At 41.7% G+C, this 131,678-nt stretch overlaps 7 protein-coding genes across 9 annotated transcripts; 3 read left to right on the top strand and 4 right to left on the bottom strand.

Annotated features, from left to right (window-relative positions):
* Positions 1-1,947: 1,947 nt before the first annotated feature.
* On the top strand, positions 1,948-10,956 carry spns3 (SPNS lysolipid transporter 3, sphingosine-1-phosphate (putative)). Of its 2 annotated transcripts, none has more exons than XM_054626198.1 (13): positions 1,948-2,157; positions 3,330-3,583; positions 3,672-3,737; positions 4,015-4,151; positions 4,470-4,621; positions 6,711-6,777; positions 6,855-6,997; positions 7,254-7,406; positions 7,499-7,688; positions 9,269-9,334; positions 9,429-9,527; positions 9,660-9,831; positions 10,438-10,956. In XM_054626198.1, exons 2-13 carry the CDS (start codon positions 3,373-3,375, stop codon positions 10,536-10,538), a joined length of 1,557 nt encoding a protein of 518 aa, XP_054482173.1. In that variant the 5' UTR covers positions 1,948-2,157; positions 3,330-3,372; the 3' UTR covers positions 10,539-10,956. The 2 variants fall into 2 exon arrangements, with proteins under 2 accessions (XP_054482173.1, XP_054482172.1); XM_054626197.1 differs by having other exon boundaries at positions 1,950-2,157; positions 3,352-3,583.
* A 12,823-nt stretch (positions 10,957-23,779) lies between these two features.
* On the top strand, positions 23,780-84,989 carry spns2 (SPNS lysolipid transporter 2, sphingosine-1-phosphate). 2 transcript variants are annotated; one of them, XM_054625984.1, is made up of 13 exons: positions 23,780-24,290; positions 41,609-41,674; positions 55,922-56,058; positions 60,359-60,510; positions 62,899-62,965; positions 66,106-66,245; positions 67,109-67,261; positions 67,515-67,704; positions 69,995-70,060; positions 70,583-70,681; positions 73,811-73,974; positions 76,754-76,790; positions 81,715-84,989. In XM_054625984.1, the coding sequence occupies exons 1-13, from the start codon at positions 24,029-24,031 to the stop codon at positions 81,727-81,729; spliced, it is 1,548 nt and encodes a 515-aa protein (XP_054481959.1). In that variant the 5' UTR covers positions 23,780-24,028; the 3' UTR covers positions 81,730-84,989. The 2 variants fall into 2 exon arrangements, with proteins under 2 accessions (XP_054481959.1, XP_054481960.1); XM_054625985.1 differs by having other exon boundaries at positions 76,754-76,800.
* Positions 84,990-95,299: 10,310 nt separating this feature from the next.
* ruvbl2 (RuvB-like AAA ATPase 2) lies at positions 95,300-101,077 on the bottom strand. The gene is made up of 14 exons (XM_054626107.1): positions 100,989-101,077; positions 100,033-100,087; positions 99,751-99,806; positions 98,359-98,500; positions 98,048-98,177; positions 97,897-97,963; positions 97,649-97,755; positions 97,466-97,559; positions 97,139-97,357; positions 96,932-97,050; positions 96,665-96,784; positions 96,440-96,569; positions 96,134-96,248; positions 95,300-95,689 (listed from the first exon to the last, which is right to left on the bottom strand). The coding sequence occupies exons 2-14, from the start codon at positions 100,085-100,087 to the stop codon at positions 95,664-95,666; spliced, it is 1,380 nt and encodes a 459-aa protein (XP_054482082.1). The 5' UTR covers positions 100,989-101,077; the 3' UTR covers positions 95,300-95,663.
* Positions 101,078-103,335: 2,258 nt separating this feature from the next.
* ftr83 (finTRIM family, member 83) lies at positions 103,336-107,749 on the bottom strand. Its single transcript, XM_054626212.1, has 7 exons — positions 107,131-107,749; positions 106,626-106,721; positions 106,217-106,450; positions 105,797-105,956; positions 105,628-105,684; positions 105,006-105,074; positions 103,336-104,138 (listed from the first exon to the last, which is right to left on the bottom strand). The coding sequence occupies exons 1-7, from the start codon at positions 107,704-107,706 to the stop codon at positions 103,612-103,614; spliced, it is 1,719 nt and encodes a 572-aa protein (XP_054482187.1). The 5' UTR covers positions 107,707-107,749; the 3' UTR covers positions 103,336-103,611.
* A 3,475-nt stretch (positions 107,750-111,224) lies between these two features.
* Positions 111,225-116,424, top strand: ftr82 (finTRIM family, member 82). The gene is made up of 7 exons (XM_054625366.1): positions 111,225-112,175; positions 113,575-113,670; positions 113,775-114,008; positions 114,432-114,591; positions 114,693-114,749; positions 114,952-115,020; positions 115,118-116,424. The coding sequence occupies exons 1-7, from the start codon at positions 111,585-111,587 to the stop codon at positions 115,636-115,638; spliced, it is 1,728 nt and encodes a 575-aa protein (XP_054481341.1). The 5' UTR covers positions 111,225-111,584; the 3' UTR covers positions 115,639-116,424.
* Positions 116,425-117,631: 1,207 nt separating this feature from the next.
* Positions 117,632-119,790, bottom strand: atp5l (ATP synthase, H+ transporting, mitochondrial F0 complex, subunit g). Its single transcript, XM_054625367.1, has 3 exons — positions 119,665-119,790; positions 119,149-119,309; positions 117,632-117,834 (listed from the first exon to the last, which is right to left on the bottom strand). The coding sequence occupies exons 1-3, from the start codon at positions 119,714-119,716 to the stop codon at positions 117,736-117,738; spliced, it is 312 nt and encodes a 103-aa protein (XP_054481342.1). The 5' UTR covers positions 119,717-119,790; the 3' UTR covers positions 117,632-117,735.
* Positions 119,791-120,594: 804 nt separating this feature from the next.
* Positions 120,595-126,294, bottom strand: nherf4b (NHERF family PDZ scaffold protein 4b). Its single transcript, XM_054626061.1, has 11 exons — positions 126,219-126,294; positions 124,202-124,229; positions 123,516-123,580; positions 123,218-123,429; positions 122,934-123,138; positions 122,693-122,829; positions 122,316-122,520; positions 122,032-122,228; positions 121,691-121,900; positions 121,353-121,568; positions 120,595-121,250 (listed from the first exon to the last, which is right to left on the bottom strand). The coding sequence occupies exons 1-11, from the start codon at positions 126,250-126,252 to the stop codon at positions 121,218-121,220; spliced, it is 1,542 nt and encodes a 513-aa protein (XP_054482036.1). The 5' UTR covers positions 126,253-126,294; the 3' UTR covers positions 120,595-121,217.
* Positions 126,295-131,678: the final 5,384 nt, after the last annotated feature.

Raw genomic sequence — 131,678 nt, 5'->3', positions numbered from 1 at the left:
TCAAATCCCCCCAAAATATTCAGACCCAGGTCAATCATCAATTGCTATTGAGAGAGAACCTGAAAAAATTACAAAAGAGTACCTTATGTGTCTGAAAGGTTGCTTATGGAAAACACAATCTTAACCAAAACCTGAAATGTTAGTGTCGGACCATTGATGATGATGAATATTGGATCTTAGTATCAACTACAATGCTCACAGTAGACACTAGATGGCAACAACTGATACCAATATTTACTTTGGTTGTAACTATTACCAGTGGCTTACTACTTCTTAAAATAATAACAATAATAATAATGATAAAAAGCAAATATGTTGAAAAACACCACAATACTAATTAAAAACATAACGTTCTTTAAAAGCAGAAAATAAAAATATATAGAAGAATAGTCATTTTATGCACAATTGTTTGGGTCATTTTATCTTTTTGGGCTCACACATTTTTCTATTCATCTCTTACAGTATGGAATTAAGAGCCATGTTCTCGTTTGACACTAATATCACCGTTTAACTCTTCATCTGAAGGTGTGAAATGATCTGATGCTTATGGCAGGAGTGAATGAGGAAGTCCATTTGTATGTGCGGTGAGCACATTCAGCTTACACAGTTGAACCCTGTGGCTATGTGCTGAAGGGTCAGTCTCCCTCTAGTAAAGTTTGCCTGCTATAAATTCTTCATGTCTAGTATGAATGTAAATGTAATGTAGTAATGTTAACCGTATCGATGAATCTCTGACTTTAGGTTTGATGGCCATAAACTGTTTTCTCTTCCGTCTTCTCCAAAGTGATTCTCCAAACCTGCTGATAAAAACATCAATTTTAGGGGATCAGTTCATGAGACAGAGGAATTTATGTCACAACGTGCTGTTGATGGTTTGAAGCAGAGCTGAAAGGTGTTGAGGAAGGAATGATCTTACTGTTCAAAAAATAGCTTGAGAGCTGAAAGGTGTTGAGGAAGGAATGATCAGTGATCAGTTTGTGTGTTTTTTTATGCAATAGTAGACATAAATCTTTCATATGGACCTTTTCATTACCACTCTGTTGCCAGGGCAACAGCTTTACAGCTCTGGAAAAAATTAACTTTGATCAGTTTAGTTACAGCTTTTGCTTTTCCTGTGCCGATGTGAGGGAAGGACAGAGGATGTGAGGGAAGGACAGAGGATGTGAGGGAAGGACAGAGGATGTGAGGGAAGGACAGAGGATGGTGTAAGGACAGATTGTAAAGCCCTCTGAGGCAAATTTGTAATTTGTGATTCTGGGCTATACAAAATAAACTGAATTAAATTGAATTGAACACGTGAAGAAAACAATAAAGTAGCAGCTTTTTTTAGGTTCCAAGAATCAAAATTCATAGAAAAAAATTCAGGGCACACACATCTTAGAATTTGATGACAGAAGTCACAAGTTACTGTGGGTGACGGGAATTACCACCTTTAAATTATCCGTCACGCAATTAGACACATATTTGGACTGACATACCATGATGTGTCAGAGGCAATATAACTCTTGCAAAATCCAAATACATAAACAAGCTTCATGACAGAACTGATCAGGATGCCTCCTGGACGCCTCCCTTTAGAGGTTTTCCAGGCACGTCCAACTGGTAAGAGGCCCCGGGGTAGACCCAGAACACGCTGGAGAGATTATATATCTCGTCTGGCCTGGGAACGCCTCGGGGTTCCCCAGGAGGAGCTGGAAAGTGTTGCTGGGGAGAAGGACGTCTGGAGGACCCTCCTTAGCTTGCTGCCCCCGCGACCCAGCCCCGGATAAGCGGAAGGAAATGGATGGATGACAGAACTGCAACCGCTGCTAACAGTCCTAAAATACCTTGTCTTTAGCTAAACAACCGACACCCACATGCACGCTCAGCACTTTTTTCTTCTGCTGTTTGAGATGTGTGTCAATGAATCTTACTTACTACAAGAAAGAATGAAAAATCAAAAGGGAGACAAGAGGTGCATGAAACTATGTGGCTTGTTTACAGCAGTGCATCACAGTGAGGATCTGTGTGGAGGCATATGACCAACCCAGAGTGGGCTGGTCCCTGCGATAATTCAATATCTCTTGAGGCATGTTAGAGCTGAGACCTCTGTGAGCGTCTTCAAGCCTCAGACACAAACCGCCCTCTGAATGAACTGAGAAAAGCGCTGACAAATAGGTGAGTCTATATATTATTTTTATCTGGAGGTCATATACCTGCATGATATGAATATATCAACAGTATCAGAATGTTTGTAAAAAATAAAAAGAGAGAGAGCCAGGTCTTTAAGATTGCAACTATTCCTCTATGTTGTTTCAGAAAATAATTCATGCACAATAGTGTCATTGTGGACACTGCATTAACTCTATAACCAGGGCAGAATGCATCTGTGCTTTTCACTCCACATTTGAAATTATCTGCTTAAACGCTATTATTTACAATATTAAATGAGGGAAGGACAGAGGATGTCGCATGTGCACAGATTGTAAAGCCCTCTGAGGCAAATTTGTAATTTGTGATTCTGGGCTCTACAAAATAAACTGAATTGAATTGAATTAAATACATTTCTTATCTCGTTACTTCTGACCTATGCTTTTATACAGTAGTTTTTAATTTGACAGTATTTGATAGGATTTAAATATACAATGAGCTCCAAGCTCTTTCCACAATCACATCCTCTACTGTTTTATGGTAAATGGACTGTACTTGTAGAGCGCTTTTCTAGTCTCCCGACCACTCAAAGCGCTTTAACATTAAAGATCATTCACCCATTCAAACACATTCATACACTGATGACAGGGCTACCATGCAAGGTGCCACCTGCCCATCAGGACTTTAAGTCTAACTAACATTCATACAACCAGGTAGGGTATCGAACCGCCGATCCTCTGATTGGAGGACGACCCTGCTCTCCACTGAGCCACAGTCGCCCCATTTTATGGTGTTGTTCTCTTTGACTTATTTGCAACACTGTGTTCTTACACAGTTGTGAAATTACCTTTAGTGTCACAAGGACTATTTCTAAAGTGTTTCCACAAACCACATTAACTGACTTCCCCCAAACTGCATTACTTACAGGGCACAGGGTTCAAAGGCAACACACACTGTAGGAAATGCACTATACTTCTCAGCATGAGCCATGTACAGTGGGACAGAGACAGTAACTCGTTGTTCTCTGATGTAATCCGACTGTATCCTAAAGAGATGTCATTTGTATCCACTTAAAAAGGTGCATTTTCCCCACTCCAAATAGAGAGTGATTCAGTCCTGTCACTGAGCTTTATTGAGTTGTCTTGTATAACATCATCTTGGTTGAGAATGCAGACTGTAAAATATTTCTCTGAAACTAGGTCACACATTCTCCATTCCCAGGTGAAGAGAGAGCTGCTCACCATGGAGCCAAAGGACAGGCCGATACCTCGATGGAGTCTGGGCTCCGGCTCCAGTCTACGTTACGGCTCTTTTGTTGACAGCCTTTCATCGCTCACACCAAAGGCACAGGAAAAGGAGAAACCAGCCATATCTCCTAGACGGGCCTATGTAGCTGTAGCCGTGCTTTGCTACATCAACTTGCTCAACTACGCAGAACGGTACACAATAGCAGGTTAGAAGACTTTGTATGTATCAACAAACACCATTGACTGTTTCTGGTTTGGTGGGCTCACACATGAACTGTTTTTATTGACATATAGGTGTCCTTCCCGACATTCAGAAATTCTTTGACATAAGGGACAGTACGGCAGCACTTATACAAACAGGTATGATGATGCAGAAAACACTCATACACATATTGTGAATGTCCTTATTATACCCTGGATTACTTAAAATGAAGTTATGCAACATGTGCTGCAAGTGAATTGCAGAGCAGTGTTGGCTAATGCAAGACAGAAACATAAAAAATAAACACACACACACACACACACACACACACACACACACCTGTTTCACGATTAGGTTTCTTTCATAAATTATAAAAGAATGAGTCAATGTGTCACATTATAAAGAAGGAATTCATTCTTATCAATGCAATTACAGTCTTCATCAGCAGTTTCCTGCTTTTGGCCCCTCTCTTTGGTTACCTTGGAGACCGCTACAACCGTAAATACATCATGATCGGTGGTTTGAGTGTGTGGCTTGTGACTGCAGCCGGCAGCTCTTTGGTCACAGAGTCGGTGAGTGGGAAATGGATGTGTTAACACTATACACTGAATGAGAAATGAGAAGTGACAACAGCACAAGTTGCCACTTCCTGCATAGTTTTGTTCTTTTATCAGTTGATTTCATCATGCATCTACTGCTCGAACAGATATTGATCTGCAGTGCAATAAGTTTGTTGTCCAGTAAACTAAAAACAAATATTCAGTATGCAAAAATGACATGAGATGAAAATAGAAATTGCCACATTGTCATGCTAAACTGAGAGAATCTTTGTGGCATTCGGGACTCAGTCTTATTGAACTGCCTCTATGCTGTTGTCTTGAATTCTTTAGTACTTCTGGCTTCTGATGCTGTTGCGAGCCATGGTCGGAATAGGAGAGGCCAGTTACTCCACCATTGCTCCCACCATCATTGGTGACCTCTTTGTTGGGACTCAACGGAGCATCATGATCTGTGTCTTCTACATCTTTATCCCTGTCGGAAGGTGAGCAACAAACTCAATCTAAGTCAACAACTGTGTCTTAATCTTTTGTTGTTGCTGCATATTTTGAGCCATGAACTAAAAAACATGTAGCCCACTGTTGTGTGAATGAAAATTGAAAGCATTAATTGTTTCAACACATTGTAAACGGTGCAAAAAATTATTTCTATCCCCTGAAACCTTTAATTTGAAATGGATACAGGAATGTTTTGTAGAAAATTCAGTGACTGGCACGGTTCTGATGCTTACTTCAAATGTAGCTACTGCCATCCTGTGGCACTTGTGCAGCATGACAAAATACAGTTTTGGTTTTCACAAAGTTTGCTGCTTCAGTGTTTTTAGATTTTTTTGTCAGATGTTACTATGGTATACTGAAGTATAATTACAAGCATTTCATAAGTGTCAAAGGCTTTTATTTACAATTACATTAAGTTTATGCAAAGAGTCAATATTTGCAGTGTTGACCCTTCTTTTTCAAGACCTCTGCAATTTGCCCTGGATGCATAATCAATGCTTGGAGTTTGTCAGAATTTGTGGGTTTTTGTTTGTCCACCCACCTCTTGAGGATTGACCACAAGTTCTCAATGGGATTAAGGTCTGGGGAGTTTCCTGGCCATGGACCCAAAATTTCAATGTTCTGTTCCTTGAGCCACTTAGTTATCACTTTTGCCTTATGGCAAGGTGCTCCATCATGCTGGAAAAGGCATTGTTCGACACCAAACTGCTCTCGGAGGATGTTTTGGTATCATTCTTTATTCATGGCTGTGTTCTTAGGCAAAACTGTGAGTGAGCCCACTCCCTTGGCTGAGAAGCAACCCCACGCATGAATGGTCTGTTGGCATGACACAGGACTGATGGTAGCGCTCACCTTTTCTTCTCCGGACAAGCTTTTTTCCGGATGCCCCAAACAATCGGAAAGGGGATTCATCAGAGAAAATGACTTTACCCCAGTCCTCAGCAGTCCAATCCCTATACCTTTTGCAGAATATCAGTCTGTCCCTGATGTTTTTCCTGGAGAAAAGTGGCTTCTTTGCTGCCCTTCTTGACACCAGGCCATCCTCCAAAAGTCTTCGCCTCACTGTGCGTGCAGATGCGCTCACACCTGCCTGCTGCCCTTCATGAGCAAGCTCTGCACTGGTGGTGCCCCGATCCCGCAGCTGAATCAACTTTAGGACACGGTCCTGGCGCTTGCTGGACTTTCTTGGGCACCCTGGAGCCTTCTTCACAACAATTGAACCTCTCTCCTTGAAGTTCTCGATGATCCGATAAATGGTTGATTTAGGTGCAATCTTACTAGCAGCAATATCCCTGCCTGTGAAGCCCTTTTAGTGCAAAGCAATGATGACTGCACGTGTTTCCTTGCATTTCAAGGACCACCCTCCTTTTAAAGCTTCCAGTCTGTTATTCTAACTCAGTCAGCATGACAGAGTGATCTCCAGCCTTGTCCTCGTCAACACTCTCACCTGTGTTAACGAGAGAATCACTGACATGATGTCAGCTGGTCCTTTTGTGGCAGGGCTGAAATGCTGTGGAAATGTTTTTGGGGGGATTAAGTTCATTTTCATGGCAAAGAGGGACTTTGCAATTAATTGCAATTCATCTGATCACTCTTCATAACATTCTGGAGTATATGCAAATTACCATCATAAAAACTGAGGCAGCAGACTTTGTGAAAATTAATATTTGTGTCATTCTCAAAACTTTTGGCCAGTGATGTATTGTATCCACAGTGACTGAAATAGAACTAGTAGAAGTATTGAGTTTGTCTGGTGTAACTTCATCCCTCAGTAACTTCACCTGCTCACTCAGAAACAGAGTTTAGATTGGCTAGGGGAAAATAAAATGAGAAATAATAAAGCTGATTCTGATTCTGAAACATTAACAATTTTGTAAAAAGGATGATGTGAATAATCAAGTTGTTCTCAGCAATAACTTCCAGATCCTAGTCCTTTAAACAGTTGTAAGTCAAATCAAAGATGCAAAGGCATTACTTTTTAATATGTGAATTCCACAGGAAAGAAGTACCCTATTGTTAGGCTTGTTTATGTCCTCATGATCACTTAAAATATTTTACCATTCTGTGTGTTTTCAGTGGTCTCGGATACATAACAGGGGCAGGGGTTGCTGCTCTAACAGGAGACTGGCGGTGGGCTCTCAGGGTGAGTTCATTTTCGTTAACAGCCATGTAAATCTTAGCTGGATACTGATAGATATTAGTAAATGTTTCTGTTATCAGATCACTCCCATCTTGGGTGTAGTGGGACTTGTCTTGCTGGTCTTCTTATGCCCTAACCCACCCAGAGGTGCTGCAGAAACCCAGGGAGAGGGAGTTACCGGGAGGAGCTCTTATCGGGAGGACATCAAGTATCTTCTGAAAAAGTAGGTCACAGAAAATACTGGATAAATACTATAGCCTGGAGATTATTGGATTTTTTTAAAGCCAATACAGGTATTGATCAGGAGTGTAAAGTATATATAAGCTGACATCTTTCCCATCATAACATAAAAAAACATTTAGATTAATTGGCCAGGCTCTAATTAAAACTGTGATACTTTGCATTAGTTCTTAAAGTTCACAGAGATATGATTTTGATTTAAATTTATGAATCTCCTTGTTTTGTTCCTCTGACCATAGTAAAAGTTATGTGTGGTCAACGTTTGGAGTGACAGCTACGGCCTTCCTCACCGGAGCCCTGGCTTTCTGGATGCCTACTTTTCTTTCCAGAGCTCAGGTCAGTCAGGGAGTCCGACCTCCGTGCGTCAAAGAGCCCTGCGACGCCACAGACAGGTGTAGCATGACCTTTGACTTGCATCACCATTCATTTCCATCAAAGTTGCTACAGAGTCTAACAATGCTGTCTACCTTTGCTCCCTGTACAGTTACATCTTTGGTGCAGTGACGGTGGTGACGGGCATCCTGGGAGCGTGTCTTGGCAGTGGTTTATCTAGATGGTTTGGTGACAGGGTCCCAAATGTGGACCCACTCATCTGCGCAGTAGGCCTGCTGGGATCGGCTCCTTGCCTCTTTATCACCATCTTTGTGGCATCAGCAAACATTCCCACAACTTATGTAAGAGACAGACGTCTGGAATGGAGATGTTTATGTTTGCCTCTAAAGGTTCCTGTCCATTACTTTATTTCAGATTGAAATATCTCAACAACTATTGGATGGATTGCCACGGAATTTTGTACAAACTCCTACTGGCTTTGATGATCCCCTGACTTTACCTCTAGCGCCATCATTGCAGTTTTGTTTTTTAGTTTAATGTCTTGAAAACTATCAGGTGGATTGCAATGAAATTTGGTACATACACTCATTCACCACTCCAACTTTGGTGATCCCCTAACTTATCCTTCTGCCTGTGGTGAGGCATTCCAGGGAGGGAACCCATTGTTTTAAAAAGGGGACTAGATGGTGAGCTTCAATTATCCCCAGGAAAGAATATTCCATGCAGGTTCTGTCCTGCCCATGGAAGAGTGCACAAGCTCTTTACCCTTGCAGGTCATGGCAGTTTGCCCAAGGAGTCTACTAGTGTTTTGTGGACTTGGAGGAAGCATACAGCCAAGTCCCCCGGGGAGTTGTGCGGCGGGTACTGTGGGAGTTTGAGGTACCAGGGGTTGTTGCTATAAGCCATCTGGTCCTTGTTTAACCCAAATGAGATTTGACGGAAAACTGTGAATTGCTCCCTCCGGGGGTGTAAAGAGTCACTGACCCAAGCAAGGGAGTTCAAGTATCTTGTGGTCTTGTTCACAAGTGAGGGTAAAATGGAGCGCAAGATAAACAGGATTGCTGTGGCTTCAGCAGTGATGCAGGCATTGTTCCGGACAGTTGTGGTGAAGAGGGAGCTTAGCTTTACCATTCCATCTATGTTCCAACCCTCACCTATGGGCCTGAGCTTTGGGTAGTGACCAATACAATAAGATTACGGATAAAAGCGGGCAAAATGCGTTTCCTTCGTTCAAGTGGCTTGGCTCAGCCTTAGAGATAGGGTAAAGAGCTTAGTCATTCTGGGTGAGCTCGGACTAGAGACGGTGATCCTTTGTGTTAAAAGTGGCCAGTTGAGATGGTTTGGGGATCTGTTTAGGCCCCTCCTGGGCGCCTCCTGTCAGAGGTTTTTTCGGGGCACGATCCCGGGGTAAGCCCAGAACACGCTTGAGGCATTATCTCATCTTATCTGGCCCAGGAACAGCTCGGGATCCCCCAGAAGGTGCTGAATAACTTTGCCGTGGTGAGAGGAATGTCTCGAATATCTTGCTTAGCCTCCTGCCCCTGCGACCCATCCAAGGATGAGTGGAAGAAAATGGATGGATGGATGGATGGAGTTGTAGCAAATAATTAATGTTAAAAACATGAAGCGCTAGACCTAAATATCGACTTCAAAGTGAATGACTTCCTTTAGTTACTCAGAGGACAACATTGTCTTCTTGAGCTAGACGTAATGTAGATAACATGATGCTCAAGAAATCTAAAATAATTGACATTAAAATGACACTGCAGCCATGCCATCTGGACGTCACTCCATAAAGGCATTACAGCAAAAAATAAATGTCCGTTCAAAGAATATGTGGGAATGTCAAAATCTATAGATCAAGAGACATTTTATCAATTGATGAATTATTTACTCTGTGTTTTGAATGTCTCTTTAACAGGTATTCATTTTCATTTGTGAAGTTTTGATTTCACTGAACTGGGCCGTCATGGCTGATATACTGCTGGTGAGTTTGAAATCTGTGTGTGAAAATGAAAATATGAAACAGTCTGCTGAAACTGAAAGCCAACTGGTTGTTTTGTGCTACTTTTGTACTTCAGTATGTTGTCATACCAACCAGAAGGGCCACAGCTGAGGCTCTCCAGATTTCAGTCGGTCATCTCCTTGGTGATGCTGGGAGTCCTTACTTAGTAGGAGCGGTGAGAAATAGTAAAATTTTCCCAGAGTTACCTTCCTTTTAACTGAACTGTTTCATCAATATTACCTTTGCGAGCTTGAGTAAACCACATGTTCTGTGTATCGTTAAGCTGTTTTCCCACCTGTGCCAATAGATCTCTGATGCTATACACAAATCTAAACCTGTGACTCCCGATTGGAGCTTCCGCAGTCTGAAGTACAGCCTCCTGGTCTGCCCGTTTGTTGGGATCCTGGGTGGACTGTTTTTCCTCATGAGTTCTGTCTACATTGCTGAAGACAGGAAGGCAGCTGCACAATTGGTTGAAGGTACTGTAAATGAATAATAACTACTCTTTTGTTCTATATGGTGATACAGTACAACCTTGTTCTTTTCAGCTTTGGTTACTGGCTAAAATCAACATATTCTGAGAATGTTTCAACTTTAATTTTTGTGTAGGACTTCTGTGGAGATGACACACTGGCACATGTCCTCACCATTGTGGTTGCTTGTTAATGTCAGTGTCCCACATGCTGGAGAGCACTTTCTGAACAATAACCTTCTATTTAGTCACTTACTACCAAATAGCACTCCCCCTTATGCAGTTAAGACCAAATTCTCCTTATCTGCACACATGCCCCGGTAACACACTGGCAGTCTAGTTTTCCTCTTAACTCAGAAACAGAGATGGACCCAACTTGATGGACCCAACTCAACCAATCACATATGATTGGTTGAGCAAGCAGTCCTGCTCCACAGGCACTGTTTTGTTTTGAAGAGGCCATGGCTACAGCATCGCATGTCAGTGGGATCCATAACGCAAACTGATCCTGAACCAACTATTGTACACCTGGTCACTTTCCTTGTCATTAAAATGAGTGCTCTGTCCTATATTTTCAAATCTTTAAAACATGTTTGTGTGTTTGTGTTTCCAGGAGATCCCCGACCACAGCAGGGTGCTACATCTGAGCCCCCAATAGAACTGAGCAACGGGGACAACAGCAACCATACAAATAATTTATCTGCAAATATCTGAAGTTAAGTTAAAAACTACTTTTGACAACAGGATGTTGGAGTTGACTTGAAAAGATCCCTTTTCATCACTTTACAACCACAAATTGATGACGGATGGAAAGACTTGTTAATTGTAAGACAATCAAATGGCTATTAAAAAAAATTAATCTTGTCTGTTTACCCACATCTTCTACTGATGTCAAGATAAAGAGCTTTACAATTCACAATTCACAACACACAGCACACTGTATCCTTACGCTACATCCAGGCTTATACGTTTTGGTTTAAAACTGGGATTTTAAAACGAAATATGTTCTCTGTCCACACAGCGTTTCAGCATTGTTTTTACAAAATGATTTCTGTCCATGCTAACATGCCTGAAAACACTTATCACATGATTATTCATGTACACTGGGCATGCGGGTGCCGTTGTAAACAGGAAGTAGATTGGTTGCTTGGTTTATTATAGAACTCTTTAATAATAAAAGGTTGTGCTTGATACTTAAGCTCTTCCTCTGAAATCTTCCTCTATATACTCCAACAGACAAATTTCATGGAAAAAAAACATTTTCATTTTCCAAACTTAGTTACAAGGCTGCAGGTCCGACTCTCTCTCTCTTTCTCACACACACATCAAATTTCATTTAAAATAAACACTTACAAATCAAAGATAAGAGTATGGATACCACACAACCCCAGAGTTTTCAAACTTCGCCGGCATCGGTAGCATTTTCAAACTCCTTCGTAATAGGTGCTCTAAAACTCTGGAGTAGTGTTAACGCTAGGCCTAAACGTAGCAAAAGATGTGCGTTTCAAAACAGAAACGTAGTAGTGTGGATGTAGTCATAGCCCCTTCATTTTGATAAACAAAAACTCCTCCAACAGGAAAAGTGGAAACACGGCATTTTTACAGATTTTGGCCTAAAAAGCTTTTAGCAATGTTACCTCCATTTCAGGGGCCATGTGCTGTTTTGTGCTGAACTTAAGAAGTCAACACTTAAGTTGTTGTTTTTCTTTATTCAATAATTTTGTGACTGTAATTATGCAGTCTCCTCCTTCCAACCTTTTGAGCTGAATGAGCTGACGCTCCATCATCACAAAATTACATTCTAAAATCTAAAGTTGAAGAAACCTTTAAAAAGGTGCAGCGTGTAGTATTTTGGGGATTGTAACCTCATCACTTGATGCTGCCAAATCCTTCACACTGAAACTTCTTCATGTGCCAACCGTGTAGGAGAACTACAGCGGTCACTCCTTACAGCTTTTCGCAGGTGATAGCCAAGACCATTGTTTGGCTGACACAAGAATTTTAAAATAACAGCTTTCAGTTGTATAGCTATCAACCACTCGTTTTATTTTTTAAATTATTCTCCAGAATTTTGCTGACAACCATCTTCAGTTTGGCCAATTTGGGCTCTAGATCAGACTAGTCCATAAAGCCTGGGCAGAATAAGATGAATTAGTCAGTAGTATCCATGTTGAGGATCATCAGATTAACCTCTCCATCTCTGAATGTCCCAGTCAGCATCCAGCTGCTGCCTCCTAATGAGGACCAGAGGGGCCTCTGGCTGGACCACAACACATGCACATAATGGAGATAAAGATGGAGGATTTCATTCTCTACTCCCCATATTTATCTCAGAATTCCACTTTCACTACCCATTTCAGTAGACCAACTCTAGAGGTGTCTAAAAACTCTATATGTTTTCCATGCACGGTAAGAAAATGTAAATGTTTTTCTATTGCATAACCAGTAGGTTAATAAATGGTGTACTTTTTGGTCTCTTCAGTTTAGAGTGTGTCCACTAGATGGCACAGCAGCACTTCTGTGAAACATATTATCATGAGGATCCCGTTGTCATCCATTGATGAGCTACTAGAACTGCACTAAATCATTATCTTACTGAATATCATTATACTGATAACATGATTACATTGTGTTGATTAGCATTCCTGTTTGACAACAAATTGCAAGATAATGTACTGCCAAAAAAAGATTTGTTTACGAATATTGTATTGTAATATAATATATACACATATACATATATAAATACCCAGACATTTATATGCATACATACATACATACATACATACATACATACATACATACATACATACATACATACATACATACATACATACATACATACATATTATAACATGCGTATCTCAAAATGAATGAATAAATAAATACAAGAATAGCTTATATGTTTCATCCCATAGGTAATAATTGATAAAAGAATTAACATTTGGTGTTTTATCACAAATATAATTTTTCCATTATACATTTTGCTGCTGATGTGTGGTCAGTACACCCATCTCAGGCCTCCACACCCCAAGTAGACAAACACCTACACAGTGTTAGCACTGGTGTGGCTGAAACCAACCCTACCTTATCAATGATAATATAAACCCTGGCATGGTAAATACTAGTCACCTACTGGATATAGCCTATTTAAATCAATGTTCAGTATTAAATATACATAAATTCACCGGTGTCTACCTACAATCTGCCCATAGAAATGACCTTGAGCAACTGTTTTCTTCAAAACTAAATACAGGGTATGTTGACAAGCTCGATACCAGTATTCTGTCCAGTCCTATAGCCTACACGCATTTACAATACGCAAACATATGTCAAACAGATATTATAAAACCACTTAATATTCAGTGAGAAACTACATTTCACAGGTGTAGTCCCTACAGTGCCCCCCCCCCCCAGGCTTTCCATTTTTCTCTCAAGTATTATCAGTTTTCATATTGTTGGTTAAATTAGGTGTGATATTAAAGGGTCAAGGTGAGAAGAATGTAACACGAGCACAGCACAGACTGAAACCCAACAGTTTTGGACTTTTGCACAAGCATGAACCCTGTAACCCTCATCAACCATTTCTCTCAGATGTCAGAGGATCTCCTCATAAATAAAACTTACATGGCAGCCTCCAACAGTCTGTGTGATGTGTTGCCATGTTCACCCGACCATATGAGTGTCTACCTCTGACACTTGCACTCCGTTTGAGTGTTTACCTTTGATTTTCTCTGAACCCTAAACTGTGAGTGTAAGTCCCTGACCTCTGTTGAGTTCGTGGAACACGATAGGTGCTAACATTCATCTTCGTAAGCCTGGCTGCTCTTGTCAAAGACTCAGACTAGACAAACAGGACATTTTTACATTCACTAGTATGACAGCCGCTTGTCACTCATTTTTCTAAACTGTTCGTGTTGCTGCTGTAGACGTGTCTAACGTCCCTTGGCAAATCCTAACAGCTGCATGTCAATGCGTGTCCCCATTGTTTTGTACTGGGATAGACCAATCGGGGAGGTCAAAGGTCATTGTCTCTCTCAGGTAAAAGGTCATGCAAAAATTGGGCTGCATTGTCATCATGTTATACACCCTATTACAGTGGACGTAATAAAAAATATGCTGTGTTTTGCTACAGTCATCAAGATAAATTAGCAATCTTTAAAAGTTTGCAGTGTGGGGATTTGTCGCCATCTAGTGGTGAGGTTGTAACCAGCTGCAACTTCTCCTGAAAACACAAAGATTCTCATTTTCAGGTGATTATACTACTATTATATTACATTGCTGCCAATATATTCCCCTAAATACTACACACTGTTCTTTTAAACATTTAATTAAAACTGGTAACGGCATTAAAATGTCTTGTTTTTGCATGTTTGGTTGCCAGAATCGATATTCCCACAGGGGACTTTGTACATGATCACTGATAACGTAGTTGGAGGCATCTTGTGACTTGTGTGCTGCTAATTTCTAGCTGGTGTAACTTTGCACACTAGGTTTACCCACTAGTATATGTATATATGTGTGCACTAAGTATTGGGCCAATTGCTAATGTATTCTATCCATTTACTATGGGCACAGTGACCTGGAAAGTAAATTTGATTAGGTTGCATTCGCAATCTTTTGTGGTTAATGCCCTTTCACAACAACTTGACTGAAGTGGAATCGTGTACGGGAATTTATTTGCTGATGAATGTCATATCTAGCCAAATATCAAATATTTCCTATTGTTGAATGCAAAAGTGTTGAAACTGTTGACTGAACTTGACATTCAAAGAGGAATGAAAGCTCTAGTTCAAGGCCACCAGGCCATTGTAGGTTTCATTGCTTTATTGTCAAATTTACTGGCATTTCCTTTTGTTTTTGAACATTTCAGCCTTACGAGTGTGATTTTCCAGAAGTCATGATTACTAAGTATGCTGAGGGAATAGACTGGGCAGCAGGACGTGTAAGTGGAATAACAAGCAAGAAGGCACGCACACTAAAAGGTATGTGGCAAACATTCTAGAGGTAACAGTTCAACCTGCAATTAAAACACAATAGGTATTGTGCACCATGTTTCTGAGCACTTTATCTGCATACCTCTCCGTTTCCCCTGTCGACCCTGGCCGTACAGGAAGCTGTCACAATGGCTAATAAATTGTCCAGGCCGATCAATGAGGGAGCGGAGGGGGGAGCGGATACAGTCAGTGTTTACTCAGGGACGGGGAGCATGTCAGTCATGAAAACAGCCCTGCTTTACACGCAGTCACACGAAAAACAACATGCTGATACATACAATATGGGAGCAATCACAATGCTGTCATGATATCAACAATAACCAGAGCATGTCTTATGTGCATCACACATATTTACTGTCACAGAAGATACATGCTTATCTACTTCATGTTTGTCTTATTCTCACCCTTCCAGGACAACGATAAGAGACGTCAAACCACATTTGTGGATGTGAAGTCACACTCTTTTCCTTATCACCAGCAAACTGCTGCAGTGTCATGACATCATGGAGAGGAAGAGCCCTCTCCACCCTCAGTCCTGCCCCTTATTTGGAAAATTACATCATTTGGGCCTTCCTGTCTCTACACGGCAGCTTGCTGGGACACATATGCATATCCTTTTTTACTGTAAAGTGTCAGGACAAAAAGAAGAGCATGGTTGGTGACGCACACAAAAAGAACCATTATTTCAATGCTGAGACTGGGGTGTGAGTGTTACTTCGATAACAATGCACAGCTCTGTGTGTTATTTCGGGTGATGCACAGGGAGTGGAGGATCATTTCCACAGGGATACACACATTTTTAATTGTTTAATTGTTAGCATTAATTAACAAGGAGGTTTGGTGATTGGTCTGTACAGCTTGATTTGATTACATCAACAATGAGAATGCTAATTCATGTTTGTGTTTGTTATGTTTTTGATTTAAGGCTCCATAGCAGATCAATCAAGCCTTTTCTTGTTGTCATGCAAATTACTTTTTCTGGTGCTGAGAGTACAAATGTGGACTGCAACGGAAATGCAGCCAAATCTGAGGTTTGCCCCATAATGGCATATGCACATTCTAGTCCTATGTATTTAGCATTCCTGTTTCAGAGGCGCGCTGGCCACTGGGCTGGAGAGAGCTGATTCAGACACAGTCATAGCTTTGGGGTAATTACAAAGACCCGTCTATAAATATGAGCCACAGCACCACACAGATCTGGTCTCACTGCGAGTCAACCTCAGTCACATAAGCAGCTCAAATTTCTACAAATAGGCAGAGTTTGATCTGACGTTTTTTAGTCGCATAAAGAATGCAATCGAAGGGAAATGACTCAAACAAAGGAGATCTACATGATGATATTAATCTTGAACCCGAGCAGCCCTGTTACCTGGGGAGAAGCTGAACACATGCAGCAAACACCAGATAAGGACACAGCAAACATTGAGTAACATATTCATCCTGCATACCCACATATTTGGGAGAGGATAGGCTCATGATGATAATTCTTACCAAAACGAAACTCAATTCCAACAACAAGCTATTATAAGAGAACACAGCAAGCAATGCTAACGCCCAAACAAGCTCACAGTGCAGCGCCATCTGGCATTATGAATGATGATGTACCAGATTCCAATGGTATGTCTACTGACTCTACCATCAAAACTCAAGAATAAATATACTTAATTGTATATAGCCATAACCATAAATTATGTTTTTGCTGTTTTGTGATCAAACGTTGTGTTCAAGGGCATATCAACGCGGCTAATGGCTAACTCCAACATCTCTGGATCATGTCTGAAATGATTCCAGGTGAAGGTTTTCATTTGCATGGCATGGAGGAGCATTTGCACACGGCCTTCTTCCAGCATCGAACAGCCTAACTGCAGCCTTGCATGTGTCAATGTCTCCAACTGGTGGATTAATGGTACTAAACTCATTCTAAAGACATTAACCTTAAATACAAACATGAGCTGGTCAAATAGACCAATGGGTTATGGTTTTCTTTGAATGGGAACATGTTTAGAGGTCTGTTTGATTTTTCAAAACAAAGTCAAAAACAGTTGCATTTAGGAGGAATGAATGCCTTTAGTGACGTGTTATTGACATTAAACGAGTTTTGCAGTTACCTGAGAACATTTCAAAGGGCACAGATGGTACCCAAATGGCGAATTTTAAGATTCCATCCTGACATACCTCTACTAAGACCTCTCCAACTTTGCTCTGCTTCACTTTATTAGCATGAATATGTGGACAGGTGATGTCCAGATGTTGCGATATGGTTTGCTAGAGGTTTTGGGCTGCATCTGCATTATTACAAGGAGATATTCTCTCTAAAAGTGTACAGTTTTGTTGGGCAGAAATGAACTCTTTCATTTATGCTGTGTTCAGTCGTCATTCACATATACACAGTAATAAACTGATGGTAACATAAATCTCATCAGTGTAACCTTTATGATACCAAGATAATTCAAATAGACCTTGTAGGTGCAAAGTTAAACTCTTCTCATGTTGGGCATGTCACCTTTGAGCAAGGGCCCTGAGCCAGAGACCTAGGGTTTATTAAAGCAGACAGTGGCGTCAAAGCTGGTTTTACCTCCCAGACAGACCAACTGAGACTGATGACCCACAACCAAGGAGTCCAGCTTGGAAGGAGCTGTCGACTAAATAATTAAATGAGCAGATAAAAGACCCCCCTGAACACTATATTTAGTCACTGCTGTCTCCCTGCTGCCTCTGCACTGTACAGTGTGGCCTCCAGATCAGACTTCCGAGGAGCGGAGACATCAGCCTGGATCTATTCAAATCCTCAGCTGCTCTACCTAGAGACACCCTGTTGCTCAAGTGTGGGAGTGCATGGCAGGAAGGGGGGTGGGGGTGCAGGAGCTACAGCAAGCTACTGTCAGGCACAGACGGTCAAGCAGTCAGGAGGTCACAGCGGACGAGAGAGAGGTCGGAATGGTAGAGCCCACACCTCAAGACTGACCCAGACGGCTCCGGCTCCGAAAACAAATGTATGGGGTGAGATCGGAAATGGGGTGGTCCACTGCCACCAGACATCATGTGCTGATGATAACAGCTTTGTCTTACTGAATGTCCCTTTAGTCCCCTGCTGGGCACATGAAAGTAGTCTGGCAATATTAAGGCATCAGTCTGTTGAAGCAGGCCTATGTTAGTGCTATCAGCTGAATGAATGGAGTAAGACCTCCCACAGTCCCTTCTGCTCGCTGGTCTGTGTGAAATGAGTCCAGTTAGATGCTTCAATGCGTGATCATAACCATTTCCACCAATTGTATGAATTGTCGACATGGGTCAATAGATATGGAAAGAGTTCATTTCTCGCCCAAGGCTGGAACAATTGCAGAAGATGTGCGAGTCAGTGAGTTGAACTAAAACGTGGCCAGACAACTGGATATACAGTATGATTTGAGACATAATACATTCTACACCAAAAGGATATTGTGAAGGAGATGCTTCAAAATAGATGTGCATTTTCTTGCAAAGGAGACTGATGTTAGATGTAAAAAATGTTCTCCATTAAAACACCTCATCTCCATGAGAAGAATGATTGGAGAACACCAACGTACAACTGCTTGTTTTTTCCTCAGTTGAGTCAAATGTCGTGGAGGGCGGCTCATTCTCTCCTTCCTGGATCTTTAACGTACACAGTGTACTCAGGGAAACTTGGTACAGGAAGGGGAAATGCGCATATTTAACTGGTGTGTGAATACTGTATTTGAAAAGTTCCTTGATTGTTTTAATTGCGGAACATTTTGTTTATTCATTTCAATCTACATTTATTTCCAGAGCGATAGTTCACAGAGGCAAAAGTGAAAAATAGATATTTACACACATTAAAGACAGCAGCAATCAGATGAAAACGATCACTACCAATTACATATTATGAAAAATTTGGAGGGATTAGTTGTAACTGATGAAGACCAAAAGCGCCAAATCATATGCATGATGAGAAAACCAAAAACCATAAACAGTTTACATGCATTTAACTGCCTGGACAAGTTGTCCATATACAAGTTAACCCCATTACTGACCTGATAAGAGTCAAATACAGCACTCCATCAAACCTCCATTTTCATTAGTTAAAAACAAATTACAGAAATCTACTTTAGTGGAGTGAGATTTTCTTTTTGTGAACTCTGTGATCTCAAAGAGGTGGAGACGTGTTTACCAGCTGATATGCACACAGCTGATAGACACATGTTTCGCTTGGGACATTTAAACTTTATTGGCAGCCACGTGTTGGAACGCAGAAGGAGTCGGCCTTATCGTCCTGCAGCCGCTGGGCGCAGCGATTAGCAGGTTATCTCCCATCCTGCACCGCAGGCTCGGCCCTGAGTTGAGACAGGAAGGAAGGCCGGGGCAGTGACTCAGTGGCTCCGGGCCACATAGCAGAAAAACGCGAGAGATAGGTCCCTGGTCCACCAAGCCATTCTGCACGATGGAAAAACACACAGGGTCCCACAGACATGAGCAGCATATCAAACACATCCCAAAGAATGAGGAGGAGAAGGTGGGGGCTCCAGAGGGGGGGACAGGAACAACCCTCCTAAGCCCTCCGCGTGAGACCTCTGGTTGGTTTGGCCCTCGTCTCTTTTCCTGCATCTTCTTTTCCTGGATGTCAGCGTGCGGCGCTACAAAAGCAATTCTTGTCACTATCACTTGAATCGTTCTCTGCCGAGTCTGCCAGGCTGCACTGTTTGCATCATACTTTCCGGATTGAAAACCGAGGGGATTTTCAGACATCAAAGTTATTGGGAAGCAAGTGGATGATTGCTTTGAAACTAGTTCTGCAAAACAAACGCCATGAGGGGGGCTTTAGGTTTCGCTGGCAGAACTTTTCCGTCTAAATAAGACAATGCAGGTCGACTCAGTTTGTGCGAGTGCCTTCAGTCCTCAAATCTGATGCCCTTGCAATGCCAAACGCCTGCAGAGCAGAGCCAGACGAGAGCTCAGTCTTCTCCCAAACGAATGCCAGGATTCTTCTTAATCTGCTACCTCCTTCCCAGATTTTGTTTAGCCTTTCAGTATTCTAAACACTGCGAAAAGATTGGCCTAATTTCACTTTCAGGTTATTAGGCTGTCTGCTTTTAACAGACAACCCAGTTCACCTGGAACAAGAGCCTCTTGGCCAATGTCCCCTCTGGCTTTTTCAGCGAAATTAAACTGCACTTGTCAGGAATGCCCCCCTCAGCACGCCCACCGTACATTCACACACTGAACTCTGCACTCGTGCTAAATCAACACCCACTCTGCCTCACACCTTTCCGTTCAAACTCCTTCCAGTAAGTCTCTGTTCATAATTATAAAATTCCCTAGACTCTCTGCTTTTCGGCGATATTTAGTTGAGGGCGATTTGGGACTCCTGTCTTGGCAAAGTCAAAATACACATTGGAATAGTCCAACAATTAGCTGGAGATGTTTGGCTCGTGTCTGACAGAACACAGATGGCCCAGAAACACTCATCTGCATGCAGGATTGGACCTGTCCCAGCCATTCAGAAATAAAAGCTCATTCTCCTCATTCCCAGTGAAGATTCACTGAGGTGTGAATACCCAGCAATATTTCATGTCAGACAAACAACACAATGTGCATTGTCACCTCCATCAGTGGTATTTAAACCAGTCATTGTAATTAGTTGAAAACTGTCTCCCAGTAGAATCAACCAAGGGCGATATATCCAAACTGTATGAGAGAACAAAGGCTTTCTATAACTTCTCTGACACAGACTGTAATTAAGTTGGGGACACTGGCGGCTGTCAGATGAGTACAGAAACGCTGAAACTGTCAGATCTGAGCCAGTTGCATTGTGTTTATTTTTTCTTAACAGAACCAGATGATTTCCTCCTCTAGATTTATTCTGTAACCACCAGGAATGCCTCAGACAAGCATGTCCAACAGCAGGATTCATCCAGCGTGACTGCTCTGTTCAGTCTCACCGCTGTGCCCCGAACAGCTTGTTGTGATGAACTGGTTGTTTACAAGTAAATGTGGCTAATGAATGGTCAACTTCGTTGCTTGCAGACAACACATTTACTTTTTTATGTTAAGTGTTTTTAATTTTTCAGCTGCAAATCAATTTTCAAGAAAATGTTTTGGTGCAGAACTTTGCTCTAAGAGGTCTGCTTATGCTGGGGAGTGAAAAGTAACGTCAGCATCCTCCAGTTTAAACTACCGCTGTTGTCTTTTGTGTTAACATTTTCTAAATGTGTGCTGTGCAGAACCCAGCAGAGGAGATTGAGATTGATGAGCAGAGCGCAAAAATGCCCCGACTTGTAGTAATGGGTAGAATTCTCTCAAATAACATTTCTCACCAATGACAAATGTTATTTTATTTTTTATTGTTTGTTATTTTAAATGTTATTTTCACCAACTTATAGATGTAGGCCTGAAGTTTGGTGTTTTTCAATTACCAGGAGATAAATGTAGAAGGTTTGAACATCTGTGAATTACTGTGTAATAACTGTGTCAGTTACATTTTCACTCATGTCACTCTGATTGATTATTATCATTATTATTTCACTATTCTAACTTTAGAGTCTTGATGATATCTGCCTCCACATGACAAGATTCATGTGAGTTTAGGATGCATGATAACGCTGCATCAGAACTCTCATTTCTGCTTTATTAAACAATGGAGTACCATGAGTACAGACACATTCTCAATGCCATGAATACAGTGCACAAGTACGGCTTAGACCTCAGAGAGGTTGTGTGGTTGTTACTGTTATGTTGATTATGTAATGTGTAGTGGAATCCCCATTGGAGTAATACTCCTGGTTCCACATTCAAAAGGGAATATATGACACGTTGCGTCCAACAGTAAAATGACGTGAAAGCTTCAGTGGTCGGTAACTGTTCAGTGTCTATTGCACTTCTGTCAGAGCTAAATGTGAGTGGTGGGAAAGCCCAGTATGTGGGGGTTTTCTTTATTTCATTTTCATACACCTTGACAGCAATTCCTGTTCACCTGACCAGACATCTTAATTCATAAAAGCAATGTGATGTCCTTTCTACAGTAATCAATACAGCCTATTATGCAAGGATAATGCATTAACTCAACCCACAATAAAAAGGTTGAAGACACATATTTAGTTAGTTAGTTGGACATACAAAACAACAAAAATACTGTTGCAGTGGTGAAACATTTGTCAGACGTGAACATAAAAACTATGAAAAAGGTTTCTTGTTTTATTTAATTGTTCAGAAGAATCAAGAAGAAGATCAGAAATGAAATCCTTAAATCATAATATAATGAACAATAAAACATCAAATAACTGCATCTTCAATCTCAACTAAAGCACACACAAAGGGAGACCAGTAAACCCTCCCTGTGTATATGGTTGTGTACCAGAAAGTATCTGTGAAGCATAGCTTCATTATATTGGAGAGAAGGCAGACATCTCTAATGCCGATACCTCCAAAACTCACACCAGAACAACATAGACCGATAAACAACACTACAGGTAAGAGGAAAAAAATGTACCTTTGATTTTGGGGTGAGCTGTCCCTTTTATATCCCATTAATCTACTCCAACAACACAATCAACACTCGTGGGTGTCTGCCATTGAATGTAAACTAAGTAATCTCTGTGTTATCTTTGCTGCTGGTTTAACATTTGATTAACAAATCAACTCCCCTGCCAGAACCAGATTAGATCACTTGCAAACTCCTTCCTGTCTGTTAAGGTGAAATTAAATCATTAACTGGTTTCCACAAATCCTTATCTTACCTATTACACATTCAGATTGCTTTATCCCTGTTGTTGAGTGCCTTAGTTTGTCACTCACAATTGGATGTTACCCTCCATTTTTTTCAATGTGTTGTTATGGTCTTATATTAGACACTTGTGTTGATTCACTTGTTTTTATTTGTTTGTCATCATTAATCAAATAATGAAATCAGTCTGTGGAGCACACTGGTCAACATATGTTGTTGCTCTATAAAATAAGATGATTTAACTTAATCTTTGATATGCTGTCTTTGATCAGAAATTGTACATTTCAGATGGAGAGAAAAATAAATATAAACCAAAACATACAAATAAACCCTGAGATTTAATTGGAACCTTTTATATCTAAATGTGTATATTTAACACACTTAAGTGACCTACTTGTATTAGAAGCCTATAAATAGTGGGTCATGTTTACCTAGTCAGCAGCCAGACTGCTCCAATAAAACAATGTGAAAGATCCCTATTAAATAAATACAAAAATAATCCTATAGATACATGCAGGGGCGCCGCTAGGGATTTTGGGCCCCATGAAAAGAATCTTTACAGGGCCCCCAACACAGCGGCAAAATTTTTTGATGCTATTTTACATACAATTATGCATTTTAATGGTATTTTTGACTATCATTACCATATTTGTGAAAGAAGAACAGCATGACAGTTGACATGTACAGTAGGGGAAGAACTGAGCACTCTGAATACAATGGAATTCATTTTGAGTCATTTATTTGCTGCACCACTGATTCTTAAATTGGAAATAAACTCTTCCATGAAAAAATAGCAATTATAATCAGTGGAGAGAAAAAAATCTCAGCAAAAACAAAAACGCCATCAGAATACAAAATGGCCATATATGATTTCTCATCATTTAAGTAGAACTTATTTTTTCTGTATTATAATTTCATCATCATTAGGGGCCTCTCTGGGCCCCCCTCCATCATGGGCCCCTAGAATCCGTCTCCTTTACCCCCCCTTTTCGGCGCCCCTGTCTAAATGTGTATATTTAACATACTTAAGTGACCTACTTGTATTAGAAGCCTATACATAGTGGGTCATGTTCACCTAGTCAGCAGCCAGACTGCTCCAATAAAAACATGTGAAAGATCCCTATTCAATAAATACAAAAACAATCCTACAGATAAATGAAGTCACACCCGTGTTCCACCTCGGTCAGCTTCCTTAAATAAAGAAGCTTCTCCTCTCCGGTTCTCCTGCAGCACAGGATCAGGTGCTCCATCATTCGCTGCGGGGTTCAGGTGGGAGGAGCTCTCAGAGGGTCACACCTCCTGCTCCACAGCACTCACTGTGTGGACTACTACTCAGAGAAAAAAGAATCCTAAGGAGAGCACAGCTAGAAGAACATGATCCCGAGGAGAGCGACTCCAGCACAACTCCTGCAGGAACCACAGAGCATCTCTGCTCCTTGAACTCCTCTCTCTCCTCTCTCTCCTTCTCTGCACTGGATCATTCGTGCCACACAATGTGTGTGGAGAGCGATGGATGTGACATCGAAGGCTGCAGCAGCTCGGACGAGGTGCGAACACTGTCCGGCAGCATGAGTCCAGCAATCAAGCCCTCCGTGGAGCTCCACCCGAACCGGTCCACCTGCAGACCGGACCCGTCCTGCAGACCGGGACAGAAGTTCCGCGCCGCGCTGCTCCGATGCCGCTCCCCTGCCGCCGCCGCCGGGATCCTCAGCTTTGGGAACGTCCTCAATTACATGGATAGATACACTGTAGCCGGTGAGTGACTGCCTGGCTTTACCCTTCTGTGAAGAGGTTGTGGTGGTGGGTGAATCACTTGGCTTCTATAAGTGAGAACATGTAGGGCTGTGCTGGGTATTTATAGGGGGCTGATAGTTAATTGCAGATGGATCAATTAAGGAGATCATCTCTTTCCATACGTGATGACTGCATGCTGTGTGTGTGTGTGTGTGTGTGTGTGTGTGTGTGTGTGTGTGTGTGTGTGTGTGTGTGTGTGATGTGTGTGTGTGTGTGTGTGTGTGTGTTGTGTGACTGTAAATTAGAATTGAGAGAGAGAGAGAGATGTGTAGAGAGAGAGAGAGAGTGAGAGACATAGAGAGAGTGAGTGAGAGATGTAGAGAGAGAGAGAGAGAGAGTATAGAGTGAGAGAGAGAGACATAGAGAGAGAGAGTGAGAGAGAGAGTGTGAGAGTCAGAGAGAGAGAGAGACTGAGAGAGAGAGAGAGAGAGAGAGAGAGACATAGAGAGAGAGAGAGAGAGAGAGATAGAGAGAGAGAGACAGAGAGAGAGAGAGAGAGAGAGATAGGTCATTAGTTCTTTTAGTCCATCATCTATTAGTGTGTTCTGTAAGCCCATGTGGGCGTTTCACTCAAGTGTCCGCATTTCCTCACTATAGCTCAGATCCACAGCATGGTTTATTTAAACACTGGGTACGGATGGAAATCAAGCTTGTGGAAATCAAGCTTGTGTCTTAGAGCATGGTAAAAAGGTGACAAGTGCATTTGAATGAGCCAAATGATCGACCTGATCGATAACTAAGATGACCAATCATATATGTTTAAAGTCAAGAGCAGAGCACAGTGAGATGAGGTGGAGATTTTGTAGAGCAAAATGTTTTTTTTCCTGTTAAAATATTGCAAGAAAAAGGCCGGGCAGAATCATATTATTAAAAAAGTCCAGTTGGTAGACTCACACCATAAATGTATTTGATTTTAGTTGATTATTATGGATTCCTCACAAAGCAATAATTGTGTAACCTATTGTTATAGTCAAGGACTCTGCGGGCATCTTACTTTTACCATTATTTGGTTACTACAGTATTTATCAAGGCTTGTCCATCAGACTTTGGCAGTGAATGGGTTAACATTATTGCTGCAGCATGGAGAATGGAGGGAAGCGTGTTCATGGGGGAGAGAGTAGACTCTTCTGTACAAAGAGATCCCTTCCTGTTTAAAGTGCAAGTTTCTATTGATTCTCTTACACGACACAGTCACACAACAGAAGTCTGCTTGAGAATCATTTATTTTTTTTACCTCCTCACCCATTATCTATAGCAAAGCATATCTTGCATCAAGATTTCTGAAATTGATAAATCAGGGGGATAGTAGTGGTGTAATTTCACTCAGTAGCCCCTGGCAGAGAGAAGGAGTGGCTAATCCAAACGGAACAATGTGTACACTCTAAGTAGCCACATGCCTGCGGCTCATCATCCTGAGGGCTTCAGGTCCGGTCTGTAAAGAGTCACGCTACACACCCTTGGGCACCTGAGCGATCATTACAGCGGGACGGCTTTAGCTGCCTAACCTAGAACCAAGAATGTGATGATGGGAGGGCGAATCTAATCTTAGCAATCTTCAAGCAGCACTCGGTCAAAGCAGATAGATGAGAAGCCATATCCTCATCCTCAGTCATGGATGCGCCTCCTCGTGCTTTGATCAGAGGAAACCCCTCATTAAGGGGATAGCAAAAAAAAAAAACCCACTCTATTCTCCTCCGTCCTCTCCATCATGATGCAGCCACTATTTGTTGCTTGCCGTGCTGTGGCAGGAGGATGAGGGAGACTGAAGGGATAAGAGGAGAAAGTGGAAACAGGGAGGAGGAAGGGAGCGCAGGATGATGGGGTTGGGAAGAGGAGGGTGGTTGCAGCAGCCCGGGCTCACCCTGGTGGGGAGAGGCAGTGCTCAGTGCATGCGGTGCAGAGGGGTCCCTGTCCCTTCCCGTCCCTGCCACCTATACACTAGCTGGGACGATTTGCATTATGCATGGGCGGCTTATAAGGCGCTCCCTCGTAGAAAGAGGACCAGCGACCATGCGCATCCAACACAACTAATACATACAGCATGAACTGATCTGCCATTCTCCTTCCTTCTCTCTCCAAGCTGTTCTCTCCTCTCCTGCTTTGTGAGCTACATTTGAGATTTTACTGATTGTAAAAATGGGACATTAGTCTTAAATCCTGTCTTTTCCTGATGTCATTTCTGAGCTTATTACATTGCTCTAAGTGAAATTAAGTATCAATTTGTCCGCTTTCCATTTTCACCACCTCGGACGCGATCTCCCGTCAGCTCTCTGTCCCCTCTTGTCCTTTCTAATCCCTCTGCTTTTCCGCTTCTCCAGCTTCCTTGTTCTCTTTCTACAGCAGCAGGTACCCAAAACTCATAGATCTTAATGTCAATTAAGCTGGCATGAGTGCACACCCACAGAAAGAACAAACACACACACACACACACACACACACACACACACACACACACACACACACACACACCCACACACACTAGAAAAGACTCTCCCCACCATTTCAAGAGGGGTTGAATGAGAGAGGGGAGTAGTGAGGGGAGGGGCCGGCTGCTGCAGTGGCAGGCAGTCAGAGGGAGCTGGACGCAGAATGAGGGCTGAGCCCGAGCGATGCTGATCTCCCCCCCGCCCCCTCGACGTCAAAAGGTCTTTGTACCAACAGCCATTACTGTAGTGTGTGTGGATCATTGTCACAGAGACAGAGGGTGACCATTCCAGACACCGGGGCTATTCTGCTCCACAACAATGATGGGAAAATTGCACAAACCAATGCACAGCAGCAGCGTCAAAGACGTGGATCTATTCTGTTGATCCCCAGTGTCAGAGGTGAAGCCACACACACGTTAATAAAAAAAAAACCACAGCATACAAACTGAAGTTTATGATTCCAACGCTTGACTTTTCCAAGATGATGGTGAGCACCACAAAAGAAGAAAGAAGTCGCAACGACTCTTTCATTTTTATGAGATGTTGTTTAGCTCTGGATTTTATAGATGATCTGCCAATCCGTTTTTTACAAGACTTGAATATTTAATGCCACCAGTATGTGGGGAGGGATGGCTGCGAAACAAAGTAACTGTTTGAGACTTGAGCTGCATATTGGAGAGTTTTTATATCTCAGTATGGCATTAGAATGAGTGAAAAACAATCTTAATATTGATTGTGTCATCCTTCAAATTCATAACAGGGAGTCAATTAACTGTAATGTAAGCAAATTAATACATTTACACTTCTCCATCCCTTAAACTGTGCTTACCACCCTTTTTAAAATGCATTTTGAAAATCTGGTTCACTCCTGAAATGCGGTGGGTTCAAATCTTGATCATCAAAGGGCTGCAGGCAGATAACATTTCGCCAATTTCTCTATTTCTATGTTTTGGAATTGGCAAAGATCTGTTTGTCTGACAGGTATCTGTTTCCAACACACTTATGGTCCAAATCCATGTGTAAAGAAAGACAAGTCAGCTATATTCAGTGAGTGTGACTTCAGGCTCAGCTGTTCAGGCTGACCAGGAGTGCTCCTTCAGAAGCCTGTTCTCGTTTTTACGACTGTCTGTGAAGCAGACAGGGCAGAAATTAGGAGCATCTGGGACATTCTAGGGTGTCCTGATAAGGTCGATGGCTCCATGCATTTCAGAATAGCAGTGTGCAGGGAAATGAGATGGAGATCCGACCATAGAAGATTGGAGTGGAGCTGGATGAGTTACGATGCTCCGGTTGGGTCACTTGTGTCTGGCCCCTGAAAGCCGCCATTAAAACCACAGCCACTGTTATTCATATTACATTTGCTTTTTAGAGTGCATAGGAGCCCTGAGATTTACAAGGGCACCATGTTTAATTTATTTGAGGTGGCTTTGAAACCTTAAATCCGTGTGTTGGTCTCCGCATAGACCCACAGCAGACAGTCCAAGCTTCTCGACAGCTTATCATAAAGAGGGGATTAAGCGTTTCTTCAGAGAATATGAGGATATGGGAGGCAGACACTCTGCACTTAACGTTATTTGCTTCTTGGTAAGTAAACTCGGATGTGTGTCGACTCCAGCCACCCCCCTGAGTGCACCCAGAGTGGCCCCCTTCTCAGCCAACAATGGGGCAATTTGGTGGGTACCGACAGCAGCCTAATCTGTGGGGAACAGAAATGTTGGGGAGTTGCAGATTAGGAGCTTCTTCCAGGCTCCTTAAACTTAGATATCTCAATCAAGCTGTCATTCTGGGATACCAGAAAAAAACAAAACAGGGTCACATCCCATTGGACAAGTGCAGGACCCTTGCATGTGAACTTTTGGCATCTTGCATTCAGACACAGATGATCGTTTGGTAATAATCCTCTTAAGGGCAGGTCTGGCGCTCTGCAAGGAAGATGTAGCAATCCATCCAGTCTGACAGGCTATGCAGATTAATTCCTCATAGCTTTTGTCCACTTCCTTTGTGGCTCCTCATTATCACCGTCCACATAAGCCATTCCTCTGCATTAGCATTTCCTCATCAAGCAGTCGCAGGGGAGATGCTGAGCTTATTTTCGGTCTCCTACATGTTTTCCTGTCTGTTGTCACAACATTAAGCGCCATTTCTGGGGTGGAAGTGCACAAAGTTGAAAAAAAGTGCACCACTTTCAGTTCCACAGAGGCTAGAGAGGAAGAGAAGTGAAGACAGTGTAGGTGTCTGTGACATTTGGGAATAAAGTCAAAAAACTATGTCTGCCGGAAGAAGCACCGCAGATCTTCTCAGTAACATGAAGTGTTGCAGCGGAATATGTCAGGATGAGACACGCAGGAAGTGTCTCCTCACTACTAAACTGTGTGAGAGGCTGCATGGGCCATGCTCAAGTTGCTTTGGGGTTTAAGTGTTGGTTGTTTCACCCTTCACTCTTCTCCCTATTTCAAACACTCTCCTTTTATAGCGTTCACATTAAAAGGTCCCCAAACAACAGCAGATGCATTAAAAAGATGGAAGGGCTTCTAGTAATTCACTTTATAGGGTTACTGCGTCTTTCTTCCCATGATTTTTCCATCTGATGTGGAGCCGTTTCCAATTAGACAAACAGCACTAAAGTATGAAACATCTCTCTCAAAGACATCACTAATGCGGTATGTTTCAAAATCTTTTATTTCACTGTTGACAGCAAAATATTGACGCTATTGAACAGATGTTAAATGGAACAATTACATGATATCCTACCAAGTGGTCTTTTCCAGACTGGTTTCCCACAGATATCCCACTAATCTCTTTATGTCTATATCCTGGTGTGCCATTCCTGCTGCTGTGAGAAAACAGTCTGTGTGTTCTTTAGGCTCCGATTTAGCCGACGTCTGTAATAGTAACTGGTGGAATTAGACGAGAGTTTCTTTCTCTGCCAGACAGTGCAGGCCCCTTCATGTGGCTACACCAGATTTCACCATCAAGCAGACTCACTTCCCTCGCAGCAGCTTTCGCCCCTGTGACCTCCCTCTGCTCTGAACGCATCGCTTCATGGCTCTGCTGATGGTCACTTTGCTGCGACCCTTCCCCTCCGTACAGCTGTTATTTTGGCATCGCCCCAACCTTGCATCCGACATCACTCATCACAGCTATGAGGCCATTACATGTGCTGCATTCTGGAGAGGGTATTTTTACTCTGTGTTGCCCACGCTAAAGACCAGAGGTCTGAGTTGACAGGAGAGACGAGAGATGAGAACATTTCTTGAGGTGACAGGGACGTCACCCCGGTGTTCTAGAAACAACAGGAAGTTAGGTGTTGTGGTTGGGCCTATTAATATGGCCTGCTCACCAGCTCATTGAGGCTATTGACTGTTCGCTGAGACCCGCCTCTCAAACTGGCCAAACATAGTGTAGCATAGGCCAGCTCCGACCAGGGTTTACTTTAAAACCCTTGTGCCTGTTTGCTGCAATTTGAATCCAGCAGCGTTCTCCATCTCTGAGTCACAACTCAGCCAATTGGCAGTTGTCTCTATTCCTTGTGTCAGACTTTGAAAACCTTTGCCCTACATCCATTTAGAGCGAAGCCACACCTCATGTTATCAATAAAATCCAACATCAGGCAAGACTTTGAGTGGCTCTTTCAACAAACAGTGCCTTTTTTCTTATCATTTTACTTCTTAACTGGTACTTATCTTCTAACTTCCAGTAGCTTGATGAGTCGACCTGTAAAAGACGGCGGTGCTTGCTCAAGCCGCCTGTTGATCTTTGACACGTGGAGGTGAGTGCTTGCCTGATAATCGCTGACCTCCTCTTTGTCATTAGAGGAGCGTGTGTGGGCATAAGGACAGGGCGGAGGTGTTTTCTTTGGTGTTGTGTCCCCCACCTACAAGTTTGCTTAAGGATTACAGCCCTGAGATAAACACAGTATCTTACAACTTCAGCTTTTAAGACATGTTGGAGTGACAGCGAGATGAGTCCTGAGCAGAAGGCAGCGGGATTCTCCCAGTCTCCCTCAGCCCTATCCAAAACACCCAGTTGCAATTAGCCCCAATGTTAAAAAAGACGTCCCACCCTTCCTGTCCCATTATCTGAGCAATATATCTGGAAAAAGAGCTGAAATTTGTCTCTTCAGGCAGACGGCAAGATCGCAGGAAGGAAGGAAGAAAGATTGGAGATGTGTTGAGCACTTTGCTGTGTTTGACACTCTGTCAAATCAGATCATCCCTCCTTTGGAAAAAATTTGCCATCCTCACTCCCTGCATTCCATCTCTCACGATAATCTCAAATTTTAACAGGGAAGTCTCAGAGCTTCTTTGGATTGTTTTTTACATAATTTTGCATTATTATACAGATAAAAAGTCAAAAGCATAGACTATTTCATTAGTCAGCTGAATGAATTTCTTACTGCTCGGACTACATTTCACATTTCAATCTCCTCCAGCGAGCCCAAACACACCAAGAGATCTTTACAAAAAAAGAGAAAAAAACAAAGCAATAAAAGTGAGATTTATGTGTTGTGAAGGTCATATTCAAATGTTCCCCTGAGTCCAGTGCTGTGGCTGAGACTGCTGATACACGCGATGAAGAAATGGAAATAGAAGATGATGCGATCCATTTCTTATCCTTGCGAAACACACACACACACACACACACACACACACACACACACACACACACACACACACACACACACACACACACACACACACACACACACACACACAGAGAATATTGATCAACAGAACAACAGCTTAGAATTTGTTATGAGTGATGAAACCACAACGTCCTGAGAAACACTGAAATTGGATTTTTCTCTGACACATTAACAGGTTGTTCTTGAGCGAGTCGTAATCTAACATTTACCTGCTCGCAGCATGAGATACAAACCAGCAGACGTGCAGCTAGCGGTGATATTAGCTCACAGCTACTGGAAGCTCTCACAGCTGCTATAATAATATTCAGAGTGCTTATTTACAGCAACTATATTTGAAAAGCCTTCCCTGTTGAGAAAAAATGTAATGTAATCTTCCCTCCCCATTTACATGTGATGGAGTAAATATTGGAGCCTGGCACAGGGATTGTGTAATCTTTTATAGCCACCGGCCCAGGATAAGGTCTGTGTGTGTGTGTGTGTGTGTGTGTGTGTGTGTGTGTGTGTGTGTGTGTGTGTGTGTGTGTGTGTGTGTGTGTGTGTGTGTGTGTGTGTGTGTGTGTGTGTGTGTGTGTGTGTGTGTGTGTGTGTGTGCGCGTTCCTTGCATGTTTCATCAGCTCTTTTTTGATTTCATTTGTGGATATCAGTCATGTTGTCAGAGCTAGATGTGATTGCGGCAGGATTTTCATTACTGTGTTTGGCGGTCGCGTTACTGTGTTTGTGGGAAGAACCGGGGTTGAATGAGGGCGCTGACCTCTGTCAGAGACTTAGATGCCCTGGGTCAGAGGTGGACACACACACACACACACACACACACACACACACACACACACACACACACACACACACACACACACAAGCACACCCCTTAGCTTTTTTCTGCTGTAAGAGTTTCACACTTAAGATTGAATTCCTAGGAGAATGTGTCATTGGTTTTGTGTTTCCAAGACGTCAGTGCTTTCACAGGGACAACACAAGGGCATATACAGGTATTAAACTTAATGTTGGGCTGGCAGCTACACATTATCTTATCCGGCCTCTCATTTAAAATCTGGCTAATTTCGCGCTGCACAGGTTTATTAGCAGGCAGTTAGACTTTTGTATCTGGGTTAATTTTCTGGCTGCACATAAACGAAAATAAATGCTGCTTTTTTTTTATCTCAAATTAATATTGTCTATCACATTACAAGCAAGGAAAAAAAACTTTTGCTAAATGCTGGAGATTTTTTATTCAGGATCACCACAGAAAACTGTGAATAGAAAATAATTGGCAGATATGTTTATATCTGCTCATGAGACAATAGCAGGCTGGGTTTAGGTGTTTGTTTCTGCAGTGCAGTGATACACCAGACTGGTTGGATACGCCTCACTGCCCAAGGAGGGTTATTACAGCGTTCTTTTGATTCTTCAGCACCATAAATGTTTACTGGTCCATGTTCAACTGCATAAATCTGCAGGCAGCTTGTCACCACACCACTCCAACAACTTTGATTGCATGTATTTTTAACACTGAATATAATGCATTCTACTTTAAGCTGAATCTGTTGCTGGATGTGGTCGTCGTGGCATGAAATGAGGGACTTTAGATGTTAAGCGATGCTTTGGAGAGGAGACCGCAGCTGTTGTCCCGAGTCGTCATTCAGGTTGTTGATGGGAGTATGTGAGCAGCAGACCAGTGCAAAGCTTCATGTGCATTTTTCTTATTATAGTTTAATGAGTGCATCGGGCCCGAGGCTCTGTACTGTGCTGTAGGCATGTGGGCCATTCTTTAATGAAACGCGCGGTATGTTCAGGAAGTCATAGAGGAAAGAAAGGTGTGTTTTCTCACGCCAAGAAGAACTCAAACTCTCGATTGAGAAACCTGACTGAAAAGATCTAGGGCTCAGTTTTGGAAATGGGGTTGCAAACTTTTTTATCATGTAAGATTAGTCCTCTGAGGTCATTTTATATAAGTTTGTGCAAAAAGACATATTTGGGTTTCTCAGAGTGTTTGATGAAAGAGCAGAGGAAGTAATGAGATGCATATCTAATTCATGAGACAGTGAAAGATGAACCCCACAGCCTAAACTAAACTGTCCTCCCAATAACCGTGACAAAATTGAGTAGGAAATGAGTGGCCTTCCCTGTAAATGGAGACACAGTGTGAGAGTGCCATTGGTAGGATTGCTTTTGAGTATGTGTGCAGCGTTAGGAGGTCACCTTGACAGCGCTTCAGAATGATAATGCTTTTATATGTCTGATCTCTCTGGCTGTAGTTTTGATGGGAAAACAAGAGCAAACCTGAAAATGAATAAAACACGTTTGACATTCATATTTATACAGCTATAAAGTACTATAAATCTACATTATGTCTATAGTTTTAAATATTAAATGTATTATATAAAGTTATTTTTTGTGTTGTTATTAGATATATAATGAGCCTATATGTCACACAATTGTGTATGACTGATTTTATTCCAATTTCACAAATTCTCAACCATTTTTATGAAAAAACAAAATAGAAACTCACTATAAACAAAACATTTTTGGATTTAAAAAATAATATGCCATTCACATCAGTCATAAAGAACCAGCTGCGCCCCTATTGCCCCTGAATTCTCCATTTTGTGGAGCCTAAGCACTCTGATTATAAAGAGAAGATAGCTGTGCTGTAGCCGTTTGATGCTAAATTGAGCTGAAAACACAAATCTTCACCAATTTTCTTCTGTTTTTAGCACTGCTCAAGGTCACTGTGCACGCTATCTTTTTTGAGAAACAACTCTGCAGTCTAGACAGTCAGCTCAACAGCCTGTGGACATCTTATCGTTACGCTTTACAGCTCACACTGTGAGTGGATCAAGAGGAAGTCAGATGAAGTAGATGAGTCAGGTGTCAAGTCGAGAGCACAGACATATATTCTTTTTAAAGCGGATCTGTAAAGCATCAAGTATTTAAATAAATATATCAGCAGCATTTTACTGCATGCTGCTTTATCTTTGGATAATTAAAGACGCCTTGTCTCAATGAGCATCATTAAGTAAGACAATGTAAGAAAGCCTGTCTACACTGTACATTCAGTTTATGATAATTATGCAACAAGACGTTTCAATGTCCTCCAAAGTGGATTCCTCACATCATGAAATGAAAAAAAGAGAGTGAGAAGAAATAGAATCTCATTAGAAAACACTACATAATGACTTTAATCCTCCACTCTGTTATGTAAAAATACTGCTGGTATTACTGACAGGGTTTTTAAAATGCACATGTGCTTACACTCAACCACCTTGACATAACCCCTTCATATCCTGTTGGTCATTCCATCAGTTGGTGGGTCCGGCATTTTGGTCCTCACGGTAACAGCTTGACAACTATTGGATGGATTGCCATGAAAGTTTGGCTCCATATGCATGTTCTCAGGGGAAGAATCCTATTAAGTTTAGTGATCCCCTGACTTTAAATTTAGTGCCACCAGCAGGTCAAAGTTTTGACCTAACCATTGAAATATCTCTACATCTAGAAGGTAGATTGGAACAAATTTCATGTCAGACATTCCCGGTCCCCAGGGGATGAATTGTAATGTGATTCCGTACATTTTTCACGACAAATTGTGCGTTTGTGAGAGGGAAAATAGATCCATATCACTTCTCTATTAAATAAAACGGGACATAGTTTGAGCCTCTCTCTGGTTATTGTGGCTCTTTTTTCAAAATCCCACATAAAACACACTCCTCCGGGTCCACATTCAAGGCTGAGTTCAACTGCTGTTCAGTATTCCTGAGAGACGCTGGTGTGAACGAGTGCAGCTCACGGAGATCCCCTGGCAGTCAGACAGTCTCATCTCATCTCAAATACCTTAGCTTCGCTTCACTGCATGTCTTTCCAATACATCTAAAGCATTATCTCATATACGAACATGTGGGCTAGCCCTGGTTGTATTATTGATGAGCTATAGGTTAAGTCTGCTCCCTTGATGCTTCACTATGCATCCTCTCCACTACCATCAAATATTTAGCACGCACTGGCTGGGACTAATGGACCGCGGCCCTCGAGCAGAATTCAAGCTTTTGATTAGTGAAAGAAAATTAGGATGAAGAAAAATAAATAAATAAAAGCTCTATTAATCAAAGTGGTGAGGCTGGCACACCTACAGGCCTTTAATTTGATTTTGGCCCAGTTTAGCTGTCACAAATTTAGAAGATTAGAGTGAAAGCTGTCTCAAATGTCATAGTGGTTTTATCACTGAAATAACAGGATATTCATCCTCAAAGTCTGGCAGGACTTCTGACTCGAATGTATTCATCCTGGTATATTGGTCTATATATATATATCTGTAAGCACTTACACTAGCTTGACTTGATATCCATACATCAACGTTAGCGACATAAGTAAAATAAACGCAAACTGAAACCGGTATAACACTTTTTATATGCAGTGGACATACTTTTTATTGTGTTTGAATGGTAGGTATTTGTGGGTTTGACAATCAATTGTTATGTTTGCAGGAAATAGGGTTTGCACTAGTGTGGGTGTGTTGCTACAGGTGAAGACAATGAAATATGATGCAGGAAGTTCTTTCCGAGTAACACGTCCACGAGTTCTGAGTCACATACTGGAACAACTAAAGTGAAAGAACGTGCAAACAAAACAGAAAATGTCAGGTGTAATATCCTGAAGGTGACAGCCTAACCTTAATGCACACTATCCTTTCTGCTTCAACAAAGTCATAAGCTGTATTTAAAAGGGGCACTTTTGGAGATTTTTTGTCAACAAACCAAAAATATTTTACAGTGTTTCTCACCAAAACACATTTTGTATCCTTGAGGTCTAACAAACATGTTGACAACAGTTTAATCCTCATAAAACATGTGCAGAGTGTGCCTCCTTCTGCGTGTGACACCTTGACTTGCTAGTAAGAACATGCTCCATAACACTGCTAGTGGTCAAACACTTTACAGGGTTCCTTTAATCTACAAGACTCAACTCTCATATTGATAATTTCTCTGTTTCTGGCTTCAAACAGTAGCCTCTCAGCTTGTCAATAGAATGACTATGTAAGGTCTTACATGTGCGTCCGACTCGTTACAAACAGGGAAGCAGGACGATTTAGCGTGCACTCACACACTCCCCGTCTATTGCTGATCTTTATTCTCCTGTAGGAGCTCTGAAAACAATCCCGTACAGGCAGTTTTACACTGTTTCCCAGACATTTGCAGCACGTTTCCTTTCTGTGTGGCAGGGAGAGGAAGTGGAATGGAAAAAGCGCACCCCCGCCCACTGCGGCCACATGGCAAGGGAGGAGAGCAGTCGGTCAGGAGCCCGCCGGCCACAGTCGGGCATATTTGTGGTCAGCTTTCTCCTCGCTGCAGTCTGAGACGCTGTGCAGCGCGGCCTGCCTCTGCACTCTGTTACTCTCCCCGCGCCTTTACTGTTGCTGTCTCTCACGCACTCAAATCCCAAAATTGGTCACGTGAACGACCAGAAAAGATGCACTTTCTCTTCACTCATTACACCCCCCCTCCCCATCCCCTTGCTTCCTCTCCCAGACTATTTATACTGATGGGGTTGACACATGAAAAGGGATCACCCCTTAGCAGGAATGAAGGGGAAGGATCTGGCCACATCAGCAGAGCGGTTCACCACTGCCTGTCACACTCTTGCCAGAATGAATGACTTCCATCCACACACAGTAAAAACCAGGGGAAAGGGGAACATGCAAACACATCTAAATACTATATATATATAAACAATGGAAACATATGCTTTGCAAAACAAATCGAGCCCAGACTGACCCGGTTTTAGCCCCCACCTATTTCTACGCTCCTCATGACTCCTCTCCTCTCTCTGTGTGACTCTCTCCAACACGCTAAATTGGGCTGCTATTCTCTCCTTCCTCTTAGCCTAGTTTCTATGTGCAGAAATAGAACCAAGGGGGGCCGGAGATCCACGAGTCTCTGTTGGGGATTTGATGTGAAATCCGTCCGCTCCAAGCTGATGGGAGTTCTTGTGTGTGTCTGGTGTGTGTGTGTGTGTGTGTGTGTGCACTTATGGTTTATTTGTGAGTGTATGGTGGTCCCAGAGGAGCAATGCTGGCAGAGTGCATCACTGCACGAAAGCTGGCGTTGCAAAAACAGCATGCTGTATCCTCATTTAAATGTTTCCTCTGGATGACGCCGTTGTGTCGTTTTAACTGAGGGGAAGTTAACCTTTTGTGGTCAAATTGTATATGCGATGTTTGATGCTAAAGAAAAAAAGATGTTGATGATTTTTCTGGAGCCGCGTTGAGCTACATTGATCCACAAACCCTGGCCTGTACAGTTAGTAAACTGTCTGCTGGTAGCCCTATAATGGAAACAGCAAAGACTGAAAGAAAGTACTATTCATATCGAAGAATGATCATTCACCCTTCACTGCTCTAAATGCAGCATTTGTGGCGTGTTCACCAATTTGAGTCATTTCTTCTCAAGCTACACTGAAAATCATGGTCATAAAGGCAGACTTTATGAGAGTGGAATAAGTGTCAGACACAGGGAGCTGTTTTGCTAAAACTCTGACTGCAGGGAGAAAAAACTGTCTGCAGCCGCATAGTGCGGTTCAGCATCCCAATAAATTCAAGAAAGGGTCACACAATAAATAATGTGGCTCTTGACTGTGCTGTTATACATTGCAGAACAAGTCAGTTATGTGTCCAGTGAATAAACCCAGAGCAAATTGACTAAAGGATTATTCAAAGTCAGAGAGATAAATAAATAACGACACTAGGAAAATGTCTTCAAGCGTGTTCATTAGGGTTTTATCTGCTGTAAAAGGTAAACTAAGGGAGCGTGCAGTGTACTGGGTGTGTGTCAGAGGGAGTGGCCTGGGAAGAGTCCGCGACTGAGCTTCGCTGTTTGAGTGCTGCTACCTTGAATGAAGATGGAGGTAACCAGTGTTTTTGTTGTGTGCTATCAGGAAGATCCACATTCCTGCCATGTTTCGTGTTCAGCTGTATGCTCTGATGCAGGCAGTTCCCGTTTCATATTGACGTTAAATGCAGCCGTGAGGTTATATTTGCAATCTTGTTACAAGCACAGTGGTGACCTGACATGTAGCTATAATGTTTAATGTGCCTCTTCTCAGCGTTGCTATGGTGTTATAGTTGGTATTTTAGGCATCATATAATAACCTGTGTTACTAAGGGACATGTGAGCAGATGCTGCATTGTGAGATGCAACTGCAATGAGGATTTTAGTATTAAAAAAAGGGCAGTTTTTGAGATTTCAGAAAGCTGAGCTCCTTTGTGGTTTCTTGACCTTTATCTGGTACAGCATCGCCATGGCAACTGAACTGGGCGCTGCCAGCTCGCATGGGCGAGGGGCTGTGGTGCTGCATTATCAGATATATCACGGAGTCTCTATGTCTTAATAAAACATGCTCGTTACGTTTCCTCAAAAAAGTCCAAAAACAAGAATCTCAGGCTAAAGAAAAAAGGAAAGAAGAAATACTGCTGAAAGGCTGAGGAGGGGGAAATGTAGAGGAGAAGGGAAATCAAAAAAGGTAGAGTTTGATTTCAAAAATTGAGATCAGAGATGATAGTTGTGAGAGGCTGCAATACAAACACGGAGCTGCTGGCTCTCTGTAATCCCTTACAGATTAGCTGACTTCATTACACAGCTCATTGCACTTGAATCTAGTACAACAAACACTGTTGCTTTGATCACCATTGACATCCACCGCTTCTTTAACTGGATTCACACTCAATAAAGAATGTTATAGTTATATAATAACTTCTCATACGATATTGTAATGTCTTTTTATTAGATCTAATCTTGTTGGAAAGCTTCATCACTCAGAGGTTCTAGTTTATTTAACACCCACAGCTTTTTTCCCCTATTGTTTCAGTGAATAGCCTTTTTTTTGCCAACTCTACCTTTATTAATTGTCTGGTAATTGTGTGGAAGTGTAGACGGGTGTGGCTCAGACAAAAGCAGACTCTGTCCAGGAGGGACGATCCACCATCTGTCATAGGAATCCCCCTCCCAGCAGGCTGTGCGTTTTGTGTGTGTGTGTGTGTGTGTGTGTGTGTGTGTGTGTGTGTGTGTGTGTGTGTGTGTGTGTGTGTGTGTGTGTGTGTGTGTGTGTGTGTGTGTGTGTGTGTGTGTGTGTGTGTGTGTGTGTGTGTGTGTGTGTGTGTGTGAACTTCTTCCAGGCTAATTAGAGTACAGCTGCAGTTGTACAGTGCATTGTTAAAACACTGTTGTCCCAGTTTGACAGGCTTGGCGAGGGGGAGGGGGGCAGAGTCGCTGTCACAGCCAACCTGTCTGCCAAGGCCATGTAGTGATGGCAACCTGATGTGTGTGTGATCAGATTAACTAAATCCCCGAGGTGCATAAATATGATTAGACTTTATCCAGTATTCACCCATATTTAGACTTGGATATAAACTGCGGTTTACCTGCCTAGAAATGTAAACTGAGTGCTACCTGCCTTGAGGCAGTTGCTGCATAATTACCACACTGTGCACTCTGACTGATGTGAGATCTGCTAACAAGAAGCACAGTTACAACATGCTAATGCAGAGGTGATGTACCAAATTGAACTATGCAGGTTATTTTTGCGGAATGAATAATTTAACAAATTCAGATTCTCCTTATTTTTTGACAGTGTATGTGACTGAACTGTTGGTTTCACTGAAACTGAAGGATAACTAGCATGGGAGGACAACAGCATGGGAGGACCTTTTGAGTCACATCATCACAAAAGAGAAACGAGGTAGAGAGTTTCGAGTGCAGCTCTTCAACAAGAATGCTGCCCCGCAGTGTGAGAATGTGAGCAGGTGGTTTGACTCACATGACAGGAATCTAACGTATGCCTCTGCTCCCAGTCAGTCAAACCTGCACCTGCCCCTGCATCGCTCCGCCTTCGAAAAAATATATTTTTCTCTCTGTTGACAATTAGACGAGGATAGCAGAAACAACATCCATTGTGTTGAGCGCACTATTTGCCTGCTTGGCTGTGTTCCTTCTGAATGTCTACCAAGGTTGAAATCCTAGAGATCACAAGGATGTGATGCATGAGTTATTCTGAAAGTTACAGAGACTCAGGTGCACAAGTCCAGAGGTCAGGTAACGCTAGGTCACTATGTTCTGCTCGGCTGGGAGGAGAGGGGCAGACAGATCAGAGGCAGCCAGCTTTTTAAAATGTTAGTCATGCAGCCGTTCCATTTTCATGAGCTGTGTTGCAATCCCCAGGACTACAGCCTGCCAGTTTCACAGATATTCAGCCGGCACTACAGAGCAAATGCATCTGGACTGCAACCTATTGCTTTTCTTTTCAGTTTGAAAAATAAGCCTTTGAACCTTTCCAAGCCGGTGGTCTCAAGAGGAGCAGAATTCATTTGATGAGACGTGTTGCTTCTAGTTTACTGGGGCTTAAAATTGTATGGTAGCTATAAAGGGGGTTTCTTTAAACCTTAATTAATCATCGTCTGATCTTCTTCTTCATCTTGATAGTCTGATGTTTACGATGTGTTAAAAAAAAAAGTTTATGAGATTTCATGTGCATGCTTCGCATTCAGGGAGCAATCTGTCAACAGTGAACACACACACAAATGTCATGAGATATTCAGCCCCTCACAACGCGCTCCCTGTCCCACCTGTCGCCAACCAGGTGCCACTAATTTATTCATTAAAGCATTAAAGACACGCACAGTAAGAGAATTCCGTCCATTCCAACTTCTGTTGGGTTAAACTAACAGGATTAACATGACTTCAAAGACCTTGTGGTTTCTCACAGTGCAGCAATGTTTTGTTGCTGCTGTGTGACTGATGAGAGCCACCACAAGTACCGACCTCACAAGGTCGGAGTGTCATTTGGAAAAGCCAAAATCAACTGCAGTTGCTCCACTGGGAAGCTTATGGTGGAGAAGGTGTGTGATGGAAGTGTGTTGAGCGATTTAACAAAAAAGTATATATATCTATAACACCTGGCAGTGAAATCTTTTGCTTTTTTGAAAGCATTTACTGAAAGTTGACCACTGTATAGCAGCCAAGAGTGCACTTATATGGGGATATTATATTGCATTTCAGGGATGTTTAATGAGGGATACCCTGCCTATCCATCATAATCAACCATAATCACAAGCCACAAAAGAGTTTCAATTTAGCTATGAATCAGATGGAGCTCAGTGTTTCAGTTATAAATATTATTATGTCTTGAAACCTCATTTATGTTTTCCCTCTCCTCCTCTTTACAGGTGTTCTGCTTGACATCCAGCGGCATTACGGAGTATCAGACAGTGGAATCGGCTTGTTGCAAACAGGTACATTTTTCCTCCAATCCCATATTTGCAGGTGTGACAAATCTGAGCTCAACACTTCAACACAACCTCTGTGTGATGGGGTTAATTATTGTTGTTGTTCTGCTGGTGTTTTCTAAATTTGATGGAGCAATGCAGCGGCTTTGAGCCCAAGACCCAGTCAACAGCAAAAATGATGTTGTACAAACAGTACAAGGGTTTAACTTTGGTAGAGATATTGACAGCATGATTTACAACTAGTAGTGATGCACATTATGGAGTTGATTTACATAATTAACCCACTAATGATTTACCTATTCTTCCAATCCTTCTCCTTTATACGCATTAATCTCAGATCATAGGATTTAAATAGAAACCAATTCTTTTTATCTGTTTTCTCAGAAAAGCAGATACAAATTGGCTCAACTTCCTCTCCTCTTATTTATAATCTGCAAGGCTGAAACAGAAACAGATTCTTTGAACAGTATTTACAAGATACAGCACTGCCGTATTTCTTTTGAAAGAATTTGATAGGAAGGGTATCTGAAAGCTGCACTACAAACAATTTTGAGGCGGTTGCACATTAGCACCACTGTATTGCAGGCTTAAGTAAGGGAGTGATATTTCCTAAACAGCAGCAGCAGGGCAGGTCAACAGAAAGGAAAACACAGTCAGGAGCCACGCCGGCTGTTCTCCTGAGAGCCTGCACACATGTACCCAGAGTGTCTGAGGACTCTGGCTCAGGGCAGGGTTTCCTGTTCCACTCCAGACCCCAATGAATCCACCTTTTAGGGAGATACCTTGCAAACCCCCGTCTCGTCTCTGTGTGCCCTCAAACTCACTCAAACACCAACAAACTTGCACACAAAGTGCCATTGAGGGCGAGCAGGCGGGTTTGAGATGGAGGGCTGAAAGAATACAGCCCAGTGTTCCCCCCACCCCACCCCCCCACCGCTTGATGCTCTTAGACTAACTTTAGGTGAGCTCAATGGTGTGGTGAGGACAGAAATATCCACCGGGAAAAAAGGAAATCAGTGTTCTGTTGGCTTTTCAGTGAATAGGCCATTTTTATCAGTTCCACATTTCATTTCCACTCAGTTTCACTTTAGCACGAATAATCTATGTTTCAGTAAATTTTTATATCAGAAACAATTTCTCCTCTGCACACCTTTCTCCATCATCTCCATACCTTTCATGTTTATTTTCGATTCCGTTAGCAGCAGCGGTCAAAAGATTAAATAGTCTTGTGTTTCAAAGCAACTTTTTCATTTAATGCCTGAACAGACTGCTAATGGTCTGAATGTGTCTGATCAAACATTTCTTTAATTAGCAGGGTGCCTGAATTTGTGGAAATACACTGACCTGCACCCAGAGATTTGGATGAAATCTTAACAAGAAACAGGAAACTGTGAAGGGTGTTTGACTGTTAATTCTGTTTGCATTGGCTCATTATTTGAGTTATGCACACTACCACACCGGTACAGACTCCCACACACTTACACACACGCACAGAGCATGTTAGTGGTTTGGCCTCTGTAACGTCTGTGTTTGCAGGTCTCTGAGAGGAACCCAGCTGGCCTTCCTAAAAGCAGGGCTGTTGTGTGTTTGGTTTGCCTGGCCTGTCCCGGCCCGTTGTGGCTCAGACTCCGCTTGGCCCCTGATCCCCAGGCGACCTCTTTCTCACACTGGCCTGAGGAATGCTGGGTGTCCGGGCCTTGGGCTGTGAGAGCGGGTAGGCCCAGACGGGGAGCCTAGGTGTGAAGGCGAGGTTAGAAGGTTGACGTAATCAGTGAGCTGGAGGGGAGAGTCTCAGTGTGTGCGCATTTACACACATACACATATACATTCCAGTTTCCCACATCCCCCCCACTTCCAGTCTCCAGAGGGAACAATCCCTGCCTCTGTGAGCACCTGCAGACCAGACCCGGCTCTGCCTGCTCTCCTTCTACGCTCCCTCTGCCCCTGGCAGCTAACGTCCACCTGCAAAAGCAAACTGCCAGTGTAGGTGTTTTGCAGGCGGTGGAAGTTCCTTTCTCTCCTGCCAGGTCACCCTCACACTTTTTAAAAAACACTCACCACGCACAGCAGGATCCAAGTCGTAGAACAAACAGTCTGCAAAAGTCTGAGTCAGAATCACCTCATGAACTCTGTTCTGGTTCAGTTTGAGCAAAGGATGGTTTTGACCCTTTTCTTTGGCTCTTGATCAGAACTACTGGAATGAAAAATGTCCATTATCTAGGAGTTAATGACAAGTTGTTTGCTTTTGGGAAACACAAGGCTGACGGAGCACTGGAACCCTTTGGACCTGCTGCAAAAATGACAAATTTTGACTGGTAAAATGTTATTTTCTTAGAATAAGCCCACAATCGGTGAGTGGCATTCGATAATTGTGTCTGTTTCCAATGAAAATCAAGAGTTTGTTATTATTGCTAAAGAAAGTTGCCTCTCCCTTGTTTGTTTTATAAAAAGGTACAGATACTCATTTTCAAGAAAAAAACTATAATCATCACAGCCCCATTGGCTGGAAAAGGGGGGGGGGGGGGGTTATGATTATAGTGCAGTGCGGTGGTTGTTAGCTGGTGTTTTCATGCTTAGGGACAACAAACGGAAAATACCCTGTGGTGAGCTGTGCCTCCGCAGCACCAGTTATTTCTGTTATTTGGCAACTCCTACCCCTTTCAAAAGCAGCTCACACAACACAAAATGACATGAGGAATGTGCTCATTTCTATTGTGTGTGCATGTGTGTGTGTGTGTGTGTGTGTGTGTGTGTGTGTGTGTGTGTGTGTGTGTGTGTGTGTGTGTGTGTGTGTGTGTGTGTGTGTGTGTGTGTGTGTGTGTGTGTGTGTGTGTGTGTGTGTGTGTGTGTGTGTGTGTGTCATTATTGCCTGAGGAGGGGAGGTCTCATCTCTCTGTGAAAGAGGATGAGGTGTTCAGAGCAGGTCAGGTTAGGGTTGAAGGCAGTTTGAGCCCATCAGCATGTGGACGTGGTCTCACCTGAGCTCAGCAGACCTGTCAGAGCACCGGGACGGCCTGAGATCAGCTCTCCCTCTGGAGATGACAGGCCTCCCGCTAATGGCCCTTGGGCAGCGGCTAAGTGAGTGACTCTCACACGCAGCTGTGAACAGGACCAGTCCAGAGGGTACGGAGGGCACAAGAGGTTAATGGAGGAGAGGGAGATGAGAGGGGTTAACCTGGATGGTGTTACCTTTGGTTGGGGGGAGTTTTGAGCACTTTTGTGAACCAGACAGAGAAATCTGTGAGAAGGTATTCTCCCCCTGTTAACATGCTAAGGTTATTGTATCCAAGTGCTTTGAGGCAAATCAGAAAAAAAAGCTCTTAATGGGTTGAATTATCCCTCGCAATGGAAGCTGGCATAGTAATTATCCTCCGCTGGTTCAGCATGGAAGCAGCAGACTTATTGGGGTCAGTCAGGCTGGATGTACAGTGAGGCGGCGGCTTAATAAGGAGCCGGCGCTCAAAACAGCTCGCGGACTGTCTGTGCCCTGTTCTGTGTGTGGCTGCCCACCTTGTCTGAAACACGACACTAACACACACACACACACACACACACACACACACACACACACACACACACACACACACACACACACACACACACACACACACACACACAGAATGACATTGCCCCAGTCTTAACGTGGTGTCAGTCTGCCATTCAGCCAGTGTGTGAACTGTAAGGAATGAGGCCACAGGTGCTGTGTAAGACTTTCAGCTTGAGCGCCGCTAACACATCAGACTTACACTGCACATACAAAGCTTCAAGCCGAAACCTCAAAAAGTCAGCATTGTACTGAGTAAAATAGTTTTTTTGCCGAGCTGGAGCTGTGGCTGTGTGGATCCTGTTGTATACGGGGTATGAGGTGGGTAGGTTCACAGTCAGTGTCAATCCCACAATTTCTATCGCCCCCTACACAGTGGGAAGTTGTGCTATCAGTGCTTGATCAGCTGTTTTGGCCACTCACAGCTGCTCCTATTTTGTCCTCATTGGTGTCCCTCAGTACCTCCTCTAGTTTGGCAGCTGTTGTAGCCTTGTTGTCAACTTATAGGAGTTAGAGGAGTCGGAGGGATGAAGGGAAATGGAGGGAGAAGACGGAGCCACCTGTGACTTCCTCTCTCCGGTCATGCATGGCAGCGAGTTTTAATCTTCTCTGCTATTGATTCCCAAAGCCAAATAATTGCATTGCGATGGTGTTCAGCGGCCCCCTCTCCCACTGAGACGAGAATAGAACGATGACCTGATGTTGCATCGACATCACAGCGCTCGAGTGTATGTGTGTGTGGGTGTGTGTGTGTGTCTCCATCCCAGGCTGTTTTTATAGGCCACGTCTCGGAGGAGGGCAGCTGTTGGGCGATGATTGGCACGCTCCCCGTCTCCTTCCCCCTCGCTCCCTGTCAATGAACCAGCAGCACTGCCCATGAGCGGCTGCCAATCCTATCAGGATTTTAAGGCCAATTAAACAAGCATGCTGTCGACACCTCTTCATGTAAATGCCCAATCAGATCTCTAATCGCCTCTTAAGATTTAAGCTCCACAGAAACTGCACAGGGGTGGGGTGGGGGTCGTAGAGCCACATTTTTTAAAAGAGGCCCGTTATTTTGTTTACTTTTCTTCGTCGTCATGGGAGCGATCAAGTATTTCTGGCAACAAAATTTGGGGGGATATTTTCTCCAGCTTCTCAAAAAACGAGGCTGAACACCGATCGATTGCCTGACGCCGGGGGAGGCTGCTCCACTCTTTTCTGCTCCGAGTGGCATCAACAGATCAATTAGAAACACACACACACACACACACACACACACACACACACACACACACACACACACACACACACACACACACACACACACACACACACACACACACACACACACACACACACACACACACCAAGACAAACACATGTGCTCGATCCATAAAAACCCTAGCAAGTCAAGGTCAAAGATCATTACTAGTGTGGGTGTTGTGTGTAAGTAACCTGTGTGTCAGCCCTAGTTTTCATATCCCATTAGTACCAATAACAAGGGTAGCTTCCGTTTCTTGCTTTTAGTACAAAGGCATAAAACAAGCAAGCACCTTCCTTTATTCCAGATGTGTTTGCTTATAAAACGCGCTGGTAATGCGCAAAAGATGGTGTTCCAGCGCAATCTTGCCAACCGGCTTGGTATTTGTAGCTGCGTGTAATTCTCCCCATCTGCAGCTCTCACACTGAGCAGGTAGCGAAGAGCTCCGCTGCAGCTGCGGTGACAAGCTATCAGCTCTCAGAGTAGCTGAAGTAGTTGACATTATGTAGAATTGGCAGCTGAGTTTGATAGAAACAGGCGAGAGGCTGCTGCGCGGGTATATTTCCCAGGCTGCATGTGGCATTTATCAAACAGCATTGGTAATCCAACACGGGCGAAGTCTGAACGGAGAGAATTAGCGGTGATCAGAAATGTGAGGAATGCAGAATGTGATGTTTGAGAATGTCTGAGTTAGGACGCTTTGGTCGGCTCTGGTGTCCTACTCAAACTAAAGTTATGTGTCACACCCTCCACAGGCAGTCCCATTAATCATTACAGGAAGAAGGAACAAAGCTGCCACTCCCACCACACTGCACACCTGATAAAAAAAACACTGGTCACCATTGATTAGTTGGTGATGATTGAAAGGGAGATACCACTCCTTGTCCCACCCTCTGTTGTAGTGCATGTCTTCTCTTTGCAGACTATTTCAGTCAGAAGCAAGATCAAGATCATAAAAATACATGTAACATCTTATCCCAACCTTTGTAGTAATGATATTGATTTTCTCTCATTCTTATTCCATCTGAATATCATAAGGAGAAGGCAGACAGAGAGTAATTTACTCTGCTCCGCATGGATACACACAAGCCTTTTATGAGACCCAGAATTCCAGTAAACAGCTTTAAATTTAGTGCTGAGTGAAAGAGAATACACCAGAGACAGTGCAAACCTCCAGGCTGCCATCTCTTAAAAAAGTATATGCTGTCCACAGTAGTAAACTTACCATGCCATTTCATGGTCTGATTATCATGACAACAGGCCCTAGACACAAACATGCCAAAGACCCCTACCTACACACGCACATAGTACACGCGCACTGCCTTTCACTTCCAAAGTATGAAAAATTTGGTCGCACAATGGCAATAGATAACCGACAACCACACAGCAGCGGGTATCCTTACTTGGTAATCATATTTGTTATTTTGACCGGTTAAATTACTGCCATTTGCGGCCTGTCGTTCTATTATGATATTACACGATTTAATCAGCTAATTGAAAATACCTGTAAATTCATTCAGAAATTCAGGTGTTTTTCCATGTGTAGAAAATTGTACATGGTCAGTTTGAACCAGGACACCTGAGGCTTCTGAAGTGACAGCAGGCTCTTAACTCCACAAGTAGCTAAAAAGTTTTCTTTTTTGAATTTAGAACTGAAGTGCTTTTATTGTGAAAGGTTCACCCTGTTAAGAATCTTGTTTTGCCACAGATTTAGTGGCCGGTGTTGTCAGAGATGTGTCGGCCAGCAGCTCATGCCAAACACACAGTAGTGACAGTCCAATATCGTGGACGGATTCATTCATTCTGTCTTTTTATCAGTTGTCCGTGCATCTCTGTTGTCTGCTGCAGAGAGGAATTTTGATATAACAGACTACCTGGTATTATGTTCCATAATTCTGCTAGTGATGAGATCTTTGACCTGTTGTATTAACACAATGTTTCCAGTGCCTTCTACAAAATACAATGTTTGAACTGGAAACCTTAACGCTTATTAAAGTGTGCTACTCACATTAGATTTATATGAAAAATGTACTGCACATCATCGTATCACAGGCTGCATATTCTCACATATATTTAGACTGAATGCCTCTCGCAAAAAAATCAGTTTATTCAGTCAATTTTCAAGCAATTTGAAGCAGCAATTTGTGCGATTGACTCTTTTGTTGTGAAGTAACAGTCCGTTAATAATTGATTATTCAATCTGTATGATAATAACAATAATATCTGCCATGACTTGAGCCCTTTTTGGATTTAACAAAAACAAGGACAGAGTTACAAAGCAGTTTTCACTGACTAACAGATATTACTCATCTATATAAACGCCTCCGGTTGCAGTGAGCAGATAACCTTGTAATGACGAAAAGGGCAGAGGCTCAAAAGACACTGAAGACGGGAAATTTATTTATGGAAGCCGCATATTTGCGATGTGCTGAACGCTGACGCCTAGACACACACCTCGTCCACAGTGAACAGGTCAAAGTGACACTTGGCGGTGCTGTAAATGGCACCTAATGACAACGCCTAGCCTGAAGGCATGTCCAGACCTGCACAAAGGATGTGCTTCTCCTATTCCTCTAATTCTGTCTCCGGCAGCTGAAGGACATTCAAATTCGTCGAACTGCTGTGGCATTGGTTAGACTGGATGTCCTGTCTGGTTTCACGGCTGGATGAGTTCGGTTATGTTGGGAAACGTTGGGTAACATTGGGTTGAGACCAAAATACATTTGTGGTTTCATCATGTAGGTAACAAATACATTGTGGTTTTCAATTTTCAATAAGCCAAAGAATCAAATGTGTCCCTGAAATCCTCCATTTTGCATTCTGCCACTGCAGCATAAAGTAGCTCTGTGCCACTTCATTTCTGTAGTCAATTCTATATTTTTTCAAGCAGGAGCACTTGTGCCTTTAACTGTGAAAAATCATTTTTACTTTGAAAGTATATTCTAAGAGGAAGGATCTCAAAGGGAGCAGCCGAAGGCTTACGTCTTACATCTGCATTGTAAGGGGATTAAGGTGCCTTTAAGCACTTTCATTTCCACTTCTACAATCACTGTCAGTCACCGTCAGGAGAATTATTCCATATACATATATTTTGTTTATAAAAAAGGATCAAATGGGCTGTTGAGCATTTGGGATCCCCCGCCCGGATGCAGAGCCTCACAGGTGCTCTCTTCAGGGGAAACTAGTGTTTCATAGGGAAATGTATCTGTACAGGCAGAGTGAATATCAATCACGTACACACACACACACACTCAACATACGTGTGTAAGTGTGCATCTCCTCCTGATGCTCTATTCACAGTGGCATTGAATCATAGGGGGTGAGTCATCCAAGCAGCTATTGTTCTGTTGGTCAATCAAAGCTGGACGTCCGGTGTTTCTAGTCTCCCTCTGTGTGCGGCAGGAGAAGTGTGTGTGTGTGTGTGTGTGTGTGTGTGTGTGTGTGTGTGTGTGTGTGTGTGTGTGTGTGTGTGTGTGTGTGTGTGTGTGTGTGTGTGTGTGTGTGTGTGTGTGTGTGTGTGTGTGTGTGTGTGTGTGTGTTAAGGATTAGCTTGGTAAATTGTATTCAGTTTGAAGTAAGTTTTTAAATAATTTCATTACTTTCTAGTTTCTGAAGCTCCACTTTATATATATTCATGTGCCTCTAAATATTTAAGTTATTTTCCTGTAAAATGTTTCATAAAAGGAATATGAAAAAAAAATCTATCATCAGGGTACCAAACTGAATCAAGAAGAAGAAGCATAATCAGACTAACCAATTTAAATATCATTTTCAGAGTGTAATGCTATAATGATAAAGGGCGTTGGTACCAATTCACTATGAGACCTACTTTATAAGGTTTCGAGGGGTTCATAAGGTGCCACTAAGGATAAGAGATGATAAATGATGATGGGAAGGATAATAAAGGATAATAAAGGGTGATAAGTCAGGACTGACTGATATAAACTGTACAGTTTCTAAGTGATTTTCCACATCAGAAAGAGGTAACCATCGGACACATACAGCGTGTTTCACCGGGGTCGAGCAACACGAGACAACACAGTCAAGTCACACTTAAATATATGTCTCATGTTCGTTTGTCTGCTTTTAGACTTCTCGCACAGCCATTGTCCTCTCGTGGAATGTCCAAAGACTTTGGTAATTGGTGTAATTTGCCTGCTGAGAGACTGTGAGAAATATGCCCAGCATCTTATTTGGAATTTGAAGAACATCAGAACCAGTCTGACACTCCTACCTGAAACATTAGAATAAGAATTCAATGTTTTCTTTGTGGGGATTTATTTTGAGTTCATCCATTGGATTGATATTTTTTATATTCTGTCTGAAGAACACAGAGAGAGTTCGAGAGACTTCTTTCGCTTCAACCTCTGGCTACAAAGAGAATAAAGATAGTTAAGAAAGGAGAAATTATTCATTTATCTTCTCCACAGAGGCTTTAAAATACAAAACCACTTCTCCTATCTGGCCTCAAAGGGGTCCCTGCAGTCAGATGAGGGACATTTATAAATGACCTTAATTGTTCAAACAACGCAGTAGGGACAGGGAATAGTCTCCATATTCATCGCATGGCTTTGTGCAGCATTGGAATACATAATAATGAAGTCATTAATGTCCTTGTCGATGATTAACCACACAACTTGTTTTCTTAAGTTATGCTGCCGGTGTGGAATCGACAATTACTCACAGCCTAAGAGGAGGGATTTCTGAGATAAACAATGGTTTTAAAAGAAATGAATGTGTTTGCTAACTGTTGACTGTGTTTGCTGATAGCGGGGAACATGTTACATAAGCTGAAACTGTAGAGCTTGTTTAAGGTGTTTTCCAGCCGGTTGAGTTTCCTCAGAAATAGATGATGGCTATCACAACAACAAGCCAGCAGTGAAAGCAGTAATTATCTAAATGAAAATAAGATTTAAAAAAAGGTTAAAAAGTTTTGTTTTATCGTCAACACTGAAATTCATACATAGATTATGTTCTGTTCTCCTTATCCATCTAATCTGTAAATTCTTAGATACAAACCGAGGTATTTTACTTAATTTTCGGCTCAATAATAAAAGCAAATTCTGCCTCTACTACACAGAAAAAGTAGTAAACTCTGACCATTGTTCTGTAAAAGTGGTTATGAAAACTTTTCCTCCCCTTTGGCCCTGCAGTGTAAACAACCACAGAGTATATGCCTGCTCCAGACATCAATTACTCACGGTTTGGCCTTTCCTGCTGCATATTTGTTCCACATGTACTTTATTTATGAGAGATTGCCATCTTTGGCGATTAGCCACAGCTTCTCTCTGCATAAACAAGAAATAAACAAAGAGACAATGGTCGTTGGCGTAGGAATGTGACTTGCGAGGATGGTGACCATTTTATGAAGCTGTTGTATTCCGATGTCAAACTTTTCTATTCATTCTAGCTGTTCATTTAAGGTGTTCCAGACCGCAAAATGAGACGATTGACTTAAGAATCATTAAGCATTTCCGATCAAAAGTTTAGGGTGTGACCTGTCATCTGTGAAGACTTGGTTAGTCATGATTTGTTTGTCCTCCCTACAATGGAGAAAGCACATTTATTGTCTTGTCATTGAGTACATTCTTTCCAATGATCAGGTCATACACTAGGTCTGCACTGCCCATCAAGCTACATTCATAACATTTAGTTAACACGCAATGCCTTTTCAAATGTTTTAAAAATATATCCCTGATAAATCTGACATGATATAGCCTCGTGAACAAGTTTTTGAGCATTATTTAAAGAAAGCATGCTGGACTTCTCAAAATGAGTTGCACTCGAAGCAGGAAATCGTTGTTTTCAAGCATGACAGATTTCCTCCTTTGTAGGTCTACATCCTTCAGAGAAGACTGACTGAAGAACAGTGGGATAGTTTAATAAGACAGTCTTTACAGGGACAGGGCATTTCCTGGGAGCAGATGAGCCTCACTTAAGGTTACTTGAAACATCAGTGTGCATCCGGTCTCAGTAACAGCAAGTGTTTTGAATAATGCAGATTATTCCTACGCTGTATGTGAACAATCTGCTAATAAGCGAAACTGCAGGGACGTAAGCCGATTCTGTGGAAGGGTGTACCTGTTTTTGCTTAAAAAAACAAACAGCCTGACAAAAGTCCTCTATGACTCCATACTAATAAAGAAAGAATCTATTTGTGATGGCAATTCATCATGTCACTATTCTGTCAGTTCAAAGCAGCTTCCTGACAAAATGCCTATGACACATATGCCCCGTTGGGTTGCTCAGTCGCTTCAGGTTTACTAAGTTAAAACTAAAAATGGTATTATAGACATTTTTCTTGTTTTAAGTTCTGCACCAGAGGTGAAGGAGTTGCTGTTATCTCCTTCTCCTCAGCTTCTGCTTTGCTTACTGAAGCGTAATTCACACCAAACATGCAGGATATTAAAGCATTCTAAACATAAGGCCTCCCTCCTCTTGCCCTGAGAGCAGTAGGGTTAATAAGCAGCAAGGTTAACATCGAAGAAGTGCGAGCTCACAGTCAAGATCTGACTTCATTCCCATGTGCTGACACCCCTAAGAGGTGATAATGAGCCTTAAGAAAAGGGCGAAGGTTATCAACAAATCACAAAGTTACATGAAACAAGACACAGAGAGATGGTGGTGTGCGGCCCTGCTAATGACTTAAAATGTGCCAGTTAATGATGTGAGGATGCGCATTTTTGACAAGCTGCTAAACAGTGAGAGTAATGATCTCTGGGGCCCTGGCTTTTTAAAAAACTCACATGGAACCAGCTGGTGGGGGCTGATTGTGGACCTCTCCCTCGTCTTATCTCCAGTTTGCACCGCAGAACACCCTGATCTACGTGTGTGTGTGTGTGTGTGTGTGTGTGTGTGTGTGTGTGTGTGTGTGTGTGTGTGTGTGTGTGTGTGTGTGTGTGTGTGTGTGTGTGTGTGTGTGTGTGTGTGTGTGTGTGTGTGTGTGTGTGTGTGTGTGTGTGTGTCCCAGCAGTGCCGTGGCTGCAGGGCGAGCTGGTAAAGCTCTTTAGAGAGCCCAACCCGCACTGAGCAGTCATCAGTGTCATTTAGCATTACACAACAGACCTGCAGCACTTAGCCACATAAATGATCATAATGGAGGCTGCAGAAAGAGAGAGAAACGCAGGCAACAAGAGGGAGAGGCCGACCAGGAGAGTAGAGAGACTGAGAGGTAGAGAGGGAAAACATACAAACTGAGGTGGGAGAGATTCATTCTCTGAGCAGATAAAGCAATCCCAGCAGCTGTGAAAACCCAAACTGTAATTGATTCATTCATTAATAATAATTCAAATTAGATTTAAATTAGATTTTAGATTACATTTCATTTTCTAAAATGAGATTTTTTTGTTCTTTCAAAATGATACAGAGGTCATGCAAGATACATGTATTTTACCATTATGGGTGTTTTCTTGTATAAATATTACTTATATATTTCACTCATAATATTCTTTACATTATATCTAATAAACATTATATCTATTAATTATATACCTGAAATATTAATTTACATCTTAAGACATAATAATTTCACAGAGAGGGGAATCTTTTCTAAAGCAAAGCTTCCTGCCCCAAACAAATACTGTGCAAGGTTTAGTGTTTTGGGGAAATAATTAATCATTTTTGCATTTGTGGTACATTTGTTGGCTAAATAATTAGCCAGTGGTGTTGACACCATGTTTTACAATTTATTTATTATACACTTCCTGTAAGTCGCTTTGGATAAAAGCGTCTGCTAAATGACTGTAATGTAATGTAATGTAATGTAATGTATTGAATAACACAATCACAGGCGCTATATTCCCTGAAGAAGTGTGATTATAGTAAACAATGCCTATTGTTTGCAGATCTGTAGAAATGAGTATAATCACAGAAGTGTGCTTTATCTGAAATCATCCCTGAACCATATGTTTGATACGTTTTTATGTGAACGTTTCCTGCTGCTGTAAGGTTTTTACCTTTTCTTTTCTTCTAATGTAGACAGAAAGATAGTAAGCATTATAGCATGAATATTAAACCACACTGAAGAAGAAAGAGAAAAGGGGAAACACAAAGATAGAGAAAAGAACAAAATGAAAAGTAAGCATGGGTAATGATATATGATGCACATAGTCCTAAATAAAATTTGATCTGAGACAATTAGTAGACGGATCAATCAATTGAAACATGAACTGATGGGTTATTGTTAAATGGGGTACAGTTCATAACCGACTTCAATACCTGCAACAAAGTAATGAAACATAATTGGAATTACACTATTTTGGGGGGGTAACTCTTCATGCAAAAGATGGTTCAAAAGGACGTCTTTTTTTTTTTTTTTTTTTTTTTTTTTTTTTTTTTAAATCAAACCCTTATATCACAAACTACAGTTAAGCTTTAATCTGATTATTGTCCCTTATCCTGTTGGTTGGCCCCAGCAGCTGTGGGACTGTGATGCCTGTGTCATATAACAACCCCCCTCCTAGCGTTTCTCTCTCATCTCCTCTCCTCCCTTCCTCTTCTGTATGTTTATGCTGATGATATGTCAAAACACTCCAGCCTCCCTCCTAGCTCCCCTCGCCGCTGTCAAGAGTAACATCTCTGCCCTTTTCCCCTCCGCAGAGAAGCACAAACTCGGTTTGTGAGCATTAAAAATTCAGGTCTGTTTGGGATTGTCCTCCTCATAAATATTGACTAAAAGGCCAGAGAACGAGTTGTTCAGTCAGCAGTGGGGAAATTAGGAGGAGCACACTTTAAAGCACTTGTGTTCCTTTTACTGGCACATGAGTCTGGTTGTGAGAAATTAAGATGGAGGAATTATTTATAGCCACACAGCCACCACGGTCCTTTGGCGCTGGTGTGTGATTTATTGCTATTAATCTGGCCGGTATAAATGTAATTCCAGCAGCGATACATTAAAGCCTGACATGTTTTTTTTTCCTCCACCACTTTTTTTATTTGTTTAATCCCAACAAATTAACAACATATAATTCTACCTCTCTTTTAAGAGCTACTGTACTTGGCCACTTTCCAAACTGTATCCATTATTACATTTGTACATCTCCTCCCCTCTCATTTCACAAATTCAACATCACCTTTCTCAGTGACATCTCCCAGTGCTGTATAATCTGAATTTACATGTTTCTTGAAGTAAGTGTAGATGAAGTATATCTGAATCCTAATTGGTTGGAGATGACAGGAGGTGTCCTCTGGCAGTCCTTCCCTGTGTCTCTGGCTGACTGGTATCACACAGTCAATCTGGACAGGTTCTTGGCTTAATAAGTGGACCTGAAAGCTAAATTACTTGTCTCAATCCAGTTGGAATTTGAGTTATTTTTTACAGCAAAGTGCAATAGAGAAACACATGGTATTGGAAACAGCCAAATCCATGCAAACCCTAGTCTGAGAAACACACGTCAGCTTTAGTAACGGTCATTTTCTATCACTATGTCCAAAGTAACATTTTCTCTTCTCCTTTCTCCCTCCGCAGTCTTCATCTGCAGCTTCATGGTGGCAGCTCCCATCTTTGGTTACCTGGGCGACCGCTTCAACAGAAAGGTCATCCTGAGCTGCGGCATTTTCTTCTGGTCCATTGTTACTCTGTCGAGCTCCTTCATCAGTAGAGAGGTACGACATTGCACACGTTCTCGCGGAGGGGATCTGGTTATTATTCTATTAGTCAGCTGTCCCACTGACAAGCTTATTATTCTGCTATGATCTGGATATGCTTCATGTTAAGGCTGGAGAAAAAAAAAGACACGCTCGTTAAGATAGACACAAGCCTCTCTCTCTCTCTCTCTCTCTCTCTCTCTCTCTCTCTCTACCAGCCAATCAACTAATGAAGGCCCATGCCTCAGACTTGTCTCAATTACAATGCTTTAGACGATAAGAAGGTTCTTTCACTGCTCCTTGACAAGCGGATTTAGATGTGATATCTCTAAAAGCCTGTGTGCCGGGCCGTGTTGGATGCATTCAACAATAACATTATTCTTGGGAGGCGGGGGCCTGAGGGGTGTCCCGCTGAGAGGTGGCCATCACATTACAGTAAAAGGCTCTGTGTGTGTGTTGGGGTGTGCAGGCAGACCCCATTATGCAGCCTTGATGGACAGTCGTAATAAAAATCCAACAGACTGACAATATGAAGCCGCTCCATTGGCAGATATGTGGCATTGAAAGCTAAGTTAGATACATTTATGCAGCGTGTGGCGTGTCTGTAGAAGCAGCGTCTTGGAGTCCCGCAGTGTCGTCTCTCCAGTGAGTAAGCCAGCTCACTGCCAAAGCTCGTCAGACAAGAGCTGCGGAAGGGAACGACAGCTCAGAGATGTCTCAGAAGGGTCTCCTTTGACGTAATTCTCCTATAGACTCATCTGCGTGGAGGCAAGATGGCGGCCATTCGCCTAAGACGGAAATACATTCAGGTTGCTTATTGCTCAGATGAAATGAAGGGCCTCTTCCCCTTTGACAAATGCCTCAATGGCTGTTGATTTCCAATGAGGAGACTGGGACTGATCCTCTGCACCTGCAGTCCTTTGCCCCGAACTTTAACTTTGCCCTCAAGACCTGTTCCTGAACGCCAATCACATGAGACAAGAGTAGATGGCTCTTATGTAATAGCTCCACGGCGCTGTCGCCATGAGAGATGAAAGACATGACATGTAATGAAATGTTAATGACCACTTACAACTGAGTCCTATCATTACGCATTCAACACACTCTGGGGCATTTTGAAGGGATTTGCAGCAGATACAGAGTTCAGATCTTATGTAACAGAACTCTGCCACTGACGTAAAGTGAAATTGCACACTTTTTTCTGCATGAGCACAACAGATTATAGTCATAAAATGATCACTTGAAGGGCATTTGAAATTGAACACATTAGTGGCAGGCTACTTATGATTTTATCCAATGAAAAGCATGACTCGTTGCACTTTGATCTTGTGAATAAAGAGGGTGAGACAACGTTAATGATCACTCAACGGCTGTTGTAAAACCGCCTGACTCCATGGATGGATAATCATTCTTTTCATGATTGTCATCTTTATAGGTGTAATCATTTTTATATCTGGATACTAAGTTTAGATGTTGAGGACATAGGTTGAAGCCAAAAGGATGATATCTATAAGATTTTACCTTCTAAAGGCCACGTAGCATAATCACATATGCCAATTGACACACAAATTATTGCCAAGCCTTCTAGGTCCTATTTAATAGATAATTGTTTGCTGTGCATTAAGGGAAACTGTGCATAGTTTTTCTCCAAAACATTTATGAAAATCCTGTTGAGATTTGCCTAAATGTGTTCTAAGCTAGTTGTGCAAATGTCAGCATGCTAACACACTAAAATAATACAGTGAACATGGTCATATTACCAACTAAACATCAACATATTAGCATTATGTACATCCATGCTACTGACTCTTTGAGTACACTCTTAGTCTTGTTTGAATATAGGTTTAAAATTGGAATATTTTCCTAAACCTCTTTTATGTAATCGTAGTTTTCAATCTGCTTTTAGAACATCATTTTTGTGGCGCTTCCCTGGCGTTGCTGCTTTTTGTTGTTGTCACTGCTACCAGAATTTCCTACCAAGCCTCGATGATAGTCTGGTGACCACACAAACTAAAAGGACTACCATCATGATCCCACTTAATGATAGGACATTAAAAGAAGAAAATATACCCGTTGTAAATCCTTCCATACAATGTGACAGACACAAAAGACATAGAGCACTGAGCGCTTGGCTGTGATCAATCATAAACACGGCCGCTAACATATAAAACAAGCTGTTTCAGGCAACTGTGGAAATTGGGGGGTCCCTGCTTCCTAATGCTCTAGTGTTATGCTGAAGTCTTACACACACTCAATACAACAGGATTTCAGGGATGCGAGGAAGGCCATCAACTAGATTATACATGCTTTAAAACACATCACCAAGACTATATCTCATTAACAATAAGGCAACAACGCAACAACTACGTCCTGCAACTGAACCCACACAGTACACTGTCTCTCTCTCTCTCTCTCTCTCTCTCTAACTCGACACACACACACTCAAACCTTACACATGCACACTTTTGTGTCACTGTACAACTTTTAACCTTATGCACAGCAAGTCACAATTCATTCATAGCAAACAGGCTAGAGGTGTAAAAATATTTTCTTTTCCATACGAGAAAAATAATTAACCACAGAGGCTTTGGGTCACAGTACCGGATTCGATGCAAACTGAGTCCCTGTTTTTAACCGACTGTGTAACCAGTAAAAGCGGATAAAAAATACACTGCTTCCCACACTAAAGAGTAAAGTTTGTTTTTCTAAACTACACTAAGCATTTGCATCACGGACAATTTGCAACAGCACTACACCTGGACGAAGACCATGCCAGAAACAAGCAGGAATTCAATGGCAATAGAAGAGGAAATACCAAGATGATTTTCAGGATTCCTATTTGTGAATTAATGTTTTGCAATTTGAATAATCAATACCGCTGGACATAGTAAGGGACATTTTAGAGAGGACCCCCCCGACCAACACACACACACACACACACATAAGTTTGCTGTTCAGGCTTTCAGGGGGTCTCAAGTGTCGATCAAAGGGGTCTCGGACCAGTCGTATTTCATACACTGCTTTAAGTGTCATCTTAAAGTGATGTATGCGTGTGTGGTGTGGTCTCAAGAGCATGTTGGATGGCTGTGTGTATGACCTCATGACATTATGTCACATCCACCAGCATGAAGCTTGTAGTGTCGGCTGGGAGCCCAGGTCATCGGGGATCAGAGTCTCAGCTCGGCCTCTGCTACTTACAGCACAGTCATTAATCTATTTTCACTGCTGACAAACCCAATAGAGTGCAACCTTATTACACTCACCCACGCACACCACATTCTCATTATTGGGGCCCACAACCTGCATATATTTAAGGTGGGAATTTTAAGAAACCACATAATGTAATGGAATGTGGATGTAAGACCAACAAGGATTAAAATACTGAGTATATATCAGCATGAAACAATGTAACCTCACTGCAACATTAGCAAATTGCACTAGTTTTACATGCAGCTCATTTTACTCACTGGGCTAATGGATAGTACGCAAATTAGTGGTGAGTATTTGCATTGTGCTTCACTCCAGTGTGTGTGTGCATGGGGTGGGGACCAGATTTCTTTGTGGCTTTACAAGGAGGCAGAGTCTGCATCCAGAGAGTAGCAGTTGCCATGGAAACAGTTAACAATCCAGCTGCCTACACAGGTGCCACCTCCTATTAAAGCCTTTTAAGTATTCATCTTTTCATTCCTCAGTTTATTACGTCTCATGGAAGATAATATGCCGTGGTAATTTCATAAAGCTACCTTGGATTAAACACATTCAAATGCTGATGTAATGTAATTTCACAATCTCATTAAGTCAAAAAATATTTGGTTGATCATAATGACCTTGTCCAACCTTCTGGACCAGGTGCAACAAAATCTCAATATTTAAATCATTTTGATGGCCCGTGTGTTCATGTGTTCACGGGATTGAGCGTCTGAAAGTCATCGCTTCTAATTAATAACGAACTACATGCTAGTTACATGTGTGTTAGTTCACGGTCCAATCCAGTGTCTACCTCTGATTATTGGGTAGATAGATGTATCAGAAAATATATGTTTTAGATCTGCGTTTTAACACGAGTGGTGGATCCATACAGAATCTGGTGAAACGTTATGCGCTGATAGTATGTGCATTTTAAGTCTTATAACGACAATGTAGACATTTACTGTAAGTATCTTAGGGCTAGAAGTAGAGATAGACTGTTTTGTGCACTAAGGAAAAGTTGGTGAGGAAAAAGACTTATGACCAAGACAAATGACTGTTGGATCAACATTGTGCTCTGACACAGGATTGATAACAAAACTCCTATTTCTTTCTCTCTCTCTCTCTGCAGTATTACTGGCTGTTTGTACTCTCCAGGGGACTTGTGGGAATCGGAGAGTCCAGCTACTCTTCCATCTCTCCCACCATCATAGGAGACCTGTTCACTAATAACAGCCGCACCATGATGCTCTCTGTCTTCTACCTGGCCATCCCTCTGGGAAGGTAAGAGACAGACATAGCCTAGGAATCAACAAGATATGTGCTATATTTCGGATTTATAAAACTATGGTTTGGTTATTTCATCCAATTCAGGTGGTTTGCTACATGTTCAATGCAGAGGTGCAATAAAATCAGGGGAATTAGCACAGATAATTGAAATGATCCTCATATGGAGGCCAGGCTCACTCCTATCTGGCTCTTTTCTTTTCCAGAGACAGCCACACAAAGAGCTCAGGCCCTCTGCAGAAAGAAAAGCAGAACTTACAATTGGCTGTGCGTGAAGCTTAAAAAGGCGGGTGGGAGGCTTTTTTGGGGCTGTGGCGTGGGGTTGTGAGAGTAGGAGGTATTATTAAGCTCAAATCTCCAACCCTTTCAGTTCATTCAATCAGAAAAAGGGCCACAGGGAGAAAACAAACAAAGCCAAGTAATAAAAGATGAATGTACGGGTGGATGCAGCGCAGGAGCCACTTGAGGTTTATCGTTATATACAGCGCTTAGCCGCATGTGCTGAGATGTAGCATGCTGCGCTGTTTTCTAGCTTTTGCATGCAGAGTCACACACAATGCTAAATAGTAAAGGGGAAATGTGCTACAGTCTCTGTACACTGTCAACATTAGAATAACTGTCCCTCAAGTTTTAATTGCAGATTGAGGACAGATGGACTAATGTGTTAAGGGAAGTCTAAACTGCCCTGAGTGGTAGTGTTATGTAAACTGCCAAGCAACGAAGACAATAGAAGGTGAAAGAGTGGGCCTCAGTAAAGTGCAATCAAACATCCTACCCAGTCTCCCACTTGTTTGTCTTTACTGAGGTTGTTATGACCGTTTCCAGGAAATGACCTCAGGAATTAGACCGGATTCACAGGAAATGGATTCCCCTGCTCTGCCCCCCCCCCCCCCCCATAATTTAAACTTGGCCACGGCGACGCCGGCGTTTGATGTGAGCATATTTTTCATGCCCGAGTTTTATTGTTGGTGTTGAACTTTCCAAACAACCTCTGGGTGGACTCAGATAACATTCGCTGTTAGTCACCCACTAGAAATATCATATGCTGTCTGAGCCTGTTTATGTGGCGCTGTTATTTTTGGAGAACTGATCATGGAAAGCACAAGCGTCGCCCGTTTCCCCCTTTGCTCTGTGTCAGTTTGTGTGTGTAAAACCAGTTAAATATCCTTTGGCCCTTTAGCAGCCAATGCTGATAAGAAACCTACTGTAAAGTCTCTGGTTACATTAGAACATTAATCTATTGCTCTAATCTGCTATGCTAATGAGAAAACAGCACCTCTTGGCCAGAGGCTTCACACATGCAGACAAACAGGTTCTCTGAGAAATCTGGGAGTCTGATTGACTTTTGTTGACTAATTCTAGTGAAGAGGCTTAGAAAACTGAAGAAAAAAACTGAGATAAATGACAAATGAGAGGGAGTAAGGTAGTGGGCCACTAAGAACACCTGCAGCTTCTTAACTGAAAGGACACTATTTTTTCAAAAGAGTCTCCCTTCATTAAGTGTTTTGATGATGGTGATAGACGGCCCAGTCACTCAAAATCGGTCATGAAAGCCCTAGAATTGAATTCACACCACTGTCAAACCATTCTGTGATACCACATGTATGTATTCCTGTATGGAAGCATCTGGGGGATAACTTTAGTCTTTAGCACTTCCTGGAGGCCATTCGGGTAAGGGGTTGCAACTTACGATTACTTTTATAAATGAATTATTCAAAGGTTTATTTTCTATTTGATTGTTTGGTCTATAAAAAAATGTAAAAAAAAAAAAGCATCACAGTTTCCTATAGCTCATGGTGGTGTAATCTAATTATGTGTTTTGTCTGAGAAATGTTTCAAAACCCTAAAAAATAATCTGGTTGTTATCACTCTGATAAATACTTAGCTAAGTATGTGAGCATTATCTTCAACACAGTTATATAGTAGTAAATGATGATCTTATCTAGCAACATTGCCCTCAAAGCCTTTCCCTGTTATTCCCCTTTATGACTCACAAAACACTCTTAAACTAGGTAAAATGCGGTGAAATTCAATTTCACTGTACCACACACAGCTTTCAGCCTTCGGACAACCATGTTAGTGGCAGGTCGTGGGCGGTAACTATGCACCTGCATATTGTGACTATGTGCACATATCACACATCCACAAATAGACCAACTAGCCAAGCTGCTACTGGTGCTTTGATCAGTTACACTGTCATAAGCTCTCCATGTCAAATACCCAAACACTCAACATGGCAGACAAACAGGATGTGTGTAGTGTAGGTGTAGGCTTCAGGACACTGACTCATATACTTAATATATAACGTGCACCTGCTGCTAGACCTAAGTGAAGCGGGTTCAGAGTAATGTTTATGACGGTTTGTGTCTTTCTGTCTCTCCGCAGTGGGTTGGGTTACATCCTGGGCTCCAGCGCCAAGGAGGCTGCAGGAGACTGGCACTGGGCACTGAGGGTAAGGCCATCATCCTCCAACACTGCACACAAACACGCACATAGAGACAGATGAAGAGCCTGTTTTGGATCTGGGGTCAGAGGGGTCGGTGGTGGCAGAAGCACCGGGGGGCACACACATGGGTGAACAGGCGGTCCAGGCCCTGACATTGTAGTGATGTGACAGAGCAGAGAGAGCTGAAGGCGGCACAACTCTCACACACATCCACATCAGCATCAGTTGAGCCTCCAGCCTCCAACACAACGCGTTCTCAAAATGTAGAAATTTTAACATCAAATGCACTCAACATCTTCTAATATGTGTTCAAACTGAAAGGCTGTGTGTCATTGTGGTTCAGTTCTGATCTGATGGCTGCAGCAAGGAAAGTGGATTTCTATTTGAAGAACAAGGCCCGTGCTAGCTTTTTCCTTCTCAGACGCTATAAACACATTCATCTTTCATTACACTTTACTCTATCGTCTCTGGTGAGGCAGGATCAATGTGGGCCTCAGTGAAATTACAAGGTGTAAGGGCTTCCTCTACCTGAGCATATTGTCTTTTACAGTGTGGAACTTAATGAAAAACTAAGGTTTCATTCTTTAGGGAGAGGTTCCTGGAGGTTCATTTTGGCCCTGCCAGGACGCCGTACTTAGTGCATGTTCTGGGTACTATACGGGGTGCTAGCTGTACTGTGGATTGTGATTAGTCAACTAAATGTGTTGCTACGTCACAACAGAAAGTACAGGAGAATCCACAGAACAATAACCACCAGCTTGCTATTGCATCTGCAACAGCAACAACTGCTGTTTTTAACAAAAGAGAACAATGAAAAATGCATGGAATAAAAATGATGCCCTGATAACCATTTAAAGAGAAGATGTTTTTTAAGGGAAAGCTAAAATCACCTGTAAAAAATGAAAATGTGTACCAAAGAAGGCATCAAGCCTCTGTGTGGGGCAGTTCAACCAAGAACAAAGACCCATTTGTTCCTACGTACTGGCTCGCTAAATACCCCAACGGTGCTCCAAGAGCATTAGGCTGGATCGCTTTTAATTAAAAGGCTGATTTCAGTTCACAAGAGAAATCTATCTGTAAAAATTAGCTGAGATGTCCGTTCTTCACAGGGTTTTGCTTCAACAAAGAAAGAATCCTGACTGGACAGTTCTTTGCAGTAGTATACTTACAGCGTACTTAGGAGCAAACATAGGTGTTAAATCAGGAGTATAAATCACTGTTGTCGTTGCACTTTTTTACTGGGACTCCAATGAGTACTCGAGACAAAACGTTTAGAAGCCAACAGCTCTATAAGGCATACCAGCAGCAATGGAGAGGACCAACGAAAGGTTTAACAGGATTCCCCAGGAGCCGCTGACTTCAGGGTCAGCTTTAAAAATCCTCTAACAAATTATGACCCGACTCTTCTAATGAACCAACTGACATTTTAAAGGAAGACATTAAACTTCCTCTCAGCATGTTGTGGTGGAGAAGATTCCTGGATGTGACAACTCGCTTGGGGCGAGGAAACAGGACGTGCATTTCTTCTTTTCTTTGTGGAGTATTAAAAGAGAAAAAGAAAACACAAAGAGCGGAGTGGTTTGTTCCACAGCAGTCACAATGACATTCCAATAAAACAATCTCAAAGCCAATTAATCAACGGTGTGGCATGCAGAGGAAAACAAATACCGAGACATGAAACGGATTCTGTGGAGCAGTATCCTGCTTTAAGGAAAAAAACACTGCAACGCTTCCGTTTGTTTTTGCCCAACATGTTCCAGCTACCTTCCTTGTTTAGGAAAAAAAAAAAAATGTACGATAAGGAACAGAAGGGATGCATGAAATGAGGAGGAGGAGAGGGCAGCAGCTAATTTTTTTGATTGCCTACCATCCATACAGGAAGTGTCTAATGTGCACTGTGGGAGTCAAGGTCAAAGGTCACAGACTCCTGGTGTCTTGTTGAATAATGATGAGGGGACTTGAGTGCAAAACAGAGCTCATATTTATTTTCCTCTAGACAAGCTCTGTATCTTCCATTAAGCTGCCTCTTGCTGAAAGCACATTCATAAGATTCTGATGTAGATGTCGATCCAATTAAGTTGCTCCACACAAGCAGAAGATTGGAGAGAAGACACAATATAGGATAGGAAATCATCAGTGTAATCCTCAGTTTAGCCACATCAGACTCAGAATTACTCCCTCAATGAAAAAATGTAGCCACACACACACACACACACCTGCACATTTCACAGCACCAAAGCAATTGTGCATATAAATGGCTTTTATAAGCTACAAAATATAATATGATGAATTTCCCCTGACAGATGAAATTGGTTTTGCTTTTGTGAGCAATTTGTATTACTCCAACAAATCCTCTCCCACACATCCCATCCTGCCTTTTGTCTCTGTCCCCCCCCCCCATAAAAACACACACATGCACAAACATGCTCCCTCATAACCAATAAAAGATAATAGTGAACATAATAGCAGATGGGCAATAATGAGGTTTTCACCTTGGTGCAGTGCTCACAAAGCAGCTCTCAAAGCCCAAAAGCTCTAAGAGAGTCGTATATGCTTATAAACGTAAAAACACAGAAACACAAGCACACACACACACACACACACACATAAAAACGCACACACAGTGCCAACAGAGTAAGCAGAGGGAATGTTCTCAGCTCCAGAGGGCTTGTATAGGATGTCAGGCGTATCGGCAAACACAGTGGCCGTCCATTCAGATTGTAAAAGTAACCCACTCCAGGGTAAGTACATTTCGTTCTAGGTTTAGAAGGAGCAAGGTTTTGAGTGCAATAACCAAAAACACAACAACTAAAGGTTCAGTTTAGTTTGCCTATGAACAGCAAATCAAATGCAGCATTTACATGGATATGAAAAATTACAACTGGGCTCTTTTAACCATAGAAAATTCTCCGTTAAAGCAGGTTGGTTTGGTGATCACCTTAAGTCACTAAGGGTATTTTTCATCATGTGGGAATTCTCCGGTTTTAAGTAACTTCCAAGTCAGAGTGCACTCTCTAAATACATTCTTTGTCTTGCATCTGCATCATGTCGGCCCCCCTCTAAACCACTCGCACTGCAAATACCACGTCAGTGTGATGATGTGTTAACACGATCTGAGTCCTCATGGTTCTCTCTTTCCCTGGTAGGTGTCCCCAGTTTTAGGGATCACCGCAGGAACCCTGATCTTGCTCTTCGTGCCCGAGCCGAAGAGAGGCAGCGCTGACCAGATGGGACGCATCAAGACCCGCACCTCCTGGCTCTGTGACATGAAGGCGCTCGCCAAGAAGTAAGGCCCCACCATCGATTTAAGAAAGCACACCAGATAATCATGGGGGATTGACTTGTTTACCTGAACAGTGATCAGTATAGCACCCCCATATTTTATTTGCCCAGCTAATCATCAAAAGCCATGCACGCTAAAATCATCTTGGGCGGTAGGAAATTGTAATGGCCATCTCATTGACCAAACTATTAATCGTGAAAATAATTGGTAGATTGACAGATAAGGAAAAAGTTCCTAGAGCCCTTGATAAAAATAAAAAAACACTCACACCTATTCCCTTACATTTAGCCTATAGTAGCCATTATAGACATGGGAATGTTAACACAAGACACAGTGAACCAGTATCATTCACTCACCGTCTGCAATGCTGCTGAACTGTGAAGGGAGCTTTGCATCCATGACACTGTAAGCCCTTGTGAGTATATGACCTGTGGGCTATAAGTTATATAAGTTATAAATTCTATAAAGCTACTGTGATGCAGCCATGCAGGTTTACGGGATCTATTTTAGTAGAGCAACCACACAGTGTGACTTTTAGCTGTACACAGTCTTCCACATTCACAACCAATGGAAAGTGTTAAATAGGGTTATTTTGGTCTCCCACATAAAACTGTCAAATTTAACTGCACATAATTCCAGTTTACTTACCATTTAACCCTTTAAATTCTCACCTGGGAGATAATCTTGTTCACCCCACCAAACTCCTGTTGTATTCTATTATCATGTGTTTGCAGTTGTTATCAGATGTTTAGTTTTTTTTACAAACAGAGAGACAAATCAGGTGAGACTGTGTGACAGTGTCTTTTGTAAGCCAAGATAATCATCTGTTCGATTTCTGCACTCTCGTGTGTTTCTTCCTGATTTAGTCGGAGCTACGTGTTCTCCTCCCTGGCGTCCTCAGCGGTGTCTTTCGCCACAGGTGCGTTCGGCATGTGGATCCCTCTGTACCTGGCCAGAGCCCAGGTGGTGCAGAAGACAGGAGAGGACTGCACAAAAGACGTCTGCAGTAGCACAGACAGGTGAGAGGTTAATGTTTTAACACAGAGTGAAGACTTTGAAGTCACTGGTGTAATATGAAACCCTGTTAAATAGAGAGATGGAAGCACACTTTGTGTCCAAAGCTGGATCTATAGTTCAGTCCAGTTCAGCCATTTTGCACCTTTTATAATAACCCATGCTTCTTCTTAGGTGTAACTTCATTTTGGTGGTTACACGAACTAAAAACTTGCATGATATTTGAAATAACATTGTTGTCTGTGCTTTTCTGTACAGCCTAATCTTCGGGGCGATCACCTGTGTGACGGGCCTTTTGGGCGTGGTCATTGGGGCGGCCACCACGCGCCTGTGCCGCCAGAAGACAGAGCGAGCCGACCCGCTTGTGTGCGCAGTCAGCATGCTGGGCTCGGCCATCTTCGTCTGCCTCATCTTCGTGGTGGCCAAGAAGAGCATCGTAGGAGCCTATGTAAGAGTCACTTCCTGTTACTATTTTGTGTATATTGTGTCTCTGGATGAGGAAGTTTAATCGAGCAGTGGAGGAAGTTGTGATTAGGTCATTTTTTGCTTTCCTATTTTCCAAGAATCAAAAGGTTCTCAATGATGCGATTAGTATGTTCATTATGGATTATCCTCAGGGGCTGAGAATTAAAAGGGAAAGTCTGATAACCAATCTAACCAGAGAAGGCTTAGTAGAGGCTTATCGGGTGGGGTTTATGTTTAAATCAGGAATAAAGCAGTAAAAGGACACCTTGCCTGATGCCAGTTCCTTTCAGGCCCAGAGGCGGTGAGTGGGTGTTGCTCCTCATAATGAACAGCCATTATTGCGGGTTAGATTGAAATGGCCTCAGGGGCTGCTGCAGGTAGCTGAGGCTCATACCTCGTCTGGCCAGAAATGAAGAGTCTCAGGCAAATACCCAGAGAGCTTGTGTGTGTCTAATTGCCTTGTGAAACAGGAAAAGGGTGCACCTTCACAATCACTGCCCTGAAACAATGCACTCAGGGCCGTTGGACTCACCAAGCCCATATTTCATACTTCCATACTCAGTCTTATCAGAGACAAAGGATTAGGAACTGAGACCTTAACAACTTCCGCGGTAATAACGCTGGAAAACTGGAAAAGATAAGAAAAAGCTCCCATGCGTGTAAAGCAACATAACAAGCTGAATTCTGTATACTAAATGTGTGACTTTGGCATGTTTGACCTCTGACTTTTTTTTACAGTATGTGTGAGGTGTTTATAAGCATGTGATCTTGTTTGTATGCTCAAGATTGGACAACGTCTGCTTTTATAAAACAGCGATAACACACCATCTCAATCAACAGAGAATTACATTGTTAAATAACAACCTTATTAATTAAGTGTTCCATGATCCAAATACTGTATTGATTATACTGGTTTTCAACAGCTGCTAATTACATGCATAAGTGGTGATTTTGATTTAATGAATTAAAGTGTATATGAACTCCTGTGAGGTCAGAGGGGCCCATTTATTAAGTGTTTGACAGAGGCAAAACTCAGCCAATTAGAGCTGAGGTGCTGAAGTGTCCATATTAATTACATGATTACACGTCCGTCCCACTCGATTTAAGACAACTTCTGCGTGACAGAGAGGGCATAGCTGATGCACTCAGGTGACCCCATTTTTTAAAATCTTTGTATTGGTCAGAAAAGGTTTAAGATGTGGTCCGCTGATGCTTAAAATGTTTTATATAGTATAAGAAGAATAAAGTATGTTGTGGTATTAAAACGTCTAGCAGTACTAGCAATTTAACTGTATAGGTCATGAATTTAAACACGTGGCTTCTCTTTCTTCTCGGACTACTCTACTGTACAATATCAAATCACCGTACAGTACAGCAGTTGTAAGTGATCAGCTCAAGTTTCATGGCGAATTGCTGACAGATGTGTCGTGTTATAAGGCGTGACATGGCCGCAACAATTGACCCCTCGCAGCTGTTGTCTCATCAACACATCTGAGGAAACGCTGGGCTTCTCTTTTCTAAGAGCTAACATGTCGGTCACGGTGTCTGGTTCGCAGCTCTCCGAACAGACATCTCCTCTGTCAGACTCCCTCTGTAGCTCTCTGTGCTGTACTTTAGGTCTGGCACGCAGGCAGAAGGGTTATTCCCCAGCAGGAAACACACATCAACCAGCCGTGTTGAACCGTGCCAGACGAAACCAGTCAATACAGACACAGGAGATTCCACTGCAACCAAATCCCTCTAGGTCTGTCTTAAAGACATTGGCCAAATAGCAACACCAGCTGGTACTGGCCCACATACAGTAGCCTACATAGTACATATAGTACGATGTATTTAAAGTCATGTTATTTAAAGTTTCCGTTCTCTGTTCCACCCTTTCAGAAGTAGGACATAAAAACAAATCCTGCAGCTGGATCTAAACTTAGGAAGTGTTAAACCGTTTCCACATTGAATATACGAGCTTTGACAAGAATAAACAATCCTTATCATCCTGTGCTGTTTTTCAGCTCGTACGCAAAATACTCAGCTAAGTGAGACCCAAATGAAGGCCTGCACCTCCGAGTATAATTGGGCCGCAGCATAATGACATGTTTTTGAACCACAGCAACCAAAGCACTTTTATTCAGCGGAGGATTCCCACACACAGTAGCGACGTGTGAAACCTCCTCTTCTGGCTTCATGTCTGGTTATCAGTCTTTTGTGCAGAGGAAATTGGCCGATCTTAATTAGCACCTCTAAATGAACAAATCTTTTCTGCTTCTTTATTTATGTAGGTTTGCATCTTCATAGGAGAGACGCTGCTTTTCCTGAACTGGGCCATAACAGCAGACATTTTAATGGTAAGTACTGGAAACCTATACTTATCCACTGGGTCACTGGAAATTCCTGCAACAAACGGCGGTTGTCCAATTAAACACAGTTTTGTGAAATGTGTGAGTGGAATACAGTTTGGGTGGGGCTGATCATTTCTGTCTACTGAGATTGATGCATGCACTGCTTATGGAAACAAATGGAAGGGGGCTCTTTCTCCGATGTATGTTTTTGTGTCTAAAAGTGAAAATGGGAGGTTGAGTGATCCAATTGAAATTAGACTTTCAGCAAGATGGGTGTAGCAAACAGTGCCCTTAATTTGTAATATGTATGGAGAGTGTGGTGAGTATGTAGAGACAGAGATAGGCCATTACTGACATTTTAGCTGTGACTGACAGGTCTGCCTGGGGGGGTTCTGGCCCGATGAGGTGGGCTCAGCATACATAATTGAAGACTGCAAGAGTTGTTTTAACACTGCTGGGTGAATCTTTCTACCTTTGCGTATTCGTCATCTCACACAATCCCTTGTATTTATCTCTCTCTGTGCGCAGTTTGTCGTTATCCCCACAAGGAGAGCCACGGCGGTCGCCTTTCAGAGCTTCACCTCTCATCTCCTGGGTGACGCAGGAAGTCCGTACCTGATAGGCCTGGTAAGACTCTTCCAGATAAACGTTTAAAATGTACCCTGCTGGAACGCACATCTCCATTCAAACCATACTCGCCAGATACAGGTTAAGCTCTCGATTTTAAGTGGGCCAGTGCAATGTGAGGTACAGGAGAAGCTTTCAGCACACGTCTCAGGAGAGCTGGTGAACAGAGTTGTGATTTCACCACTGCTCTTCAGGCTGTCAGTGGTGTTTTCTAGTAAATGTAATGGTTCCCAGGAGGGGGCCGGTGGTACTGGATCTGATTGGTCGAGATGTGAGAGAGCGGTTCTTACTGGTAGGCCTCTCAAGGTCAGAGTCACTCAACCCCCAACAGCCCCCCACCACCACCCACCATCCAAACTGCGTATACTGCATACAGCCAGAATACAAGTGCGGCTTGGTATTCAATGGAGCGTAAAACAGGATCCACCTCAGACTGTCGAGCAGCATTCTTCTCATTCCCTATAGAGGATGAACACGTCTCAAGTTAAATAGTAACTCCATGGAGGTACACATTTTGTATGCCTCATTTAAGCATACAGGAAGAAACGAAAAAATAAAGGTTACACACAAAGACGGTAACATCAAAGGCCACATCTAAATCGTTACATCATATCCTAATGTTTAACTTTTTCTTATCAGTATTTATGATGAACTTTGGTGCCAGTAAATTGCTGGGAGAGAATACATTGTGTTTTGTTATGGTGTCTCTGGCTCACAGCCTAGGTCATGTTAACAAAGACAAAGTGGAAGTCTTTGATTAGTGAATCAAACTGATCCCTGAGTTCCTCTGTCGGGGCCTGACCGGCTGGCAGCACACGCAGCTGTCTGTCGAGCTGCATTGAAAGTGTCCTGTTTTTCTTTTTCTTTTTCTCCCTAAATGGAAATGTTACTGTGCTACTATTGTCGAAGCCAGATGAAAAGGAGCAGTAAGTTATCTCCAAGTACTGACAAGCTCTTCAAAAGACTAAACAAAACTGGTATTAAAAGAAAATAAAAAGATCCACATTCTGGGAAACCGGCTCAGAGACCGGCGCTGTATTGTTTCTTCAGATCAAATAACACCCAGTGTCATCTTATATTCTACAAACGTCCTATTGACACTTTTATAGATGCAGTACTGTGTGACTTCCGTCTGGATGAATTTAATTCTACTGATGTAAAATATTGCAACCACTCCTGAAAAGATTAGTGGACTATAATTGATAGTAATTCTGATAACAAATTTAGCATTTAAGTTGTTTATCGAACAACAAAGAAGCTTCTCAAACTTGAGGACTTGCAAACAGCATAGAGCTGTCTCTTATGATAGTTCAGGGTCAAACAGAGACTTGCTCTGGTAAAATTTCTACAAGCTGCAAATATCAGAATAATGCAAACCCCCCCCCCCCCCCCACACACACACACACACACACACACACACACACACACACACACACACACACACACACACACTGCCAGCCAGAATTACCCAGACGTAGCCCCACAGTTCTCCATCCAGCCTTCGGGATCACGACTTTCCTCTGAGTGACATACTAAATGTCCGGGGGTTTCTCACTCCTCTACGAACCCCCTGACCAGCGAGGCCCACAACGCTCCAAGTGCGTCACCACTCCCTGCCTCAGTTCCCGATCTGAGGTTTAGCATGCGAGTGCGATGGACTCGTCGTGACGCACGGTGAGCTAGGTCAGATATACAGTCACCCCTGCAGACTGGCACAAATCCTGTGAATGAGCAGAAGTGGAGAATCTCAAGAAAAAACAGACCAGTGGTTATTGCTAGGCAACCACAGGAGAAAGTGAAGGAGTGACTCAGTCCTTTTGGTTTACAATTGGGTTTTCAGATGTACACCAAATAGCCCAGCAGATGATGCGCTCAATTCTACAAACCAACATGGTGTTCCCATTGCAGATATTGGTGTCCAAATGCCACTGAACTACCACTTCAACTACCACTTCAACTACCACTTCAACTACCACTTCAACTACCACTTCAACTACCACTTCCTGTTGTGCAACAACAGTGCATCTCACATTCTCCTGAGCTTGAGCCGAGATCCCCCTACATCAGCACGTAGACCAAAGCAGTTGTCACATAAGAGTCCCCCGAGAAACACATAATGGACTCTTCCTATACTGCATGAACAGGACATGGCCACAGGCAGAGTGGGTGGCAGGGGAACGCCAGGAACAATCTCTCAGCAATCTCCAAAGAAATGCCTTCTAGCTCGATAATTAGACATGCACAGTTCACGTTCATGTATTTTTAGCTGTGCACGTTGCAGGCAATTTACTGTACCTGGTGAAATAGCTCTGTGCTGGCCACACACACACACACACACACACACACACACACACACACACACACACACACACACACACACACACAACTGCTGGACGTACACCAGGTTCTGTCTCACATTTTTTTAATTTTCTTCCACCGCCATTTTCTCTCTTTTCATGTGTGCACGCACATGCACACATGAACAAATACTGTACGCACACGACCACTCCATCTGACATCCTCCCATCAGCACTTCTCCAGCTCACTCTGTAGAGCATCTCATTATGCTGACGCGAACACAAAGTCAATGTGCTTCAGCCGGGGTGACCTATGGCCGCTCAGACTCTCACTCGCTTACTCACTCACTCCCTCACACACACACACAGTCGAGAAGCTCTAGTTCCTGATGTGCATACATAAACATAATTGGCTAAAAGCTACCATCCTCTCCGTTGTTAGTACAGTGATCTGTTTGAGAGGTGCCTCGTGACTGATGCTGGGAGGCAGAAACGGTCCCTTCACACCCACCATTCTCCAGCTGTTGTTTTCCTCAAGCTTTCGACAGCAATATGAGCTATTAGCCGTGAAATCCTGCCTCGCTTAAAACAAAAACAGGGCGTCTTACATCATGTCACTTTTGTCTGTTGCTATGATGGAACGTGCACAACTCGCTCTGCATGTTGAGTCAGTCAGCATAGCCTCATGTGTCAGATCCTGACAGGATATTTTAAGAACTTTTGGTGGATGATTCGTTTGAATAAAATCTCTCTTCTCTCTCTCTCTCTCTGTGCCTGTGTTTGTATGTGTGGTGGTTTTGGTGATGGTGTGTGTGCGTTTGTTGTGGTGCAGATCTCTGACGGCCTTCAGCAGAGCTACGCGACATCAGCGCTGTGGCGGTTCCTCAGCCTGGGCTATGCCCTCATGCTCTGTCCCTTCATCATCGTCCTGGGGGGCATGTTTTTCCTGGCCACGGCGCTGTTTTTCCTGGATGACAGGGAGAAGGCCGAGAAACAGTGAGTGACTCAGACATTGTTAGAATAACTCATCATTATTTCATTTGTTATTCATTCTTTAAATATTTAAGACTTGCTTGAGATGTCCTCCACTGACTTTCTGAGGAAGAGCTCCACAAATCCAAACACACCGCCTCTCTGCACGAGGCTGGGGAAGGAGCAATAATATTGGTGTTATTCTGAGTGCCATAGAGACACATAGAGGTTAGAGACTTACACTGCTGTACTCTTTACCCCAGTCGTGGGGTTTGACGTGTGTCAGGGACAATCTGCCCAGTGATGCCAACAATGCTGCCAACCCTGCAAGACTCAGAAAGGCCCCAGAGTCAATAGAAAGTTCCAGTCAGCTTAAAGTGCTCCAGAGCTGACACAAGCGGTTCTAGCCATCAATTTGTTAAAGTGTGCTTACTTAGACTTATACCAGCTACCTCCCCTTTTTTCATCTATTCATATTTTCCTCTTTCAAACACCAAAAAACGTGAACCCAGAGGGGCACAGTATAGCTGAGCCATGACCTTAAAAGGCAAAAACAAACACACTCATCCTCTTTGAGACGGTGAGACATGACTTCATGTTTCTTTCTGACTATTTCTTCCTACTTTTTATCACATTGACTTACTCCCCTGTTGCCAGCGCTCTCACAAATGACTTCCTTCCTGTTGAAGTTGAGGGGGCATTTTTAGACAGGATGGCAGTCTGATGTCTGACGTCTGTCGGCAGCCGCCTTGTCTTCACCCTGTGGAGTTGGTCGCTTATTGTTCCCACGCCAAAACCCCTCGTAGAAAATATATTTTTTAACAACTTAAGCAGAGTAAGCCTGTATGTAATCATATGTACTGTAGAGGACAAGTGAAAATGTGCAAAAGAAATGTAGAAACTGAGCTTCAAGTTTCAGTGGACTTACTGCATTTCATAATCCTGGGGTCAAGCCACCATCTAAGCCGTTAATATTTCCTCTGTGTAATGTGGATAGTTTTAAAAGGGGTCTCTGCAAAGGCACCACTAAGCCGAGCTGTGGCTTCTGATCCAGGGGAAAGGAAGAAAGAAATGTGGAACAATGACCAAAATAAAAGTCACACTCTTGCCGCCTGTCAAGCCAGTAATAGATAGTAGTTTGTGGTCCAGTACGTGGTTTAGGCTATCTCACCACATTATTGCAGTGTGGGCAGATGGCACAAGTTCACTAGAACTATATCGAACCACAACTCCTTGACTTTCACACAACACGCTGTAGGGCAAAGCTAATAGAGCAACAGATGGAGTGAAAAATCCTCCGATACAACACAGAGACACTTGGACGCATTGGACGGTTGTTCCTGTATGCTCTTTTACGTAACGTAACATAGATGTGTGGAGGCTGGCTTTTGGGCAGTTTTAGAATTTTACTAAATAGAGGATCTAAACTTTTGTTACGACTTTCTGATAAGTCCCCCTAATGCAAAGGTTTTATGAGGTTTAACTAACAGCTTTATACATGACTGCTAATTAATTTACAAATCCCTTTCCGATCAGTTACCCGCCATTAATGTGAACAGCTTTTGGGTTGCTGGGTTGTGAAAAATCTCTCCAGCTATTTAGTCTTTAATGGGGCTAAGTTTGAAATGTAGGATATTAATATAGCAGCAAGCAACTATTAGTTATGTAGAGATATAGTGAGATTCTCTGTGCTTTGTTTGAGTAGCCAGTCCAGCTGTGCAGGCATTTTAGTACATGTTAGTCACTCTATACATTAATAAAACGTCAAGAGCTGTCTAATAAACAAACAAGTCAGCAGCACTGTCATTGTTACATAGTAATAAAAATAAATTCTGAAGTTATTAATGGTAATAATCTGCTTTATTAGAAGGTGATACCAAACTTTTTCCTAAACAGCATTCATGTATATAGAGCATGTATACATGTGCCCTATCAGAATAGTCCTTGTTTGCTTCCAGCTTTGCTTGCTTGGCTACCCTATAGATGGGTTAATCATACACCAGCTTTTAGATTACATCAAGGTGTATAGATATGTATGTATATTCAGCAAACAATCTATTGCATACCTCACATGGTAAACTAAAGGCCTCTACAGAACTGTACAGATTTGTACTAAGCCTCCCAAAGGAGAAAATACTCAAACTTAAACAGCAGCAGCTCTTATGTAACAAGCTGCGAACAGCACCTCGGGGACCAAGAAACATGACAACATCCACAACTTTGTACAACTAGAGTTGTTTCGTGACTGTGATATTTATAGATTCCATTCGCGCTATAAAGCCCCGAATTTATAAAATCCCCCCGTCTTTATAGAGCGCTTTGCAGCTCCCCCCCTCCTCTGAGTCTGTCCTCAGATACTCAAAGCTATTTATAAAAGGCGCAGAGCCGAACGAGTAACTGACTGGAGCGCGCCTTTCTATTTCCAGCCTTAAAGTGTGCTTTATTATTTCTAGGTTGATAGCTTTTTTTGGGCTGTGGGTTGCCATTAATAGCTCTGGTTCAGTGTATCCCCTCCTCCACGCATTTAGCGAGTCCACATTTACACTTAGTTATGTGTGAGAGCAGGACTGTCTCCTCTCTCGTGCAAGTGCGCCTTGACAATACAGAGTCAGTGTGGCTCAAAAGCAGGCTGAGCACTGCAACCGAGGAAGACAGTTAGCATTTGATGAGCGAAACTGGGAAAAATCGTTGGGAAAAGTGAGATGGTTAGGGTCAGAATAATAGGTGTTAAATGTGGTTTGAAAAGGTCTGTTTGGAAATGTTTGTGCATCCTTGATTCCTAAAGCCGTTCCTCTCTCCTCAGGTTGAGCCAGATGACACGACCACCCTCCTCAGTCAAGGTATGACCAGGTAAATTGCCTTTTCTCCCTAAAGACGCTGTTACACTATAGTGCTTATCGCCTCAGCGGTTAAAGTGGCTGCTAACAAAGAGACGGTCTCGACACATTAACATTTATAGGGCTCCCTTCTCATTACCTGGGAAGCATCATGTAGAGACTCCTTCCATCAGGAGGAACAGAAAAAACACACTTTGACCCGAGGCTATCCAAAGCTTAATGACAGTGTAAACACTGGAGGGGACACAGTGATGATACAGATATGATTGATCTATGATCCATTTCCCATTGTACTCAGGGAATGTCCAGGCATTCTTGGAGTGCTGGTTATTTGACCAACTATCTGGCTGCCTTCCCTCCTTCCTGTCTTTATCAGACTCACACACGCGGTGCAAAACCCCTCGAATTATTAAGGGAGCAAAGAAAAGACACAATAATTGGCAGCACACCAGCCAAGTCTGCAGCGTGGGACAATGGGGAGCTACTGTAGTTGCCGGTTAAGAATAACAAGATTAAACTCTGACTCACTGATTAGAAGGACAAGGAATCTGTTGTGACTTATTTGTAAAGGGTATCATGTTTAGCCAAAAGGTCAAGGTTTTACCCCTTTCCCTAATCATTCCTTTGTAACCTTATCTGGGTTTATTTGTCCTCTAAACATTCATACTATATGTTATCCAAGAGCAAAAAAAATACGTCATAAATGTGTATACTGCTGGGTTTATTATCACCACATCCGCATAATACAGTGTGAAATAGAGAAAAAAAGATTATTAGTTTATTCCTTGGTTAGCAAGGATTAAAATATGTCCACAAGATGTGATCATAAACTCACTGACAAGCACTCTGATGAGAGCTTTTCATGATGAAATTGCACCAACTTGTGAGAAGAAGAGGGTCGAGGTGTGAAGGGTTTCTTACAGAATGTTTCCAGTTCAGTTGAGGAAGCAGTGTGATCTGCCAGTTGCAACTCCCTGCAGTATTTGAAGGCAGCAGGCGATTTGGTGGAAAAACTGTACCAAGGTGCAAATTCCTGCAGGCGGAAGACAGGATGATCCCATGACCTACATAAACACTTTATATCAATTATGACTTTTTTGTTTGACCCTTGTTTACATATTTAGATATATTACTTTTTTAAACCAATCAGACAACCGTTAGTTTCCATTAATTTCACTTAAAGGGAGACACTACAGGTTAAAACATTGTTTCTCATGTACTGGTCAATTTGGAGGTTTTGGGCTATTTTGATTCCATAAGAGGTCTTTTTTAAGATTTTTTTTTTGTCTATTTGCGTCTGTAGATTTCTCCTAAATACACCAAAAGTAAAAATTAAATATTGTTTCGATTGCATATTTAAACATAAAATCTCAGAAAACAGAAAATAACCGTCTCAATGTGAGTGATCAACTGGTGAAGTTTCATGGTGATATCTATTAGTTAAATTGTTTTCCCTACTCACCAGGATGGTGGTCTGTCATGAGTCAGTTATGTCCATCGTAAAACATATATTTCTGTTTTGTGCATTCAAAGGCCCTCTGACATCTGACATTTGAGCATCAGCAGATGAAAGCATTGCATCGTGGTTCAAGGTCCGGCTTTATCGTCTCGTCGAGCACTGTTGTATTGTGTTACGACACAGAATTGGAAAGACTAAAAACTACTCTTTAGGTAATAATTCAGAATGTAGAAGTTAACTCAGGAGACATTTGCTGGGAATGCAAACATGGATGTTGTGAAAAGAATCATGTGAATTTCAGTCAATGTCTTGTAATCGTTTTTAGATGTTACTTATCTGCAAATCTCAAATCTGCAGCGTGTCCTTGAATGTGCCAACAGTGAGACTGCTCCTCAGGCTGTTTGTGCTTGCAGCTGCATCACCATACAACACATGCGACCCCAAAAAAAAGTAATAGTGTGATGGATTACCCATCACAAGCAACTTTGAAAGCTCCATGAGTTGCATTGTGCACTGATGAATGGGAGGCAATGGCAGTCTTGAAGGCAGGAAATCAATCCAAAAAAAATGTTGTGGCATGCTTCGGAGAAATGTCTGGAGAAATATCCAGGATACACAGTTTGCAAGTTAGTGGGCTACAATATGCAAAACTATAGGCGTATGGTCTTTTACTGCAAGTCATTACCATTGACAGGGTGGCATTAGTATGCACAGCTTATGACAGGTGACATGAAAGGCTCCCACATGGCTGCCACACATATCCGGTTTCAGTGGACGCTCATGCTCTCAGCCTGAGGGTTGCATCCGTCCTCCGTCTGTCACACACAGCAGCTAAAGCATTTTCTCCCCGCTGTCAAAAGGGGCTAATTATAGAGAACAGCGATTACAGCTGCATGAGGCCAGAGTTGAATTTACCTGCGAACTGATCATTTCAATTCTAAGGTGAACCATTGCGGCACACTGTGGTGATTGATTTTCAACAAATCTGTTGTGGAGGATAATCCAATCAGTGTCAGGCACTATTCCTCCCTCGGGTCTGACTCGCAGATCAATACAGTTCACAGTTCATCCGCTACAGACGACAAGTGTTCAGTCTTCACACTCGCTCTGACCATTGTGTTCCCAATGGTACAACACGCTGCTATGAGAAACAATTAAGACAGAAACATGGGGAGGTGGTGATGTGAAGCGCTACGGTGGATTATTGAGATTACAGGAAAAGTGCTGTGCTCTGACAAGGAGTGGAAGTGAAGGAGAGGAATTTAGTGGAGGAGAGAAAAGACACAAGGCTTCCTAACAAAATGATGATGAAGAGGAGCAGTGATTGCCTAAGCTGTTGTACATGGCCAGCTATTAATCTCCAGTGATGAAATCCCCTGACGCAGATCAGATACAGTAAGATCCAATTAACTTCCTCTGCAGGAGGAACCGGCCTCTGCTGACCAGATTCACCCCCACGTTGCGTGATAACTAGAGGACATCCCCGAGCTGGGGGGGCTGTCGAAAGATCGGCGTGAGATCTGACAGCAGAGCTTCACACTCATTTATTCAGTAACCACAATCCCATACTACTGGGGAAGGAAACTCACATCACGAGGCCAAACTCTGATTTAGTCACCGCTGTACAAACTTTAACTGTTAAAGTGTTTACACAGCTGCAGGCGCATACTTTCCTCCTTTGCTTATCATTCAAAAGCTCTGAGTCCTCAGTCAGCAGTATGGGTTCATGGTGCTGGGTAGAGCAGTGACCACAGGCCACACACACACATATATATGCACACATACAGTGTACAGCAGGCCCTGAATTGAACTGTATTGGATAAAAGCGTCTGCTAAATGACTGTAATGTAATGTAATGTAATGTAATGTAATGTAATGTATAGCTTTCAACGCCTTCAGAAAGGCCCTCGACTTTCTTCCTCCATCCGTCCATGAATTGAGAAGCCAGTTTACTCGCTTGCCAGACAAATCAGACCTCCCCCTTTGCTGGAGAAGCCAACAGTCCCCAGCACAGTAATCTGCAAGTAGGCGGGCCAATCTCGCACATATCAAAGCACCTCGCAGCTTTAATTATCTCTATATCACGCTGGCATTTGAGCAACCTCATTTTGAATTTTGGCTCGAGAACAATTCACAGTTTACGGTAACAACTGACACTAATAATTGAGGAAAACGGTTCATCCCGGAGAGGATTGGACCTCCATCTACAGAAGCAAAACAGCAATCCGCTAATCCTCCTGTTTAGGATAGTACCCTTGTTTGTATGATGTGTGTCTGCATGTATATATGCCCAAGTGGATGTCTGTGTATGCACACTGTGGGTCTCTGGGTTTGTGTTTGGGAATGCGAGACAGTAGCGCAGAAACATTGCACCGCCGAGCTCATTGCACTAATCCTATTGCATCAGCAGTAGCTTGTGTAATGGAGCATCCAGGGCACCGTAATGACACACTGCAAACAAACATCGGGACGCACCGCCATCTCTCTCATGCAATCTGAAGAGATCACAAGCGTTTAATGGACTAATTCCCAAGTAGAGAGTAGTCTTAGCCTCAGGCGCAACATTTTTCCCTCATATGAGCTTTGTTTATGTGTATATTAGCAATGAATTGTCATTAACAAATAATACATAATAAGTCATGTATGTATTAATTTAGTCTATGATACCAGATTTGGGTTTTACCACAAGTAAATACCTTTTTAGATATGCTACTGCAAGTAAGCACAATGCAAGTGAACAGAGGCAAAAATGTACAATCCAGCGGTAAATATTGTACGTATTACTCCACCACACTTACTTGACTCCTGAAGTTAATTAATATGCCTTAAAAACATATAATCAACACATAAGATATGATCAGTCCATTAATACTGATGATCTAACAGTTTCACATAATAGTAAAACACTGACAGCAGCCTCTTCGCTGCATAGCGACGTGTACTGTTGTATTAGTTCTGTGTACTTCTAAGTACATCTTTCTGACTGTACTTCTGTACTTCTTTTTTACAATGCTGTATTTCTACCTTTACGTGAGTAAAAGATCTCATAGATTAGATTTTTTACAACAACAAACCCTTTCCGTCATTAATATTCGTGAATATGTTTAGTAACATATTTGATATATACATGTAGGCATAATCACATCAAAATACAATGTAAAGCCCCAATCTGGAGCGACAGCGTCTGTGTGTTAGTGCGGCTTAGGGGTGGGGGTCTGCATTAAACAAACTGTTATGTGTTGGTATGCTGTGTGCAGGAAAATATTTAGGTCACAGCCTGGTCCTGGTGTGCAGGCGTTATCAGGAAGGTCCTAACAGATGGCCCAGGAGCTTTCGACCTCAACATTAATTACAAGAGTGTCCTGTGGTGAGGCCAGACTCTAACCCCACTATTTCCTCTCCCCTCTCTCTCTCTCTCTCTCTCTCTCTCTCTCTCTCTCCCCCCCCCTCTCTCTCTCTGTTTTGCAGGTGACAACAACATGAGGAGCCACCTGAAGGAGCAGCCAAACTCTATAAGGATGTCAAATTGGAGATAAAAAGCAATGGTTGCTGATCCCCTCCTTTAAAGACACACGTCCACATTCTCGTCACCGCTGTCCACACCACGATCATCATCCTCCTCCTCCTCATCCTCCTCTTCATCTTCTTGGCTCCTGCTGCTCTTCCTCTCTACACACTCACAGAGGCTGCTCAGAACTGGAACGAGGGAGCGTCTTGCCCCTCCTTGAAACGCCTCTAAATCACAGGTCGGTGAGAATGAGCACAGCGGTGAACTGAAGCCGGCCGACAGCTGGTGTCCTCCTCACCTCTGTCCTTGAGGATCCACTGAACCTTCCAGGGAGGACGTGAGGGCGTTACAATCCCCCGTGACCCCTCCGACTCCTGATGCCATACTACTGAATGCTGACCATGAACCTGCCCTGTCTGTATGCTTGTCTGTCCAACAGTCTGTCTGTCTGTCTGTCTGTCTGTCTGTCTGTCTGTCTGTCTGTCTGTTACATCGGCTGTCAATCTGCACCAAGTGCCATAGCGTCATTACATTCCTTCCGACTTTGCACTGACCACCAACAACAACCCTCATGACTTCTGATCACTGACTATGTTCACATGCACACCATAATTCAGCCGCTGGTGATGAAATAAGTTTGACTATGTTTGTATTTGCTAGACAGGAGAAGCACAGTTCATTCTGCCCTGGCTTTTCAACCCTTAGAGCCTGTAACCAGACAGAAGCTGTAAAATTCAAGTTATGTGTAGCAAGTGTTGCGGCTCGTTAAAGTTTGCTGCAGGAGTATAATTCTCAAAGACTTGTTGATCTGTTCAAACAGGCCTCCTTTAATGTGACTAGAATCAGATCACTCTGCTCCTCTTAACCGCAGTATTAACATCAAACTTAAATACAGTGTTTACATGATGAATGCAGTATTCTCACAATCAATCAAAGTTCAGCTGTGCATGTAAACATAGCCGTCAAAGCCAAAAAGTTTTACTGTCAGTGAATCAGCCTTAAAAATTGGAGCTCTCCCATCAAACAGCTGTTTCGTTTGAACCCCACATGTGTTTTTGTTTTTTTTAGCTTTTAGCACTTACATCGGCGTAGACAGTGCCAGAGAACATGACAGAGATGAGAGATTTCTGCACATTATTTTTCATTAGCTTTCTTGTGATTTATTTTTCTTTTGCGTGATGTTGGATTTGAAACTGGAGGTCACTGCCTATGATTGTTTCAGAAGGACAATGATGCAATCCGGGCGATTTAAAGCAGACACTGGATTATATGTTTTTATAATTTATAATGTACATGCTTTTTCCAAAAGTAAGTGAAAGGCTTCTCTTTTGACTTTCAAGGAGTAGCGACTATGTTTTTTTGTGTACACGAGAAGCAATACAAAGAACCAACCTTTCTTATCCACGCTGCCTTATCAGTGAGCGAGGTTTCTCTTCAGAGAGATTAGCTCACTGATGGTTGGTTTTGAATTTCTGGACACAACACCCACACAGAGACAGAGTCGCTTTTAACGACGGATTCCACGTCCAGTCCACGCTGGTTACAATACCAGGCATTGTGGAAAGAGACCTTTCTCCCTCAAAATTGCAGATATCAAATTCCATGATTAGGTGAAAGGACCTTTGAGGAGAGCAGGGGCCACGGTCATCCCTCTATTACTGAGGGAAACAGAATCCTAGACAGGAAGAGGAAATCCTTCCGCCCCAGGTTAGACTGATAGCGAGCTCTTATCGCTGATAATGGATAAGAGAGGAATCCCCCCCATCTTTCATCATAAGCTTTAATTCATATTTGTAATCATGCAACTTTAATGCAAAACCCCAAAAGCTAAAAATATCTGCTATAGCTAGTTGCTTGTAAAGATTTAGGTAAAAGCATAATTATAAGCTACCAAACCTTTTTGTTCTATATTACCTGGTGAATACACCTTTACTGAAATCTTGAAGCCACTAATGGCGTCAAAGGTTTGAAAACTGATGCATAAAGGGAAAAAAAAAGGCTCTTCTCAGACCTCCAAGAAAACACAGGAGGAGGAGGATGGAATGACCTTAGTGGAGGAACCAAGGGAAACGTCGAGGTGGTTCTCGTAGCATTGATGTGCGAGCATGACTCACCGGCTGTGTGCGGGGCGCTGTGTGGGCGGCGTCCTTGCTGCCAGATCATTAGCTTTAGCTTCTCTCTCATACTGCGTGGAGCTCTCTGAATGTGACTCGTTTACACACCTACATCTTCTTAATGGACTAAGCTTCTTACCTTCCTTTTGTTGATTTTCTTAATGTTACCAAATGAGTTTTAATTTGTAATAACTACAATAGAGAAATATATATATATATATATACAAAGCTATATCACGCAGCAACTTTAATATATTGTAAATGATGGCTTGGATGCAATGTATTTATTTGTTTGTTACCATAATGAAGAATAATCTATAAAGGGAAGTTTAAGGTTTTGAGTATATACTACATGTTGTTGTATGTTGTTGGGTTTTAGAAATGCCTGTTTGTTCAACCTTTTGTATCACGATGAAACTACACAATACCTTCTCACGTCACTGAGATTCATCCCGTTTACTGTGATCATGAACTGGACATCTCACACATATTACACACACAAAAGGAACTGCGATGTGATGGATTTAATTGGTATCATGTTTAGGGTGCAATACTTTTTGCATTCATTTAGTAGCTCTTGTAAATGATTTCTTTTGTAATTTTAAAAACAACTGATCAAACCATTTTGCACACTTAATGTTCAGGGATTGATTTGAACCACAGCCCAGCATCGACTCCACAGCCTCCGCCTCAGAGGTCTGTCACGTCACGCTCATAGTGCAGTAAGTGCTGACATGTTGTCACCTGTCATGAGAAGGGATGTCGGCTTTGGTCAGATGGGTCACGAATTGAGTTTCATTTTGCCAAATTTAGTTGATTTAGCACCAATCCTTTAGGAGTATAAGTCCGTTGTATCGAGTAATTCTACGTTGATAATCACTGAAGTGATGTGCTGAGAAATGTGCTACTTCTTGTCATACAAGAATCCTGTATAAAGAAACCTATTTCTGATGTTGAGCAGAAAACAGAGGTTATTTTTTATTTTTAGAGCTCGTCAATACAAGAGAAGTGTAGAGAAATCAAAGGAATATTGTTCTAGAACTGAACTGTGACGCTCCCTAGGGGGAGCTGATAGAAAATGTACATGTCTGTAAATCAAATAAACCTATTTAATCACTTCATACCACCGCGTTGTCTCTATTTTTCTCTGCTCTGTCTGGCATCACATCCTTATGAATTAACAACCAGCAACGTCTCCATTAAAAAAGTTTACTTAATTACATTCATTACTTTCATTTAGAGCTTACTACACTTCAGAGAAAAAGATTTGTCTATTAGTTTGAAGAAAAATGGTCTTAACACCACATAAGTGTCTTCAGTGTTACATAACCGAGCCTTAGATTTAGCTATATGCTATTATGCACCACATGCTGTGCATATATGTGCCATGCCTTCATGTTAATTCCTTAACTACAAACCAGAGACAGCTGGGTTCTCCCCCTATGGATCATTTTCAGAACACATATACGGTAATGTTCACGGCCATGTGTTATATTCTGCAGAATCAGAGTTGCTAATACCTTTAAAAAAGACCTGTTGTTTTACCAGGTCTAGTTTCAGTTCCAAGTTTTTCCAAACCGTTACAATTCGAGACAAATAGGTACACTGAGTTCAATGTTGAGCAGAAATAATCTTAAATCATTTTACAATCACCTGCTTTGAAATGGTGTAACTTGACCGTGTACGAAATGGATGTGAACATGAATGTATATCTGAATATGATGATTAAAATGTGTTTTGAGATTCCTGCTGTCTCTGGTTCATTATTAGCAAACTAATTGTGAATTCCCTGGTAAAAAGGACATATCTGCATGTTAGACTTGTTGGATGATATTTCAATTTACTGGAGAGGGAGCAAAAAGGGTAAAGTAACAGTAAAATGATCATAAAGTTATGAGGGAATACTTGGTAACTTCTTAGAATGATACAAAACATTAACTTCTGCTAAAATAATAATGAGAAAATGAGTTATTAGTTTTGTGCCGATGAGTGGAAGATTCAGGGTTAAACAGGAGCAACTCATGAAGAAAGTCAGTATGTTGATTTGCAAATGAACAACATTTACCTAGTGTCTCCATGTCTGTTTTTCACTAACTAGCTGTAGTTTGTAAGGTTCCAAGTTACGCCCTTCAACAGGTGAAAAGATTCACAGTAAAGCAGATAAAATTATGACAATATTTACATTGGAGAAGTACATTAAGTAGACAGTAAATTCTTGCAGTTTGTGGATTAATTCACGTTAATTGTCTGAAAACCACAATGTTAACTCTTTTAACTAACTAGCCAATAGGTTGTTCACGTAATTGTAAAAGTGGAACCAAGTCATCTACTATTGTAAGAGCTGACTTTATACACTTGTTCAGTGAAGATACACAAGGATTAGTCAGGTCAAAGGTAATACTCTCCACTTTTGAGAACTGGATAGCATTTTTCCTCGCCTCCTCATCTTTGCAGAGGCTTACAAAGACTTGATTTTCATCTCAGTGAGAGATGGTTGCAGTTAGTCCGCCAATGAACTGCAGTATTGTTTGGGTGCAGTCAGGCAGGTCTCTGTGAGGCTCAGTTTGTAAAGTAATCTTGCAGTACCCAGAGTGGTTAACAGACGCACTGACACATCCCAGACACGACACATCCGTGCTGTGGATGCAGTGGAGAAAAAAAACATAATATTTACCTTCACAGGAAGCGAGGCGGTCCACTGCTAAAGGCCCTCTGTGTGCTGACGTTCATTAGAAAGGGCAGAGTCGCCTAACATGGCAGCTAATAGCACTAATGGACTTGTCTATGACAGGGCTGCACAAACACAAAGAGTAAGTATACACTGCATTTGTGACAAAAGAAGACTTTAGAAGCTAGCTGCAAGGCCTTTAATTATACAGAGCCACTTTTTAAATGGATCATTGTATCTGACGGCCCTCAGTTTGAAGAGGGCTAGATTACATAGGAGCCAGAGGGAGAATTAGTGTTTGGTCGGTGGATGACCAGAAGAAACCAACACCCTTTCCCACAGTCAAACCAATACGTACCCCGAAGTCAGACGCCTCCAATCTCAAAGTCAACACACCTAGTCATGCAGCAGGCAGGAAATACCGGGGCGTGGGCAGGAAAAGGGGAGCCATTCTAGCGGGTACTGGAATTTCCATTTGCACTTTGCCACTTAAACTCACAGAGGACAGACTTTGTACGACACGCAGGGTAAATTAAGGTTGAGAAAAAGCCACCGGTGGCTGTGCAGCTTCAAAATGTCAGCTTGGTCAGGGTTTTAAAGGCAGCTTTGTTAAGGCCATCAATTTTTTAAATGTTACTGTGCATTAGGAATGGCAGTGACCTGCTGTTTAGAATGCACTCATGAAGAATAAAGACAGCTTTCAATTTAAGTCAAAATAATAAATTTGTAATGCTTTCACATTTCAGAAATATACACACGTTACACTGAAAAGGACACTATTACTTTGAATGTATTCATGTGTTTCATGAATTGTACATCTAAAATTCAATGATAAATAAAACATCAGTCCATATATCAGTCCATAACTGATATGAGGGATGATACTTAAAAGCCTGTAAGAATTTCTTGATGTTGATAACGTGGATAAACCTTAAAAATTCAACTGAAACACATGACGATTTATGTAATCAAAGTTAAAATCAGTATTTATAGATACAATCATAATACAGTGTGTTAATTCATATTATTAAATCCTTAGACTTCTACACACTTCTGCCAGTCAAACACCATGACTATGTACAACTTTCATGGAATGCCAGTACTGTTCAAATTTACATGAGTAAAACGTAGTATAAATATCAATAGTTTTAACTGTTGTGTTCTTGGTCATAATGTTTATTTAAAAAAAAGATCAATCCAGAATAGAATCCAGTTATAATGCACGACAGAATGTACAGCAAAAAGCTGTGGTGAGTCCAACAGTGTAATAAATCCTTGAAAACTTTATGTTCTACTCCATTCCAAGGGATCTAAAATAGTCTATTTCACTTTAGTCGGACCATCCAAGAAGGGGCGATGGGTGTAAACACATTAAACATGTCAAGGCTTTAATAAAAGAATGGTTTCTATTATAAATCAAGACTTAAAGTGGCTCATTTTGGCAGCGTCTCATTTTAAAATTAGAACACAATAGGTTTATGTTGCGTTGACAACCACAACCACTTTTAATTACTCTGTGGCTTTAACATAACAGTCTGTCAGGAAACATGACTCACACCAGTGAATCTGAACGTTCAACAAGAACTGTGATCCATCACAAATAGAGGTTGGGGTAAGAAAAAGGAGACTTGATATCAGTCTGTGTGTAGATAAAACCCATCATTAGCAGTATCACATCTCCATTGTGAAATCTCTCACCCTCTCTCTGTGGACACCCACCGACTTTTCCAAGCTGCTTCACACTGTAGAAACACAGTATCTAAAGCAAGTGTGGCGGAAACATTGCAGAAGTCTCACCTGGTGCGCGGTTTGTCTTGTTCCAAGACTCATTCCATGTGAAATAGTTTCATCTGTATGTGAGTGTGAGATCCAGGATCTGTTTTCCATCTATTACACCATTTTAGGATGGAATTGTTTTAGTTTACAGGAGTCCACGGTACTTGAAAACACTAAAATATGGATGAAGCATTGATGAAATGAGCAAAGACTTTGGTAGAATCTGCACTGTGTGAAGACAAAGATGCTAACTGACACACTGAAGTCGTCCACACGCCCGTGTTGCACATATTTCTTGCTACGTACACAAGTGAACATGAGGGATTAAAAGGAGAAACGGAGAACAACAATTGACTCTCCAGGCTGTTAGTGAAATTGAGTGGAAAAGGCAGAAATAGCTGCTTCATTAGAGGTTTGCTTGAGGCGGGAACGTGCTCAACTTTTCAACCACTGTCATTACAAGAAGAAAAGATGAAGATCAAACAGCTGAGGGACCTTCACATCACGCTGATGGTGTTAAAATGTCAATTTAAGAAAATGTGGGAAACCAGGGAGGTGACAATGGCATATGCAGAAAGCAAAACATTTTTCTTTCATTATACAGTGTGTGGTGTCTTCATTGCATTAATAACCTGAGTCAAATTTAAATACTTTGCATTTAAGTAAAATTAAAGATAGAAAACTATTGTCTCATTTATTTATAATATTTCAACACAGAAGACAATTTGCTTTCAACAGGAAGAAAAAAGCCTTTTTCATGAAAGACATTTTGCCTGGTCACAGTAGGAAAAGCATTGAAATACATGAAACTGCTCACAACATGGTCTTTGGATTATCTTGAGTAACCTGGTCATGATTTTTAGAAGGCAATAGAGACATTACTGTTGACTTTTTTTAAATGTACATTTTTGGGGGAGGCTTGTGTACTATGTATGTTTTCTTTCTATTAGTTTGAAAGGAGACATGGCAAAATAGCCAACGTATCAGTGCATGAAAAACAGGAAAACCTCTGTCTTCCCATGAAATGTTGTCTTATATATTTAAAATCTTTCAACACGAAAAATACTATTTGCTTTTAGCAAGAAAAGCACATTTAGCTGCCTTGACTTTTGGTTCCAGGTATCGTTCATGTTGCTCACTGCCACTCTCACTTGAACAGCACAGAGCCAATAGTTAGTTCTATTAGTAACACCTGTGCCTTTCCTACAATGGCAAGTCCCAATGTGTGCTGTGAGAAAGGCCTGTTACATGTAATGACAAGATATAGCCCACGTTTCAGAAAAGAGTAGGTTTTCACATCAGTTTAACAACTAGTAATGTGGCCAGCTTTCTGATTCAAGAGGTTTTTAATGTAAGGTATACCTACAAGTCAACAATACAGCAATGAAAATCACATATAATTTGTGCTAATTGTATTGTGCAGAGTGAGAACAAAAGTGGTTCCACAACTGATCCTTGAAGTACACCAAATATTATCTTGGTAATAATAAAATAATAAACTAACTAGGTTTTCCTCTGCTTCATCCTTTCCTGTTGAGCATCACTTCACTCCTTTCATGTGCGAATGGAACACCAGGCCTGAGGAGCCGGCTAACCCTCAGCTGTCAGGATCTGCATTAATGCAAGGCTCCACATGTGTCATTAAAGAAGCCGACACATGTTCCGAAAGGAAGCATGAGATGTCCTCCTCCTCTTTAGTGTCTGCCCATGTGGAATGAATAAGAGATGTGCTTCATGGTGGGCTGAGCAATGTCAATGAAGCAACCAACGCCAAACGATTCAAGAAGACATGAATGGCAAGTAATGGTCAGGCCTGCTGTCACTGGAGCCAAGGTAGCAGAAGACATCATTACCACACAGCCAGTTATAATGATCACCCCTCTTCTCCAGGCCTCCAAGCAGTGGCTTCACTTCCAACTGTGCCAGTGAGGTCCCCAATGCGACGAGGGATTAATTTGATTTGCATGCTCACTAACGAGGATGTAATGTAAATTGACAGTGGGATAGTGTGACCGCGACTGCGCTTGTTCTGTGCCGCAGTGGGTTCAGTGTCGCGGGTGCAGCAAGTGTGAGTTATGAATCCCAGAGTTTTCTGAATTAAGCATGAGCTTCCGCTCGACTCGGCAAAGAGTGAATGATGTTGTTTGGCTTTTGTGGCTGTTTTTAGCTCACATGGTTCCATATTTAGAACTACTGTTTCCACTGCAGCATGAACTGATTCAGAAATACTTCCAAGGGGCTATTTATGCATGCGCCCATGTGTGTGCACAGAAGCATCTGCATTCATGTGTCCAACATATGAAAGCAGAGGCAGGGAATGGGCTTTTTGAATGACCTGCGTGTAAATTGTAGGCTGAGGTAATGAAAGGCAACAGATCCATGTGAATGAAAGCAGAAGAGCATGCAAGCATGTATACACGCACAACAAATAGCAGGTTACACAGGTGTGTCCAGCCGAGAGGCCGCAAATACACTGATGCACACTAATAGTTCAAACAACCACCACACACACACAGCTTTAAATGCAAACAGGAATCCACTCTTCTACAAGAGAACAAGAGGTCAAGTGGGTTAATTTCATCTTTTTTTCGTCATTAAATACGGAGAGATAAAGAAATGAATTCAGGTTGTTCCCTTTAATTTTGTGCTGTTTAATTAAAAGTGCTTCAGTCCAGGAATATATTACACGTACTGATAATGTTGCACTTCCCTGGATAATTAAATGCTCTCCAGCTGGGCTGATTCGGTTATGCTCTATTACTTTGCAGCATAGTTGATGATATTTGATAGGAGCTCAGGAGGTAGAGCGATTGTCAAATTATCTAAGGGTTCCTGGTTTGATCCGCGGCTGTGGAGACACTGAACCCGTAACCTCGGCGTCTTGCACGGCAGCTTCTGCCATCATTGTACAAATGGGTGAATGATGACAGTGTTGTAAGCGCATTGAGTGGTCATTGGACTAAAAAATAACTATGTTAATGCCTATCTTTGGATTGAAAGACAACCCCCACCCCCATCAAGTTCATGAAATACAAACTGGCTTTGTGAGTACAGATTGATTAATCATCTCAGTTTTATGTGATTGGTTAAACTCAATTTTTGGTCCCTCTTTCATTACATTACATTACATTACATACATGCACTGTCTCTCTGTCTTTTAACCCTTATTTAAATCCAGGCATTACTCTTGACAAACCCCTTAGATGAAGATGCTTCGCCTCGCTCTTATCCTGCTCTGCTCTCTTCTCTCACTTCCCTCACCTCTTACACAACCAGAGGGATGACAGCAGGGAGCTGTTGAGCACAAATGAATGAATGTCATTGAAGGAGCTCTCTGAAATGAGTGATAAATGGTGTTGATAGATTATTCATGATGGTAGGTGATTTTACAGGCACTGCATTCTGCATGTTGCCACCCATCGTTCAAATCAATCCATCCAGAGAAGTATTTTTTTTCATTTGTGCTGCAAAATTATGAATAAAGCCGATATTATTTTGGATCAAACTGGAATGCATAGTGCATTCATAAGTTAAGTTGGTGGCTGTATGGTCACTGCAGTGTGGCAGCGCACTAGTACTATTCCGGACTTTACTTTGCATCAAATCTGATGCAGCATGAGTACATCGTGTCACCTAATCCCTGTTTTTCCAACATCAAAGAATGTACACATTCACTGCCATATGTGAAAAGCACACATGCACTTCCATTGACCTCGTCCTCTAATTTTACCACAGGAATCACATGGGCGGCCCTTTCACATATGGCAAAGAGAGAGAGAGTGGATGAAGATTTATTTGTTCTTGGAAACCTCAGGAAATGGGCTTGAATCCAATCCATTCACGAGCACCACACTCCAAATGGTGCTTGAATCCTAAAATCCTATTTAAGGAAGATGACATCAAAAAAAAATATGGGAAACGAAACGCAATAATAAACATAAAATAATAAGAGCACGGACAATATGATAGAGGGGTTGGTACTAGATGAATATATACTATTCTATATTCTTTATATACTGTATATATCTTATGTTAAGTGTCCATTCTTGTTTTTATCAGTCGTTTTGGGTTGAAAGTTAACTTGATACAATTTGTAGTGTTTGCTTTTGCAAGAGATGTGAGATATTTTGTATTTTGTGTATATCTTTGGGTTTTTATGTGTGTAGTTTTGACAAAGAGGGGCCTAGTTTAAGAAATGGTGTTTAAGCGATTGCAAAAACAAATCTGTAAAAATCCAGACAGATAAAGCAAAAGAGGTTGTAGTGAAATCAGTTTCCACATCAAGTTGCTTTAAACAGGGAGCATCATCATGTCATCTTCAAAGTCCTTGCTCATTTGTGACCACTTACAAATTTCACAAAGACACAAATTTGGGACATATGGCAATTAATAACATAATAACACAATAGCTCACATAGCTGCTTCAAAGGCTAAGTTGTTTTTGAACAAAAGTTGCATTGAGATGAGATGATGACAAAAATAATTAAATACTATAGATATTTCACATTGTGGTCAAAGACATATGTGTTAATCCTAGCTGACAGTATCTCAATTGAATGAGCGATAGGATTGATTTTCATATGGATACATTAAGCTAATGACATTCATACTCTCAGCCTTGTTAGACCGAGAATATCCAATGACCTCTGAAACAGTCAATAGTGTGAGGAGCTCTCCTGCCGTCATAGAGACCCAGGTGAAAACCATCAATACTGGCTGGGTTCAAAAGGTCCCTCACTGATTTCTATTTCCAATCAAAACCAAACTGGCTGCTGATAACGATTCTCCACATTAGGAGATGGGAGTGTTGGGGTTCTGTGATCCTGTGTGGCCTGACTGTGGCGCAGAAAGGGCAGCAGGCAAAATGCCACAACATGTTAGCATGCTGTGCAGCCTTGTAGCCTGTGGACAGTGGTGTGAAGACAAAGAGTGGGAACCAATCCAAGAAAACCTGCTCACACCCAGAGGGCCTGAGCCGAATATTATCTGTATGCTTTGGAACAATGCTTTGGATTCACAGCGACACACTGGAGAGACATAAATGTCTGCAGGTCCCATCCAAACAGATATTAGGTACATAGAGACTGGTGTAATTGTGCTCAGAGGTACTGGGGATTAGCGGGATTCTGTATCTGCTCTCTACATTCTGATTTCCACATTTCAACAGAAAGTAGACGAGTACGGGAGTCGCAGTCAGAAAATGGGTTTATCCCAAGAGAGAGGCAGAGCACCAAAACCCTGTTTTGCATACAAACAAATGAGCCCTCATGAAGTTTATCCCAGCTCTAATCCAACCAGCGAATCCATCCGATGCGTTGGTAGGAAGCAGCCAACAGCAGACTCGTGGGACTGAGGGGGATTTATGGGATGTAGGCAGCAGGGTAATCCACGTAGAACTCTCTCCCACCAGCACTAAACATTAAATATTCATTTCTCTGTTCTAATTGGTTATGAAAGAAACACAGCTTATTGACAGAGGACTGTGGGTAATAGTAGCATTCTCTCTATTGTGATTGACAAGGCAACCATTTTCAAAAGAATAAGCAGATCATGAGTGCATATTGGAACAACAAGGTTGGGTTTTGATGTACAAAGCATCCGATTACCTAAATATAGAAGAATCTAGGTGTGAGAAAGCCTGATCCACAATGTGTGTGTGTCAGAGCAGGGTAGCACCTATTACACCCGACTGGGTGTGAGATTGAGGTGTGGACCAGCTGCATTCATTTACAGTACAAGCTCACACCCATCACAGAGAAAGGCAGCTTAAATTAACTTCATGATGCAAATGGAAGATATTTTTAAGATGTCAGTAATGCCGTTTGACTTGTTCACTGTAAAACATGTGTACAGGGTTTCCATTTATCTCAGAGCAGTGTGCACAGTTTGTAGAAGAGACATCTACAAGAGATATCTTTGGGCTCCACCTGGTGGAAACAATTTTAAACTGCTACTTCTGTCATTGGCTCTTTTTCTTATGTCTGAGGTATCCAACCCCCTTTGTGTTTTTACTATTCCCCTGCATTACAACCTGAACATTTTTATAGAGATATTTATTTGGATTTCATGTAATGGACCTAATAGTTTTGATTAAACAGTCCAGATTAGTGAAGCTGAAAAAACTTAATAAAATAAAAAAAGATAACTGAAATGTGGTGCATGCATATGTTTTCAGCCCCTGAATAAGGTGCCAAAAGGCATGTGGGAGACTTTTTTTTTTTTCTGGCCATTCTTTCATTGCTCAGTTTATATAGTCAATGGTCTGATACTCAAATCTCTGCTGTGGAGCTTTCCAACCCCTACAGGGTTATATTTGGTCTCTTTGATGCCTCTCAGATTAATGTCATAGCAGGGTCATATTCTTTGCATATTGTAATAATGGATTCAGTGGTGCTTCGTCGTATGTTTTTTCATAACTCAACCCTGATCTGGTCTTCTCCAGATCCTTGTCCTGGATCTGTTTGTGGAGCTCCTTGGTCTTCATGGTAACCCTTGCTCCAGTAATGGTGGAGGTGTTGCAGACTCTGGGGCCTTTTAGAACAGGTGTGTCTATATACTGAGATCATGTGACACTTAGATTGCACACAGGTGGTATTAACTTAACTAATTATGTGAAGGTAATTGCTAGCACCAGATCTTATTTAGGGGCTTCATAGCAAAAGGGGTAAAACATTATGCATGTTATTACAGTTGTTTCATTTTTTCAGCACCCCCGCGACCCTTAACCGGAAGATGGATGGATGGATAGCAAAAGGAGTAAAACATTATGCATGTTATTACAGTTGTTTCATTTTTTGAATTTTGTTTCCCATTTCGCTCTACCAATTTTGATTACTTTGTGTAGATTAATTACATAAAAAAGTATATAAAATTGAACAAAATGGGTAGTTAGATTTTTCCAAATGAATGTTTTCTCACCAATAAAACCGGTTCTGAAGCATTTAAGACTGAGTGACAAATACAAAAACAAATAATCACAGTGTGCTAAGAAAAGCCTGTTTAATAATTTTCATAGAAATAAACCGCGTAAAGACAAGTCAACAAAAAGAAAAGGAAAAAACAGAAGGAATGGATATTCCTGCCTTAAGGCCTCAATGATGAACAGAAATGTGGTAAATTCACAATTACGTCGAATTTCAATGAATACATTTGAACAATGTAGAATTAAAGGTGATTGAAGAAGAAACATGTGGGGGCATTCAGTCAATGTAATACAGTTGAATTCTTTTTTTCAATGTTATTCAATGCTGAATTCAAATTTAAGTAAAATCCAGTTCAGAATTGCCTCCAACCGCAGAGACAATCGACAACATAAAATAAACTTCAGAGCAGGAAAACTAAGTCGTCTTCATTATGAGGTGTCCATTGAAGGCGTTTCTGAAATGTAAGAACAGATACAAGCTGCTTATTTACTGAGTAGAATCTGAATATAAAATCAGAAGAAAGACAATTCACCTTCTAAAAACTATATCACATTATTATTATCATCATCATAATAAATGACGTGATGGGACAGCTGAGCCTTCTAGAGCAAAGCTGAGTTGGAACATTTACTATTCTCTTCTATCTTAAGCTTAGCCCAATCAGCACCCTGGAGAGTCTTAGTAAGCATGTTAAAACTGACGTCTTCCCTAATCACTGACTGATTACCGCAGGTGCCCCTAGATTAGAGTCTGTTTCAATATGTTGATGCATTGTTGGACTTTTATTTAACATGTGCTTGTATGAATTCAGCATCAATGTGCAGTGTTGCTGTGTGTGTTGCCAAGGATTTTGTCTTTGGAAACCACCAGAGACAGAGAGTATGAACAGCAGACTCACGTGTTTCATTGAAGAGGAAGGAATCCTGATACTCCTTCATGTACTGAGAGGATCTGGCCTCATCCAGGAACAGTGAGTAAACCCTTTTAATGTCCTCCACCTGAACTTCTGTCCCCTGAAGAATATAAAAAAAACAAAAAAACACAGTGATGACATCAATACTTAGACCACAGGAATGCATGACTTAACTGCTGAAATATAAACTGTACAGTGACTTAAAAAAAGTTATTTCTAGATGTTGATGACTGACTTTCTTCACGTGTTGCAGCTGCATTAATACAATCAGCTTGTTCGGACTGATCTTACCTTGCGCTTGCGACAAACTAGTCCAGCAGTGCTGATCAGCTGGATGGCGTAGCGCAGCGACGTCTCCATGCCGATGCGAGTCAGGACGGTGTGAGCCTCCTCACTCAGCTCCACATCCTCTTCCTCACACCTGAAATAAAAACCATGCAGGTTTATTTTCACTTCTATAAAGCTGGGAAGAAGCAAAGCTAGTTGGCTTCACAGAGGATGAACGCAGATTCTCACCGGATCTTGAGGATCTGCCTCGTCTCTTTTTCGGTGTAAGGGGAGGTGGCGATGATGAGCAGCCGATCAAGCAGGTCGATGGGGATGCCGTGAGGACTCTGATAGTTTGTGCCACGGATACTAAGTGACAAAAAAAAAAAAAAAAGTTGTACAGGTTTTAATACCCCCCCCAAAATGGTTTGGGACATGTAAATTCCATACTGGTGTATTCCTATATAGGACAACTCAAATGATCAGATGGGAGGAAAATGTAGATGGAAAAAGTACCGAGTGATGCCTCTGTTGGTGGCCATGATGAGAACTGGTGACAAGTCACTCTCCAGGGCTCGGTTCAGGAAGGAAAAGCACTCCATGTCCAGCATATGGACCTCATCAATAAATAACACCTGGAACCACAAACATGGAAAATGAGTCAAGTCAAACAGTTGAACCAAATACAAACACATATACACACACATGCACAGTTGTACCTACCCCAGGAATGATCTCTGCCTTGCCCTCTTCCCTCCACTCACACACTTTGGCATTAATCTGCTCGCGGACTTCAGACTTGATCTCCCCGGTGTCTCCGGAGAAGAGAGCCAGAAAGCCTTGTGTGCGGCTGTTGATGACGTCGATCTCATGGAGTGACACCGTGTGGACCACCTCTTTCCTCTTCTGCAGCTCTCCCTCTGGACACTGTACAAATTGTGTCTAAAAGGATGACCAAAAATACAATATAATTTAGTTCTAACATGAATCTACAAGACCAATGGCCAACTGCAGCAGGGTAATTGTAAAGACTTAAAAGTTGCAGGAAACCTGCGCTCCCATGGCATCATAGTCTCTGGCTCTGGTGAAGGAGCGGCCCAGCTTGCTGATCTTTCCGGTGGCTTTGTCGATGGTTATAACATCTCTGAGAGAAAACACAGAGAAGGAGAGTTTAGATCTTGTACCTCTATCCGAAAAGGCCTGAGTGACCCTGAAGAGTAAAGATCAACTCACCCTGCTTGCACTTTATCTTTACTGAGACTGTCGATCATTTTGTTGCCCAAGTCATATATTGTCTCCATCTCAGTAGTCTTTAGAGTCAGCTTGCCCACTTTGGCACCCTGAGACAAAATCAAATATGTATAAGTTTGTCTTTAATGAACTGTTTTCTAGCAATTCAAATAGCGTGTTCTGGAAAAATGAATGAAGGTGTACAAAAGCAAGTTATGAGTGCACTTGGAGCAAACACATGAGCAGCCTACCGTTCCAGTTGCTGGTCTATCAATCTGGATCTCCACCACCTCTCCTTCAATAATCTCTGTCTCTTCTCTGTAAAAGAAGCCCACGATGAATAAGGATTCATTTTCAAAAATAAAATAAATAAAATAAAAAAAATAGTATTTGCTAACTCACTTGATCCTCACACCGATGGCTTTCCTAAAAGCCTGGCTGAGTGCCTCGGTCTTGCTCATCTCCAGGGAGAAGATCTCACTACCGGCCAGCGCTGTGAAGGGTGTGTCGGGGCCAAGAGACTGGGCAATGCCTGAATACAAAAATAAAAAACATCTTAGCTAACCTATACTCAGCAAGTCAATATGGGGGGAAAAAAGGAACACTTGCTTTAACAAAACTATATCTGAAGTCAATTACAACAGCGGTGTGACTTCCAGAGGAGGAAGATGAAATGATATTGTGTTCTGGAAGGCCTCCAATGTGGCCCTTACCCATAGCGATGGCAGTCTTTCCTGTGCCAGGTTGGCCAGCGATCAGTACTGCTCTGCCAGCTATGTGGCCATCTTTGATCATCTCTAGGATGACCCCTGCTGCCCGACGGGAGGCCAGCTGGCCGACCATCCCCTGAGACACCTGCAGGTGAATGGGAACAGGTATCCTTGAAGCCAAACACATATTAATGCACATCTGCGCATCATTCTGTGCTGTAATCCAATATCTTACTATTAAGCAAGGGATCTCTGTGTGTCTGTCCTTTGCATATCTCAAGAACCGCTCATTCAATCTTATTCACACTTTGTGGGTGTATTACCAGGGACTCACGGGAGAGCTTTTGTTAAACTTTATTGCAATTTAGACACGTGACATGTTCAATGTTACTAAACTTTGAAGAAACAAGCAAACAGCCCTCTGTGCAGCAGTGGGGGGAGCTTCAGGGTTCATGTCATTTGCAGCAGCTGATTGACTGCAGTTCATTTAACAACTAAACTCTTCGTCGCTTCCCTAGACTCAATACGAGAGGATAGCAGAACCAAACTAGTGTGTATTTCACCTTTTTTTCTGAGGGTGAGTAAGCCACAACTTTGGTGTGTTTTTCCCAGTGATTAAGACTATATTTCTCAGTTGTAAGATCTGATGCACGATGTTCCTTAATGTCTGTTCAAGGTGGAACTTTCAATTATAATACGATTGTGAATAGTTAACTGAATATGCATTGTATTTGAATTGTTGTATTTTAGAGTCAAATCGGTATCCGCAACGTAACCAGTAACAGTTCTGTCAGTTAAATGTAGTAGATCAATGTTTTCCTCTGAAATTAAAGTATACAGTAAGTCGTTTAAAGTTGAGTTGCATATTGTTTAAGTGCTTTATCAGACTTTTGTAAGTTATTTCGGGATACAATGATTTAGAACAGTAACATAGCTCAACATTTGTCATTTCTCAACATCATAGTAAATCTATAGCTGTTTGAGGACCGTGAATAGCTGTGACTTGGATGTGATGCAACTATGCAATGGCAGGTGTAATTCTCAGGAACCAAGGAAGTGCAGTGTTCAGTTGGAAATTGTTTGTATGAGAGTTTTACCGAGAAAGGTGCAAGCAGCAACAGCAAATGCTGAGCATTCGGCCCATTCTGAACATGTGTGTTTTTAACAGGCACTAAACCAGTATCTGTTAAATTCACATTAATTTACATTTCTACATGAAATACAATACTAAGCTAGTCTTTCCATTATTTGACATACACTTGAATCAAAGTACAGAGTTCCCTTAGAGTGTTTCACTCTAAATACATCCTATATCATCTATTTAAGTGCCAAATGCCAACTAAAGAGGAAACAAATCCAACAGTTACAGACTATGAACTTAAAACGTTACGCTACCTGTCTTGGCTCCAAAGCATCATCCAAACCAAGGCCACGAATGTGAGAATGCGCTCCTAAACATAAGATAGGCATGAAAACATTGATATGGACCACATTTGGAAGAGGGAGTAAAGACCAGGTATAACTTGCATCAACATATATTTGGAAGAGGTAGTAAAGAACAGGTATTTCTTGCATAAACATATATTAGGGCTGACCTGTGACAGCAAATTTGTAGCTCACAATCATTAATTTGTATCCGTAAACAGCTGAACAGCTCAGTGTAATGTGGATGCTTACCGATTCTCTCGATCCGTGTGATGTCACGAACCTCTGGGACCTTCGTACTCGCCATCTGTATTTAGGTATAAGCAGAAAGCAGAAATTTGTTGAATTATCAGTAAATAATTAGTTCAAAAGAATAAATACTTCTCCTACTTCCCTTATTGTTGGGGGAAAAAGCAATAATCTGAGGTTAAGGAGGAGCTATTGGACACTGTAATTACACTGTGACAAAGAAATAAGCAAAAGTGGCAAAATGCTGAATACTATTTAAACTAAAAAGATAAAAAGATCTTACATCAAACCAGTAGCTTACTTTTTCTCAAAAAGGTTGACATAAAAAAAGGTGGCTGAAATATATCAACAACAGGTTCATAAGGTAGTGTGCACTGCTGAATACAAGTTTGATTTTGGTTGATCAATTTCCCAAAAATTCACGAATCTGCGAGTTTAAATATTCCAACTTTTTACCAATCAGTCCAGTGTGCTGCACTAATCAGCTATTTCCTTGTGCATTTTGTAGCTTGTTTTTTTGTGTGTATTTTGCAATTAAATAAGTGTTGGAGAACATACATGTAACAGGGAGTTTGCACTGTCCAGTCGGTTGTCATAGTTACACAAACATGCAAAGACAGCTCACCACATGGCTGTAACGTTTAATGAGTCAACTCTGTCGTTTTTAACCAAACACCCATTTTAGTTATCAGAAATGAGTTGGAATCAAATGAAAAGCAGAAGCCATTAATCCTAACTGACGTCTTCTCTAGTTCAGTAACATATAAAGCTAAAGCTAACGCTAGCTAGTGTTATGTTAGCAACCTAGCTAGCTCCATTCATCGGGTACTAACGTTGCTGTAACACACCGCCGGGAATGTAATGCTAGAGCGAATAGCAGGGATTTAACTCATGTTTTAAAATGTTACAGTATCAGCTCTTAAGTGTTATTTATATTTATCGTATGGATTTAAACTCACCTGTGCAGACACACTTCAGCAAATGTGGGAATGCGGCGCTTCTTTTGAGTGGTGCGCAGGTTATTGTGTCCGACGAGAAACAAGTCCTTCTGGTTCATGTGTGTTTTAAAGTTGACTGCCCTCTACAGGCAGGGTGGCCTAATAAGATAAGATAAGATAAGATAAGCAGTGGGGAAATTTGCAGGCTTACAGCAGCATAGAGTTAAAGTGCACACAAGAGACATAGTAAAGAAAGACAAGATAAAAATAAAATGAAAAATAAAAAATAAAAATAAAAAACAAGTATTATAAATAAGCAATAAAAACAGTAGAAAAACACAATAACTGAAATATAATATTTACAGACAGAAAAAAAACAACTATATTAACTATTATTGCACAGTGTTTTTATTGTCATGTGTCATGTGGTCTGCTGGGAGCAGAGCTGGTTGTGCAATGAGGGTACAGTAACATGAATATGATTATTAAGACAAGTAAGTAAGGAGTGAAAGAGCTAATCGTCCCCATGTTGCGTCCTGAACTGACTGCTGTTTGCCAATTCACAAATACTTGTATCTAAAACCTAATTAAAATGTGTCGTTTCCGACAACTCTATGTGTTGCAACATGACAGGGAGACTATATCACTTTACACTTTGTAGTTTTTTTCAAAAGAAACGTGTACAAAGAAGTTTAGGCAGGGTGGGATTGTTCAGGGAGATGTAAGATAAGATAAGATAAGATAATCCTTTATTAGTAGACTTACAGCAGCATAGAGTTAAAGTGCACACAAGAGACATAGTAGAAGAAGACAAGCTAAAAATAAAAAATAAAATAAAACAAGTATTATAAATAAGCAATAAAAAAAAAACAGTAGAAAAAACAACAATAACTGAAATATTATATTTACAGACAGAGAAAAAAAACAACAACAACTATTTTAACTATTTTTAACTTTTTTAACTATTATTGCACAGTGTAATGTGTAATGTATTGCACAGGTTTTTTATTGTCATGTTATTATTGTAGCTCTTTTTTGTATTGCACAGTGTAATGTGTAATGTATTGCACAGTGTAATGTGTAATGTATTGCACAGTGTAATGTGTAATGTATTGCACAGGTTTTTTATTGTCATGTTATTATTGTGGTCATGTGGTTATTGTCATGTGGTCTGCTGGGAGCAGAGTTGGTTGTGCAACCTGACATGTGTAACAATTAGTAGGTCTGTATTGGCAAGCTCTTAGCCACAAGTTAGCTGGAACAGTGCAGTCTAGCCAATCAAAAATGATTTGTTATACCATAGTTCATGCACAGGTTCAGAATGTTTTGTATCTCCAACAGTGAATCATCTTCCAACGCAGAACCTTCCCCAGAGTGGGGTGAACTGTGGCCGATGACAGCCTTGGAGAGCACCGCGTTGCTCCACTAGAGGTAGCAAGCTCACTAAAGATTTTACAGGTATTGACTAAAATTGCACAATCCCTCATATTTGCAGTGAAAGTCCAGAGCCTGCAGATCAGAGAAATTCTGGGAAAATGTTTTTTCAGAAAACATATCAATCGTGATACATTATCACTGAACAACTGCAAAACGTACCCGCTGACCATAACCTCTATGGATTCTGGAGGAGTTTTTCATATCCTCTCTGGTGTAGCTTCAAAATTTTCCCCTTAATGTTGCAGTTTTAGGATTCCACAATCTAAACTCACTTCACTCCACCACCACATGAGACCGATACTGAAGGTTGCAGATGATTTCGACTGAAACAAAACCTTTTTGTTTGTCAATGTCTTCAGCTGGGACGTTTTATTGCACATAACGAAGAAGACTTTTAATGACTAACTCAATGATAAAGATCTTTAGAGTCAGACCGGACCAAAGCCTAGTCCACATACCACAAACATTTTAAAACGGTTGCTGGATGATGCTCAACCATCTGTGAGCTCAGAAGCCTCTCAGTCACACCTCACCTTCTCCTCTATGATTCCTCTCAAACCTCTCAGGCCTCCTCAAAGCCAACACGGCTCAGACAAAAATGTTGAGCATAACACACAAACAAGTTCTCTCCCTCAGTCTCCCAACAGATGCATTTTATTTTGAATGCCGGTGATGTTGGTAATACAAACACACCTTTTAAAATAATCTTAAGGCATAGTGGATGTGATTTTTGAAACAATACTAGAGGTTATCATTGAATCTGGTCAGATCGAGCTCAAATCAAAAAATAATTCACAGCATGCAGGCTGAGAGTGAAGCCAGCGGAGTGAAAACTTGTGATGATAAAAGTATCAGGTAAAAAATGCAACAATGATATCACAGTTCATCCTTGCTTAAAAAAAAGTTTATTGATCAACATAAGTGTATCATAACCTCTATAAAGGATCAGGTGACATATTTCAAACAAGTACAGCCTTGATTTCTTTTAAATGATAATTTAAACATATTCACTTCATACACCTGATCCTACATTTTATTCATTTTTACATCAAGAACAGTTCCCCTGAATCACAATACATAGTAATTAAAAAATATATTTTGTAAAACAACTGTAATATATCATGAAATAATCGTCATGTTTTTGCTCTGTAAATACATAGCACTCAGAATCACATTTGTACATTGATCATAGAATTTTGTTATTTAATCACTTATTGATGAGGGTGATGGCTGAGTCATACCAAACCCAGAAGCCTGGATAGACAGCCTCGCTAAAGGAGGCCTTGAAGCGGTGGATGAGGGACATGGTGTCCCCCACAGCGTAGAACGACAGGGTACCCCCGGCGTGGTCTAGGAACACCCCGATACGAGACGAGTAGGGTGCGTTGACCTCGATCTGGTCTTTGCTGTGGCGGGCTGAGTAGCTGGAATCGGAGCAGAAGAGGCTCCACGACTTGCGGTTGTAGCCGATGCGGCAGGTGTCCCCGTAACCCGTCCTCTTGAGGCCTTTGTAGGTGACTCCGATGGCCGCCCCCTCCCCGCTCCAGTCAACCTCCCAGTAGTAAGCTCCTCCAGAGAGGGACTCCCTACACAGGACCTGGGGCAGGGAGTCGAACCTGGAAGGGTGGTCCCCGTAAGCCTGGGGGTCTTTCTTGAGGGCAGCTTTCCTGTTCCCCCGGGACAAGTAGAGCTGTCTGTAGGCTGTGTTTGAATCCAGGGTGAGCTCGCAGGCATCTGGGAAGATAAAAAAACATTTAACTCACAAGAGGAAGCGTTTAACTGCTTGGGTTAAATGTGAGTGAGGTAACCCAAGATGGACAAAGCCTCTGGACAAAGCACCCCCTAACCATTACACCACCAGTTAGGATTTCTAGTTTTGTTAGATAGTAAACTTTTGCTACAACATGCTTAAAGGGAGAAGTGGGAGACCCTCTGGCTGTATCAGTAATCAGAATAATAACTGGGGTTGGATGTCACCTGCCTGCTGTTTGTCTCCACCTCTGCGGGTCACAGTTGGTGGGACACCCGATGAGCTCTCCTAGATCTGCTTGGCCTATTATCCCCCGACCTATTATCTGGAATGCCAGAGGTATCAACACTGCTTGTGAGTTTGACCACAAACAGAAGTCTGTTTAACAATGTGCATCTTAAACTGTAACTGTAAGGTGATCCCAAAATCCTTTAAACCCCTTCTCCCTTGACCTTAAAGACTGCAGTTTGTTTTAGTTAAAAAACAGTAAAAAATGGCAATTTGCTTCATCAGAATATTCCTATAAAAGCAGAAAACACATCTGCTTTCTCATGGATCTAATCAGTGATTCATGCACTCACTTTAAACAAGGGGGGGAGAGCGCTTACACTGCAAACTTGAAAGCACATAGCTGTGTAAGTGCCAGCTGATATATTTGTAACCAGTCAAGCCCAGTCTCTGTCAACACTGTAGGACATTGAGTATAGTTACTAAAACCAGATTTGGTAGTCAACCACAGGGTCTGACAGAGAACCTCATCAGCAGTTAATTTGCCTTCTGAGCTGAAACGAACAGGGAGAGCAGTGATCTGTGTCGCTGCAGAAAACAGGAGAGGGGAAACTGAGACTCACATTTCAGGAAATCGTCCCTGTGCTGAGGGTCCTGGGGCGGCAGGGACTTGTAGATGGGAGCTTCTTCAGCTGTGGATATAAATGTGAATTTAGGAAAATAGTGATAGTAGCATAATGAAATATAAAGCTTTGAAATGATAGGTGTGTTTATTTTACTGATTTAGAATGAATGTCTATTACATCATGTTATTAAACACAGAATATGAATCAACAATTACTTCACAATACATTTGTTATCGCTATGAACAAATCTAAAAATCTTGTCCTTGTCAATAAAACTGATCCAAACTGCAACATTCTATTTCCGTAGTGTGTTAATTTGAACTCGCTGGCAGTTTGACATCCTAATTAAAGTAAACATTTAACCATGTGGCACCTGAGTGACCTCAGGCTCCCCTGTAATAAATAACATCAAACAGGACTGCCCAAAGCCCTACTGGGGACAAGGGAAATTGTAACTCTAACTAACTGTGTCAAATTAACTTAATGTCAAACAATGCTTCACTTTCAATAACGCTCTGCTGGCATTATGGATTGTAAAAAGTCATTTAAACCACATTACTATGTTATAGCCCATTAATCCAACAATAGGCAAGTTATTTTTCTTAAACGGCTGACTTACTTTTTATTGACCGTTTCTTTTTGGTATCATCCAGTTCGCAGAAGGTCATTTTGTTAACTGCAAAACAATAAAAACAATTAAAAAAAGATTAATGTGGTCACATGTGCATAGTTATACCAGATGATTAACAATATATTAGAGTATTTAAGTCCTGTGCTTTTGAACTCACCTGCCTTGGCCACCTTGACCAGTTCGTCATTGCTGAACTCATTCAGGTGCTGTTTCATCTCAGATACGGCCTTAGTGACTGGGCCGAAGGTGAAGTAGGGGTTGACGGTCACCGTTGGCAGCTCCTCCGCCTCCGTCTGGGCTATCAGCATGTGGTAGCTCTAACCAGGGAAGAAAAACAGCCATGCAGTCATGATAAGGTGTACTTAAATGTGTTTGTTTTTCCACCGTGTTGCACTGGGCAGAATATTTTAGTGTTATACGTGGGAGATTTCTTTGTTACATTGACTGATAAAGGCTCTGCCACCTTGTATTGGATGGACGGTTTAGAAAATGTATGATTGGATCATGCCAATATCATACGGTCAGGGAGGTTCTGAAGCTAACTCGTGTCTCTGTGGAGTGCTTGTCCCACGGTTACCTGGATGAAGTGGATGTGGTCCTCAGTGCGGGACAGCTGGGTGATCTCGTTGTCCCTCCTCTTCAGATCGGCGATCTCATGGCTCAGACGCTCCATGTGGCCCTCTGCGTTGCTGAGTGCCGCTCTCTTGTTGGCCGAGATGAGCTTGCTCATCTCTTGCTGCATCCTCTCAATGGAGCGCATCATGTCGGCGAACATCTTCTCACATTCCTGCATCGCCGTGTGGGCTGAGCTCTGCGCGGGAAGAAAGCATGCAAGGCATAAATTAACCAGGTGTAAAACTGAGAGAGGCTGTCATCAATTCTACCAGGAGGAATGTCGTCTGCACTAGTAGTTTATTTAACTTTCCATTCAACCTATAGTGGTTAGTCTGGCTTTAGCTGTTATGGATGGTGGTGGAGGCACAAACCTTGAGTGAGTCAACTGCTTGTTTCAGTTCCTCCATCTGCTTGAGTCGGTCATGAATCTTCTCCTGGATCTCGGCCTGGGTGGCACCAAGCCGTTGCTATGGGGAAAACAATAGACATTGTTGTTGATAATGACATCAATACATCAAAATCAACATCTCAAATTGTCAAAATAATTTAGCCTGTTTTTTAGTTTTTAACTTAATGTCAGAATATTATAACAGTGTGCAGCTCAAAGTTGACAGTGCAAGCTGTAGATGCAGGAAACAGCTTTATTATCATAGGGGTGTGTCTCACATAATGTTTGATTCATCTATTGTAATCTGCTCTGTCAAGAATTACCTGCCACTGTGTCATAGGTACATGTGTCACCGCTGATTCACAAATAACAAAAGGTTCACGTACATTGAACAACCCTTGTCATGCTGCGCAAAGCACATTTTATAGCTCTTAATAAACCTGTTGTTGAGCTGGTGACGCTCTGAAAACCAGCAAAGTCAAACATACCTGCTCATCTGCTCTTTCCTGCTCAGCAGACACCATGTCGTGTCCTTTGTGTTCTTTCACCGTACACAGCACGCAGATGCACATCTGGTCGGTGCGGCAGAACAGCTCCAGACCCTTCTGATGCTGGGGACAGATCTGTCTGTCCAGGTGGCCAATTTCATCCACCAGCTTGTGCCTTTTAAACGTGTTTGACTCATAATGGGGCTTGAGATGCTTCTCGCAGTAGGAGGCCAGACACATCAGGCAGGTCTTGACTGCTTTGTGCTTCTTCCCGATGCAGATGTCACAACCTACGTCCTGGGGTCCGGCGTAGTTGTAGTCAGGGGACGGAGGCGGAGGTGGAAAGGCCTCGGCATTGCGTTGGATGGTGGAGCTCCGGGAGCTTCCCATGCGTCTCGGGGTGGGCCTCTTGCTGTAGCTGACCCTGCACTCTGGGCAGATATACGAGCCTGTGTGGTCGGCATGGTCCCAGTATGTCTTCAGGCAAACGGAGCAGAAGATGTGTCCACACGGAATGGACACAGGATCCCTGAGGTATTCCTTGCACAGGTGGCAGTTTTCCTGGTCAGATGACATGGAGACAATTCAGTAGAGTTCCCTCTTATGCAGTGGAGATGCTGTGTAGACACAACAGTCAGTAGCTCTTGTCAGCACAGTGACAAAGTGATCCCACAGCTACTACGTGCGTGAGTTATATAGAGTAAACAGAGAGGGCGGCTAAACTGGTTAAGCCGAAACCAGTCAAACAAAGGCGGGGCAAATAAAGGACACAGTGAATGCCTCCATCAGTTACAGAATGTTAAGAGAATGAATGAAATGTGTTATCTTAAGATAAAAGGTTTGGCCTGCAAAAATGTTGTTCCTAAAATGAACAAAAAATTTTTTTATTTCATGTAGTGACCATGATTTAAAAACACAATATAGGCCTTGAAGATTTTATGCATTGTTAAGCAAAGGGGTTCAAAGGAACAAGAAAAGTGCTGTTTGGGATACTGGTGGAGGAGCATCCTTCCTATAAATAGATGAGTGAAAGTAAGGACAATCAAAAGTAAGGAGGCATCTATTAGAATTACAGCGATAAGAAACCACAGGTGTGTCATACTTTGCAGTAGAATGTAGTCTCATTACTGTGTTAGAGATTTCCTCAAGACAGACTGTTCCCTTTGGGCATGTACAAACTGACCTAAAGAGATCATTTTCTGCACTTCGACTAATAATGATACAACTACATTTCTATTGAACAACTGCAAAGTCCCGTCAGTAGCAGCATCAAAAGCCACTCTTCTCATTGTGACGTATGGTCAACAGATGAAGTGCAGTGATGCTAAATGAACCCCTTTGTTAGCCTTGGTTAAACCCTGGAGCCAGTTAGACTTCCCTGACCTTCACCTCACCTGTAACCAGTTAATTATCAACTCTTTACTTTGCATTTCATCGCCACCGATTTTCTCTTGAGGTTTGGATGCCTGCGGTTTCTGTAAGTCAACACTGGATCTATATTTCAACTGTTACTCTATCTCAAAAAAGAAAATGTGCACCTTGAAACCAACTTTAAGAATGTTTCCTCTTCTGAGCTAAATACCTTCCACTGTCGTTTTCATCTTACAGTGAACACACCTCCCAGCCAATATGTAGTTTCAGGGCTGTTGAAATGGAGATAGGAATGCAACTACACTTGATAGCCCAGATAACAGGAGGGCCGAGAGAGCCTGCTTCAAAGATTCCATTGTGCTCAAGCCAGCAGGGCCCGAGCTGAGTCCCCAAAATTATAGGGTCTGTTGTCCGTCAACAACAGTGACTACAGCTGATACGCAATACTAAATGTAGCATCTTATATGTAAATTTAGTGTCAGGGGTCATACTTTACACTAAACAACACTATCTTGATAGACTGATGGCAATAAGGAGAAAGCTATCACACAGAAAAAATATATTTCAATTTTTCTGTAGTCAAAACATTTATTTTCATGAAAGCATCTTGACACAATATTTTATTTAAAATAATCATTTTTAACCTTCAAAAGACCTTGAGACGCCCATCTAGGCGGTTTTGCACATGTGCAAGGTCTGCTATATCGGATTTATATGATGATATTTTTATTTATTTATTCGGCAAAGTTAGTATTCAGATTTAATATTTAATGCACGTCCTGTGAATTAAGTAAGTATTATCTATTTCTAATGACAGTGACAAAAAAAAACAAAGAAAATGGTTGAGTCACTGTGATTTGCATGATCATCTGAGTTTCAGTTTGGCTGACTATATTGCTTATCATGCATATTGTGTCTGACCCACTGCAATGCTTTTAGATTAAACAAATATTTATTCATTATTTCATTTAATATTTTCACACAAACAATCTAACCATGCTGTTTTGTATATGCTTTTGTATATCTGTATGTAGACTATGTAAAATCTGCATATTGTTATCATTACACCTTAAAGCAATATGGGACCACAATTTGGGGATCAGTCCGATTTTTAATTAGTATATACTAATATGAATGCGACCATAATAGACACTCAACATGTGCTGCTTTTTGCTCATCTCCTGGCAGACGCCATGACAACAGCGATGCTTTCTAGTGGTGCGTAGCCTTTCCATTCACATTCAGTCTGTGTCTGTTTCAGTACTATTCACCTCTGTTTATCCCCCAGCATCAGCAAATGTGTTTTCCAAGAACACGTTTTGATTATTGTATCTTTCGGTTTTATTACTCATGCTCAGTGAACTGGGTCCTTATTTCCTTTCATTAAAAACCCATTTGTGTTCTCATGCACTTGCACTGCAGAAAGCAGGTTGACCTCACTCCTTGACCTGGACTTGGACTGAGCTTCAGACGACTGTGGAGTTTCTGTCTGCTTCATCGAAGAACACCGGGACTTGTAACCGGTATGCAACTCTTTTAGAGAAGCCTGTTATTAAGTCTTAATTAAGTCTCATGTTTCGTAAACATAACCATTCTGCATATTTATACTTACTGAAAGAAATAGACTTTCGGCCACATGTGCACTGTATAGTTGTCACCTCTCTATCATGAGTTAAAAACTCTAATAATAAATCAGAGAGCTCAGAGCAATAATGAAAGTTGTTTTCCCGTGGCAGCGGCCCTGGAAGGTAGTTAATCTTTAAGCAGAGAGCGCTCCCTTTACTCTGGTGGAAGGAAGGAAAAACTGGCTTATCAGAAACCTGACCAAATATGGAGAGGTGAAACTGCCAAGTGTATGAAGTAATGGAAGATATGAAGGTGCAGCCAATATACTTTTTACAACCTTTAAGTAACTTTTTGTATTGCTACATGATTCTGCATCCGGCAGGAAATGCTAAAATGACTACACTTTAATTCAACTTCTATTTTCATCATAGTAGTGACTCTTGAATAAACAACGCTAGTATTGGTAGAAACCAATAGGTCTAATTTAAATGCTAATGAGTCACTGTGATGTCGGCAGACATTTGATGATGCACAGTGAGTGAGGGTCTCCTCTAATGTTTCCCCCCAGCTACACTAGTTAACCATGAGAGGGATGTTAAAGAATGCAACATAACTTGTGATGAAGCATGACGGAAATATGTGAGACCTGCATTGCAACAACACACCTGGCCCTGACAGGAATGTTCTGCATGCGCACACACTCATGCATGTGTGTTTCCGTTTGGTGTCTCAATATTTTCTTTCCGCTGCTCAAACATCCACACATCTGCAGTTGACCTGTGAACGTAGCTAGACCGGTCTGACGGGACACAGTGTAAATACTGTAACTTGGACTAACCGCCTGCAGCAGATCAAACTTTCAACAAGTTGTATTGTTGAGGAAAAGGAGCAGCAACATCCCTTATGTTTGAAACTGCTCCGAAACTCAAGAGTGTCTCTGTTTGTTCAATGGGTGGTCCCTGAAATTCCTACAGTACTTTAGGCTGCATTTATGTTTGTCGGACCACAACCGGTTTAAGACAATGGCGATTCTGTCCGACAACAATAGGTGGAAATACAGCTGCCGAGAACTGTGCGCACACTTCACCCGCAGATGAGCCACATGAGAACTTTGAGTATAAAGGAAACTGCTAGGAAAAGGGAAGCTCTTTTTTTTCCTGGCACATTAGTTGCCACTTGGTGTGCTTTTTACATTTCATTCATTCTCTTTTTTTCACTCTGCTCTCTCTCTCTACTCCTCTCTGCTGCCTGCCCTCTCTCTCTCTCCCTCCTTGCTCAACCTGCTTATCTGAACTGGGCAGGGCTCGATATACTCACAGCACAGGAGGAGGGCCTTGTCTGCTTTCAATCAATAACCTCTGGAATTCAGAAATACAAGTAGGTCCTGTTCCTGTCTCTGGCAGGCTGCACCACACTCTTGAGGGCGGGCTCCCAGTCACACTCGACGGAATCTCTATCTGCTGCTGGCACTTTCTGTCTGTTCCCATAGGTCTGACTGTGTTTGGAGCACCATCGCCATGGCTGACCACACTTCTCCAGATTATTTCAGCTGCTCCCTGTGTGTGAACCTGTTGAAGGACCCCGTGGCTATCCCCTGTGGCCACAGCTTCTGTATGGACTGCATCAGTGGCTACTGGAATGAGGCTGACTACACAGGGATTTACATTTGTCCCCAGTGTAAGATCACCTTCACCCAGAGGCCGGTGCTGCGGCCGAACGCCACTCTGAGTTTGGTGGCTGAGAAGATCAGGAAGAGCGGCCTGAACCTCAACCTCAATACATCCCAGGGGAACCTCTACGCCGGACCGAGCGATGTCCCCTGTGACTACTGCTCTGGGAAGAAATTGAAGGCTGTGAAGTCCTGTCTTAACTGTCTGGCGTCCTACTGCGAGAAGCACCTGAAGCCACACTACGAGTCAGCCACGTTCAAGAGGCACAAGCTGGTGGATGAGCTGGGAAACCTAGACAGGAAGATCTGCCCGCAGCACCAGAAGTCCCTGGAGCTCTTCTGTCGAACAGACCAGATGTGTATCTGTGCTATCTGCACAGTCAGTGAACACAGGGGCCATGACATTGTCTCTGCTGAGGCAGAGAGGGGAGAGAAACAGGTAACATCCTTTTCATTAATAGTGTTGTTAGAATAAATAAACATCAATCAGCTTTTCAGAAAGTGAAAGTGTGAATTCATGTCAGATAGATTAGCAGTTTATTCAGTACATGAGAGAAACAACAAGCGGAACTCGCCTAATCCAATTCGAATATGTTTCACAGACAGATTAACTATTAAAAAAGGCACCTGCTTGATACATTAGGTTTATATAGTCACTGGAGTGTTTTGAGTTGAAGCAAACAGTGTTTTTCCCAACCCCTACCCCTGCGCTCGACTGGGAGTTGTACTTTGACCCATTTCACAGAGGCTATCAGCTAAAACTGGCAGGCATTCGCCGCCAAAACAAATCCAGCTCTCTGATTAGCTGTGTGGAGGCCGGGGGAGTGTCTGACAGTTATCGCCTCTAAAAGCTGCTTTTCATAGAATGAGGTGTTCCAGCTGTGGGAGAGATACACAGAAACTGTCTCTTGACTTCCCTCTGCGGATTTGGTTCCCACCTGTGGGAGTGGGGGTCTGTAATGATACTGGAATGTCAGGGAGACGAGGCCTTCAAACGCCTCGCGTTCAGCCAATCATGACTGTGTAACCACGGCAATGCACATACAAATGACTCACCTATCACATTGCTCTGTAAAGGGATGAACAGTAGATAAGTAGACAGATACTGCAGTATAAATCTGCAGCATTCAGAGCAACTGGTTTTTGTTTATGAGTAATTTAGGTGTGTTTTTACAGCAGCCATACAGGCTAAATGATGATGGGGTAATAATTCATCCCACTGTTTTCTTCACAACATTGGGAGTCTGGCTTCTCTCATCCAAAGATTTATAACACGTCTCACACGTCTCACTCCGTCTCCCACTCTCTTCCCTCCCCCCCTCTCTCATTCCCCCCCCCAGATTCCCAACATTCCTCAAGCTTATCTTGAAGAATGGGTTGGTGGGCTAAAAGCTGAATTAGAAACCCCTCTATTCTGCCTGTCAGTTCTGCATGCACCTTGAAACATCTCTTTAAAAGTCAGGCAGCGGTAGATTCACATTCCTGACGTGATCAGAATTCCAGAAAAAAAATGTTTTACCCCCCTCTCCCTCCGAGATAAAAGGCGGCCGTATTAAGAGGCTTCTTTGAGCGGGGCTTATTAGACATGCCGAAGGGTCTCCCCAGATATTCTTTGATGAGAAAGAATGTTTTTCTACCCAACCAACAAATATGGGGCTTTACATCTCACACAATAAAACAGCATGACATTCGACTACATCTTATAAATCTGAGTTAATGCGACTTTTATGATCAACTTTGCTGCATAATACTTTTTTTTTAAAGCCAGTCAGCATGGGAGTGCACGCTTAACAAAACAGTAAAATTGATGGGTGTGTAATGTGCCTTTTATTCTGCAGAAACTCTTGGGAATCTCACAAGCCGAGATTAGACAAAAATGCCAGGAGAGGGTGAAGGAGCTGGAGGAGCTGAAGACTGCTGTTGATTCATTGAAGGTAAGGATTTTCTGTATTTCCATGTAAAAGACAGATGTGGCTGCAAGAAGTTATGTATAGTGCTGTCTTCTGTATCCCACTGACACCTGGTGTGCTCTGTCCAGAACTCTGCCCAGAGAGCAATGGTGGAAAGCCAGAAGATGTTCGAGGACATGATCCGCTCCATTGAGAGGATGAGGTCAGAGGTGACCAAGCTGATTGGAATCAACGAGAAGGCTGCTTTCAACCAGGCCGAGGCTTTGGTCGAGCGGCTGGAGCAAGAGATCGATGAACTGAAGAAAAAGGAGACCGGCCTCAAGCAGCTGTACAGCACTGAAGACCACATCCACTTTTTGCAGGTAAGTTACAGCTTTGGGGCCACTGAAATACATCTGGAGGTCTGATTTGGGCCTAAAAGCTGAAGTAATTAGTGAATGGGTGTGGTTTTTATTAAGACTTACACCCTTCCTACGCTGGCTGTTCTTGATTACGATGACAGAATAATCATATGTTAAGTCCATTGTATCATATTGGGTGAAAACATTTCTAGACAAGCAAGTGTAGAGGCGTTTAATAGCACTACTCATTGCACAAAATATGTCCCCACTCTGGATATTCCATTTACTATGAATCAGTCTCTGAAGTGATGTGATTTAAACACTTCAAATCCATGTTCCAAACGTGAAAAATATATTTGGTAAACTCTAACTGTTCCTCACACAGATCACGTTGATGCAGTCTTTGTCCTCATCACGACAATTCTTTTTTTCTTTTCCCATCAGAACTTCAACTACCTTTGCACCCCTACCGATGACGGCTTTATACCCAGAGTGACAGTGAACCCCGACTTCTCCTTCGGGAATGTCAGGAAAGCTGTGGCTGAGATCAAGGACCGCCTGGAGGAGTTTGGCAGAGAGGAGCTGCTTAAGATCTCCAAGTCAGGTGTGACTTTAGCAGCAGAATACACAACGCTTCTGCATGATGGAAAGAATGAAAACACACCATAAAAAATGTGCTAAATATGAATGTGTTCTGTCTTACAGTGAATGAGGTCCCAGTGTACACCACAGAAAGTCGGACATTGGACAGAAGGAGCAGAGGTGAGTGCCGTCACGTCCTAAACCAATATAAGACTGCAGGAGGTTAATTATTATTGAGGTTGACAATGTAGTGGCCTTGAATCGTAGCAGGCAAACCACAAAGTGAGGCTTTAGTTAAAAGCACATCATCAAAAGAATTAAAGGCATGTGTGTGGGTGTATTCGGTTCACATTGACCTTACACAGTGCTTTTCCATGTGCAGGCAAAGAAGTGGTGGACAACTCTCCTCCTTCTCCTCCAGAGCCAAAGAGTAGAGCAGATTTTGTGAAATGTAAGTATGTGGGTGTATTTAACTGACGACAATTTAACTCCAACACAATTTGGTTGCTAATTAAATACTACAAAAGTGTATTGATTCTGCTCCACAGACTTCTGCCAGCTTAAATTGGACTCTAGCACAGCATACAAGGAGCTGTACGTCTCTGACAGCAACAGAAAAGTCATCCGCACCAGGGACCTGCAGCCCTACGGAGACAACCCGGAGAGGTTTGACAGCTTTGCCCAGGTGCTGTGCCGAGAGGCCCTGTCCGGAGGCCGCTTCTACTGGGAGATCGAGTGGAACGGGGAGTTCTCCATCGGGGTGGCCTACAGGAGCATCAGCCGGAAGGGCAAAGGCTCGCTGTGTCTGCTGGGCTACAACGACAAGTCCTGGAGTCTTCTCTGCTCCGACACGGGCTACTCCGCCTGGCACAACCGGGTGGACAAAGCCGTCAGCGGCCCCCACTCCCCCAGGATAGGCGTGTACCTGGACCACTCTGCGGGCGTGCTGGCATTTTACAGCATAGGCAACAGTATGAGCCTCCTGCACAGGTTTGAGACCACATTCGTTGAGCCCCTTTATCCAGGCTTCGGAGTTGGAACCTCAGTCAAGATTTGCAATGTCAAGTGAACCCCGATATTTTAGCTCTCATTGGAAAATCTGGAAATATCTTCCATGTGTTTTTCATTATATACAGCAGTGCTTTTGGAATATATATATTTGCAATATTTTCAAACTGTACCAAACCACATTAATGAAGTTATATTGTTCATTTTTTGAAGAAAAATGTTCCTGTCCAATGTGTATACACTTTTCTTTTACGCTACACATCAAATATATTACGGTTTGTTTGTGCTTTTAAAACAAATGTCTAAGACATTACTGAAATATATAATTACTACTTAATCACACAAGTACAATATAGAGTATTTTAGCTTTTGAGCAGAACTGCTGGATAATATTATAACATGTCAGTATCACACTTTTAGATGTACCCTTTTACTTCATAAAGGGTGCGGCATATCTCAAGTGAACATGTTATTATAAGACATAATGGATGTACTCTGAGATAAGGAACATCTTATTATATGTCATTACATTGTTGGCCAATGTCATTGCATAAGTGATTTAAAATGTATTGCACCCTTGTGATCGGTATGAGTAATACAATAACATTCATGTTGGTGCACCAGGATTAGTATTATTATGGTTTCAACACATTCAGAGGAATATTTCAGTCATTTCGTTTTGTCATGTTTTGATATTATCTGAGTTGCTGAGTTGTTGTTTTTTCACTGGAACTAACCCTTATTTAATTTGTATGTATGTTTACTTATATAACAGATAACCAGAGTGTAATTGATATCACACAAAGACTTGTTTTGTAACAAAAGTATTCATTCGTAGTTCTAAATAAAGAGCTAAATGAATTTATTAATTTTGGTGTTGAGATTATTTATCTATTCCCACACAAGAATATATAAAGACCAGATGGTGTTACATCTATATTGCCAAATTAATGGTCTATTGGATTAAACATTATATGGATTAAAATGAGAGGATAGAGCTACTTTTCTTTTGTTTGTGCTTTAACAAAGGCGAGGTTGAAACAATTTTGCAAGTACCCGTTCAACATAGATGTAATTGGTCCTTTTTAAGTATTTAACTGGTATGTAAACCGTTCAGTTTATAATTACATCTGTGAATTAACAAACCACCTGCTCTGAAACAAATTACAGCAGTTACACCTCCTCAACATTGACCATACTAACACCTCCCCCTGTTGCTTGATTACAGGAACTGAACTTAAAATGTAATTACCACTGTTACTGTGGATATAATCATTACATTTAAGGTCAAGCTACAGCATCACTGTTCTGCCTTGACCATATCCTCAATTGTGGCTTATTTGTCAGAAAATTCAGTTTAGATAAATTTACCGAGACACTTTGGATTTTTCTGTATACATCTACAATCAGACAGCAATATACTGTATAACAATACATACACTACTATAATTTTCAGAACAGCTTGTCTAAAACAAGCTCATTATGTATATATTTTTCTATGGATGTTAAGCTCTACATTGCTTGTTATCGCACATACATGTTCAAGACAAGTGCAAATCCCAAGAAGTTATGAGAGATGGAGTTTGACATAGTCACATGTAGACCAGAACAGAACAGTATCTTGTTTCTTCTGACTTCTCCTGGTTCTCAGAAGACAAATTTTTCACAGGAATGCAATTAGATTTTCCAGGTGCATATTGGTACATCAAGTAAAGTCCATTGGAGGTCTCTTGTGACACAATGAGTTTGTCTAATGATGATGCCTTTTTTCCCAGAAGACATTTTAACTCGAGGGAAAAGCACATGTGTAAGTAATACCAGTAACAATGTCTCTGTATTCCAACAGTGAGCAGTGGCACCCACAATACCAAACTCCTGAACCTGAATCAGCCAAACAAATTAATCTAATTATTTACATCTGAGCATTTCCTACTGTGGTGTGTCAAAATGTCCTCTGAGAAAAATAACTATTATATTGTGTATATTATCTATACAAAAAACACATTCATCAAATACATGCATGCATTATAAAAAACAAGGAGTCACAAAACAAGTTATTTTAACAATAGACATCTGTTTATTGGTTCCCAGGATTCTTGAAGGAAGTTGAGCATACAACGCTCAAATAAAAGAGAAAAGAAGCATGACAGTCGAAATTTCAGACATCATAGCCAATGATGCCTCCTTTACCGATGCACTCTCCAATGTAAAACCACATCAACACTTCAGTGGCCACCAGTCCATTCCTTACAGCATCCTGTGAGGAAACAAAATGTTTAATTAGATTTTCTTATGCAGAAATTCATAAAGTAAAATCAGATATTAGCCACCACTGAAAAACTTGTCATGTCAATGTCATAGTTTTCTTTGAGAATTGCTTAATCATGTTTTGATTTTGTACAGCACAGACTAACAATGACAAGAGAATAATACAATAACTTTTGCCAGGCTCCAAAATTAAAAAATATTACGGTAAGACATGTTTCATGTCTTTCATTTTTTACAAAATAATGATTTAGTTGTGTTAATAAAAAGGGTACATAAATTACCAAAATTCCTCAATCACTGACAATGATAATTCCCACTTGGGTACAGGACATGGTCCATTGTGTACACCCACAAGTGTTTTATTGACTGTTTAAATTACTATTCAAAGAAAAAAATTGGAAGATTTTTATAAGTCAGTTCACGATAATTTCCTAATTGCAGCGGATTTGCCCAAATTTTGTGAGGCGTACTGCTGACTCTTGGCCTCAACTATCCATAAACTACTAAGAGAAAACATTTTCTAACATAGCTCAATAAATAAAGCTGTTCTCAGTAAGGTCTTAAAAAACACACTATTAACAACGTCTTTTTTTTTGTTCTCCGCTGTCTCAAGGTTTACCAACTAAAAAAAAAAAAGCAAATAAAATTAAAACAATTTGCTTGTCAAACCTTTATGTGAGTGTAGTCTGTCCACTAAACCTACAACAGTCTAGTGTGTCCATCAGACAAATTAATAGTATTTTTGATACACATCGACACATAATTAATATATCTTTACCAAGTATTTTAGTATTAATAGTACTTTTTTTGTTCTCCGCTGTCTCAAGGTTTACCAACTAAAAAAAAGCAAATAAAATTAAAACAATTTGCTTGTCAAACCTTTATGTGAGTGTAGTCTGTCCACTAAACCTACAACAGTCTAGTGTGTCCATCAGACAAATTAATAGTATTTTTGATATTACATTTACATTTACATTACAGTCATTTAGCAGACGCTTTTATACACATCGACACATAATTAATATATCTTTACCAAGTATTTTAGTATTAATAGTATTTTTTTTGTTCTCCGCTGTCTCAAGGTTTACCAACTAAAAAAAAAAGCAAATAAAATTAAAACAATTTGCTTGTCAAACCTTTATGTGAATGTAGTCTGTCCACTAAACCTACAACAGTCTAGTGTGACTGTTGTAGGTTTAATAGTATTTTTGATACACATCGACACATAATTAATACATCTTTACCAATCTCTTTAAAAACACTTGCACACAAATCAAGGGCTACCTGAACATAACAGACTCACCTTCACTGTGAGTTGACCGAGACGTCCTGACTGGAAACTCTTGACGAGGTTTGTGGCCCCCTCGATGGCCTTGGGGATCTCAGCAGGGGAAGGTGGGACAAGCTCAACACGGGCATAGTACCAGAAGGTCGCTAGCCGAGGTTTTGAGTAGGTGACAGCGGCTACGGGGGAGGAAACAGCGCATTATTAGTCTGGTGCAACCTTCTTACTCTGCGGCTACAGCTACATGCTAGCATTAGCCACTTAGCAAGCTAATGCTGAAGGGTGTAAACAATGCTAATCACCTGTGCTAGCTAGCTAAAACTATTTAGTAAGACAAAGGAAAGCAACATAACATCTAATTTCAGTGTTTCTGCTACTTAACGATATATCCCCTTCATACACGTACTGGCTAAGTCTCAGTGCGACTAGCCTAGCTAACGTTACTTCTGCTCAATAAAGATTATACTGCCTACTATTCAGTCCCCATTGTTATTAAATACTTGCTAAAATGAATAACACAATAAATGAACTTACCGCCGAGCAGGGTGGGTACTTTAGCGACCAGTTTCTGCACTGCCTGAGCCATGTTGAAGCGTTTGTCAATGCTATCCAGACGAATGTCACCTCCAGACGAAGGACCCCTGTTTAGCTGCCCGCACAGCTGCCTGCGCAGAAAAAGCGCCTGCGTCTCTATAATTAGGATTTGCACGCATGTCTATGGGGTCGCATTATAAATTCCACGTTGTAATGGCCGAAAGTAACATTTGAACGGTTCCAGAATGTCAAGATAATTAGATTCTCACTTTCCCTGCAGTGTTTAACCTTATAAATAAGTTCATTAGCGCATTAGAGTGACGTCATTCTTGTCAACCTTTCAAGGCCACATGACTGAGACATCTGTTATTTGCTGTTAGCTTTACATTACATTACATTACATTACAGAAGTTTAGGCAGGGTGGAATTGTTCAGGGAGATGTTAACAATTAGTAGGTCTGTATTGGCAAGCTCTTAGCCATAAGTTAGCTGGAACATTACATTACATTACATTACATTACATTACAGTACAGTCATTTAGCAGACGCTTTTATCCAAAGCGACTTACAGGAAGTGTATTCAACATAGGTATTCAAGAGAACTACTAGTCACCAGAAGTCATAAGTGCATCTCCTTTCTTAAACAAGCATCTTAAAGCATAAACCAGAGCAAAAGTATAGTGCAGAGGCAGATTACTATGAGAACAATAATTGCAACAGACTAATCCGAATACAATAAGTGCTACAAACTACTACGAATAGGATAAGTGCAGTAAACAAATACGAATTCAATAAGTGCAGCGAACTGATACGAATACAGTAAGTGCAACAACTAATACGAGTGCAATAAGTGCTACGAGGAAGGCTCAGGGTAGTACTTCTTGAGTACTTTCATCCTCAATAAACAAACAGACTGCAAGGTTTTTATATATAATGTTTTATGCTTAATACTGTACATAAAACACACACACTCTTACAACCCCTTCATTCCAACGACTACAATACAATTTACACTTTTATATAACACAAGCGCAGTACCAGTTTTTATTTTCATTTGTCCCCAATACTTTAAATTACTGCTGATCAAAGGGATAGCTTTTTAGATTTACAAAGGTGTTTTATAATTTCACCTAGCCACTTGTTTCAATTCATATTCGTACGATAAGAAATATAGTATAGATTAATGTCCTTTAAGACACAGAGCATTTTATTTATTCTGTATTTCTTCTGATTATAAGATCAAATGTGGCAATTGTTGGCTAAATGTTTTTCATCACTGAATGTATATATATTATACAAATAAATTTTCATATCATACACAAATACACATTATAACATTTCTTCAACTGATGCCATTGCAGTTTCATTTAGCTTATAATATCTGTTTCATCTTTTGGATTCCATTGTAAAACCTAATTAGATTAAGGCAATCTTGACCAATCTAATAATAATAATAATAATAATAATAATAACGTGTTTTTTTGAATCACTCAGTTTGAATTGTCTTCATTAGATATATGTGACTGTTGATTGTCTTCAGAATGTCTTTGACGCTCACAAAGATGTTATCTCATAATTGTCTTCCTCCTGCTGAGATACAAACAAGAACAGATATATATTAGGCTGTGGACACTGATTAACGTGTAAAAACATTATGTGGTAGCATAACATCTTTTTAAAGTTGTTTACCTCACTGTCACTGATATCTCTAGTAGGTGTTTCAGTCTGCTTCAGCTGGCTGTAGCCAGACTTCTCCATGACTAGTAAGGAAAGAAAATGTCCTCCTTTCTTCACAAGCATAATCACATCCTCCAGATACTTCTCCTCCACATTTTGTCCATTGACTTCCATCACCACATCACCCTCAAGTAATCCTGCACTTTGCCCAGAGCCTCCAAAAGCCACCTACAGGGGAAGATCAAGCAAAATCTAAAACCACATTTGACCATCAATAATAATATCATGGCCTGCTCTCTACTGGTTCCTTTTTGCCCCCGTAACAAGGTAATATTGTAATTCATCCCCACCTGGCTGACGAAGGTCCCAGGACCCTCTGGGAAACATCCCAGGTTAAAGCCAAACCCCAACGGGCCCTTTTGGATAGAACAATGTCTGGGCTTGCACAAGCCGTCTTCTTCCTTTTGTGGTGACAGCTCTGCTGCAGAGGCTGATATGCTGCTCTCCTTTTCTCTCTCAACAGCACCATCCTCACTGAAGAGAAGAGGTGACAGACCCAACTGCAAAATAAAGCAAAGAAATAATAAGCACTGATCTTTTATCTGAATGTTAATCATGCTCAGCTATGGTTTCCAATCATTTTGAATTTATTTATTTTGGAAAACACACATATCCGGTAAGTGATGCCCACCTGGGTGTAAAACTCTAGCCCCTGGAGAGTGATGGTGGTGAGGGAGACCTGTTGTCCACTCAGCCTCACTCTGTCCACAATCTCATCATGCATCAGTGACTCCACTGACTCCCCATTGACCTCCAGCAGCAGCTCTCCATCCTGCATACCTGACCTCTCTGCTGGACTGCCACTCTCCATCTCACGCAGCACATGAACTGTTATTCAAAATATGCACAGATATTTAAGTCGACCTGAGTCTAGAAAGCCTTTTATTGACATTTACACTCTTTTCGTCCTCTCACATGTGCGTCCTGATGGTGCCTTCTCCAGCCGAAGGAGGAAGCCGTACCCCTCAGGCCTGGAGCCCAGGTGCAGTTTTCTGGCCCTGTAAGGCAGGTTGTGTGGAACCGCCATGGTGGGCAGGATGGACATCCTCTGTCGCATGTAGTTCTTCTCACTCTCACAGTCGATCACTAAGATGGTGATGTGATCGCCACATTTTTTCATCTACAGAAGAACGTTATTTATGACTGCTAGACAATGCTGGGCATAAAGGCTTTTGTCTTGTTATTGTAAACACGAAAACAAAGTCATGACAGCAAAAGAAATTACAGCAAAACAGTTTTTTTTACTTTATTTAAATGTTGATTTAAAAAAAAAAAAAAGGCTGACTTCGTACCATCCTGCTGAGTGCAGAGTGTGTGAGGTCAGACACCGTTGCTCCGTCCATCCACACCAGCCGATCTCCCTTACACACCCCTGCCTTTTCAGCTGCACCTCCTGGGACCAGGCTCACAGAGAAGCAGCCTTTCTCTCCTACAGAGCACAAACAGGTGGAGCAGGTGAATAACGCACTCCCTTCTGATAGACTTCTAATCTCGGAACCTTGGACTTGTTTAGATTACCAGGGGTGGTGTTACCTTCCACAGGCGTGAAGTTGATGCCCAGGCCTGAGGTGGGATCCCTGGTGATGTGGCAGAGTCTGGGTGGTTTGCAGCCTTCCCCCTTGTGAGCTCCGCCGAGACCTCGGAGGTCTAGACCCTTGGACACAGCCTGCTCATACTCCTCCCCATTCAACACTAAGAAACATAACTGCTGTCCACTTAGCTTTATTTTCCTAGTCACCTGATTCATAAAAAGAAGAAAAAGCTCAAGTTAGAATCAGCCCCTCCGTCAGTTTGATAATAAAGGAAGCTAATCTTACCTCAGGGTGAGGGACATCGTCAACATAGCTGTTGTTGACTCTCAGAAGCCTGTCTCCATCTTGAAGGCCGCTGCACCCAGCCACCCCTCCTGTCACTACATTTCTGATTATGTGACCCTGGCGTCCCCTCTCCACCCGCAGATGGAAGCCATAGGACTCCCTTTCCTCTTGTTTAAGAACACACAGACGCGGGCTGGGTGCCCACACAGAGTCTGAGCCAGGAAGAGACAGAGAAGTGTCGTCAGAGCAGAGTTTCCTATCGGTCTGGTAGACAGAAGATATTTAGAAATGTGTCTACCTGCGTCTTCTGTGGAGACCATCACTGGGTTGTCTATTCCCTCTTTAGGATTAAATGTAAATTTACTGCAAAAGGAGAAGTTAGAGACATTTCACTTAAGTTTTAGTCGCAAACAAATGACTATTAAATGTGATAATTTTGTAGGTATAGGAAAAAAGAAAATTAAGGACACTGTTTTCCTTTTGTTTATGACCCTCTTAACTCATCAATTAAATCATTTCGGAAAAAAAAAAGCCTGATTTTTATTTCTAAATTTCAATGAACGTATTCAATCAATTGCATAAATTACAAATAAATTACATTTACTTTGCATATAGCTCAACCTGTTATCATCACTACACCCATACCATGTATCTGTGAACAGCAGGCCTTATCTTGGCCCCAAAGTCTTAAAGATTACTACGTTCCAAAAGTCATCATACCGAGCCAAGTCGATTTTCAAAACATACGTCGAGGTGTATATACTTAATATTAGTGTGATAGTCTTTGGGGAGACATGAATTTGTAATTCTGTTTTTCAGGGTAAATGTCCAACTCTGTGCTCAGTGCTGTGCCTGATCATCTTAACATTATTCTTTACTAGCAGTGTAGTGTTCATGTTTAAGTTTGAACTGACACTGAAATAATAAGGGAATCTCAAAATGTATACACACTGACACAAAAAATTAGATGACAAGAAGACTTACTCTGTCAACCCTGTGCTTTCCACCAAACCTTGAAAAACAGATATCACATGGAATTAAAAACTGTAGCAGCACAATATTCAGGTCATAAAATTCAATATTCACACATTTCTTTATTTACCATATTTACCAAAATATTGCTACTCATACCACAGACCCCAGATCAAATGTTTTCCAGCATGGCAACACTTATAAGACATGATAATTAACTGTCAATCACATGATGGTATATTAATCTGAACTTACAGCTCTGTGAACGTCTGCGCGGCTCTTTCCACTAAACTGTAAAGCATCTGCTTAACAGTAAGATTTGCGTTTGAGCCTCGGATGACGTAGCTGCTGACTTTAACTATCAGGGAAGGCGCCATAGAACTAGATATGACTTTATGACGTTATTATCTTTGGTCTTTGGCCTCTCTCAAAGGGGAGGGAATCGAAGAACATTAAAACAATGCAAATGTCCAATGAATATGTGACAGATAAATAATCAAAACTTGGTAAGACCTGTTGTCAGCCAGCATTTTTACATAAGTGGATTATGCATCAGGAAAATTTTGATTATATAAGTTTGTTACAAAAAAAATACTTTGGCCCCCAAAAACAATGGTTTCAAAAATAAATAAATGGCTATGACTGGCACAATTATTGAACAATTTATTCATCAATTTTCTCTCTTCTTTTCTTATATCCAGGAGGTGTGCCGCAGGGATAAATGTTAGGCCCAGTCCTGTTAACAATTTATTTAATGTTGTTTCTCTTCTGTGTCTCAATGTAAAATTCACATTTACACAGAAGTTTTAGTTTTATACTGGTTTTTTTCTGTTTCTGTTTAATTAACCATAGACAAATTGCAACTCTCCTTTAATGCCCTGCAAGATGCACTTTTTAATACTAAATTAATGAGAATAAAACAAAATTCTTGCTGTTCTCCGGATGCAAATTATATAGTTTACAATAATATGTATGTATTTCCACTCTAACTATTTCAAATTGAGAGAGTCATAGAAAACAAATATGTTGGCATTTGAGAAATAAAAAAAAAATATCATTAAAATATCATGTAGAAAAAGTTGTTGATGAACTTATTAAAGCATAGCTTGTTGTACAGAAACAGAAGCTGGAGAGAGAGGGCAACTTTGCTCCCAGACCTGTATACGTGGATGTCAACATGCAGCTGCCTCCACCCTGAGGCCAGGTTCATTACTGGTGATCATTATAACACTCACTGCAATCTATATGGTAGTGCTGGTCGACTTTCCCTGTCTGAGAGAAGTAACAACTAGTGGCACTTGAATTTGCTAATTTTTACTCATCTCCCCATAGTGGCTGTCAGCAGGAGTACAGCTGACGCACTGAACCGCCACTGTCCTCACACTGCTTATCTGTTTGGCTCATCGTGTCAGTGACACTGAGTCCTTGTTGCTCTGACACAACATAGAAACAAACTGATATGATAATGTAACACAATTAGTAACTCTTTGCTCCATCTCTCACATCACATAGAAGTAGCTGAATATCTCATACCACACACAGCTAATGCAGCTAATGGGTCACTGTTTGCTTTCCCCAACCATAAACCTTCTTTTTAATGTCCTTAAGCATAGTGGTCCTCTTTATAAACACAAAAACAAGCTGCTGAAGCTTGATGAGATGTGAGTTTTGAGATGTTATTGATGATCACAATTAGAAATATCCTTTTTCCCCCCTATAAAGCACTATTCCAACAGATATATTACATTTTTCAGCAAGTCAAGGTTTGAAAATCAAGTGTTCTATTTAAAATCTGTATTTCATCAGACATACAGTATATTCAGTGGTTGGTTACACTGTTCTCAGTTTGATCCTAAATGCAGCACAGTCAAATATCAAGATAGCAAATGCATGAGGAGAAAATCAAGAGGGAGAAACATGTACGCAAGATGAAATGTATGGACAAAAAGGAAAACATAGGAGAGAAAGCTCACATGAGAAAGCTGAAAAACAAAGGTTACGAAATGTCGAAAGGTTTTCGGTATATTACCTGAACTTGATCTCATGTTGTGTTTCTTTCCCATTTGGTCAGCAGTCTCCCACACAGAGGGATGGAACAGAGGGAGTGCTGTATGTCCAAACATTTATTTTGACACAGAGAGACTCCTCCCTTTAAAGAAAAACCAGGCTTAATGTTTAACCTGTGTGTGAAATTTTGAGCACACATACTTATATGTAAGGTCTGATTCGCATTGTACTGTGGATTGCAAGTACAATACACATAACAAGGTCGTTCCCTACTGTTCTGTTCTTGTTACTCTGTAAAAGTTAGAGCAATCTGCGAATTGTGCGTACTAAATCTGTGCCATGTTCCCATGAGAATTACATGCAGGACTGACTGCCGGTGTCAAGGCCAGAGCTTGGTAAAAAGCACAAACAGACCAACAAGCCAATAAAAATAACAGAGGAGTGATTTACAGGTTGGTCGGTGCAGCAGAAGGAATAGTGCTGATGAACATGGTGAGCATGACTAAGAACTGAGTGACTGGAAACACAGAGAAAAGGAGGGTGATGAGAAATCAAACATTATTCTTGGTCATATCTATTTCCCTTGAAGGGTTCCAGGAACCCATCCAACACTTAGAGACAGATTCTCTAAGAGACTTAGAGAGTTTATTGTGAGGCCTTTTTAAGAGAAAGTGTAAAAGACAGTCAGCATTCAACAGCTGGCCCTCACATTTCTCTGGATAAAGAGGAGATACAAGGCCAAAGTGATGACATCCGGTATTTTTAATGTTCATATGCGCTCCAGATTTCATAAATGACAATGAGTGTTGAACAGCCTGTTTTAAACATGCAAATCTAAAAATATGCTCCAGATTGTAGTCCTTACTTCAGACCAATACGAGTTGTATTGACTAACAATGATCAGTAGAGATTTGTGAGGGGGAGAATGCTGCAATTCAGGGTGAACTTGTAAAGGGGTCAAACTAGCATTGCCACCTTTGAGCATGGCAAGAATTCAGATGCTGTTAGAGAAGTACTGCTTACATGGATTTTGTCACAAAAGTCAAAGAAGTTGTAGAGAAGCTTGCTGGTAGAAGTGCTACCCCCTGTGAGTGAACGGTCATGGAGGCCCAGCAGGTGGCACTGCAGCATCACCTGAATACTCTACTGCCAGAATATGACATTACTCTGTGTACTAATACTACTACGAGTAATGAACATGAATTGATAGGGGACTTCAACTGTCCCCAATTAAATTCCACCAAAGCATACAGTTCTCATGATATGTCACTTATTTTTTGATGCAACACAAAAAATGAAAGGGCCAGTGTGTGTGTGTGTGTGTGTGTGTGTGTGTGTGTGTGTGTGTGTGTGAATAGAACTATGTTTTTATTAGTGTATAATCACCCAATATTAAGACTCATTGTGTTTGCGTCAGCTTCAAATAAGCCCTTTATATCTACATAGAGAATGGGTCCTCTTCCCAGAATCTGCCATGTTGCACTGCCATGTTTTACAGTAGCCGAGAATGGACAAATACTGGCTCTAGGGAGAGCCTTTCATGTTTTTGCGTTACCTAAAGGCCATCATAGGTTCTCTGACACACTTGGGAAGGGAGGAGAGAGAGGAGAGGTGTTCAGTTTGTTGTGCAACCAGACCACGAGATGAGACTAAATCCCACACACTGCTGGTTTAAAACAGTGTTTAAACCAATGATGTCTAAATGAGGCCTCGGTCAACTAGATGGCAACAAATTCCAAATTCAATGTGTATGCACTGAAAACAGTTAGACCATTTTCATTGAAATAACACATTAGTGCAATTACAAATGTGACAAATGATCTCTAGTGCAAGTTCAGTTACTCTCGTATGCTTAGTCTCGTAGTTTATTTCTCATACATCTGTCATTTTCTCCTCATGCATGCTGACTCATAATATCCTTGCTGTCATTGTTCGGGGGTGTCAATAATGATATCAGCTGTTTAGATCAGCCGGTCTCTATCCAATAGCACATCGTTAGCCTATCATCTTGCTGCTGTTTCTTTAAATATGACTGTCTCTCTACCTTCAGTATGTTCATGCTGCTGCTACGTGCCCCTCCACCTCCCCATCTCCGCCCAATCTTCGCAGATTCATCAGCTTCATCAGCTTCATCAACTCATCATTCTATCAGCCTCATCAGCCACCACCAGTGTCTGGACTCCCCGGGGGGGATTTATCTTGCCGCTGCTCAGGGCCGACACCCCTCGATAACAAATCTCCCCGTAGAGTCCAAGCGCCAAAGACTCTGTCAAGACTTTATCATCACATATCATCTGTTAATAATAAACGATTATCTTTTCCTCATTTGAATGGTCTCTCCTGATTGAATTGTATTTGTTGTTACTTGGTCATATTCTAGTGTTTGTGACAAGCAAAGTCAAACCCTAAAATGATGTGCTACTTTGGAGAGAACAAATGTGAACTCTCTATTATAGGTTTTGAATCGTGGCATTCAGTACAATGAGGGAACCTGCCTCATACAAACATTTAATTAAAGTGCAAAGACAGCAACAGGTCCAAACACAGCTCACCATCCAGATCTTAAATTAAACTGATTTCATTGGTCTGTCCTCAGACTGGTATTTGTGGCCAGTGACAAACTATTCTTCCTCTTGCTTGCAAGGTGCAAAGGCCCACGCACAGTCAATTAGTAACTTCCCCTTCACTGACGTCCAAAGGTTAGGCTCCAATATACTATGAGTTTGTGAAAATGGAGGTGCAAGCATTTGGCATGTGTGTGTTATGGTTCAACTTAGACAGATGAAATATTTACAAGTTTACAAGAGTGGTGATATAACCATCCCCATGTGACAATGAAAGAGAGAGAATCTGATTGAACTTGAAGCTGCTAAATGACAGACAGAAAGAGAGAATTAAAAAACAGACACTGTATGTTTTCTACAGTATGTTTGTGTTATAACCTCTCCCTGCTGAAATTGGAGCGGGGAGAATGAGAGAGGAAAAGAGAGAGAGGGAGAGAGAGAGAGAGAGAGAGAGAGAAAAAGAGTGAGAGAAACCAATAGGCTTCTAAGGGATTTTTCCACCCTGGTTCCGGATCCATGTGTCAGTCCCGCTCAGTCATCCCTGATGGGATCCTCCCAGCCACAGGAAGACACAGAGCTCCCATCTGTGCCTAAATCCTTGCCAAAGCACTGGAGTGTACTAACGGTCAGAAATCTGTAAAGGAGACAGTTACCTTTTTGTGAGCATGACCCGGTTTGCTGCACATATCTCAAGTCGGAGCATGGCTGCTCCTTTGTTGGCCTCACTTGACTCCTCGGTGAGCTGCAGGAGATGAGATACCTTAAAAAGAGATAGTGACATCTTATTAGAGAGTCTGAAGACAGTGGCAACGGCTGCAGAACCACCAGCTCTGCCCTTTCTTTTGCATGGAGCCTGGGGCTACACTCAGCATCAGCGGGCCTGTGTGCCATCCTTGCAGAGAGTCCAAAGGCCACTCTAACACACATGGCTTCTCTGTTAGTGTCTGAGTCTTGCGTTTCCTCGGCCTCTGAATCCATAGCAACAGCAGCGTGAATGGTCTATTCAGGACGGCCTCTACTGCACCCTCTGCCTCTGAGACTATACGCAGACAAAATGCATAGCTGGTTTGGTCCAGGTTTTTTAGACTTGGTCCCAGGTGGGAAACAACACTCGTCGGTTCAATCTCAGGAAAAGAAGAATAGGAAAACTGCTGTTTATGCTCCATGCAATCCTCTGTTGTCTGAACAGTGACTTGTCTCCTCTTCTAATTATTATTATTATTATTATTATTATTATCATTATCATATCTTCAACACAAATATGACGATGCAGGTTGCTGATGTTATGCTGTTCATTCTGTACACATGACATCTATTGCATTCTGTCCATCCTGGGAGAAGGATCCCTCCTCTGTCGTTCTCCCAGAGGTTTCTTCCTTTTTTCTCCCTGTTAAAGGGGTTTTTAGGGGAGTTTTTCCTGTGCCGATGTGAGGGAAGGACAGAGGATGTCGCATGTGCACAGATTGTAAAGCCCTCTGAGGCAAATTTGTAATTTGTGATTCTGGGCTATACAAAATAAACTGAATTGAATTGAATTGATGCAGGAATTCCTTCTTGAACATTGTGGTGAAATGATATATCCCACCCCCAACACTTCCCCTCAACATTTGATTGTGAAATGTTTCGGCCTGTTTTAGTTTTCTTCTTCTTCTGTTTTTCTGAGTAGTTTTGTCCAGGGGGTCATTCTGGATGGATCACAACCCAGATGTTGTTTGGTAGGACACTGATGCTATTGGGACAATACATTATTATCACAAGACAGAAAACTGAAAAAGGGAATTTCAACATCACTTCTAGCTCAATCTAATAACATTCTGTGTATGTTATTAAAACTAACTTTATTTGTTGTCTGTTAATTAATCTGCAATGAAATTGTCTGGATGCACAGCACGGACACTGGTCATTTGGAAAAGCAGCTGGTGTGAATGAGTCCTGATGTTCACACTTCTCCATCAATTAAAATGTTTTTGTTACATTTTTAATACATTTAGAGCGTTTACAACTGATACACATGTTCATGTCATTTATCTTAAAAAAAACTTTGAACAATTCACAGTGTCCGCACTGCTTGCAGTAGATTTTTGCCACTGCTTATTTGGCTAGCCTCTCTATACCAATGTTTTTTTAACTATTACTCTATACAATGTATCTACATCATAGTGGCCTTGCAAAGAAAAGTACTGCATTCGCCAGGCATTATAACATGTGATTGACAAATGCCATGTACTCATTGTCTTCAGAAGCCATAATTGCTGGCTCAGCATTATGACATCTCTGATAAAAGGTCAGCCTGTTTGAGGAACGGTTTTCCCAGCATTCAGCTTTACATTGAGCAATAAAGTTACATCCTCTGCCAACAGAAATTGTGGATGTAAAAAAGGGAAATGATCACTTGGGTGCACACTCCACCCAACAGATATTGCATGATTCTGACCAAAACACGCTCTACTGTATTAATAAATGACAATTTAGTTATCAAAATATGATGTATAATAGCAATATATGATGGCTACGTCATCATATATTGCTTTGCTTGCAGATTTTAGCGTAAGAGTTGGTGTTGGAAAGCTGTGTCAGTAAGAATCTGTCAACTTATCTACCTGTGTCACGAAAACAGTTGTGATAAATGCTACAGTGTTTGTTGAAGGACATTACAACACACATACTGCATAGACACATTTATTTAAAAATTGTTTGTTGCCAACATGTTTGTCCAGACCATCAGCCTTGACGAAAATGAATTCCTTTAAAGTAAATTGTCTAACATAAGGCTGAAAGGTGATTTATGATCATATGATCATGGAAGATGTGAAGCATGCTGACTTTGAGCATATGAAAACTAATTTAAATCCAATTATATGGTTATTGAGAACAAGATAAAGTTGAATGTCTGGCTTGAGTTCAGAGCGTTCTGATTG

The sequence above is a fragment of the Anoplopoma fimbria genome, chromosome 24 (assembly GCF_027596085.1).
Source record: "Anoplopoma fimbria isolate UVic2021 breed Golden Eagle Sablefish chromosome 24, Afim_UVic_2022, whole genome shotgun sequence".
Lineage (NCBI taxonomy): Eukaryota > Metazoa > Chordata > Actinopteri > Perciformes > Anoplopomatidae > Anoplopoma > Anoplopoma fimbria.
This window is presented reverse-complemented; position numbering and strand designations above follow the sequence as displayed.

What these genes read in the sequence shown, in the direction of transcription:
- spns3 (XM_054626198.1), top strand. Translation starts at nt 3,373, where the DNA reads ATGGAGCCAAAGGACAGGCCGATACCTCGATGGAGTCTGGGCTCCGGC. An exon ending in ACTGGCGGTGGGCTCTCAGG is followed by an intron (nt 6,778 to 6,854) that starts GTGAGTTCATTT and finishes TTCTGTTATCAG; the next exon opens with ATCACTCCCATCTTGGGTGT. An exon ending in TCATGGCTGATATACTGCTG is followed by an intron (nt 9,335 to 9,428) that starts GTGAGTTTGAAA and finishes TTTGTACTTCAG; the next exon opens with TATGTTGTCATACCAACCAG.
- ftr82 (XM_054625366.1), top strand. Translation starts at nt 111,585, where the DNA reads ATGGCTGACCACACTTCTCCAGATTATTTCAGCTGCTCCCTGTGTGTG. An exon ending in CTGCTGTTGATTCATTGAAG is followed by an intron (nt 113,671 to 113,774) that starts GTAAGGATTTTC and finishes TGCTCTGTCCAG; the next exon opens with AACTCTGCCCAGAGAGCAAT. An exon ending in ACCACATCCACTTTTTGCAG is followed by an intron (nt 114,009 to 114,431) that starts GTAAGTTACAGC and finishes TTTTCCCATCAG; the next exon opens with AACTTCAACTACCTTTGCAC.
- ruvbl2 (XM_054626107.1), bottom strand. Translation starts at nt 100,087, where the DNA reads ATGGCGAGTACGAAGGTCCCAGAGGTTCGTGACATCACACGGATCGAG. An exon ending in GCCATCGGTGTGAGGATCAA is followed by an intron (nt 97,964 to 98,047) that starts GTGAGTTAGCAA and finishes CTTCTTTTACAG; the next exon opens with AGAAGAGACAGAGATTATTG. An exon ending in ACCAACAGAGGCATCACTCG is followed by an intron (nt 96,785 to 96,931) that starts GTACTTTTTCCA and finishes TTTGTCACTTAG; the next exon opens with TATCCGTGGCACAAACTATC.
- nherf4b (XM_054626061.1), bottom strand. Translation starts at nt 126,252, where the DNA reads ATGGGAAAGAAACACAACATGAGATCAAGTTCAG. An exon ending in GGCACCATCAGGACGCACAT is followed by an intron (nt 122,229 to 122,315) that starts GTGAGAGGACGA and finishes TTTGAATAACAG; the next exon opens with TTCATGTGCTGCGTGAGATG. An exon ending in GAGATATCAGTGACAGTGAG is followed by an intron (nt 121,251 to 121,352) that starts GTAAACAACTTT and finishes GTATCTCAGCAG; the next exon opens with GAGGAAGACAATTATGAGAT.
- spns2 (XM_054625984.1), top strand. Translation starts at nt 24,029, where the DNA reads ATGTGTGTGGAGAGCGATGGATGTGACATCGAAGGCTGCAGCAGCTCG. An exon ending in GCTCCTTCATCAGTAGAGAG is followed by an intron (nt 56,059 to 60,358) that starts GTACGACATTGC and finishes CTCTCTCTGCAG; the next exon opens with TATTACTGGCTGTTTGTACT. An exon ending in AGGGAGAAGGCCGAGAAACA is followed by an intron (nt 73,975 to 76,753) that starts GTGAGTGACTCA and finishes CTCTCTCCTCAG; the next exon opens with GTTGAGCCAGATGACACGAC.
- ftr83 (XM_054626212.1), bottom strand. Translation starts at nt 107,706, where the DNA reads ATGTCATCTGACCAGGAAAACTGCCACCTGTGCAAGGAATACCTCAGG. An exon ending in AAGCAGTTGACTCACTCAAG is followed by an intron (nt 106,451 to 106,625) that starts GTTTGTGCCTCC and finishes CTTCCCGCGCAG; the next exon opens with AGCTCAGCCCACACGGCGAT. An exon ending in ACCACATCCACTTCATCCAG is followed by an intron (nt 105,957 to 106,216) that starts GTAACCGTGGGA and finishes TTCCCTGGTTAG; the next exon opens with AGCTACCACATGCTGATAGC.
- atp5l (XM_054625367.1), bottom strand. Translation starts at nt 119,716, where the DNA reads ATGGCTCAGGCAGTGCAGAAACTGGTCGCTAAAGTACCCACCCTGCTC. An exon ending in AGTACCCACCCTGCTCGGCG is followed by an intron (nt 119,310 to 119,664) that starts GTAAGTTCATTT and finishes CCTCCCCCGTAG; the next exon opens with CCGCTGTCACCTACTCAAAA. An exon ending in TCGGTCAACTCACAGTGAAG is followed by an intron (nt 117,835 to 119,148) that starts GTGAGTCTGTTA and finishes GTTTCCTCACAG; the next exon opens with GATGCTGTAAGGAATGGACT.